The following is a 144179-nucleotide window of genomic DNA, read 5'->3' as shown; positions in this document are numbered from 1 at the left end:
ACAATACATTGCCAGACCAGGTTTTTTTTATAATGACTATATATGATGAATTAAATGAGGCTCACGAACAACGACCTTTGGTTTCCAAAATGTTTATTTAGCGAAGATTTTTTTCTCGTTAAGATAATCGTACACAAAATATTTAGAAATAAACTCGCCAGCTTGGAACGAAGCTCTTCATCTGCTTGAAGAACGTCCACGAGAGGGGATAAAAGGAAACAAAGAAAACGTAAAAGAGAAGATGAGACACCAATGGAAATCGAAATATTAGGTAAATAGTTGCTATGTGGAGTGTTTTTTTAGCCATACTCCTTATAAGCCTCTGTCCTAAATGTCCTAAATTTTAAACCCCATTCAGAATATCCACCACTGCTTGCCTATTTTGCAGACATAATCTCTTAAATGATTGGGGCGAACTATGCATTATCCTTGATTATTTATCAAAATTTGAGTCTTTTGGTTTTTATAATAAGTGTATGATGCTTACATGACTGAATATTAATTCATTTATCTTTAAATAAAAATTTTCAATTCTATTCGCAGATGTTGATGAAGCCCCGAAGCCCAATACAGGTCATTCGCAACCCCCAGGTGGGCCACCAAAACCACCGGAACCAAACATCCAAGGACAAGGTTTGCTTAAATTCTCTCCACAGCTCATTATTAATTGATCCTTCATCGATTTTCAACTAATTGTCAATTAATTTCTCAATATACAGGGTGTCCCGAAAAACGCAGAAAATCGAAACAAACTTAACAAGACGACTCGAGAATTTCGTATAATAGTGCTCGATTATTCATAGATGAAATAATCATATTAAACGACCAGGGAGTACTAGGGTTGGGGAATGCCAGGTCTGACTTGAGAAAACTGGCCCTGATAGAGAATAAAGTTGCCTTTGGAGAGTAAAGTTACCCTCAAAGAGAAAAGGCGAAAAAGTGATTATTAGAGCACATTCTCTAGAAATGTTCAAACCCTCTAGATATTTTTTGACTTTTCGTATCTTAAATAATTTAGAGACTTGGGAAGGTCAAAAACAGAACCTTAGGGTTAGCCCATACCTGACACCTAGGTTTGATTAAGTCCTCCCTCACCATTAATGGAATGCAATAAATAGAATGGGGCTAGAAAACAGCTTTACTGTCAGGGGGGGGGGTGAAGCAGTTAGTACAAGACATCATGCCGGTTAGTACCGTGGTGGTGTGCCAGATGAATTGGATAAAATCACTTAGTACTCAGATGTACTAACTGCAAAAAAGGGTGGTCCCCTGCTAAAAATTTGCCAAATTTTGGTACTAAGTGTGTAAAAAATAGGATTTTGTGAGAAAATTAAAAAAAAAGACCGTATTTTACCAAAAAATTTTTTGGGAAGTAGATTTTTTTTTCAAATTTTCGAATTTTTTTTTTTAAATCTTAAAAACAATTTGCTGGTTGCAATAGAAATTTGATTTTCTAAAATGTTGTTTTTTCCTATTGAAAGCTATGGAAAATTGAGTCATTTTTAAGATATTAAATTTTATTTTCTTTGATTTTATTGAATTTATGAAGGTCAAAAGCCTTTTTCAAGGCTAAATTCAGTTAGTACTAACTGTACTAAGTGTACCAAGGTGGTGGTGTTACTAACTTCTTCCGAGAAAGCAGTTAGTAGGCATGATGTCTTGTACTAACTGCTGCACCCCCCCTGTTATTGTCACCTAAAAGTGAACTGTCCCAGTGTCCAAGTTACATAATATCTTTGATTGTTTAAAAAATATCAAAATATTAACACCTAGTAGATAAAGCATAAAAACAATACAATATCCAAAATTCAACCCAAAACAGATAAAAAAGCTGAAGGTATACAGTATATATTTCGCTATTTTGGTAATTTTGGCTGTAAATTCTGTATAGAGATTCGAAATCCCCAATGTTCAAATATACTCTATATAGTGTCACGTAATCACAAGCAAAAAGTTAAAATCCTCATTTTTTCAATCTTTCATTTTTCTTCATAGTTCTCAAAATTTAAAAAACCTTTAAATCGTTTAGATTTTTCACCTCTAATATATCTTTCCAACGGTATTAACTATCTACTTTAGCATAACTTGGTGCTGGGAAATTGTTTAAAAAGTTAAGTATCCACATAATTTTTGAAATGACAGACTTTAAAAAATTGATGCTAGATACAATACTAACTCAATCAAACAAAATCAAACACAATCAACTTTGGTGGGCATTTGATTTGCTGATGCCTTGAAAAATAAATATGACAAGAGGTTAGTTTAGCCATCTTGGGGTGTTTTTGGCAAAATATTGCTATTAGATAAGAAAAATAACTGTTTTAAAGCTCGAAAGAGCAGAAATTTAGAAAGTTAAGTACATGGGTGGAAATTAAGTTTGGATTTCTGGTAAATTTTAAGACCAACTTCTTTCTGCATAAATTTCTTTCCTCAAAACTAAAAGTTTGTTACTTCTGTTGTTTACCTCGGATCCATATCATTGAGACATGGAGTTTTACATTTTTTTAGGATTTATTGATTGACGTTATCAATTTCAAGCAGGTTAATGAACTTTGATTGACTTCCATTTCTCATTTAAACCAGACTCGCCCACTTGATACATTTTTTAATCAATGACAAATCAATTGGTTCCGATACTTGATATATACCTTAAGGGTTAAGGGAAGAAATTTGCGCGAGAATGGATATTCGCGTCATACGTCTACAAACTTCAGCATGATAATAATGTCAAGAAAATATTAAATACACACTTTTCCTAACTAAATATGCATCTGTTTGCTCAATTTTTCATTTTGAAAAAATTAATCTTCAATTGAGCATGAATCAATTTTACTTTTGGGTTAGATCATCTTGATTGATTGACTTCAATGGACCTTTTGCTAGGTGCAATGTCATGTTGGATAATTAATACTCCAGCACAAATCAGAATAACTTAACACCACGTTTCAATGGTTGCGGCAAGGGTAACTTTTGTTATGTTTAACTTGCATTTTGGGTTAACCCGGGCGAAGGTTCGTTCACTTGCCAAGTGAACCGCTGTGAGTGAGAATCGAAACCTCAGTCACATGTGCAGCAACCAAGGTTAATGACTAATGGTACTATACCGCAAGCAACATGACGTACCACCATGACACATCGCACCTAGCAAAATATGTTATGGCCCATGACTTTTATAGGCCAGACGTAATTAATTGAACAGTTCGATTACCAAACTATTATAACTTTGTCAAACTCATCGAACAACAACAGTTTGATTAAATTCTTTGATCGAACTTTACAAAAGTCGCTAAAATTGTGAGTATTCCATTAAGTTTGACGAAGCATATAAAGTTCGACCACAAGAAATCTTCTTCAAATTCGACAAAAAACTCCGTAGACAAAGTTTGAAGACAGAAAATGTTCGACAATTCGACAATAATAACTCCGTTCAACAAATAGACGATATCGGCTTAACGTGAAAAGTCAGATTTGACCCCCGAGAATTGCCCACAATGCTTTGCGCGGAAAAAAGTTCACGGTGAAATTCTTTCAGCACAAAGCATTGTGGGCAATTCTCGTGGGTCAAATCTGAGTTCTCAAATGACGCCGATATCGGCTATTCAACGAAAATTCTGTTTGAAGGGCTTTTCTCAAATTACTGTTCGATTAAATTCTGCAAATATCGATTAAGTTCAATTTAGTAGAGGGCATTTTGTAAAATCGCTCGACTGTTTTGTTAGAAGCACTTGTTATACATTTTTGGAAAGCTAAGGGGTAGGGGAATCGAAATTACTATGTTTCCAATCTTTTTTCGGACACTTTGGTGTGATTTTCGGACAAATATGACGGTCTCAGGCAAAAATCATAGGGTTAAAAATTAATGAAAATTTTAGCTCGAGAAAACGGAGACCTGTTGTATATTTTTGGAAAGCTCTCAAAAAAATAGGATTAGAGATATATTGCAAGTATAGGTGATTTCAGTACCTAACTCGAGATATTGAGCTTCAAAAAGCGCAAAAATTGGACAAAATAGCTGTTTCTGGCTGAAAAACACTGTTTTCAAGGGTTAATATTTCGAGTTAGGTACAGAAATCACCTATACTTGCAATATATCTCTAATCTTAATTTTTTGAGAGCTTTCCAAAAATATACAACAGGTCTCCGTTTTCTCGAGCTAAAATTTTCATTAATTTTTAACCCTATGATTTTTGCCTGAGACCGTCATATTTGTCCGAAAATCACACCAAAGTGTCCGAAAAAAGATTGGAAACATAGTAATTTCGATTCCCCTACCCCTTAGCTTTCCAAAAATGTATAACAAGTGCTTCTAACAAAACAGTCAAGCGATTCCAAAAAGTCGAACAAAATTCCCCCTACTAATTAATGTAACGATCAAACTAATCGAACTATTAAGGTTTTTTTAGTTCGATTAAGATCGATCTCTTTAATCGAACTTAATCGAACTTTATATTTTGAAGAGAATATTTTAGAAGATTTTTTTGCGAGTATTCAATTAAAGTTCGACAACCGAACTTAGTCGAACATTATTCGGACAACAAAGTTCGATCTGGCAGGGTCCCAATACTAATTAAATTCAAGATGTGTATCTGACATGGTCGACTTTTTGACAATTTTCAGGGTGGTATTAAAAAAATTCAATTTTCGTCTACTTTTAGTCATTTTGGGCACATTTCAGGGTGTAAATGGAAAAATCTTTGATAAATTTATAATAATATAATTATTTTAGTGTCCCTTCAAAATAATTGGCTACTTGATATTTTGAGATAAAGACAGCAAAGAATGACTATAAAATATTGTTTGCAAATACTTGCTTACTAACGTTATACGAAAATGTTTCTTTCTGACAGGGTCCCAAATTCACCAAACATTTATATTTGACAGGGTCAATTTTTCAAACTCCAGCAGCACGTCCCCGTCGACCGTTAAAGTCAGTGCCCACCCCGGGGTAAATAATTTCTAAAATGTGCCTTAACAGTATTTTATAAGAAACACATAACTCGAAATACGCCGCATGATTCTTAAAAGTTTGCAATTTTGATTTTTCAGATATTCTAATGTGATTCTTGAGTTTTAAAAGACTAACAATTGATAAACTAACTAAATTAATTTTGACTATTTTTTCACACCTGCTTAAAAGAGTAAGGATAGAAAGTATTAAAAAAGACGGAAAACTTAAAAATTCTCACTGAAGAACAAAAGTGAACGCTATTTTTTAGGCTTTTACCATTTTTCTTGATAAATTATCAAAATTTGAGTCTTTTGGTTTTTATAAAAGGTGTATAATGCTTACTTGGCTGAATACTTATTCATTTATCTTTAATAAAAATTTCAATTTTATTAACAGATGTTGATGAAGCCCCGAAGCCCAATATAGGTCATTCGCAACCCCCAGGTGGGCCACCAAAACCACTGGAACCCAACATCCAAGGACAAGGTTTGCTTAAATTCTCTCCACAGCTAATTCTCATTTGATCCCTTCATCGATTTTCAACTATTTGTCAATTAATTTCTCAATATACAGGGTGTCCCGAAAAAAGGTAGAAAATCGAAACAAACTTAAAAATGGTTAGAAGTAACGAGAATAAACAAGAAGTTTGAAAAAATTAATTTTTTTCAGTATTTTGAGGACTTGATTTAAATATTCTCTATAGTGGAGAGAGCAGATAAACTCGATAATCTAAATTTATCTGGTCGCTGGTCGTGGTCGCCATTTTCTGGTCGATGTTTAGAAACTCCCAGAAAAACCGATGTTTTGTTAATTTACTTTAGCTGGTGCTCTACACCTTTTTTTTTATTAGAACACTTAAAATTTGGCTGAGCCTGGATGTGCTTATTTTTTTAGCAATTTTCAGCCTAAAATGTTCTTAAATGTGTTCTCAATGCAAAATAAAGAGCACTTAAAATTGGTAAAATTTGGACAATATTTTACTCTCGATTTTAGAAAATCCATGCCTAAGAAAAATTGTAGTTTCTTGTCATTTTTTTCAAAACTGAGGTTGGGCATGTTCTTACGATGTTCTTAATTTTTCGACGAATTTCAGCCTCAATGTTCTTATAAACTGGGTTTTAATAAAAGAAGACGTTTATTGATTTGAAACCTTTCGTTGGGAAGTTACGAATTTTCTCAAATAGAAGTCTTTTTTTATTATTTTAGCTGAGTCGATGAAAATCGATAGTTTGATTTTAAAATTTTAGAAAAAACCTTACAGACCGGAACAAATTACCTCGGCGTTTTCTATATTTTCGGTGTTCTGACAACAGAAAACAGATCAGCAAAATGGACATGATTTGCAATTTCTCCCCCCCCCCCCGAGTAAAAAAATTTACGCAAACTCTCCCGCCTGATCTTGGAATCAACTAACGGTTTCGTACTCCTTATACTACCTGCGGTTTTGAAGAGGTCTGCGCTTTTGTAGAGGTCTACGATTCAGACTACCACTTGGGTGCTCTCCCGAGCATTTTGCTAAATTTTCAGGACTTCGGACAACTTCTTTGGATTCTACACCCAAAAAAAATAGAATATCAAAACTTCGTTAAAATATTGACCCGGACCAGATTCGAACTCACATCCCCAGTGCTAGGGACCAGTGCTCTGATGTGGGTGAAAACTTACCCCCTTTTGACCTACTTTTCAGACCTTGGATCCACTTGTTTGAATTATTTATTCAATTTTACTGTTCCATTTACACCCAAAAAAAACACAGAAAATATCGAAATTTGGTGAAAATCTTTGAACCAGATCAGATTCGCTGGACCCTAAGTGCAGGAAACCCGTGCTTAGGCAATTGGTCGAGTTCTGTCGAATATCGGGGCGTTATCTAAGGAATGTAATGGCTTGCCACTGAGCTCAAAAGGGACCTTTTAGGGTATTAGGGCTGACTTTCCAGCGCAGCGTTTATTTTGAGAATTTTGAAAATGGGTCAGCAACATTTTGCTTTGTCTTTGATCTTCCCGCAAAAGTTGGATCAGATGTTCCCTATTTTGAAAACTTTACATTGGTAAAAACCGGTTCAACATTTCATTCAGCATTCGAAAACTGGTATGTGATGGATGAAATATTGGATCCGTTTGCCCTGGCCTTTAGACATTGTGAATTTTCATTATCTTTTTTTAGCGGATCATAACCCAATGTACGTACTTGTATACAAACCTAACCCTAACCCTAACCCAAAGAACAATCCGCATTGCATCTTCGTAAAATCTGTCATCGATCGTCATTTCCATTGCTTAAACAGTTGGGGCGAACATGAACCAGAACCTAGAGTGCCGATCAACCAGGCGGAGAACCAATTGTGGAAAATTATGCTGAAATATGACAGAACCCCTGAAGGTAATTAGACTAGTCTAGAAGAGAATCGAATTAGAAGTACAATAAAAATGACACGATTTCTTTTGGTCACGTTTCTTTTTTATTAAGTTATAATTAATTTTTTTTACGGGATCCAAATGGATAATACTAAAACACGCAACCATCAAGAAAAAAGGCACAACCACCCACAACCCGCCAGAATAACGCACAACCAGCCAGAAAATGACACAACCACCCACAACGAGGTTGTGCCTTTTTCTGGCTGATTGTTGCCCGTTGTTTCTTTTTCTGTCTGATCGTGAATGGGTCTTTCTTTGTTTCTGGGTGGTTGTGGCTGTTGGTGCCTTTTTCTGGCTGGTTGTGCCTTTTTCTGGCTAGTAAGGGTTCGTTTTGGATGGTTGTGCCTTTTTTGGGCTGGTTTTGGGTGGTGGTGGGTGGTTCTGGCTCGTTGTGGATGGTTGTGTGTTTTGGTATTATCCGAATGCAAATATGGATTTTCTATATTCAACCGTCTACATTTCTATACCATACGAGCTCACGTTGCATACAATCTGGGACAAAAGGTTGTAGATTTTTCAAAAATAACTGGCGAGTATTTAATAATAGTAACTTAGTTTCAAGCTAATGGCCTTAACGCATAAAAATGTTTTGTTGATAGAATAAGGAAAGTCTATAAAATAAAATAACTTTTACTACTTCTTGCTGATGCACATGAAGCGTTCAAGAACCGAAAGTAAAAATTTCCTTTGTTTCTTTGGTGTAGGTTTGAAGCAACTTGAAACGTTGAAACAATGAACTTAAATTAACTAACTTTTCAAAATACAAAGAATTCACGATCCTACCCCCCCCCCCTTTTATGACAATAGAGCTAACGACTCTTCGTCAATTAAAAGTAACAATGCAATGCGTTCGAATCTTTGTTACGTATATGACCGGTTAGTGAGGGCTGTACTAAGAAATATTGCCCGAGGTCAAGTAACGTCCGAGCTTGCAAAGTTGTTGCGTTGACCGAGGGCAATATTTTAAGTACAGCCCGAAAAACCGGTTATTATTGTATTTGTTAACCGTTTCCTTCAGCTTCGATTGATTTTTAGCGCTTTATCCAGGAAAAATAGCGAAATAAAACGAAAAAACAAGGGAAAAGAGATAAAAATTGCTTTATTTTCTGACGTCAGAAACAAAAAATGAGAGAAATGATGTCAACGCATTGTTCATTTTCCTTTGAAAAAGTGATGTCACAGTGAATTTTCCTAACGACGGGCAACTCTGGGCAGTGTAGGCCCGTCGTCATGCGAAAAGAACCATTTGCATTGCGTAAAAAGCCGTGTAGCCCGCTTTGAAGTAACCGGTTAACAATGTATTGTAAAACATGAAAGATTCTATAATAACAATTTAATTAACGAGGCCTTCTAGTGTAAACGCGACAAGGGAGGATTAAAAGATATTAAATCTTAAAATTAAGAATAGAAAGTGATTTGTATATAGCTTTAATTTTGATAAAGTGTAAAATCATCTCATTTCATAGGAATTGAAAGTTTTTTGAAAATTGAACCATATTTTGCGCATCTTTTTAGGGAATGGAAATGTCTCAAGAGATGATTCTTCCTACATAAATGAAAATAAAGCAAAAATCACCAGCACATCTAACACAGTGATGTTCAACAATGGCAAATCAGACAAATCGACTCCAGGTTGGTTGGAGCTTTGCTTATACTTGTAACTTGTACTCAAACAAAGGGATAAAATCTTGAAATTCAATGCGTGTATGGTCATTTCCAAACCCCACGTATGATTTTTCCGAAGGCCTTGGTGTTTTTATTCTAAAACATGATAAATAGTGTAGTTTTTAGATTCGGAGACATTTTAATTGAGCCTTTTTTACCCCCTAAAGTTTCTGGCCAAAAAAAACAACCCGAATATAGCCAATTTACATGCATGACATTTTTTTCCGATAAAAAAAACGACGGGTACATAATGCATAAAACATAATGCATAATGCATAATAGTATTGTGTAATTACAGAAAGATTTTATATTTTCTAAAACTCTCCTTTGTAGAGGCTAAAACCGCGAAAACCTCTTTCTTAAGTAAAATTCCAATTAGAGGGATTCCGGAGGGATTTCCCCAAACATGATATTTACTTTTCGAATTCGAACGAAAGAGAAAACATTTGAATCATAACAACAAAGGGTTTTCCGTCAGCATAAATAATAAGAAGATGCAACAGATCAGAAAGGTTTCCCCCTTCTTCTTTCTCAAAAAAGGTAAACACATAAAAAATTCGATTGTAAAAAGATTCGAAGTCTATTTTTTTTTATCTAGCTTTCGCATAAAGCTCTTTAATTTATATTGGCTTATCTAACAAAAAGCATTCACATGGTTCAACATGGTTAATGCTTTGTAAGAAGGAAAACCCGTTAAAATTTATTAGCAGTTGTTCGAAAAGATCTCTGAGTTAGAAAAGTAATATACGGAGGAGATATTCTCGTGTTTTTTCTACACTGTAATACGTTCTGTAAAATACAACTATGAAAATCAAAATGGCGACAAGCATTTTCAGTGGATCATGGATTTTCCTCATCATCCAAAATTCAAATTTACAGCGTTCTACCCTTTATTTTCTGGTAGAAAATGGTATATTTGTTTTGTTGAAAGTATTATCTTTCAAATTCTCTTTATTATAGCCTCTAAAATTGACATTTTTCAAATATTATGCATTATGCATTATGCAATATGCATTATGTTCTATTCATTTTGGACCGGTCGATAAAAGAAATGTTAAGAACAAGTTAAAAACTTAAAGGCTATATGGGCTCTAAAAAAACACGCAATTTATTAGGAATTTGCACAGAAAGTACTCTTAAAATTGTAAAATTAAAAACTAGAACATCCAAAGTTTTCATTTTTTGATGTTCTTATAAATAGGCGTGTAGATGATTTCCAACCCCAAAAGATTTCTACGAGGGAACCACGGCGATCTCTCGCTTTACAAGATTAGCTTAGGGTGATTTTTCACTAAGACTGTCTGGCGAAAATCGATTAGCTGAAACAAAGAAAATTGATAGGAAAACATTACTGACTCCCAAAACATTTGTCAAAGCGTTTACGACCCTTTGAATTTGGAGTTAATTGCAGCATGGTTGACAAAATTTAATTGAAATTAGTTATATAAGTCAGTCGTTTTTATAAACAGTTGTCCAATAGTGGAGGCAGTTCTTTCATTTTATGCAAAAACCAAACCATTTCACTGCTGATAAATATTGATGCTCTGAATGGATATTCAAAGAAGTAAAATACCTCTGTCTGCTATTTTATTGCAAACAATCTATTTCGGTGTATCTTGGTTTAATTGGTCATTAAGCCAAGAGAGGTCTACCCCTCTCTTGGAGTACAAAAGGTTTAATGACCAATTTTCGACGTTAAATCTGGAATGCTGATATGAAGCGATCAAAATCTGATGTTAAGCACGAATCTTCATTGTATATTTTTTACAACCCTTAGAAATTTATGAAAAGGACGGTTGATGAGAACCACTTATCTATCTAGCGTAGTGAAAAAGCACCCTTAGTTAATGGAAGTTTAATTACACTGATAATTTTTAATTTCTCAATCATGAAGTTTCTTTTCAATATTTTGATGGATAAATTAAATATTTTGATTTAATCTCAGCATTTTTGTTTTACAAATAGATTTGCCTACAATATCAACCTAAAATCGAATGAATTGATTGAAAACTCGACCTTTACTGTGATGTATACTCTCGGGGGGTTTGATGTATACTCTCGGGGGGGGGTTGATGTATACTCTCGGGGGGCTTATTTTTTTTTTTTTTTGTCTTGTTAAACTTTCATCTGAATAAGGTCTAAATTTCGAGTTTTCTTATTATAGGGTCAAATTTAAAAAGATATAGAAACAATTTTTATAAAAAATTGTTTCGTGATTTATTCACTCTTATTTTGTGTCTTTCTGTTAATTGATCAATCAGGTTACCATGGAAGCGCAATTAAAAATAAGTGTAACTTAATAAATAGGGAACATGTTCTACAATTAAATGTAATTATAGAAAGGAATGCTGACTCATTTGAAAAAGTTTCTAAATTTTACAGAACGTTTTCACAGCTACTGTATTAGAAAAGAGAAAATAATGGGATGAGCTGGAGTTTTTACAAGATACTTCACTAATTGGTCATTTGAAGTGATAGAGATGACGCGTTCTTTAGAAAAAAGTAACAAAATTGTTTTATTATCGGTTAACGACCAACCAAATCAAATAAGAGCTTGTAAAAACTCCAGCATGTCCCAAAGCGAGATCGCAGTGAACAAACATCTTTAGCTTTTCTTTAGCTTCGTGTTGCTTGGAGGAGGTTCTTGATTATATCTCGAAAAAATTGACACACGAAGAATCAAAGAAACTTCTCAAAAGCCTTGGGATAGATGATAATGGCTCTCAAGAAGAAATGTCAAAAAAATTGGAAAACATCGCATGGTTTGACCTTAAGAAAGAACTTGAAATGATCGGAAAAGATGATATTATTGATCATATCAAAAAGAAAACTTTGATCACCAAAGGTATTCCTAAATCAACCTTTAATTTTGTTTCGCTTGATGAAAATTTGCACATATAATACAACCAAAACTCCTGAAAATTAGCCCATCGTTGACTATTTTGAGCCAACTTCGAACGCATTTAATCATTCATAGAAAAAGAGGTCGACTTTTGGTTTGGTCATGAATAGTTAAATGAGAAATACTTTTTGAGATAGGATTTCCAGATTTTGAAAAAAAAGTGAAATTTAGGCTATAGAATGATATATTTTCTCGTTCTAGGTCTGAAAACTACATCCGATAGATTACGCAAACATTACGATAACGAATTGGAGGATTGTCTCGTAGAACAACCCTTATCCCCGTACACTGAAGATACAACTAGTGCTAAAAGAGAAGACGTCTATATTGATCTTGTTGTATTACCATCAGCAGATGTTGACAAAGAATGGTCGAATTCTGATCGCGCTGCTCTGATTGAGCAGCAAAAGTACCAAAAACGTGAAAAGTCTACAAAAGATATTAATCAAATACTTCCTTCTGATAACGAGGCTGTCTTCGTGAGAGGAGTTGCAGGAATCGGAAAGACGACCCTCCTTGACATGTTCACTTATAAATGGGCGAAAAGAGAGCTTACAAATACAGCTAGTATTGAATTTATGTTTCATTTCAGTTGTCGAAAGTTAAACATTATTTCAAACCGTTTTAACAGTCTTGAGGAACTTTTTCAACTGCAATATCCTGATTTGAATATTTCATTTAAAGATCTAAAGGAAATTTCAGAGAGAGTCCTCATTGTTATAGATGGACTTGATGAGTTAAAAGATTTATATCTCTCTGAAAACTTGTCAACTTCTAAAACGACCAATCAAATTGTCTTCGAATTACTCAACCCTAAAGGAGCTTGGCTTCCCAACCATAAAGTGATCACATGTGGACGACCAAAAGCTTCCGAATTCGTCAAAAAGCAGCTCCCTAAAACCAGGCGTAAAAATATTGAACTGTGTGGATTTGATGACGAAAACATCCGGAAATATATCGAAAACTTTTTTGGCGAACAGAAAGACGAGGCAAAAAAGGTTCAAAAAAGAATCGAGCAATCATATGACTTACAGATCATGGCTCGTGTGCCAGTATTTTTATACAGCATCTGTAGTGTCTACAAAGAACAATTGATAAAAGCCCCTATTAATACTCAGACAGAACTTACTTTCTTCGCAACATTAATATTCATCAAAGATCATTTCAATAAAAAATCAAAAGGTTACAAAACTGTGAGGGATATTGCAGGAGACAAAAATGTAGCTAAAGTCTTGTTATGTTTAATGGAGCTGTCTACTACAACATACATGCAGAATAAAATTCTTTTCCGACAATCGGAAATTTCATTATTAAATTCTCCAATACCATTAGAAGAAACTGGATTTTTATCTAAATATTCTTCAAACCTTTTGGAACCGAGTTTTCAATTCCGTCACCTTTTTCTGCAAGAGTTCCTTACTGGGCTTCAGATCTGTGTCACAAAAGATATCAAACCATTCTCCGGGAATGTAGAATTATCGAGTTGCAAGCCAACCATTTTGGGCATACAGCGCATGTTGAAAATGAAAGAAAATGAACTTTTTCTGCTACTATATAAAAATCTGGAAGCAATTCACCAATCACGAAAGCCCGATTCCAAAGCAGAAACAGCCTTTACATTTGATGAATTTGTTGGTGAATTTCTCAAAATACCATCATCTATGATTGCAAATAATGATACCCTTTTCATCAAAACCTTTAAGAACGATTGTGTCGAATTTCTGACGTTATACAAAGAATCGCGTGACAATCTCATCCCAACACCGTTTGCATCAGCAGAGATCATCGTTACGGGAAATTATAAAGACTTTCTAAACATCGTTAATTTAATAAATGATTTAAACATTAAAAATATCGATTTGCTTCACGTGGTTGAACCAAAATACAGTGAGCATGAAAAGCATCTCATTTCGTTATCAGCATTAGGTGATGAATATAAGACAGTCATCAAAATTGGGCGTGCAAAATCTTTTACCTGTAAACAAGGCGAATTACAAATACATTCTGATCCTTCTTCACTGAAGGGAATACCAGATGACATGTTAAAAAAGTCAACTTTGATTGATTTCAAAATTTTTTTTGAAGATAAATACAACGATGATCACGTTGTTGATATAGTGAATTTTTCGCGTCGATTGCTAGTCTACAATAAACGAATCAAAGTACCATACATTCAAGTCAATGGACTCAATGCTCACAATATTGTCACTTTGATAAATGAATTGAAAATAAAAAAGACTGGTGAACTAGTGGTAGATGACCCAAAATACAGTGCGCATGAGAAGCATCTCATTTCGTTATCGGCATTGGGTAAAGAATTTAAGACAGTCATAAAGATCGATGAAAACGAACTACATGATCTCTACTTCCAGTGTCGGAGAGGGGACTTAGATATAAATGTATGCTCCCTTTCATTGGCAGAAATACCAGACGATCTGTTGACAAAATCGACATCGTTCGATGTTAGCATTGGTTTCGAGATATTGGAGGATTGTAACATGACAGATGCAATTAACTTTTTAAGGCGATTGTCATCATATACAAAACCAATTACAATATCAGATATGTATATCGAAAGTACTGATGTTCTAACAATAGTCAAACTGATTCTTGACAATAATTTTGTAATCACTGGCTCTCTTCACGTTTATTATCCGTCATATGATAAAGAGGAAATGCGTCTTATTACTTTGTCATCGCTTGGTGAGGAGTTTCAGACGAATATCGAGATTGCGATGGAGAATGAAGATTGCTTCAACAATAAATCGTACTTCGAATGCTACTCAGGTTATTTAACTATTGTTTGTCATTCCGTTTCTTGTTCATTGGTCGATATACCAAATGAGTTATTGCAAATGTCAAATTCGTTTCGTGTTTCAATCGAGGTTGAATTTCAAAGAACTGATGATGAATATGAAGAGACGGTTGATTTCTTATCTGATATAATTGATTTCTTACGACGATTGACATCAAATAACAAACCAATCGTCTTGGAGCATTGGAAGTGTCAGATTAATAATGATGATTATGATGATATGAAAGTCTGGCGTTGGATTTCACACGACGAAAAAACGATTCGTTCAATCCTTGAGGGACATAACATTGATATGACAAATATTAATTTCCAATTAAAAAAAAAATAAGGAATCAAAATATTTTTTACAAAGGAATCTCGATTTAATAGACGTTTTATTTTCTTTGATTAATTCATACACATGGTGATTTTTAAATAATTTTTGGTTTAAATTTTGAGCGCAGGGTTAAAATTTTATATTTGATGCATATACAAGCTTCGTTCTAATTTTACCATTGAAACTTTTCTTCGTAACTCCTGACCAATTAAGATGACCTAAAGAAAGTTTTTTGAGAATTTGCCAGTCAAAAAACGTTCAACATTTGACCAAGAAAGTTTTTTGATTTGACTTTCACGAGCTCACTATGAGAGGTATTTTTCGGCCAATCATCGATTCTACTTTTCAAATTTTTACTCTCAGCCTTTCAGCTTCTCAAATCAGCTGTTCAGCTTATATCTATTCCCAATAGCATTAACTCAGGTATCAACAAGGGGCTCTGTAATATAAATAGGGGGTCAATCTCTATCCTGTTGTATGATCTGCATCATATCAAATGGTGCCAAAATATTTCTTGGAATTGGTTTGCGAAGAATTATATTCAATAACTGTGTCAATATTTTTATCAAAAATTTCTTTTCGTCAATTAGCCAAATTCTGGAGCCGCTCGCTGCGCTGCCGTGCGCAGCTTGTAGGGACAAAAATTACTTTCGCTTTCGTTTTTAGGCGGCATTCGCAGATATTTGGTAAGAAAACAGTGAGACTCCCCCTTCTTTTTACCAGCAAAAAATAGGAAAAAGAGATTGGATTTATGTTGGAACTTTCATTGGATTTCAAGAAAAAGCCTCTTCCAAACATGAAACGTTTATAATCACTCATAGTTGGGGGAATTTTCAATTATCCCGGGCTCAGTCTTTGGCCTATAGCCTATGAACTTTTTGTACTGTATATGCCTTATTTGGACTATTACTTTTCGTAGAAAATCTTTTCTGCTCACTTTGGGCCTCAGTTGAGTATGATAGGTAGATTTTGGGTTGGGAAATAGGTAAAAAGTAAAATTATACATAAACATGTTTGAGTGTTTGAGAGTATTTTGACTTGACTTCATGTTATGTTTTTCTTATCTTTACCACCACAAAATTATTCAACAGAATAGAATTTATAAACTATTTTCAAGCATAAAAATATTTGGCTGAAGCAAAATTGTTGTACAAATTTTTATATATTAAATGATAAAGTAAAACACATCTCAAAATTTTTTTATTATAATCCTTTGTGACAGTACTTTTTCTGTTGGGAAGTTGGAAGCTTTTCCACCGAACAGAATTGAGCACTGATAACTAATAATCCAAATAAAAAAATAATTTCAGACAGTGCTTTAGGCATCATAACTTTGACTGAAAATGCAATGACTACAAAGTAGATTTGTACCGTCAAGGGCTCTAACTTGGGACAGTCTGACAAAACATGGGACAGCAATTTGGCAATCATTTTACCGAACCTCTACCTATTAAAAGTCATTTTAAATTAACATAGTCCCAAATCATAGAAAACAAACTTGTTGTCAACAGAGATTTAACAGTGAAAAAACAGTTCAGAAAGTCAACCATCCCATGATATGACACTCGTCCCAAGTTAGAGCCGTTGACGGTATGCCGGATATCCAAAACAATAACAATCCATTATATGATATACACAATCATGTCAATGTCATAAGGTACTTTCAATTTTTTGCGGTATTTCTTTCAAAATTTCAGAATTTTTGGGCACTTTCTTTGGATTCGCTTATCCTTTTCTTGTCCTGGATCCAATCAAAACCTGCACGTAAAACATACCCCAAAATCAGTCACGTTTGTAACATTATAACTCGGTCTTTGACGACTGGGAAGATTCAACGACAAAATTTTGAGAGTTAAAGTAAAGTTTATCCCTCAGCGCAGTCAGTGATGAATCCGATCTGACCGTTAGTGTCTCTTCAGCCATTTTTGAGATGAATAAAATGAATCATGAAATTTTTGTTATCTAAAGGGATGGGTAAAACCATGTTTGAATGAGCCTATATCTTGGATATCTCTCTCATATCAAAACTGTTCAATGCGATCGAAAAAAATCTTTCTCAGCTGAATTCCATGATAGGGAATGTTTGTGAAGCTATTATAGTCATTGTTTTCACCAATATAAAGTTACTTCTGCAAGTTAGTAGTCTCCATCAACAGCTTTCGAAAGCAGCGAAATCGACGAAACTACTTGAGTGAAGTTTGTAAACAAAAAAGCAAGTTTCACACATTCATTATGTTCAAAAAGTATTGTCTTTTATTCCAATGTATGATAGAAGTCTATTCCAATACATTTGATGTTGGTTCCAAGTAGTATTCTTCTTCTTTCTTCCCAAGAATCACCAAATCTACTCAAAAAGCACTGTTTTGCAGTGCTTCCCCAGCCGAAAATGTAAACAAAATGGCTTCCGCCTCGATTTTTGTCCCGACACGCACATCAACTGCAGCGCAGCGAGCGGCTCCAGAATTTGGCTAATACTTTGACATGGTCAAATTGACACCTCTAAAACAGCTCTTTAAAGTATTTTCCTACTGAAAATTTCTACCTTGCGATACTGAAAGCATCTTATTGAGCACAATAAGAATTTTTGCTACATAAAATGAAGTCTTCAAAGGTCCTATTTAACAACCCTGTCAATAGTTTGGTTCAAAAGGGTCATTTTGTCAATAAATGTCAAGACATGTCAAAGGATTTTCAGCAAGTAGCCAGTGAAACATAGGGCTCTACACGTTTTTTTTATAAGAACAAACCATATAAGAACATAAGGCTTCGAGGCCCAAAAATTTAAGAACATTCTAAGAACATTCTAAGGCTTTGGAGACTTAAAAACATGAATTTTCTTAAGAAATTACATCAAAATGCTCAAAAAATGCTGAAAATAAGAACATTTTAAGAACATTTTTAGGCTTCAAATCCAAAAAACTAAGAACATCCGAAGGCTTCGAAAATTTTTGACGTTCTTATAAAAAAAAACGTGTACTTAAAGTATTTCAATTTTTTAGATTGATCGATTCTTATAAATAAACTGCCGTAAAACTGACATGAATAAATAAGTTACATATTGCACGAAGGAAATATTTTTCTCTTCTACGAAGAAGTGTATCTGTAAACTTTATAGAAAAAGCGCGGGAAAAAGTCATAAACAAAATAAAAGAGAGAAAATATTTTAAGTCTTCAAAGTACGATAAAAGAAGAAGTTTTTACTTTTTACCACCTAAGTTTCCGATTTTACTAATTTTAACATGCTGAATATTTTAAAGGTAATTTCGAGCCGTTTTGAGCTAGTTTACAGTAGGTAGTAAGTAATAGGTAGTAAGTACTTGCCGATATTGCAGTTCTCTGATTTATTCTGAATTAAAAGATCTTTTTTACCTTATAAAAAGAATTTTTTTAGTCACATTTTTTTAGAAATCTTTTTGTTTTTAATGGATTGAGATTTTACATAAGAAAACAGGGTATCTACGACCTGTGTGTACAATACAATTTGCATATTTTGTGTAACGCTTCATTCAAAATCCATAATGCTGCCGGAGTCACTTTTCACGCGTCTTCGTTGTTGATGTTCAATACACGGGTTTCGAATTAAATCTGGCGCGAGAGAAAAAATCAAGTAAATAAAAGGAGCGATAAGGGGAAATGCCTTATAAAAGGTTGATAGATTTCCTTTCTTCTCTTTTGAAAGCAAGGTGTTCATTCAAAAGATGTTTTTCTACCTTAAGTGGATAAATTTTGGCGGGGATTAAATTTGGCGAATTTGGCCAAAATTCGCCGAATTAAATTCTCGCCAAAATTTCCAAATTCGGCAATTCGCCAAATTAAATCCCCGCCAAATTAAAAAAAAGAGAATTATGTGAAAAATCACAACTTTTTAGTATATTTTTGAGTAATTTTCACCCATTTCAGTGTGACAAAATTTCCAATTCGCCAAATTAAATCAACGCCAAATTTTACGAAATTGATTTATCGCCAAATCAAATCCCCGCCAAAAATCGTATTTTGGCCAATCGCCATATTAAATCCACGCCAAAATTTATCCACTTAACTTTAAGGTATTTTAAATTCAATAAAAGAAATATGATTAAACGATTGACTTTTTATTTTAATGTTTTTTGTTTTCATAATGCCCCATAAAGTCTGTCAAAATGGAAAAATGAGCTAAAATTGCTTGATACACGGCCAATTTTCGTTCTGTTTACTTGATATTTTTCGTGCAAATTTACATGGGATCAAAGCTAAAGCTAAGCAAAAATTTAATTCGAAACCCGTGTATTATGATGCGAATTTTTCGACCTTAAGTCGTCTTGTTTTGTTTGTTCTGAAATTTCTCAATTACGAATTGCAAAGGAATGCTATTCAGTACACGTTTTTTAAAAAGAACATTCAACATTTTTGAAACCTTCAGATGCTCTTAACTTCATCAGTTTTAAGCCTATAATTTTTCTTAACATTTCCTTAATGTGTACACCTTTTTTCCGCATTTTTGTCAAAAAAAATTTTTTCAGTCAAAGTGGAAGAAAAGTTACTGAATTTCATTTTGGTAAAATCGCGATCATAAAATCTTTTTCTGATCCAGAGTTACACGTTTTTTTTTTTATAAGGAACACGTTTATAAGGAATTCGAGGCTGAAAATGGTCCAAAAAATAAGGAATTGTTAAGGAACTGCTCAGGCTGAGAATAAGAAAACAAGTTTTAAGGAATCCAATTTTTGCGAATCCAAACTGAGCAGCTATGTATATAAGGAGCTCGATAAGGAACTTTGAGGCTGAAATTCTCTGTAAAAATAAGGAACTCCAGGCTCAGAGCAAAGTTAAGGTTCCTTATTAAAAAAAAAATGTGTATAACCATTTAAATTTCAAAACAAAGTTCGTCTTATGATGGATTATTTACTCAAATAATTGTCTCTTTCGGAAACAACAAAGACAAAAGAGAGAATTCAGCTGATGCTTATTGTGAGAATGGGCTCTTCCAGAAAAAATCCGTTCACAGGGGGTGGAGGATATATTATTTTTTTCATGAGTTACCCCTGGACATTTTGATTTTTAACCCCCTGGACACGGGTTATACCCCTGGACAAACATCAAATCAACCCCATGGACACAAAAAATTACCCCTGGACATTGGAATTTACCCCCTGGACATTGCAATTTTTTGGTATTTTTTCAATACCCCTGGACAATTCATCCTCCACCCCCCATGAACGGATTTTTTCTGGAAGAGCCCAATAGTAATATTTTTGACATATTTCACTGATTACTCAAATAAACAGCAATCATCTCGTTAAAGATTTCAAATTGATGTAGAAAAAAACGAAATTTTACCACACCATACTACTTTTAACGAAGTTAAAGTCACCCATAGCATTTAGATATCGACTTCATTCTATTTTTATGAGATTCCCAAAAGATCAAACTTAAAAAGCATCTTAGGATTTTATTTCTAACCGAGTTGTTTTTCCTCAATTTACAGATAACTGAAAAAATCACATTTAAATTTACTTTTTTATCGATATTTTTACAGAATTTAGGATTTAAAGAGTTAAAGTCAATTCCAAAAAAAATCCCAAGACACTTTTTTAGTTCGATCTATTGGGAACATAGTATCGAAATTATTTTTTAAAAACTCAAAAGCTATGGGTGACTTTAAGAGCCAGTTTTTTTAAGAATGGGGCAGTTCCAATAGTTTGAAACTTAGATTTTTTTCATTTTTGGATATGTTGTTAAGTACAATGAACTGAGTAAAATCCCAAAATATTTTGGTCTGAAAATCCATAATGGCGGATTTTTTGGGCATAGCACTTAAAAAGTTTTTTGATATAGAACCATGCTTTCTCAAATCAAAATGAGGAATTGATTTTGGGTGATTCTGAAACTATGGCCAGTAAACTATACAATTTTCCAAAAAAATCAAAATTTTCAAAATGGTAGCTGGAGTTATGACGTCACAAAAACACTACAAATTTGATTTTAGGGGTACTTTAGAGCCATCTGACCTGTCCCAGGGGAGTTTCTTACTGCTCGAAATAATATGTTCTGGTAGTTTAGTCCCTGGTCTATCCATTTGAAGTGATTGTAATAAAAAATTCCGGCCCTACTGGCCCCTAGAGGCCCGAAAAGCCAATAAGGTCTAAAAAAAGTACCAACTTTAGCCCAATGTTCCTAGAAATCCCAACATTGCCTGACCTCCAACTCTTCTGTTCCTCAAAGACAACCGCCTGGTCTCTTAGGATCAAAAGAGAAACCTATGTGATCTCCTACCATTAATTTTTTATCTTGATTTAAAAATTTTCTTAACATCGCTCGAAAAATGACTAAAATTTGGGATATTTTGGCCTATTGGCAAACAATATCTATTTCATCTAAATTTTGAGTAATTTAGTTAGGAACATTGATCTAAGCTTATATAATTTTGATTCTATGGATAAAGATTCAATTTTTGAGGAGAATCTGCTTCAGCAAGCTCGTAACAATGATGGTACCCTACTTTCATGCAAAAAAAAATCATCAGTAAAAAACCAAGGATCAGTTTACAACTAAGTCCAACATACCCTTTTGGTAGCCGTGTTTTGGCTGGAATTTGCCCCCAATTTTTTTTCGAAAATCGGGCTCGTCACATTCGAGGGCTCATAACTATATACCTTTGTACAAAAAATTATAAAGATAGAATGAGCCAATCTCGAGAAAAGCTAATGGCTAACTAGTTGGTAATATGCTTATAAAAAAGATATCAAATTTGGCCCAACTTTCTATAAAACACGTCTAGCAACCAAAATGTCATCTCGTTTTTCGAGCCGAACATTTGCTTGAATGAATCAATCGAATGAGTCGATCTCGAGAAAGGCTGGTAACTAACTAACTAACGAACAAACGAACTAACGAACACGGGTTAATTTATAAGGTCAAAAGGTAGGTCTAGGTAGGTCTAGGTAGGTCCAAAAAGAAGAGGGGGGCGCCAACCTGGGCAGATTCCTATTACGAAGCCATCGCCTTTAGAGTGAATACGTGCCATGCGTTGAGTATCATAATCTGTTCGGAGATTACTTAGAGTCTGTTTTCGTGTTCTGGATTAGGTTGGCAATTGAGGAAGGACGTACCTACGGACAATCAAGTTCGTAATATTTGAGAAAAAAGGGAAATCCACCGGGAAGTTTTTGAACCACAATCGATTTGTAAGTGTTCTAAAGTAGGTTGGAAGGGTAGAGTTTTAACTCTGAGTTTTAACATGAGTCTTAAGACTTTGGATCTTAGAATCTGAGGATCCAAAAAGTTCAAAAATAGTCCAATAAGACTCAGAATATAGCCTGGAAGTCTGCCAACCCCTCCCAAATTGAAATATTCGATTAAATTAAAGAGATAGCCCAAATCGACTTTCTCACCAAAACTTTAAATCTTGAAAAACGTTAAAATAACCAAAATTCTCAATATATTATGACTTTCATTGTACATTGAGAGTTCAATTTGGATATTCCGACCCTGAGAATTTCGTTCTCAAATATCTATGTCGTAAAATTAAAAGTTAGAGCGATGGTAGTTAAAGTTTTAGTCCCTGAAAAAGGCTGACACTTTTTTTATAAGAAACAGTAAAATTGTGGCCGCAGAGCTGTTCTTATTTTTGTTTCTGGGACTTTGAGCCTTAAAATTAAATTGTTCCTATCGTGTTCTTGCTTTTTGTGGAGAGTAAAATTGAGGTACAGGTTTTATTGTTTTTCATTTTTTCATTTCATCATGGATATTCTTAGAAAATCATCCTGAAATATAATCTTAACGGAATTTTTAGGTTAGGTTCCAAATTGAACTTATCTGGCACTCGATTTAGGAATTTTTCTTTCAACCCGTTGATACTCTAAAAATCGGAAAAACTTTCAAAAGCTGGAAGGTTTAGATTACAGAATTTCACCAGACCGCATCAAGGATTTTGCAGCAAGAGGCGCCCTCGTTTTCGGGGATTGACAGGTCCAACCAATTTTTTTTCAATCGAAGGTTGTGCACGACTGGGGATGCGGCACATCAAGGGCCGACTATCATTCCTCCCTGATTGTAAATTGGCCGCTTCTTTAGAGTTTTAGCGTAGACAGTCATCACCAGTCCACCATCAACATATTTGATAAAAATTCAACCCTCAAATTTAACATGAAATAGATAGCTAAGAATAAAGCAAAAAATGGGGCAATTTACAGTTAAAAATTCTTTAAAAACGGCATTCTTAGGTAAAGTTGCCAAATTGGGCTCTTCAAGAAAGTTTTTGTAAATGGGGGGGGGGTTGCTGGTGATGTTGAATATCCGGGGGATCAATTGATGCTTGTCCGGGAGTCAAAATTCACAATGTCCGGGAAAAATGTTATATCCTCCACTCCCCATATTCAATTTTTTTCTGGAAGAGCCAAATTCCATGGTAGTGATATTCTTAGTATATTCTTCACTTTTTGGCCAATTTCATCATGAATATTATGAATATTGCCATTTTTTGCTTCAGGTGTGTATTCCATGTAGTAAATTAAGGGTAAATTGTTAAAAACAGGGCAACAGGGGATGTTAAAAGAGCACTTAACCTGAATAACCTCAGTTTTGTCTTTGTTAGAAATAATGATGAGAACAATTTTAGGCTAAAGCTACAATAAGAAATAAGAATAGTCGAGCCTAATCAAAACTGTTCTGGAGTGTTCTGATTCTATCGGGTAAAAATGAAAAGCGCGTTTGATTTCGATAAGTGTCATTACAAAAAGAATATATTACGCAATAAAGAAAAACTTGAATTTACAAAACTTTTTTGTTCTATTTTATAAGCCAAATCAATGGCTGTTTGAAGAAATCCAGTTCTTCACTTCGAAAATTTATATTTTTCAAAAAATAGATATAATGTGCATGTGCGATTAATGTTCTTTTCAGTATTAATAATGGAAGAAAATTAAAGGCAGCAATAACAATGTCATGCACTATAAAGACTGGAAAAATTGGCCAAAATATCGTCCCCGGTGGAAAATTATACCCCAATTTTTGTCTCCACTGGAAGTAATCAAATAAACCAATCCTCACTGCAAAATGTTATTTTCAGTTCGTTATTTTTACCCCCACTGGCTTAAGAAATCCTACCGGGGCAGTGAGAAGGGGGTGTTTTTATCTTAGAATATTACCCCAATAATACTGTTTGGGATACAGTTTAATAAGAACAAAAGTGCATTTTAGAAAAAAAATCATAATTCAAAAGCATGTGCCGGAATTCAAACCTAGACTTTGTGCCACATATCTTCCAACACAGTACGTAACCAGCCTAAAAAAGATTGAACAAAAAGTTGCTAGCCTTCTGAGATCCCAAAAATTATAATCGTCAATATTACTAGTTTTAAAGGCACGTTCTTATCCGTGTACTGTCGAAAAACTTTTTCAAATGTGAAAGGTCAAGTTTTGATCCCTACCAACGAAGTCCACTTAGAAAAGAGAACTTTGCTTGGTCATTGGGTAATGAATTTAGGGTAATGACGTATCAAAAGAACTTCAAGTGGGTTGACATTTTACAACTCAACCACACTGCACGCTTTTTTTATAAGAATTATGCTTTTTTTCATTTCATCATGGATATTTCTTAACTTTTGGGGAAAAATCGTCTTGAAATATTCTTACAGTATTCTTAGGTTAGAACGCAAACCCAGCCAAAATCTAGCACAAATTTCGAATTTTTGAAAAACTTCTCAGTATTGCTGGGGAATAATTGGCAATTTACAGGTAAAAGGCTCTAAAATAGCACTCTTAGCTTCAGTTGCTGAATTCCATGATGGCGGTATTCTTAGTTTATTTTGACCAATTTAATCGTGAATATTCTTATAAAGTATATTCTTATCAAGACAGCGTGTATAGTAAGTAATGTGTAGTAATACACGTGCCCTCCATATCGATCCCGCTTTCGATCAAATTACAAATAGTCATCAAATTTCCTTCAACAGAAATTCTCATTTAAGACGTTCTACTATGTATTTGATATTCTTTTATTTGAGAATCTCCGGTTTCCAATGAAAAGTCAACCTGATCCAAAAGTTTTTTTTCTAAAGGCTTGGGGACACGAGATGTTTTTTAGCGTTGGTGCAATGCAACATGCTCCATCGACCAACCTGAAACGCTTTCTCGTGTCTCCACCCCATTTTTCTTTCTATCAATAAAAGTGAAATCTCACTTTTGTCCCAGCGTGTCTTTTGGGTATTCCCCTCACTTTTTGTCTCATGAAACAAAACAAAAAGTGTTGTGTTGGTGGGATGGAGCATGTTACATTGCGCCAACGCAAAAAAAAACTTTTCGTGTCCCCTAGCCTTTAGACGAAATGGAATTTAAACAACAAACTAGATAAAATTCGTCAAATTTTCAGAATTTTGTTGAATTTTGAGACTACAAAGCCATTTTTTGTACTTAGCCGAGACGGAAATCTGTCTGAGACCGAGAACTTTGTACACTATTAGAGAGAGAAATTTACTTACTTCTATTAAAGCATCTCATTTTTTCTTTTTGTAAAATTGTCTTTTTGATCATCAAATCATCGTACACTTGTTGAATAAACACTTTCCTCTTGCAAAGACCTTCGTAATGATCGAAAAGATCATCCCTGTAACCACTGTTCGCTTTACAGTCAATCACTTTCTGAAGACTGTTTCGAGCGAGATTAATCTAAAGAGAAAAGGAAATTTTGTTAATTAGTTACTCGAACCAGGGCCCTTTTGTTCGCTTTTTTATGATTTTTATAGCACTCGCGAAGGATTGTATCACGTCCATCAAGTCAAAAAATGGTGCAAGTGGCTCTGGGTACGACATTGATTAGACCTGTGCCTGAAACCAGGGGTTCCCGGTTCGAATCCCCACTTCTTCCAATGTTCCGTAAAGTTCATAGATAACTGAGCCAGCTGGCTGTTGACCCCCGTGAAAACAATCGAAAGACTGTATAAAAAATCCTAGATTACTAGGCTATCTACGTATAATATCGTCTTTAACCAGCGCTTTTAATTTAAAGGTTATCTTTCCCGATAAATATATAAAACATGGTGACAAAAAGTCACATCAATCTTAAAATATTTTCCGCAAAAGGTTTTGGAAGTCATTGAGCGAAGTAATGTTTTAAGCTTTTTTTCCCTTGGAGAGAAAAAAGTTGACAAAAAAGGCAAAAAAACAACGGTTGTTTTTTTACTGTGATTTCTTTCGCGAATTACTGACGTTCTGGCTTTTCGCAAAAATGACAGAATTTTTAAAGATTGATATCTACAGTGAACAGAGAATGCAAATAAAACTTACAGCATCAATTGAGGCGGAAATATCAGTTATATTTGCTCCAATTTCATCGATTGCTGTTTGAAGAGCTGCTTGATCACACTTCGATTCTAAAGAAAAGGTAACAAATAGATTATACATACAGTTGTCTCTAAGTACTGGAATTCTATTTATTCGAATTATGAAGAGATTCGAATTATGGAAAGTATTTTACTCTTGTCTCCCGAATAGACATCCCCCCGCTAATTGTTAAATGAAAAAAAATCCGTCCCCCCGCTCTTATTAAGACCCCCCCCCGCTAATTAAATTCGAATAATTCAATATTTCATTACAGTGTAGATGGACTATAAACTTGTTAAAATTTTCCTTTTTGTTAGTATTGGTTCTTATTTTACGTGTTTATTTGTTAAAGTTTCTTTTTTGTTGTTGAAATTGATAACAGCAAGAAAAAAATCTGTCTTTAAACTACCCCCCCGCTTATTAGAATTTAGAAAATTTTCCTACCCCCTGCTTATTTGGACCCCCCGTCTATTCGGGAGACAAGAGTAAGAGGGTTTCTCCTTGACTTTCGGAATCCATATAAAGTTACGGCCCTGTTAATGTTGTTTTGTCGTCTTTGAGAATTGCTTACCTTTGCAGAGAAGTTTAATAGACGCTGTATCCCACGTGGACATATAAGCAATGGATGTGTTGACAGCTGTGTCGTTAACTCCATAGTAAGTCATGTTTGTATTGATCGTTGTCATATCAACCTCGGGAACATCGGGACACCCACAATCCTTTGGTCGTAGACAAAACCCTGTAAACAAATTCGAGTAAATTGGTACAAAAGTCAGGTATAATTGATAGAAAGGTTTTAAAGAACCCTTCTACAATTCGATGGCTTTCTACCCAGAGGTAAGGGAGCTCGAAATTAATTTTCCTGTATTCCCCACTTACATTTGAATCCGTTTCTCCAGGAGCTTAACAGTAAAAAAGCGGCGCAAGATACCACTTAACAAGTCCCAATAGGACTGAGTTGGGAGTCAAAGACTCAACCTTGTGTATCATAGATGATCGGTGTTCCCTTCTCCGCCTCTGAGTGACAACTATCTATTGTACAAGGGCGCTTTTTGGGTCAATCTTGAATGAGTGAATGAAGCTTAGTCTATATGCATGTAGTGAGGTCAGTAAGAAATCGTGCAAATTGTGATAAAAGCATGAACTTTGGCACATAGGTCAATAGTGATCCCTTAATCAAAGGGAAACAAGTGTCAAATGTCATGTGTCACTTCCTGTCAGCATTTGTTGACAAACAAAAATGTCATCCCAATTTGCACGATTGTTATGAATTGTTAGCTCAACTGATCAACTGATGTCTCTAAACTGTTAATGATTTTCAAAACTGATAAGAAATTATCAAAATAATCCACAAGATTGCACTTACCAGCGCCTTGCGGAGGTTGAGTAGTTTGTGGATCATACCATGATGAAACAATTGCCGTGTCTCCGTTGAAATAGACGATGGTAAATGTAACATACGTTGCATCTGATGTTAATGGTGTATTGCTGATAGCTATGGAAAGCAAGTAGAATAAGTTTGCTTGTCTCAACTCTTTATAGTGGGTTGGATACAGATTGTTACAACTTTTTAGTTTTTTTTTAGCTTCATTCTATAGGTATACTATGTAATCATAAATAAAACAAGCAACATGCTGAATGGACCTACCTGATGATGAAAGTTAGATAGCAATGCGAAAAGAAAAATGAAAAAAATCAGTCAGAAAATATAGCGTTTAGCGAAAATACACAACACAATAAATTCATTATTGATTGTTGATAGGGGGGGAAGGGTTGTAGGGAAAAAATAAATAGGAAGTTCTGGTCCTAAAAATCAGTTTTATTGACAATTGAATCATGCTTGATGGTGAGCATTGTTATCAATAATGTTTTCGTGTGAAAAACATAGAAATATAAGGAAAAAATCCAATGAAAATCTGCAAAAACGACGATTTCCGGCATTTTTTTTTCTCAAAAATTGAACTCGGCCATTTTGTGAGCATTGCGAATACGCATCTTTCTGCAAAATATCAGAAAAAACTAAAACTGAAAATTCGAGAAAAAGTCAAAAAACCGGTTTTCCGGCATATTTCCGGCATTTTCGGCCGGAAGAAAATGTTTTTCGAAAATCGGGCTCCGTCACATTTTAGGTATTGTCATATTGCATCAGTGTGCAAAATTTCATAAAAATATATAAAGTACAGCTCGAGAAATTCAAGAAATACTGTCTTTCCGGCGAAAATAGGTTGTTCCGGCGACTTTTAAAATAGTTCCGGCTTCAAAAATCAATTTTATTGAAAATTGAAACACGCTTGATGGTGGGCATTGCTATTAATAATGTTTTTGAATGAAAAAACAACCAATTATAAGGAAAAAGTCCAATGAAATTCTAGAAAAACGGCGATTTCCGGCATATTTCAGGCATTTCCCGCAGGAAAAATTTTTTTCTCAAAGATCGGACTCGGCCATGTTTTGGGCATTGTTTATACACATCTTTGAGCAAAAAGTCAGAAAAAACTAATAATAAAATCTCGAGAAAATGCCAAAAAACCAGTTTTTCCGGCATATTTCCGCCATTTTCGGCCGGAAATGAATTTTTTTCGAAAATCGGTCTCCGTCACAATTTAGGTATTGATATTTTGCATCAGTGTGCAAAATTTCATGAAAAAATATTAAGTACAGCTCAAGAAATTCAAGAAATACCGTTTTTCCGGCGAAAATCGGCTGTTCCGGCGATTTTTAGAAAGTTCCGGCTTCAAAAATCAATTTTATTGAAAATTAAAACATGCTTGATGGTGAACATTGCTATTAATAATGTTTTTGAATGAAAAAACAACCAATTATATGGAAAAGTCAAATGAAAATCCAGAAAAACGGCGATTTCCGGCATATTTCCGGCATTTTCGGCCGCAAAAGATTTTTTCTCAAAAATCGGACTGGGCCATGTTTTGGACATTGTTAATACGCATCTTTGAGCAAAAAATCAGAAAAAACTAATGATGAAATCTCGAGAAAATGCCGAAAAACCAGTTTTTCCGGCATATTTCCGCCATTTTCGGCCGGAAAATTTTTTTTTTTGAAAATCGGGCTCCGTCACATTTTGGGCATTGCCATTTTGCATCATTGTGCAAAAAATTAGAAAAAACTAATGAGCCGATCCCAAGAAAAGCTGGCAACAGACGAACGAACGGACGAACGAACGGACAAGGGTTAATTTAAAGGACTACCTTAGGTAGGTCCAAAAATTCAAGTCAGAGCTCTGGGTTTCATGTTCTGACATGAAGCTTTCGGTTTGATTTTTCATGGTTACACATAAACCAATCTTATACTTGGTATCATCGGGCTTTTTCAGCAGCTAAAAAGCATACTTGTTGATAAGTAGTATACTATATAGATCGATACTTTTTTGCGTAAATGGCGGGCGAGTGGTTTAAAACTTTATCGTCAAAAGAGACTTCTATTTGGTTCATAGCAATTGCAGAGTCAGCCAAGCCTATCCCTAACCCAACACGCGATTCAGTTGGTCTATTATCACGAATTTATTTGAGCTGTAGCCTTGCTCAAAAAAGTGCAATTGCAGCGCGCACAAGTGGAGACTGGCCTTAAGACCTCGAAATCAGATCATACCTCTTCTCTTTCGTGTAGTTCCGTTACTACTACATTCTCCTCCACATCTGAAGGTTCCAGTTACACCATCTAAATCCTCCATTATACCACATTGCCAGATACCATCCGTTCCACTGTCCAATTCATTTCTGGTATATTGATCAGGTGATTTGGTGGGGACGGATTCAGCGTATTGTGCAATTTGTTTGATAAAGAATTCAACTTTCGTATACCTGTTAATGATTTAAAGCACAACTGTTTTTTATACACCTTTTCGACCGCGCGGGCATTATTTTTTCCGCTTTATCCCACTAAACCGTCCCAGTCCTTTTTTCACACCTATAGATAATAGAAAAATGTGTCAAAAAAGGATTGGATGTGTTGAGGGTTGACGAATGACCCAATAGGTTTTCACACAAAATGCTCAATTGAAAGTAAAGTCTGTCGTCAGATTCCGAAAATTCAAAACTCGAAAACAAATAAACCAATGAATTTAATCTGTCGTCCAAAATACGGCGCAAACCTTAAAGGAATAATTTTTTCTTGCCTGAGAAAGGTTCAAAATCTTTTTCTAGCCCTTTGAGCTTTAAACTCAATTGTTTTGCATGTTAAAGTTACTAAAAAAACATAGATATAGAGGAAAAAAGAAGAGTACGCACCTGAAGTTTTGGTAGGCAGCTTCTAGTTGAGCAGGTGCGATATCAATATAACATTGGCCTGCACTCTGTGGTTCGTTGTCAGGTTCCTTAAGAAGTTCTTTCATCTCTGAAACATCTGAAAAATGAAGATGAATAGAAAATTGAAGATATAGTCGGGCTGTAAATGTTTTACTTTCTATTACAGCCAATACAGTTTTATATGGATAATAGTTCAAGTGAATTACATCATGGATATTTTTAGATTTTAAGAAAAATCATCCTGAAATTTTGGGTAAATTGGCATTTAAAATCTCTAAAAAAATAGCATTCTTTAGGTTCAGTTTCCAAATGCCATGATAGTGGTATTCTGAGCATATTCATAAATTTTTAGCCAATTTTTCATCATCCATATTCTTATAAAGTAATAACTCTTATAAAAAAAAAAGCGTGACGCCGATGAAACAGGACAGACTTATTCTCATGAATAATGTCATTACTTCAGATGACTAAAATGTAATTAGACTTAATTAAGAGTCAGCTCGAAAACGACAACATTTAGAGCTAATTTTCCATGTGAATTTGAGAATAATGACTAAATTGAATTTTAAATAAGGTATTTTATGCTTTTAGCAGATCTAAGGACGTGGTATTTATACTTTGTTGAGTTTTTAAGAATGACTTCGATTCTGACTTTTACCGCAACTAATATTCAACCAAATACCGAATAATTTTCCAAATTTCGATCATTAGGCCGCTTCACACAAACCCTTAATTTGAGCTTTGCGATTGTAACTGTAACAAACATTGTTGGAATTAGAAGGAAACAACCCCGTTGGGTCATTCCATTTAATGTCCATTATATGGGGGTGGACGAACATTTCCAGAGGGTAATCGAAGAAAGATTTCCAGGAGATAAAAGACGGATTTTAGTTCGTTCACCCTCACTTTAAAGAATCAAAAGAATTTTTCCAAGGATACTTTTGCACACATTTTCAGTAATTTTTTTTTGACTTGGAGAGGTTCGTCCACCTCCCTGTATGGTTTTTTAATGGAACAGCACGTTGTTTTATCGTTCATCTAATGTTCATAACGTCGATATAACGTTAGATGAACGTTGACACAGCGTAGTGTGCTAGCTGGATCATTACCTTTTCTGTTACCGACATAGGTGGAGATTTTGGCTGCATCAGCACATTGGTCAAAACGAGCAACAAAGTAGATTTTATTGTTAGCTGTGTCGTTTTTCATACCGATACCAAAGAGAGTGACTGGCTTCCAGACTATCTGTAAAAACGTTAGCTTAGCTCTATCGGCATTTTCAAACCTAAAATCAAGAAGACAATTAAAAGTGAAAAATATTACAAAATCAGGTTTAAAAGTATATGTTTTTGGTTTCACTTGAAACATGTCTTTTTTTACCGATACAATTGGAACTAATTCTCAGTCCCCGTCATGAAAAAAAATATTATTACTAATAATATTCAAATCTTCCCGTTTGAAACATACAGTTGACTCCCTCTAATTCGATCTTCAAGGGACCAAAAACTTCATTCCAATTAGAGAAAGATTCGAGGTACAGAGAGTAATTTAGACTACCCTCCAGCTGAGGGGACCAATATTTCAGTTCGAATTATAGAAACAATCGAATAATAGAGGTTCGAATTAAGGAGGGTTGACTGTAATTTGATATTTTTATCTTGATATTTGGTAAATGTTAGGGTTTATTGCTGGGTAAATCTATAAGATAACAATTGACGCCCTCTCATAAACGACGCTCTTCTTTCGAATATTCTCCCTTATTCGATGAAAATCCTTTCCCCTTGAAAGTCGAATTAGAGAGCGTCAATAGTATTATATGAAAAAGGTAAATGGCACATACAAGGCTTCAAGAGCATTTTCACAAGTAGGTGATTGATCCAATGGTAGGGCAGCTGCTATGTAGCAAGGGTCAACAGTGAAAGGAGCTGTAGCATTTGTGCTTTCCAATGTTTCAGCTACAGTTTGAGCAGCACTTGCAAATGAAGGTTCCCATTGAACTTCTTGCGCGTTAAACAAGAATCGACGCGTGTTCACAGAACGTAAACAAATATCTAAAGGAAAAGTAAGTAATGCATTTAGGTTAGCTCGATGCCAATCCCAATGATTAATGTTGGATTTTTTAGTAAACGGACAAGGCTGTAACTATTTAGGACACTAGGTCCTTTCGTTGTTACCAACTGAAAATAATTTGATAATAATAAATTTTTGATACGTGTTACTCACGTCGTAATGAATTTTAAAGAAGCATCCAAAAAAGACCGGATGTTTATTTGCCACTAGTTTTGAATTTAAACAGCCGAGTATTTGTCGATCATTGAAACAAAAATAACATAAATAGCCCTCAGCTAACACACAACGTTGTTTCGACGTGTTCAGAACGCCCATATAACGTCGAATGAATGTTGAAACAACGTAGTGTGGCAGATGAATTCTATACCTTCTGTCGAGGTAGCATTACTCATTTGTCGTGGTTGCACACTGAATAATAAGCTAGTCGATTCGTGGCTGTATGATGATGATGGTACTGTATAGACAGATAATTTCAATTGGAAATTAGAACCAGATAAATCAACACGAACGTCATCTAGAGTCGCAACTCCGTCAACAAACTCGACTTCCGTCGTGCCGTGAATAGCTGACGACGATTGTCCATTGTGAATTAGTTCTGCTTTAGCGATCCACTTACGGCCTGCCCAACCTGTTAATAGAAAGTGAAAGTGTGTTAAAAAGATTTGTTGCCTGTATCTTTGTAGACTGGAGTCGTTTATAATCCGTGTAATATAGTAATAGTAATATGGATATTATATGACAATACAATAACTGTTACGTGATAACATCAGTTTGTATTGTCATTTTTATCAGTTTTTGCTTACTATTTACTATGTTGAACTAGAGGTCTAGTATGCTAGACTACTGAACTAGTGTTCTAGTATGCTAGACTACTTTCTTCTTTACAAATGTTGACAAACATTAATAATATCTAGTGCACTTTAAGGTTAAAGTATATTAAAATTGATACTTTGAAAAGAGAGATATCCGCAGTACTTTATATATCTTGAGAGACTTGTAACCTTACCTGTGTTGACAACGGCGCTGTCCGCTATGTCTTGAACTGTAATGACGGGTGAATTACGTACGGGAGCGTATTGGTATGACGTCGCAATATCAAATTGAACGTCGTACTTCAGTTGACGTTCAATTACCGTAATGGGTGACGACGTAATAGCGGGCGGAGTGGCGTTTGCGGGAAGGACGATGGTGTATGTGATTTGGTAACCACTGCCAGGGTGTGAAATTGAGAGATCGGTGAAATTAAATTGACCATCAATGGCTGAGACTCTGGTTGTACCTGTATTGAGTAGAAAATAATGGATATTTGAATAATGTTACAAAGGAATCATTGATTCCTCTTGAAACATAAAGTCTGTTTCGTAATAATCTGTAGTGGAGACAAAAAGGCTGTAAATTTTGATCGAGTTTGAATTAAATATAGGGTTTTTGCTTGTTGAAAAGATAATGATGAGTGGGATATTATGAAAGTATTGACCTTGACGGCGCCGGGACCGCTAGATGATCCCTCCTTCTCAGACTTATTATACTCACCGACAAGTTTCGCGTCAGCATCACCTCCCGATAAAGTGGCTTCTACGACCCATGGATCCTTCACAGTTCCAAGGTTCTGCACCCATTCATTGTCACTAGTAAAAGTGCGGAGAACAGTTGGTACATCAAATGCGCGGCCTTCTGAGATGGTCGTTGAAGGAGTATTATAGATTGACATGGTAGATGGTATATCAAAGGTTAATGTTTGAACAATAGGCGTGGTTGATTGTGTTTGGTCAAAACGTAATGTGCCATTTAGTACTTGATCTATAATAAGAATATTATGTATATCCCACTAAAACCGTCCCAGTCCTTTTTTCGCACCTATAGACAATAGAAAAATCTGTCAAAAAAGGATTGGATCGAGTTTAGGGGGGTAATTAAATAACTAAGTGGCACGAGTCTGACCGCGCGACTACGGTCGAAAAGGTTAATAAAAAGAACGATAAAAAACTCATAAAAAAAACGACAAAAAGAGCAACAAATGCTCAAAACAACGACAAAAGAACGACATATTTTGCCATACAAACCCCCCGACCTAATGTCGTCATTACTCTTTGTATTTTACGATGTTTAACGCCTAGCGGTTTGAAATTACGCATGCGTATATGTCATTAATTGAGTGAGTTGGAAACATTAGATGAAGTATGTCTTGTATGACAAGAAAAATCAACATAATCGAAACGCAAGACCGGGGGATCAAGGAATTGACACAAAGAAAAAAAAGCCTAAATATTTTTTTTAAATTATCCAAGTATATTGGTCATTAATTTAAAAGAACAATCAAAAGTTAGAAGAAATCTAGCGAAAGGAGCCCCAATAACAATTATAGGAATAATGAATAAAAATTCCATTCTCATAATTCTAGCTTAAGTTCTGAAAATTTTCTATTCCAAACCCTTAATATTATACCATTTTTTATGTTAATTAGGCGAAATTATTAGATTGTCCATAACATTTTCCTGTACGGGATAGAAAAAAGACTGGCTGATTTCAGGGTGCAAGTCTTAACCATACATTTATAAAGCCCGAAGGGCTATATGTTATATATTAAGCCATCACAGGCAAAAAAAAGTTAATGTCGGAAAAAATATTGTTGCTTTTGTTTTCGAAAACCCGCGAAAGCTTCTTATTGGTCAAACGCTGAAATTCTATTGCAATGTCACGGCACACTTTTCAGCAAAGGTACTCCATCTAGCCTTTCGGGATTTATAAATCTATGGTCTTAACGACTTGGTTTCTTATAAAGGAAAAATTATGTATAGTGAACATACTTGTTTCGTTGGTAGCACGCACGCCGCCTGTCGGATCTTGACGGATTGGCTCTGGTGCTGTTACTGACAAACTGGTGATTTCCAGGTTAGCAGCTGCAGCTAATGTTCCTGTCTGGACCATGATGGTGGCTGCGGATGTGATTCGTTCCATCTCATTGAAGCTTTCCTCTGTATGTAGAAATAAATGGTTGATTAAAAAAAAAGAAGACTCTCAAAGAGAAAGTCTTTAGAACAGCAAGGAGAAAGTCAATCTTCAGACAACGTGTTTTTATCAAAATGGACGGAGACCTTGAGGGAGAGAGCTTGGGTAAAACTTGACATGGACCAATACGCCCGAGCCGTTTGATGTGAGAGGTCTAAAATTCTTAAGGATGCTTCTATATAGTTTCTATATGTTTCGCTATAGTCGCTATAAGTGGAGATAAAAAACAAAAATGATAGGGCGAGACCAATTTGATTAGTTGTTTTACGGGTCCGACTGACCCTGATAATCCGAAGATCGGAATAAAAATAAAATTGATTTTAGTAATAAATTTTTATTTTCATTGCTTTACTCTTGTCTCCCGAATAGACGTCCCCCCCCGCTAATTGTTAAGAGACAAAAAAATCCATCCCCCGCTCTTATTAAGACCCCCCCCGCTAATTAAATTCGAATAATTCAATATTTTATTACAGTGTAGATAGACCTTAAACTTGTTAAAATTCCTTTTTGTTAGTACTTGGTTCTTATTTTACGTGTTCATTTGTTAAAGTTTCTTTTTTGTTGTTGAAATTGACACCATTTAAAAAAAATTCTGTCTTCAAATTACCCCCCTCTTATTCCACCCCCCCTGCTTATTAGAATTTAGAAAATTTTCCTACCCCCTGCTTATTCGGACCCCCCGTCTATTCGGGAGACAAGAGTACAGACTGCCAAATTTTAAAATCATGGTAGTTTTTCCAAGGTTTTGAGAATTTTATGTTCAATTTTTCATTTCATCCATGAACTCGACCTTTTTGTGCCTTTTTATTTTCTATTTTGCATTTTTGTCAAGATGTAGTAGTTTTTGTTGCCTTCTTAGGAAATTTAATAGGTTTAATTCTACTTTAATTCTTATTTTTTCGCCGACCGACCGATCCTCTTTTTGGGTAGCTTGGTCCGTAAAACAACAGAGTAAATTGGCCTCGTCTAAGTATCAAAAAATGAGATTCTTACCGCTGTATGTAGAGTTAGCTGATGTAACATTAGTGATTTTTGGTTCTTCTACCACTTCAAGCTGAAAGAAAATGGAAAGTTTTTCGTTGGTTTTTGATTTAATAAATTTTATGAAAGTGGAAAGAAGTATGTTTGAAACCGCCGTCGGAGGTGACCTGAAGGTCTCGCTTTTCTTTAGCTGCCTACCCGGAGGTAGAAGAGGGCGCCAATCCTTTCCAAATACCAAATCTCTCGACTCTTCACAAGAAAAAGCTTCCTTATTCCTTACCACAAGCTTCCTTATTCCTTACCACAAGCGTGACACTATCGCCATCCGTGTCACGTCGTTTTCTGGATGCCGAGATGACCTCCATGAACTTGACACGGCTGGATGGGATGCCCAATAAAGCAGCAATGTTGTTGACTAGATTCTCTTTGAAGAAATCATCGATAGAAACAGCAGCTGTTGATGCTTGGAATCGAAGCTAAAAAAAGAAAAACTTTTCTGGATAATGAATAATTGACCCGGGGGACTCAAGGTAAGGGTCCTTTTTCGAAGCAAAGTGCACCGTAAGGGTCGAAATGAAGAGGAAGAGAAAAAGTGCCCTTTGTTTCTGCATCAAGTGTCCCCCCGGAATATTTGACCAATGCCAACTAACATTTAAAGTTTGTTGACTTTATAAGGCCTAGCCTACCAATTTTAGTTACTCTAAGCAAAAGTCAATATCTTACTCTAAAAGTAAATATCTTACATACTGTACATAGGCGGTTTTAGACCATGTCGAACTTATCAGATGAAAAGATTTGTAATTGTAATTTCATTGTCTTTTAGCGAGCGTTGCACTCCGATGTTTTTTCGGCTCCCTTTGCGTTCTTACTTCGAAAATTACCGGAAAATAAGAAAGCTACCTGAATAACTGGTTGAACTTTTAACTCGACAGGTTCATCTCCCTTGATTATAACGTAAAGTAGTTGAGTATCGTCATCAAACCAATTTGCACCGTTGTACGAACTCATGGTAGGTTTGAATTCATCGGGATTGTTAGGGTTTTTCGGCAGCAAGTTAAAAGAGCTTCCCGAATATTCTCCATTGGTTGGTGCAATGTATAGCCCTAAAGATGGTTGATGCGGATAATAATTAATGTGATATCTAATAATTGTGAACAGACTGATCCCGATTTCCTTCCAGAACCCCTAAAAATTATTAAAGAACAAGTGATACTTTTATGGACCTACCTGGTTATGCATTTAACACATTTATAATTGATATCTACGTGACGTGACCATTAAACAATCATTCAGAACACAAATAGTGACGATCTATTGAAATTAGTCGTTTGTTTCTTATAAAAAATGTTTAGAAACAAAAATTTCACGCTCTTGAAATATTCTTTCATATTTAAGACTTCGTGAGCAAAAAAAAAACATCTATCTCATCAAAAATTGAGTAATTCGGCTAAGAACATTGATGTATGCTTATTAAAAGTGATTCTTAAAGATAAAGATGCGTTTTTTGAGCCGAAAAATTTTTTCATAATCTTTTTTTACAAAAATCTGCTAGAGCCATCTTTTACCTACTTTCAAGCCGTTTTTTAGCCGTTTTTTGGCCCAAATTTGCCCAAAAACATCTTTTTACAGAAATCGGGCTCTGTCACATTCGCAGTTTTATTGTGCAAAATATCATAAAGAATGAAATAGCCAATCTCGAGAAAAGCTAATACCTAAGTAATTGATAATGTGCTTATAAAAAAATATCGAATTTGGCCAGTTTTTCTATAAAAACACGCCAAGCAACCAAAGTTTCCTGTCTAAAAACACACATATTCTTCAAAAGTAAGCCTTCGTGAGCAAAAAAAACATCTATCTCATAAAAAAATTGAGTAATTGATTAAGAACATTGATGTATGATTATTAATAGTGATTCTTATAGATAAACATGCGTTTTTTAAGCCAACAAAATTTTTTTGCAAAAATCTGCTTGAGCCATCTTTTACCTATGATGGTACCCTACTTTCATGCAAAAAATAAGCCATCTTTTACCTACTTTCATGCAAAAAATCAGAAAAAAACAATGATCCACTATTTCACAAAGTCAAAAACACCTGTTTTAGCCGTTTTTTGGTCCAAATTTGCCCCCAAATTTTTTTTTTTTCGAAAATCGGGCTCCGTCACATTTTTCCCACTACCATTTTGCACCTTTGTACCAAAAATCAAAAGATTCCTAAGATTCAATCCTGAGAAAAGTTGGTATCAGACGAACAAACGGACGGACGGAAGAACAAACACAGGTTAATTTATAGGACCTCCACTGGGGTAGGTGCAAAAATCATAAACATGGGCCAAATTTTTGGGGGAAGATCTCAAGTAGATTTTTAAAGCTTTCTGTTCAAGATTGCATCGGAAAGATTCAACATTTTTCAACATTTCGGTAAAAAAAACCAACTAACAATACAATCTCTTTGTTTGTGAATATGAAATATGAATATTTTGCACATCAGCTGAAAATAACCGTTGCGCTAAAAAAAGACGTACCGTTTCGATAGACATCGATTCGTTCGGGTTTCGCGTAAAATACTTCAATGCTAATGATGTCAGTTGGTTCAGAATTCAATAACCACAACCGAGTGTTTTGTGGGTTGTATGACGTCATATGAACCTCATAATGAAGACCTGTAGCGACGACGGATTCAAATTTGGACAAACGTTCCTGACACGTGTAGCCGTGGCACCAACCATGATCCTGTAGAAAGAGAAATGTAGGAATTATTGAATACAGAGACGATAATTCATGATATTCATAACGTAATGTTTTATACGGAAGCACTCAAAGTAGCCCGGGTGTTTGCCAATAGTTCTATTGTTTCAATTCAATCATAGTAGTCTGTGTGGGTGCTTCCGTATAAAACATTACGTCATGAATATTACGAAACACTTGCAGATTAATGAATAAAAATCCGAAATAGTTGCATAGACTGTGGAATATATAATGTTTGATGTCGAATCATTAGGTGAAGTCCGGAATCAAGACGAATAAACGCATGGATAAGAAATCTACAAACGCTGATCTTAGCGATATGAAAAGTTCTCAAGACCGTTGTTAAAAAATTAAACGACTCAACATAATGGCATCATTACCTGGGGACCATTAATGAGATCAATATACCCCTGACTGGCCACACCGACGGGAGAGAGCCGACGGGTCTCTGTATCATGGTCCATACTTTCGATAATGAAAAATTTGTAGTTGAAACCATCACATAAATAAGCATTGAATTTCTCATCAAAAGAACATTGTTCTGTCTGACCACTCATACCACGGACGATACCCTTCTTTGGGTATTTCGTCTCAGGATCTATACGTGTTCCGTCCATATTGCTGATCATTGTTTTCGGGATACGGAAGTTACCTGAGAAAAATAGGAAAATTCATAAGTATTAGACAAGGCAAAGATCGGTTGGAGCTTTGTGGATGTTATCTCACTTATTCGTCCATAAGATGTCTCACAGCCCCGGTGGAGTTTCTACCCACAGTGCGGATGAAAATTTCTATCGAAATCCCAATGAGGATAAAAGTTCTATTGTTCCAAGCAAAAAATATCCACTTTTGAAGTGCAACTTTCCGTGAAGTTTCAAATAAGGATGAACGCAAAGTCATTTTCTTAGTGGGATAAAATTCGAGGGTATTTTCCCGGGTAGAAAGAAGAGTGTATAGATATTTAAGACGAATGGATTTTAAGATGAAGTAACATGAAGTATGTAATTTGAGAAAAGATAAGCAGTACTGTCAGAAAATAACTTAAAAGAAGTATTTTGGCAGACATACATTTCTGTGTATAAACCATGTGTAAATAGGAAGTGTGCTGTTAAAACAGTAACAAAATGAGTGCAGACAGATGGAACCCAAGAGAAAATGGTCGTGTTGTGAATACTACTAATGTGCCACAAAGAAATTTCAACAATTACAAAAACCGACTACAGGAGAGGGCGTTACAGAGAAAAGAAACTCAACGCCCTCAGGAAGGGGAGTCGAAAGAGATATGTTTGGAAAAAGAAGTGAAATCTTTGAAAGAGAAAGTAAAGCGTTTGGAAATGAAAGTAGAAAAGCTTGAAGCCAGTGTTGCTACTGTTGCAGAAACCGCTACTGAGGGCAAGTCTGGTCAAACATTTGTTTCTCCACACTATCCATTAATATGGGGAGCTGAGAAGTATTTCATCGGAAAAAAGACTGGGAAAGAGTTATATCCATCGTATACGGAATGGTATAAAGACATACATAGAGTTATGCGTTATCCACAATACATCACTAAAGATTTCCTGTTTGTAAGTTTTGGACATGCAGGAAATGAAACTAATTCCGGTTTTCCTAGCAATTTCACTTTCAGATTTGTACCCCCTCAAGATATACCCCACCATCCAAGAAATAATTCTTCTGATATACAGCTAGCACACCTATTGAAGCCTCATTCAACTTTATTGGCACTGCATCCGACAAAACTAGACTATTGTTTTGAGTTTGGATTCTATGTTGGTTTGGATAAACAGGCAGAATGGTCGGCAGTTCTTTCAAATGAATTTCTTCATGGAAATAACATAATTTTCTTAGCAATATTGAATCTGTAATTACTTATTGCAAGCCCTGGTCTGCAAATTTAAGGTTAGATCAGTGAAAAGAAAAAGAGTGAAAACGGACGGAAAAAAGTATATCTCAGTTAAACTACGAAAAGGAGCGGTCTAGGCAGAGCTAATCGAAAATAGTGAAAGACTTAATTCAACCTTCCAAAAGTGAGTTTTTCAAAATATATTCATCTTTTTCTAGAATAGTACATCGCAGTCTCTATAACTCGAACATACACGGTCAACACAACTTTGTTCGAGTTAAGAAAATTTCAAGTTATAGAGTAAGGTCTATAAAAAGATTTTTAGCTGAAGGGACAATAAAACTTGTTCGAATTAAGGAAACATTAGAGTCTTAGAGGTTCGAATTATAGAGACTGCATTGTATAAATACAGTTGACGCTCTCTAATTCGATCTTCAAGGGGAATCGGATTTTCATCGAACTAGGGAGGTTATCGAATAAGGGAGCGTCGTTTATAAGAGTTTCTTGTTGACGGGGACTTTAAATTTCATCGAATAAGGGAGCCTATCGAATAGTAGAACGTCGAATTAGAGAGCGTCAACTGTACAAAGAATGAAAATAAACGCTTACCTAAGCCGTATCTTTCATTTCCAGAGTATCCGTCACCTGACCATTCCACTTCAGATTTAGAGATCAGTGTAGTTCCTACTTGTTGACCAAAGAACGTTTTATCGAGATCAGTGATAACAACTTTTCGTCTACCGTCACAATCCATGTCAACACAGTCTGACGGATCCACTTTAGACAAGGTCACTTGTAAATGTTCAATCTATATTTTGAAGAATTTTTTAGATATTTTATATGTTGATTTTTAGATTTTATGATAACATTAGTAACAATTTATTTCGAGTTTGATAGGGTCATAATTTTTGTATCTGCGTCAAAAACATTGACGTCATTCGCCATAGCAAGCTCGAACCCAATCTATCATTTTTTGCAGCTTATGGCAAAAAAATACACAAATTTATTTTATAGCATGCTATTTCTATTCATGATTTTTTCACTTACATGTTAGGGTTTGTATTATCTTTTGCAAATATATTGAAATTGCAAAAAAAACACAGTACTATTCTTTAAAGACAGGCTTTTAAAATCATCCACCTCAAATCACTCTGAAGCTCTCACGATCTAAATATAAAATGTCTAATTCCTTTAAGGACAGTTTTATTTGAGCTGAAAACAACAGAATGTAGATCTTCACTGAAACTTTCATAGGAATCTAATGTGCTTTTTTGGTTAATGTTTAATAGTTGTGGGATTGTTTCGAGTGTATTACAATAGAAATCTCTTAGGAATTCCTCGAGGGAATTCTATTGTAATACCCTTGAAACAATCCCACAATGCATCGCTTTTTTTAGAAAAATCAAAAACTCCGATAAGATAGTATTGTGATGATTGAAGTGTCTAGTACCTCGTAACAAAAAAGTATTTACTAGAATTGAAAGCCTTGAAAAAGTTAAATGATACCTTAGCTTCCTCATCCACATCAATCAATGTAGTTTGTGAAGCAGTTATGGGATGGAAGATGTCCATGTAATGTTTATTAATCTTCCAAACAACATTCTTGCCTGTTGATGTACTGCTACAATCGCTTTGAAATTTAGCGAATGTCACATTCTTCCATTCGTTCAAACCTGGAGAGGGAGACGATCAGTTTTTAAATAACTGATACGGACACTCATGAAAAAAGCTTTCAATGAGGTCAAGCCTAGGGTAACCATTGAGTTTCAAGTCCGAAGGGCTAGACCACTTATTTCCCATCCAGAACGCCCGCGCGCAGTTTTTCCACAAACGCCGAATTGAAACCAAAATCTATTGCTAGATTTCAAAAAATGTACTCCTCCAAAACAAAGGAACCGCTAAATACAATCTGTCGTCATGATTACGGCGCGTTATATGCGCGTTTTGGATGGGAATAATAATTGGCTTCAATTTCTCTTGCCTGAGAAGGGTTAAAGTTTCGCCTCTAGCCCTTCGGGCTTGAAACTCAATGAGGATAAGAGTCGAAACAACAGAATATTATTTAGAGTACAGTAGGGTCTATATACAGACAGTAAACAGTGCTGTTGAGTCCTAATAAGGACGAAATATACACCTGCTCTGCCACCCAAATCTCCTGAGTGAATATAGTTGGACAGAAATTCTTGATTTTTTCACATACATATACCATTAGAGGAACAGTCAGTTTTTTGGGGAGACTGGTATGATAAATACATAAAAAAATTCGTTTTCGGTGTTGATGGATGTCTTCAAAAAATACAATTTCTGATTTTTTTGAAGGGGGGGTGCAAGATTTATTTTAAATGATTAACATCTCTAGTCAAAGTTTGGGTGTTTTCAAGCCGATCTCAAACCGACCGCAACGAGCTTTTCTTACATATATCTACAATCATGAACAAAATATTTGAGACAAAGGGGATTTCCCGCGAAATTTTAAACACCACAAATGATTTGTAAGCGCGTTAAACTACAGTTGGGAAGTTTTGACTCTGAGTTTTAACATGAGACTTAGGATCTCATGGTCTAAAAGCTCAAAAATGTACCAATAAGGCTTTCTATATAGCCTAGAAGCCACCAAACCCCCTTCGAAATCGAAATATTCAATGAAAGAAAGTGAAAGTGCTAAAATAGCAATTCTCGCTTGAAATTTAAATTCTGAAAAACGTTAAAATACACTAAAATCTCAATATATTTCGACCATGATTGTAGATATTTTTGAGAGGGCTTTGTCAGTTGGCATGGAACGTTATATCAACGTCCATCTAACGTTCAGAACGTTGCAACAAGGGTGTATACCAGCTACGCAATGGGTCATTGTATTTTATATCGATTAGGGGGGGGGGGGGTGGACGAGCATTTCCAGGAGGTAATTTGAGCGGAATCTCCAAAGGGTCTAAAAGAGTGTTTTTCATTATTCAAAAGGGATACAATTGGACGAACTAAAATCTGTCTTCTACCCCTTGTAAGTTTTAGAATAACATTTTAGCCTCTGAAAAAATGAAACAAGTTTTGACCCCGCTGGAAATAATTCTACAATTTACCCCCTGGAAACCTTCGTCCTGTCCCTGTATACACATAAAATAGAATGGCCCAATCTGACTTTAACAAACCTTTGGTCGATGGGTAAGTCATTGGATCCTCCCATCTCATTGGTGGCCCTGTTGCAGCTGCACCAGCAAAGCAAGATGACAAGATACCGATATTTCCTCCTGAAAATATTATGATTTGATAAAGGTCACGTATCTCTACAAAGAGTTGATCGTTCAGATTATGCTCATCCAGCTCAATTTCTAGCGATATAACTGCTTAAAAACTACTTTCATCGGATTAAATTTCGCGAGATTAAATTTCGCGAGCCAAAAAAAAAGAGAAATCTTCTGGATTTAATTTCGCGAATAAGCTTGAAAACATTTAAAGATTTTGTGGTGGATTTAATTTCGCGAGTTTCATTTCGCAAAATTGGCAAAAATTCGCGAAATCACAAAATTTAATCTCACGAAAGTTAATCCGATTAAAGTAGATGGCAAGATGACAAAATACCGATGTTTCCTCACGCGAATGTTAAGATTTTATAAAGGTCATGTAAAATTTATCCGTACAAAATGTTGATGTTCAGATTACGCTCCGTCAGCTCCGCAGTTTCTGGCGAGAGAACTGCATGAAAAAAATTTAAAACCTTAAAAAAATTTTTTAATTACAAAATTACAGTTTTTGAAAAAATAAAAACGCGAAACTAAGCTAGGATATAGAAATTAGTCTAACACGCCCGTGCAAGGAGTAACCAAATCGAAAGTGTCTAGATGATTACTAGATAGATTGAAAAATCTAAATAACCGGAAAATAAAAGTCAACCTCACCTTCAGCAGCTCTGGGTGATCGACTATCAGAATGGAAAGCAGCATTGAATGGAGCTGCATTATCTTTCTCACAATCAAAATTATCTGTTTGTCCAACAAAAAGCATATTCTCGAATGTAATCTTATGGTCAGCATATTCATGCTTGATAACATTAGGTCCAGCAACGTTGGCAAATACAGAGATCTTGTTATCGGCAACTATGCTATCTTTGATGAGTACGGATTGATTAGGCCAGAGATAGAAACCAAAATCAAACACTTTCCAAACTTTATATGATTCGAATTTTAAGCATGATTGTGCTGCTTTTCGGTTATTACGGACACCGTGAAGCGCAGAATGAACCTTGAAAAGACAAAAAAGTGTTATTTAAAGGGGCGCAACATTTGTGTAGGAGAGCAGATTTTTATGCCATTATAATGATCTTTTAATACCATGAATATATATCTACAGTGTCATAAAAATCCTAAAAAAATGCGCCCGCTTGGCTACGCTACTGCCAAAGATAGAAACCAGCAATCGCTTATGTAGAATTTTGTAAAATTGCGTCGCCCGCGTGGTTCGAATCACTCTGTTTACCAGAATTGAAAACAAGATGGCGGGATATTCACCTCTAAAACCGGACACGCTTCCTTTCATATAGGAAGCCCAACCCAGTGAAGTTGTTAGAGATCAGTGAGAAGACCCATGAATATAATATCCATGAAAACCTGTATTAAGATTATTGTGATTGTACATTTATTTTTTAGAAGCAACCAATTTACTAAGGTGCAAATCCTGAATCCAGCCAGTTTTTTTAATCTCCCGTAAAGGAAGAGCTTTTTGTCAATCAAGGCAAATCTAATATGCATAAATATGGTATAATAATAAGGGTGGTTTTAGGGATGGCATACAGTATTTCTCAGAAACTGAGCTACAATGCTAGAAAACCATAAGCCTTAAAGGTCGAGTTTGTTTGATAAAAAGAAAATTGTGTAACTCTTTGTAAATTTCCCAGCTGGTACACAACGTTGTTTCAGCGTTTATTTACTGTTCACAACGTCCATATAACGTTAAATGAACGTTGAAACAACGTCATATGCCAGCTGGGTTACCTCATTATCTCTAATCCTGGATAGAGAACTGCTGCAATCCACCAGTGGTGCGTGTATACCATTCTTTTCAGATCCAGCGATGGAGTTACCAATCATGGTAAGGTTAGTTGTTCGGTACATGTCCACAGCTGCAAACCATTTAATGTTCTCTTTCGCTGAGAAAGGTGTATCTCGCTATGGGACAAAAAATCAAGAAAAAATTAAGAATTTAGCGGACAAAGAATAGGCAATTTCATAGTCGCAAAGCGTAATGGGTAATCAGGACCACTACGCACTAATGACGACCTACTATTGGTCCAGTTTTGAAAAATTATTGCGTCTAGCCAACAGAAAGCCGTCATGGAGGCGTAATCAATCCTGATAAAGGTTACTGTCTAGATCACGCTGAAAAAACCCATGTTGACGAGGCACAGTTGAGATATGGTAATGAAGATTTTATACGGCTGGAATGGGTCATTTAATCAGAATAGTTTTCTACAGTATTATTTGTCAAGCAACAAGAGGCTTTTTCCAGCAACCGAGATTCTTTTAATAAACATTTTAGTTCTTGTGTGATATTTCAAATGCACTCTAAGTTAATTCTTTCTGTGGCCTGCCCAATTACCAGGATCATTGGCGACGCGAGAGTAAAACTAGTTGATTTTTGTGAAGGTCGAACCGAGAGGGGGCCTGATATCCACCCAGGACATTTCCCCTAAATTCGAAAAATCGTAGTATACCTTGAAGGTTGATTCAGCGAATGCCATGGCAACCAAGTTATGATTAAAGACATGAGCATCACCTTCTAATTCCACCAATTCGTTAACACCATGATAAATAACATTGTTCTCGATTCTTATACCATTACTGCCGTAAGCACCAATACCTATTAATTGGGATATTCAGAAAATTCATGATCTCCCTCATATACACCTCTGTATCAGTGACCCATCAAGAAATCTTTTATTCAGTTGGGGCGAGACAAAGGAGAAAAACACCGATTAAAACATTGTCTGGGGTCAATGGTATGGTTTTAAATTATATCGTTTGAAGCTCAGAACACAAATACAATACAGTTGAGTCTCCATAACTTGAACACGCACGGGGAACACAAATCTGTTCAAGTTTAGGAAATTTCGAGTAAGGTTTATAAGGCATTGTTAACTAAAGGAACCATAAAACTTAACTCGAGTTAAGGAGACATTAGAGCTTCGAGTTAAAGAGACTCTACTGTATATTTTCAAAACTTCCAACGGAAACGACTTGGTTTTCAATATTTTGACTCATCAAGGAAGAACAATCAATCTAACGTTTTTTATCTTAAAATGTTCTTTAAACCGAATTGGATTTTCACATGAGCAATAAAACTGCAGTTGACTCTCTCTAATTCGATCTTAGGGACCGAGAATTTTAGCTTCGAATTTAAGAAAGATTCAAATTACATTACACAAGTAGTTTACACTAATTTCTAGCTGAGGGGACAAATATTTTAGTTCGAATTATAGAAAGATTTGAATAGCGGTGGTTCGAATAAGAGAAAATTGAAGGATCAGAGCGCGAGTAAAAAATATATAACAGTGGTTAATTCCATGAATTTTTGGAGACTTCGTATATAAGCCAAAATTTAGATAGGAAATGATACCTGTGTTGTATCCATCATTGAAAGCACATCCTTTGACCAATGACTGATCACCATTATCTCCTACTCTTAAGAAGGCTAACGAATATCTACAAAAAGATAATTGTTTTTTTAAGACTTATACCCGTTTCTAGTAAATTTAAGTAAGTTTACTAGACTAAATTGGAAGATATGGTACCATAACTTCCAATTTAGTCTTCACCCAATTAATCAATCAGTCAACCTTGTAGCTGGTTTTCAATGGTATCCATGAATACTTAGAATTTACCCTGACAATTTTTCTGACCCTTGAGTTGCTAAAAGAGCGTACTAAAATAATTTAATATTTGTAAAAATACGAAAGGTGCGAAAACATTGAAAAACACTTCTTTAAGGCTAAGTGTTTAATAAAGCGTTTTTATTTCTGACAGCAAACCATTTTAGGTAACAAGTTCAATCTGATTTGAGTTATGCCGAATTTTGAGATTGAATTACGCCTGTGAAGAAAGGCCCCCTAAAATGTATATACCTCGGATCGTAATCTTCCGTATGTCCCAACTGTCCACAATGACTGAATTGCACATTCTCGAAGACAGCTTTACCAGTATAGCTCAGACCACCAGGAGCAGGAGCAAAACCAACCAAAACACGACAACCAAAAGATTGTGTAGTCAATGAACCTGTTGGACTATCAACACCCTCTATACGGATATTTCTGGTTAAAAGACCAACTTTAGCCGTCATATGGACATCATAGCCATTGATGGTCTCTTGGTAAGCTGTGTGGCTGTATAAAGTGTTCTTGTTAAGGGTAACAGTATCTCCATCAATTCCGGTAATGGTGAACTTTTCCGTATTTCTAGGCTCCATATTTGTTGTTGTTATAATGATTTCATCTCCAATCAACCAATCAGGAGCTTCAGTTAAAACAATACTATTAGTTCCAGCAGCAACAGTAGTTTTAAGGTATGTCCAATAGACATTTTTAGGTTTACCATGCAAATTTGACATTGCGAAAATCCCAAGAGCTTTTGAACCAAGCATCAGATCAGAAGCTATTGGTACTTCCTCCGAGTCATGATCACCGGCTAGACTGATCACCAGGTTGTGAGGGAAAGGTTTATCAGGATATCCAGCCTGTAACCCACCATTGAAACCAGTCACAATGATAACACTGGCTTCCAAATGTCGATCAGCCTCAGGATCGAATTCAAGAACTCCATAGACATACATTTTGTTGACCACGACCTGAAAATAATGATAACTTAAAATCAGCTCATTATTTCATTGATCACCCTTCAGGTTCACTGTTACATAGCTTCTAAAGAACTCCAGAACCCTGCCCTTCCAGAAGGGACCGCTCTGTAAGCAAGCGCCCTGAAATAATAAAATACTTTAACAATTTTTTCAATGGCGTTCAATGCAATTCAGCAAAATTTCTTTCAAAAAGAGCTTCATAGGGAAAAGTGTTTTGAAGATGTGAAAATAGTAGAAAATTGGTGCAGACAAAATTCAAAACGTGAGCCCCAACTTATAAAGACCAGACCCCGCCTTATAAAAGGCTTACTCTCCAAGGAATGAGTTTTCTTCGTCTTACTTAAAAAGAAATATAAAATAAAGCTAAGCACTGTATTTGAAGGTGCAGCGCTTATTAGAAAGCAAAATTTAAGATGAAATTAATCTACAGTAGTCTCTCAAAGCACCGGTCTCCACTTTCGCGCAAAATGAGCGAGAAATTTTTAACCTGTTTGTAAGGTCATTGTTCGGTTGAAAAATGAAGCAATTCCATCGGGCAATCTGACGTAACGGTTTAATAAAGTTGAATTTTATTCAACCTTTTTATTTTTTCACTCAAAACTTTTTAATGACGTAACCTTTTCTACAGGCAAAAATGATTGACAAAAAGTCATTTTCGCGCGAAAGTGGAGACCGGTCTTTAAGGGGGACAAGATAGATTAGTGTTAAAGTAACCTTTTGATCCATATCAAAGACCATCCACCAATCTGCTTGGATCATGATATCAGTGTTGTCGGCCGGCACCACACCACCATGTCCGCCATATTCAGAAGATGTACCCGCCCAATCCGGTCCTTTAAAAATAACCAGATAGTTTTAGATATGTTACTGGTAGATTCCTTCAATACCTAATACCATAATAGATCACCAATTATGCGCATACCACGCTCTACTGTAAAGGGATATGGCGAATGTGACGATCGACCTGGTTGCTCAGTTAAAGCAATCAAAACTGGGTTCGTTTCTGCTTGAAAAACAAAAGCGAAAACGACTGGGTTCTAATGTTTATATTGATATCTATGATTGGCTTATGAGCTTTGGAGCGATTGTTTGATAAATTTTTAATGGTGATCGTAGTTCAGTTTATACGGTGTAAGTTGAGATGCATGATTGGTTGTGACAAAACCAATAGAAATGAGAATACTTATTTACCTATTGACCAACTTTTGCTGTTCTCAGGTCGTCCAGTAGGAACAGGGGGTGGTGTTGGGATGTTACAATTTTCCCAGAAACAATTATAAACATTATAATTGATCATCCGATCCTCGGGATATGATTGGTTAAGTCCTTTACCGGAGACTAGATAGGACATGATTTTGGAATCATCATCAAAATGCCAATCTCCATGTTCGTGGTCCGCGTACGTTGGCTCAACACCTAGAATGATAAAAAATACTCTTTTACAGGCTTCTATATACACTCTTTTTTTATAAGCATACAGGGAAATCGGGCCGAGGCTCAATATGCTTAGCAAAATTCCATTTTCAGCCTCAAATTATGCTTATAGTGATATGCTTACGGAAGCGTATCATGTGGATCAGTTTCTTGTGATTTATAATGCATGTAACTTTGGCCTCTGCGATAATTGGTCTTACGTTTTACATTGAAGATCATTGTATAGTCTAGAGTCGTTCAAAATAAAACAAAGCAAACTCTTGCAAAAAGGTGAAATGTACCCCTTTTTTTCCTATCAAATAGTGTATTTTTTGTATCTTCAACGAAACAATTTAACCGAATTTTTCCATTCTTGTTTAAGGCAATTTTAGTGAGTTGTTTTTCGTTTGTTACAGGCAATCAAAGGACTCTTTCTCCTTCTTTACTAAACCATATTTCGAAACGAAATTGAACTACTGTAAAAATGTTTTGAGGTATGTGTGGCCCCATCAATTTTCTATATCTCCGTGTACTGTCGAGTCCTTTGTTATTAACTTAAACGATTTCATATGACTTGGTAACTTGGCTCAAGTAGACTTAGTCGGTAAACTTTGCACCCGGCCTACTATATATTTATGAATTAAAGTGGGTTATAAAAGCCCTTTATGATGCCAACGCAATGACTTCTAAGTCTTCTATGCCAAAATTTTAACTGTCAATGTTTTGCCCTCCTTTAGTCTACTCTAACAATTAGAATTGCCAGAGCATAAAGTCGACCGTCTAAACTAGAGCTATAAAAACGAAAGTGAAAGTGAAGAATGAATCAAACCTGTATCGTTAGTCATTTTAGCTTCATTGGTTGAAAAATGATCTGGAGTTTGTTTATGTCTTGTTTTTACTATTGCGTAATCACCATCAAATACTTCTTTGACCCACATACGATAAGTTAGATTGTTAAGATGTGATGAATTATCAAAGGATAGATACACGTTCTCCAAATTTAATGGTAAGAAAGTTACGTATCCAAGAGCGCTCGGTTTAAATGTTGATTTCTTACGGAAAGGTACAATATCTTTTCCGTAAGGTGTTTCCAAAATGGCGTCTTTTTCATTAATGGATTCAGGTAGCAAATTATTGAAGAAGATACGCCCGAATTTCATGTCTGAGCATATGGATGCGTTTGCTGGACCGAAATTACCGGCAGGATATTCAGCACATTTGCTTGGATCTAGGTAACCACTTGTCGGTAGGATTGTGTTCCCGGCGGATCCACCATCCGTTAAAGTACCATCCAAATCAACATACAAAGCTGAATGGATGAACGGGAATGAAAATCGGTTTGGTGAGTCGATGAAATTCAGTTGTTCGGTGTGCGTTATTGAGGTACCATCATTGGTTTTACAATGTGCGCATGTTCCGAAGGTCGTGCAATTCTCATTATTAAAATTAACGAAAGTGACATTCTTGATTGTCAATCGAGCTGAGAATCCAGTCCAAATACCATGTTTAGTACATATCTGTTGATCACTGGTCAAGACTTGGAAACTACCCATACTGGTGAGCTCTGAATGACCAACAATGAGTGAATCTTGAATGGTAGCACCACCCCATGGCGATTCTTGCGACGCAGCATCGATGTATTCTACACCAGCCACGTCTGAATCCAAAGAAACAAAATTGACAAATCTGAAAAAGAACACAGTTATATACTTTATCATTTCATTGATATAATTTTTCAAAATCAGAAAGTCGAATTGCCTTAAAAAATTCAAAAAACAATCGAGGGCGTATGTCCAGAACAGGATAAACTTCAGGGTTTTTAGGCGTTTTGAAGATTCTCGACACAAAAAATTTCTCTAACATGAACAGTAAAAATCCTCTGCACAGTCAAGAGTATCCGAGACTTGAGTAGACGTTTCATTTTTTCACAAATATTACGGGACCCATGTAATATATCATTTTTACCTGACAGAACCACACTCGACGCATTCTGCAGCGCGCATGTTATTCCAACCAATCAACGAATAAAAATGAGCTGGCTCGTGTTCTACAGAATCGCAATGTCCTCCAACCTTGGGGTGGAAGATCGGAAACACCCATAATCCATATCGACCGAAGGAGTGAGCCGTGTTGTTTTTAAATTCTCCATCAAGCATAGGAACATTTCTAAAAAAAAACAGTGACGGTTCAAGTATACAGGTCCTCTTTATAAGAACATCGAAAATCCTTTTTTAAATCCTTTCTCCTTTTTTGAATTCAGAGACTTTTGTGGCCTCAGTTTTGCTTCAAATCCTTCAAAATTGTTCATCAATCGACGTGGAATTTCACGTAGATTTAAAATCAAAATTAAAATAGTGGGAACGAACATGTTAAAAGCGCCAAGGAGGGAAGTACAGTAAAGTTAGTACCCACATAATATCTTATATAAACACTAGATGGAACTACTCCTTCGCTAGCTGAAGCAAATAAGCCGAAATCTTGAAGGAAGTGACGACACAATCTAGCTTGCGTGATCTTTGAAATATATGAAGTCATTGCAGCGTCGAAAAAACTTCAAATTCTTTTTACCTTGGACAAATATTTTCATCGAACGATGGTCCATCAGGGTGCTCAAACATTTGGTACCAGTATCCAAAATGGCTGCCACCAGCCGCTGCGTTATGGCTGACTGTATTGTTGGCATTTGTAACCCAGTAAGAAGCTGGCGTGATGTCGACATTAAGAGTGGAACTTGATGGTTTGACCCAGACTGCTAGATTGTAACGGACTACGTTCCCTGTTTCGATACCATCTTCCATAAAGTATGCATTACCTAAAAACATTAAAATGATATTTGGTGCCAATTCACAGTAATTTACAATGGTAAATACCATGTTGGGGACCCGAGAAAATTGGCCAGAGTCCTGTGAAATACCAAACCAGTCAGGATCTGAAAAAGTTTTTATAATCTTAAGAACCGGTCTCCACTTTCGTGCGAAATGAGCGAAAACTTTTTACCAATCGTTTTTGCCTGCAGAAAAGATTACAACATTTAAAAAATTTCGAAAAGTTGAAAACTTTTTTCAACTATTAATATTATGTCAATTTTGACCAATGGAATTGTTTCTTTTTCCAACCTAACAAAAAAACTTACAAAAACGTCAAAATGTTTTTGCTTATTTCGCGCGAAAGTGGAGACCGGCCTTCAAGTCATTCAGGATCTGCGATCCTGAAGAAAAAAACTTATTATAGTTAAATAAAAGTTATTATAATCTTAAGAACCGGTAAGCTTTAGCTTGAGTAGTAATAACTTTGAGTGGATTAAATTAAGACTAGAGAGTAGTATCACTTACCTAAAATATCGTAAATGACATTGCGTTCCACTACCAAATTGTGGATGTGATGCATTGTCACTGCGCGATTGAAGGAACGGTGGATAGCACATCCTTTGACGTACGATTCCCTGACGTCGCCTTCCATGTGGAAATGAATCGGGTAACGACCAAGACGGAACGCTTGTCCAGCATGTGTGATCTCAATATGGTTGAAATGTGCAACAGCTAAGCCTTCGTCTATAAGGTAGGATCAAGAAGAATAGGTAAAGTAAGTTAGTTTGCGACCGTAATCGGGGGCGACCCGAAGGTTCCCTTTTCTCTAGCCATCTACCTCGAAGTTAGGGGAGAGTGCCACTCCTTTCCCTGGATTTCGCCACTTACATTTGACCCGTCTCTTTAGTTGCTGAGCATCAAGCAGACATTGATGACATTGGTATGACCTGGGACCCTGGGGATCGAACCCACAACCTTGCGCATCGTAGCTTGATGCTCTACCTCCATGCTACAGCCGAGGGAGAATAAAGTATAGGCGTAACGTGCTGAAATAAAATTTTCAGGCAAGTTAAATATAATGATAGAATGACACTAACGGTTTCTGTGTTTTCGAGCGAATAATTTTTTCCCCGTTTTTCCATTTGTTTAAATCAGTATGAACACGCAAATTAGGAAGTAAAATCATTTTAATTTTTCTAATTTTAAAACTTTGTAGGGTTTTTATTTCACATTATGGCTAGACATAGGCTGCCGGTATCCATTAACAGATGCGTGCTCCTTATAGAGGAGATAGATATTACCAGCCGTTTTTTAGAGGACTGCGATTCAGACTAAGTTAGACTTATGTTAAATACCTTTTTGATCGGAATGTATCATAATTTGTACACCAAATTCATTGCTTCCTCGCTCTTCACCAAAACGCCCACTGAAACATGTTTGTCTTGCAAATTGATCTGCATCAAATTCTGCCTCACATGGTTCGATTGCTTGATTCCATGTGTCATCTTGCGAACCCATTATGCGAACATTTCTTGTCAAAAGACCAACCTCGCCACGTGTTTCAACAGGCTCGTGCCAGCCCTCAAAGTTTTGCACAATAGACACATGCATATATTCTAACGGCTCCGTGAAATGTATGGTTTGATTATCATTGGATAAACTAGTGATAAAACGAACCTCGTTTTCACGCAAACTTTTACTGGTTGATGCAATCACTATCTCGTCACCAGCTTTCCAGCCAGGAACTGGGAAAATCAAATCGATACTGGTATCACCAACATTAGCGGTGGCTGATAATTTAGTCCAAGTGTGTAAAATATGCTTCCCATGTAAGCCCAAGTATCCAGTACGCAAGGCGATTGATTTTGCACCGTAGACGGGGAGTTCCGTAGATCGGACGTGTCCGTGAATCGTGATTTTCGCGTTTTCCTGGAACGGTTCTTCTTCGGTACCGATTTCAAAACGACCACCTTCAGTAATGAAAATGAACTCGGATTGCAAGTGAAGATCTTTACGATCGAATATAAATGTTCCACCTTGGATGAGGAGGAATTTCAATACCGGTGTGTCCACGTCTAATAACATTGTTTGTCCCTTACGAATGACAATAAAATCACCTGAAAAACAAAGAATTAGAGAATAAAGCCCACTGGTTTCAAAATATAGATCATGTGTCTTTTTAATGGCCTTCACTTGACGTGATTGTCCCATTATCGTCGAGTTTTGTAAAGTTATACAATTGTTTATTTTACACCTTTATTGAGTTAAGAACATTATACCGAAATTTGTTCTCAATAAAATTTTTAACCGATTCTGTTACCATAACAGACCATTGATCTCTCTGAGAAGTGATAAAATATACAGGAAGGAAGGAAGAAAGGACTGGAAAGACTACTTTGAATTACCTGAACCCAGTTTAAAGCAGACAGCAGTAGTAATCGAAGCTAAATTATTTTTGACTCAGATGGAAATTGACTTCAAATAACAAAGAATGTAATATATTCAGATTTTTTGCTGAATTTGGAAACGGAAGCCTCTTTTGTACTTCGCTGAGAAGGAAACCCATTTTAGACATTCGACTTTGTACATTGCAGCTTATAATTGGATTACACGGAATTAGTATGACAAAAGTTTGGAGGAAATGGTACAGAATACACAGGTTGCAAAATTAAAGTCTGAAGACAAATCACGCTTTTACTCGAAATGTGCTTGTTCATTACATTTATTTCTGATTGGTTCGAATTTATTGACACTAATAAAGTTATCAGCTGTAGGTTGTAAAGTAAGTAACATGGAATAAAATCAAGTAAGCTTTTTCGAGTAATCACATGTTTTGACTGCATTGATATAATTTTGCAACCCGTGTATATTGAAATAACACCAAGAACTGCTTTTATTTCAGACAAACCTGCTTTTGGAGGGTCATTTCCACCCCACGAATATTTGGAGCTCCAGACATCTACGATATCAACTTTGGCGTTTACTGGAACGGCATTTCCTTTGTTCGTCACCTTAAAACCAATTAAAAAGAATCTATCGTTAAGAACAAAATCAAATGAGATAGGCTCTTGCCAATTTGAATCTCTATTTAGCTACAAAGTGGAGTCTCTATAATTCGAACCTCTATATCTCGAATGTTTTCTTAATTCGAACGAGATTCTCTCGTCCCTTCAGTTAATAATGTTTCGTAAAACTTACTCCATTACTCGAAATTTCCTTAACTCGAAAAAAGTTACGTTTCCCGTGCGTGTTCGAGTTATAGAGACTCCATAGTATTAATATGTCATAATTGCAATGAATTTTAGTCACCATCGAAAGGGAAAAACCTTATAATTTTTGTCTATAATTTTGTCTGTTAAGGGGTCACTAATCTATTGAGTTTGTCCGGAATTTGCAACATTTTGAATAGCGCTAGAATCTTTTCCAAACATGAAACTGGTCATAGCACTGTGGAATTACCGAGTGTTCGGTAACATATTTAGTAATTATAAAGGTTTTCGGAAAATTTGAAATTGTCGTCCTAGTAAAACTAACCTTCAGTAAGACATTAACATCCATTGCAGTCCGAGTAGTAGCCTGTGTAGTACAAGTAACTTCAGTGGTTGATGAAGTAACTACGGTACAGGCTACATCATCGATGGTAACTTCAATATCAGATTTTTCTGTTGGAAAACCAGTACCTAGGAAAGTTAGGGTATATCAATTAGTGTTTGGCTAGACAAGTACATGAATAGCAATTACTGCCGTTAAAATAACAAAGCGAAAAATGAATCCAATAAAAAGTATAATCTACTCAGGTGCCTAATAAACGGGGGGGTTGGACATTGTACCTCTAAATGATTATAGAAGAAAACCTGGCTATTTAGAAGAAAATAAGGGACTATTTTTAAAAATCTAAAAAGATAAAAATTATTTGTTTTTTTACCTGTGATGGTCATGGTCACACCTCCTCCAGTTCCAGCTCTTCGTGGACTCACGTCTGTGATTGTACTTGTTTCTGATAACAAGTATTTGTATGCATCACTTGCTTTTTCTGTCAGGCCACCCTGTTTGACAACAACGTCACAAATTTGCTGCAAATTAAAAATGAAAGATTATTGTAATTATTACCACGTGATGAATAAAGGGCTCCCTTCAAATTTGTTGAACTTGGCTATATAGAATTTCAACCATAGTGTTAGCTAGGTAGGTCATTTTGAGAAGGTCAGACTTCCTGAATTTTTGCTGAAGTAAAGAATGAATTTTTTTTTTTTTTTTTTAGAGAGCTCCCCCTTGGATATTTGCCGAAATTTCGGAGACCTCCTACTGAATTTTTCAAGAAATATCATTGACCTTGATCATTGAAAAGTGGAGCTGGTGTCCTGTTGGCCGGAAGCGTCTGAGAAAACACACAGATATTTTAAAACAAATAACAGGGCTATGAGTTGACAGGATTGGAGACAGCAATAGTCGACCGTAACCTAAGGAGGGAGGGCATTGTTTGTTTTTTAGGACAGGAGGTAAAAGAAAAGAAAAAGTAGATCTTCTTACCTCTGCAGTTGAAGTAGTATAACCGTCATTAACAGGTGCCAAACATTTCAAAGATGAAATTGTTGCGTTACCAATCTGTTCACAGACATTTCCACAAACTTCGATCACCCAATCTGCACTGAATCCATACCCGGTGATGTCAATCTCTTTGCCACCGCCATAACCACTGGTAATCTGTGGTGAAATTGCGTCTACTGTTAAGGAATATGTGACTTGGTGACCGGTGGCATTTGTGTAACCAACACCTTTGGTGAGGACTTGGACGTCATGGATGCCAGCTGGATGTTGAGCTAACGTACAGGTGATTGAGGAAGTCGATGAAGCAGTAATGTCGCATTCTGAATCACCGATTTGGATGGTGTAATCAGATGATTGACCAGAGCCTTTAAAATCACCAGTGAATGTGATTGAATCATCAGATTTGCCAGCTGATGGTGAGATTGCGGTGATACTCGGTGTAAGGGATAGTCTGAATAGAGAAAGGAAAGATTGTAATTTAATTGAATGGTATCACCTGGTACTCTCAAGTGACTAGTAAATAGGGAGCTTGGAATAAATGGGGAGCTTGGAAAACAAATGCTCGAAGGCTAGTGTAAAGACCGCTACTTAATATACACCCATCATAGACCAACACCACACAGCTGAAAACCATTTCCATCCGACATATAAAGACAAATCCAATAAAATGGCAAATCCAAACTAAGAATATTACAAGTAAGTAGATACCTGTATCTGAAAGCTTCCTGAGTTAAGTGTTTTCCATTACTTTTCCGGAACAAACGGATGGTCTTGGCTGTTTGATCACCATCAGGTGTGATGGCCGGTAGGAGAACCGTGACTTCCGAACAAGAGGGTGCAGACAGGGTTGTCAAACTACCAACAGAGTATAAATCTGATTTCATATCATTTGGATAGAACCCATAACCTGTGATGGTTACCTCTTGTCCCCCATGGACACTTCCTTCAGATGGTGATAATGAATTGATTTTCTTTTGTGCTGTTAAAGTTGTTTCGTTTTCGAAATGAAAATCTCCTTGGTTGTCTAGATAGATTTGAGGTGTATGATCGCCTGCAGTGAAACAAGGGATATTGACTTTCCAGGTATCAGTTCCAGCGCCGTCATTGGTGATAGTACCTCCTGTTATTTCGGTTCCACCGATGTTTAAGGTTAGCTTGTTAGCATTTGATCCGAAGTTCTTTCCAATTATGGTGATTTCAGTATCGGCAGTATTGAATACTGTTGGCGTGACTGATTGGACCTACAAAAGTATATGATTGTGATTGTAACTGAATTCCTAAGTTGGCGAAGGACGCAAGTTTTAGTGCAAGGCTTTCTCAACCTGCTCCAGACTAATAAACAGTCAGCTTTGCTGTAGCGAACACTGTCAATTTTAAAATGGTGGTAACTCGACTAATTTAAATAATAATGCCAAGTTGAGAATGAAAATATTCAGAGAAAGAACCACACAAAATCAGGCTTCAGGTTATTTTCTTTTAAGGTGAGTCTTTCTTAGTCTATTCAACGACTTGTTATTTAATAATCTAATTTTCTGTCAAATATTCTGCATCAGTTAAAAAGGTATACAACGAAGAAGTTATAGCTTTAGCACTGAGTGAGTATAGTTCTCGAGGAAATAAAAATCAAGTGTTGAGAAGATTTAAAAAAAACGTTTACCCAAGGTGTGGCTGACATTGAATATTTGATGCTTGTAGATGAATGGTCTTGTTGTAATTGCATCGAATATGCTGAATCAAAATGATTGATGGTGAAATCCTGATCTGGTTGATTGTCAGCCCATGTATTCAGGGCTGGTAATTTACATTTAGCCTCTGTGTAGGTACTACCTTCTTGAATAGCACAAGTGCGCGATAAGCCTAGTTGTACGCTAAGGGTTGGTATGTTTAGCCCGAATCCGGTTAAAGTTAAGATGGCACCACCAGCAAATGAGGCTTTGTAGGCTCCAGATTTCGGTGAAACATCTGTGATAGTCTGTTGTAGGATAACTGCAGATTCGGTTGGTTTGTTGGTCTGGATGGACGTGTCACCTAAAAAACATCATATCGAATAAGAAAGATGCAGAGGTTCAGCGTGAAGCAACTCTTTCAAAAGAATATCCTTCTATTGTTAATTTTGACTTGTGACAATCCTGCACATAGCCAAAATAGTTTTTGAATTAAGCGCAATCTGCTGACAAAAAGTTAGACTGCACGCATCCCCTCTGATATGTTTTGATATAGGGGCTGCGTATCGTGTTCAAAATTCCATCCGAAAGTTACCTCCGTCTTTGGGTTTTTGAGTTTTAGAAACTTGATTAGTAATTTACATATATCTTTAAATTTCATTAAATTTCATTAGAAATTTAAATAGTTAGAGGTTAATACAATCGTTGGATTTCTGAAACTTTCAAAAAATTGAAAGGGGTAACTCTCGGACAGAAATTTTATACACGATACGCATCTCCTATATCAAATTCAATTCTGGGGATGCGCACAGCCTACCAAAAAAGTTTATAAATTAAAAAGTATACCCATACAGTCGTATTTAGATCTTCAATACAATAAAATTTATTGAAGAGAAAATGGACTAACTGGCTTATGTCATGTAAAATATCGTGCCTAATAAACTCTACTTGACCAGAAATAGGGTATATTATCTTTCTATTTTTAATACCCCTGTGTCACAGACCCGCTAGAAAGATTGACAAAAATTCGTCCCGGTGGGAAAATTTCTTAGAACTTCAGCCCCACTTGGAAATTAACTTTCATTTCATTCCCATTCGAAATTCAACGTTTAAAAATTGCACTTTAAAACCATTGCCACTGAACTTTTTAACTTTGGAACAAAGGAATTTCCATTGGGATTTCAATAGGAATTTTTATCCCCACTGAGAAAAAAAGTTCCACCGGGGTTGTGAGACAGGGGTGTTTTTAAGGGAAACCTATGGAAGCATTGTATACCTTTAGAATTGACATTGATTTTAACTGGTAACCATGCATTGATATTAGGTTCTTCAGAAGTATTCAAGGTGACTGTCAATTCTGTTGCCGTAGCTGCAGTGACTGTTGTCGTAAATTTACCCAAAAATACCACATTGTCTGAAGATGTGGTGCTGAATCCTGTGAAATTTAGAATGAAGATAAAAGTTACGATTTCAATACTTTTTTATGAAAACAATTCAATAAGAGCACGAGGCTGAAAATGGGACAAAACCTAAGAACAAATTAAGAACATTCTTAAGCCTCGGATTAAAACTACTAAGAAAGTACTGATTTTAACAGATTTTAAACCCATTTTATGTTTTTAAGTAAAGAAACTAAGCGTAGTATTATTATAAGAACATCGTTAGAACATTTAAGCCTAAAATTTCAAAAAATTAAGCCCAGCCTGAGCCAAAATGTACTGATTCTTATAAAAGAAAAGCGTATTTCGTCAATGAAGATAGCGCGAGTAAAAAATACAGACAATCTCAACAGTTTTTTGGCTTTGTTAGTGTTGAAAATTTCTACCGACATCTGATCACCTCTCTTCCGCTTTTTATAATATAAAGATTTCTCGCTGTCAAAACCGCGAAAATTAAATTCCCATGAAAAACGATTTTTTTGTATCAAGAAAATTACAAAGAGTTCCGGCTTACCTGTTCCTTGGATAACGATAGGTGCATTGACGTGTCTGTGGATAATACTTATCTGGTAATCCTCCTCTTGAAAAGCCGGTGAAGGTTGGTGTCAGTGTTTTCTTGTAAGTGTACGATAAGGAATTGCTTGACTCATGACCTAAGATGATAGTGGATGAGAATTCAAAGAAACGACTAAATCCTGCAGTAGCGGTAAGCACGCATAGCGCATGTATGATGCGCGATATTGCGCTTGTGCGCGGCAGGCAAATGAGTAACTGGTGGTACACCCTCCCTGATTGCATTCGTGGCTAGGGCCAATTTAGAACAATTCTAATTATATTTTTTAGCCAAACTCGTAAGGTCAGGATTATACTTTATCAATTCACAGCAAAATTTCAGCGGCTCGATAGCCCAGTGGTAAGAGGGTCAGGTTCCAAATCACGGATTAGATTACTTTAGTGGTTTGAATGGATGTCAGAACAACATTTTCAAAAGCTAAGTATTTTCGTTAAGTCAAAGCTATATGATACATAAAGCTATATGATACATAAAGCTATATGATACATAAAGCTAGGAAGAAGGTAAGGAATGGCTTTTCAAGAAAAACATACACCACCTGTTGAGGAGGTTTACACCCCCTTTCTGATTTGTAAAAAAAGCCGCCCTATAAAGGATATAATGATATGTTTGGAATTTCGATTCTAAGACTTTTTTAAAAAGGTGTCGAGAAGAGATAGATAGTCCCGTTAAACATTATCTGCTCTGCTCTGTAACAGTGCTCTTTTTGTTGGGTCTGAGTTGTTATAGCATTAATTCCTCAAGGTTAGGTCTGTATTCTAGCCTTGTAGAGACAGGCCTTTATATTTATACCAAAAGATAGGCAACCAAATAAATAAAATGGTTCTATATAGTTTATAAAAAGAAAATACATAAACATACCATTTACAAAGACTTTGATATCCTCAGAAATTGTATCAACATTTTCGATGACGGTAATTTTGCCACCAAATGCAAATTGTTCCACTAAAATACCACTGGTGAAAAAGTATTCTCCGGGGACTCGGAAATAGTGTCGGCATGGTCCATTTGCTGCAGGAGTGCAGAGAATCTCATTAGCGTCGTAATCGACTGGGTTTGATGTTTTGGCGATGTATATACCGAGGACAAGTCCCGATAGAGGATTGAGTGCCCAGTTGAACTATAAATCGAAAAAAACCATAGCTTTTTCAATATATCTCCACAACGCATTGTAGTAAGCCATATTATAATTTTCATAAATAACATATTGCGTTCACATAGAGTTGAAATTGAGATTTTTATAAATATTAGAGAAAACACCATGCATTTACCAAATTTCTAAGTAAATTAGACGTTCATTTTTGAAGTAGAAATCCCAAAGTCACCAAATAGCAGGTCTAACCATGAAACGAATCTAAGAACCATACCTCAACTGCGTCCCCAGCCTGGATGACCAAAGCAGTTTGATTCCAAGCATATCCTGGACCATAAGCTAAAACAAAAATTAGATATTAACTTATGGGGAAACGTGTAAAATACTTTACTATTTTAATTAAGAAATGCAAAATACGGTTCTAATGATCCATTGCTTCTACAGTGCAAAGAGTACCATTTATGTCTTTCCAGTTTTTTTAGGCCGTCTTTTTCAGGAATTCTCAAGTTTCAAGCTCACACAGAAAATTGTTTCAACGTCCATCTAACGTCAAGAATGAACGACCTAAGGACGACTGAGCTTTAAATAAACCCTGAAGAGAGTTTCTTAATCCCTAATCCCGGCCAACTAAAATCTTTAATCGGAGGTCTTATTCAAGCGGTGTGAATTGATCGTCGAGAGCGCTAAATATACTTTTCTTCGAATACTTCTGATGATATAGCGCCGCTTGACGTTAGTTTTTAACACTCCGATAACTTCTTTGCGGGTACCATTTCAAAAAAAAACACCGATCAAAGATGGCTGATGTACCTTAATCTAAGATTTATAAAGGTCAGTGACACCGACATAGCAAAAATGACTTACAATCATCAACTCCACTGTTGTCGATGGGGAAGATTTTGGACGCTGGACCAGTTGTACAATGGATAGCCGTATCGGTAACTTGTGTGATGTCACAATCATAAGGCCCTATCTGCACGTCAACTAAGCTGGAATTTGTACCGAAACCATTACCTAATGGATAAGATAAATTATCTTGTTTAGAAGAATTCAAAATAATAAAGATGAAAAATAAATTCTGTTTCAGATATAAATGAGTTGTTTTTTTTTGAACTTTTTTATGGAAAATAAGATGTCAACGAAATTATACTAATTTCCCTGACTTCCTTGAACAAAGCAAAGTGCATCGATGTAAATAAGTTGGTTGTGAAACTGTAGAGATTTCCCCATTACAGATTGCATATTCCAAACTCATTTTTTTTGTTTTGATAAATCTCAAGTATACAACATAAGAAAATTTCATTAACTTCTCACATACCCGGTAGGATCATATTTTTTATGGCTGAGGATTTCAATTGTTTTGTTTTCAAGTCAGAAAATTCAGTAATGGGAAAAATGGCATAATATTTTGAAGTGAGGATTGGTTTATTTGATTATTTTCAGTGGGGACAAAATTGGAGGATAATCCCCATCGGGGACGAAATGTTGGCCAATCTTTCTAGTGGGAAGGGTTCCCAGTGGGTCTGTGAGAAGGGGGTGGATGGATGCAAAATCATTTTCTGACATACCGTTGATGATGATGCTTCGTCCACCAGCCATTGAACCTTCATTCGCAGCTGCAACAACACCTTGACTATGAAAACCTATTGTGATGAAAAATAATAACTTATTATACGAACTTACAGAAAGAATAATCTAGGAACAAAAAATTCACTTTTTTTATTATAATCGCAAATTTCCTGGTACTACTATCTATTTAGTGGTATAAGTAAGACACTGAGGATTTAAAGGAAAAGTCCATATTGTGAAAGCGCCCATAGAGCATCCAGAGCTCAGCAATTAAGAGAAGGATCAAGTGTAAGGGGAGCAATCCAGGGAGAAAGAATGCCGCCCTTCCCTAACTTCGGGTGGATAGCTAGGTGTCTTTGGGTCACCTCCGACTGCGGTCGCCGACTTACTTTATTTTATATTCTGTTAATTAACGCACACTTCCTGCGAAATACGGAATCTCCTCTGTACCGATGTCTTACCCTAAGGCTTTTCTGCTCATACTCTCGGGTACCTAATAGTCGCCGGGGTGGGGGCGCTAATTAATTTTAACCCAGGACATTCTTATTCCAACCCCCTTCCCGCTCATTAATCTTTAAGATTTTTTCCAAACCCCCTGCTTATTCAAAACCCCCTGGCTATTAGGTATCCGAGAGTACACAAGTGTGGCGAAACTGGGTGGAGCAACTATGAAATTTTACCTGCAGATATTGGGCTGGGTGGTGTGGAACCAACAGCAATACTACCCATTGAGAGTTGGTATGTAAGTGTACTTGGGGCACTGTTACCAGCACTAGGTACCCAAACTTTAACATCTTTCGTCCCTACATCCAAAGATGGAACCTTGCATTCAATCTCAGTAGCCGATTGGTAGGTAGTCTCCTTACATTCGGTACCATCTACGGTGACCTTGGCATCAGTAACAAACCCAGTACCAGTGATAGTGACCAAGATACCTCCTGAAGGGGATACAGTACTAGGGGACAGGTTACTGATGGTAGGTGTCAGGCTGGCGTCTGATGTTAATGCATTGTTAATAGTCGACGATTGCCCGTCTATGGTGACCTATAAAAATTGTTTTAAAAAAGTTCAAAAGTTTTCGAAAACACCTATTATAGATATCAAATCTATAAATACTGTTCTAATGTTTTTGGTATCGTATGGTCTCGTATTTTGACAATCTGAAATGACAAACCCCGTTTAACCCTCCACGATGGTTTGTTGACGAATGCACTACGTCTAGGGATCTATTCAAAGTCTTTACCAGCCCCCATGCAAATTGAATGAGTCATTAAGGTTTGATTGGTGTTTTATTTAGAGAGCAAGAGGAAAATTTATTTCCTTAACTCGAACAAAATTGCATTTCCGTAGCGGGTTCGAAGTATAGAGACTCCACTGTATAGATCTTTTTGCGTAAAAAAACTAATTCTAACTTACCGAGACCGAATAGGTTCCAGCAGAAAGAGCTGGTGATTCACAAAGAATGGTTGTCATGGAAATTTCTTTAACAATGCATTGCGATGAATCAATCACAACATTGGCGTCTTCTTTGACGGTACCGAAACCATTTCCTGTGATTGTGAGATCAATTCCACCGCTGATTCCGACAGTGCTTGGTGCGATAGTGGATGCAACCATGGTATAGCTATATAATTAAACCAAAAAGAGTTATCTAGGCGCTTAAAGGACATCGTTTAGTCACACAGCATTATACAAAAGAAGGAAAAAAGTTCCCTCCCTCTTCTGCGCCCTGTGAGAACAAATTTTGGGAAATTCTTTTGTCATGTATGCGTTGTGTATGTCATAAAAAATAATTTGTTTAAGATTCAACACCCGATTTTAAAAAGTGCTGAAACGGTAGGTTCACCTACTTAAGACTTAACAGCGAATAAGCCCCCTAGGAGATAGGTACAAATGGAAGAAGCAGGATTAGCCATTCATTTGACCCTAAAACCTCTTTTTTAATTGAAGCCAATTTTCGATACTACAGCACAACGTCTTTCAGTGGTCAAAGTAAGGTTTTTCGTATGAGACGGAAAATGGATTTTAGAAAGCAAATTAACACACATTCTTGAAATTTTGGTTAACTATGCAGAATTTTGAGACGAAAAAGCCTCTTTACGTATATAAGTCATTGAGACGGAAATCCGTCTGGGACGAAAAACCTTCGAACACTTCCGAGGAACAGCTATGCTAGCGGCTATCAGCACACATCGGGCATCATTATGCGCAAAGTGGTTGGTATAGCTATCAGCTCCTTGGAAAATTTTATCTAGCAATATCTTGGATAGGAGCTCGTAAAATAAAGACATAAGAAAACCGTACTCATAAATTCTTAAATCTATCGCACCCCCAGAACAAGACTTTGTTAGCTCACCAGGCTAACAGTAAGTCTTTATGGAAAATAAGACTTACGTGAAAGTGATTGGTGTATCAGGATGTCTTGTTTCTCCTTTACTCAACACATTGATGTTCACTCTCTTGGTTCCTGCTTGAGAATCACCTGAAAAACGAAGATATTGATTTTTTTTAAATTCACCTAGCGAAAGTAAAATAGTCTCTTTCACTTAAACCTCTATAATTCGAAGGTCTCCTTAACTTCTTAACACGAGAGAGTTTTCTCGTCCCTTTAGTTAACAATGCCTTTTAAACATTACTCCATAACTCAAGATTTCCTTAACTCAAGCAAATTTGCGTCCTCGAGTTATGGACAATCAACTATATTAAAATCAGTTTTCTGTGATTTTTGCGATGGTAGTTCTCACAAATTTAACAATTGGAACTCATTCTCCGTGTTCATAATTATTTTTCTTATTTAATTTATAAAAATCGGATCAATAACTCTTGATAGACGGCCATACATCTTTCGCTGATTAGTTTTAACATGAACATATAAACGACTGGACATCTATCTTTTATTGTCTCTTTGAAGCGAGCTTCGTTGTCGCCTGTATTTCAAAATTGCTATAAAAAATCCGACAATATTCCGTCGTAATTTTATTTCTTTGAATTGTTTAGGTAAAATGATTGATAGAGCTTGAACATTACTCCTAATGCACAAAAAAATTATTTTCAAATTTTTTCACGAGTTTGCAATATATTTCATCAACTTTTTCAACTCTGAAATGCAGAATTTCAACTGCGTGTATACTTTTGAATCCCTTTTGTCACTCCAATAATTTTTTTTATGACTTGAAAAAATAGCTTGCCAAAGTTGAGAGCCTGTGTCATAAGAATATCGAAATTAGAATGTGACACTCTCTAAAATTTTTAGACACTTTTAAGTCAAAATTTGGAAATATTAGTCGGAGTTTTGACTAGCTGACGATGATTTTGCCTCTGTTATCTTTGTTATGATATAGATAAAAGACTTGAGAAAAGTAGAACAACAAAGACTGTCGAAATTTTGACGTTGTTAGCAAGGTATTCCCAAGAGGTATACCATCAGAATTTATTGTTTCATTTGATGATTTTAACGAGGCGGCAACGAAGCTAGCAGTGTTATCTTCAAAAATACAAAGGAGATGGATGTCCAGTCGTTTATATGTTCATGGTTTTAACAAAATAAACCACGGATAGCGAACAGCAGGAGCATATTTTAAGCATATACTCTAAGAATGAAATCAATTCTCGATAGACGGCCGTTTACCTTTCGGTAATTAAGGATAATTAGTTCTTACAAAGTAAACAATAAGGAATTCATTTCTGACAATCAACAATGGGTCTTACCTGCAGTACAGACAATAGAGGTCGCAGTGGCACTCGTCACTTCACATGGTACGTTTCCAATGAACACCAAATTCTTATCATTTCCAGCTTCACATCCTTCACATGTTAAGGTGACGGACGTTCCTCCCGGCCCTGATGTCGGCGTGATGGCGGAAATTTCCGGCGTCAAAGTTTCATCGTATGTATAAGAACATTGGTCACGTTTACAAGATGAGATGAAGCCGTTGATCTCAACATTCAGCTAAAGTTAAAAAGACAGTTTTAGAATATACAGTTCGCCCTTGCTATGTAATTCGAACATGAAAGAGTATAAATTTGTGCCTTTATTTGCTCGGACTTTGGAGCCAACATGGTGCAAAAGCAGAGCATCCAGCTACGGTTCGCAAGGTTATGGATACAATCACAAATATTGAGTCTCTTTAAGGGTCCAAAATTCACGAAAATCGAAATTTCCTCTCCCAAAGGGTCACGATTTTCCAAAATTTGGACAAAAATCGACTGAAAATGGACAAAAATTGTGAGAAAAGTCTCTATAAGGGTCCCAAAAACGTCGAAATTCAGTCTCTCAAAGGGTCCATTTTCGATTTTTGGCTTGGAAAAACCCGTCACCTCAAACTTAGTAACCCAGGCAAATCTCTCAAGACTTTTATTCTAAAATGTTTTTACCTGTGGTGTATTTTTCGGTAGCCGTAAAAATTCACCATGAAGCGGGCCGTACATGATGCCACCATCTTGCATGGTAAACACGGTAACAGATGCAGAATTTCCAATCAATGTTTGTGAGACAACTTTAAAAGGTTCAATATCACCATTTAAGTCATCGAAAAAGATTTCCCATTGGTAACCTGAGCAATCACCGAAGCGGTAAACAGTGACTTTGCCAGCTTTTGAGTTGGTTCCACCTTCGATTTTATCTTTCAAATCTTTGGCAGTGATGTCATGTGGAATATCTAAAGGTGAGATTGAGAATCACTCATTGATGAAATCTTCCATGGTTGGTCAAAATGAAAAGCGTTCACTTATTTTTCAAGGCAAACAAGCCTAAGGCTTTAAACATAACAATATATTAACTTAGCTCAAAGTTCAACTTTTATATAGTTGCTAATGTGTCGATTATCAAAATGCAATATATAAACAAATCAAAATGGATAAAATGACAGCCCAAATTTAAGGTAAAAAAAATGAATCAATAAAAAGAGAAAACCTCTCACAATAACAAACTTTTTCAGTGCTTTGTCATTGGCCCATACTTGACAGGTTAAAAGCTTAATTTTTCAAAGTATTCAGAATATCAAGAGCCATTTTACAACTCCAGAGTGTCAGTATTGGTTTTAAAAGGTGAAATTTACCAGCTAGATTATGTTTTACTCCATCTTGATCCGTGAATTCCAAAGTGAAAGTTCCACTCGTTCCAGAAGAAGCTTCCGAAAGTTTTTCAATGGTCAATGTATTTGAATTTTGTGTATACGTTTGTACGTTACCACTTAATGTTTTGGCCCAGGTTCGAATTTCAAACTCAGGGAAGGGATCTGAGGAGCAATTAGCTGGATAAAGATTGACAGTAAATTCTTGTCCATTTTCTTCAATCTCGATGTTTTTCACCCATGGAAATTCTAATGCTTGCTCTTGACCTAAAGGGATTTTTAGAGAAGATGAAAATGATAGTAATACAAAAAATGTGTAAATGAGCGTCTACATTGTAGAAATAAAGGAAATTGGATGTATATCTTCATGGACCCCGTAAACAGGGGGCTCTCAATTTTTTTGTAGAAGAAAATATTTTTAATATCAAAGTCATGTTTTTATCCTGATAAATAGTGTATTAGGGAGTAGGCCCCCTCATGGCTCACTGGGGCCCATGTTTTAGGCTCTAAACATATTCTCAAGAGGGCCCTTAAGTGAAAGGGAAGATTCCAACAAAAAGAGATTCAAATTGATATAGAAAATGCCCCTATATCAAACATGTCGTTTGAGCAAAAATCTCCCCGACCCCAAAAATAATTCTTGATATGCGTAAGTCAAGATGACGTCATATTTTTTAGCGGAAGCACCCAAAAAAGCCGGTTTTTGACCTCTGTGTTTCTATTTTTAGTAACAGAGAGAGGTCAAATCCCGGCTTTTTTAGGGTGTTTCCGCTAGAAAAATGACTTACGCATATCAAGAATACCGGGTGCAATAGCAGCCCATTTCCTTGAACACTGTTGTTTAAGGGAAGGATGAGGCTTCTTTAGCAAAAGATTGCAGATTAAGCGATGATAAAATATATCACCTTTCAATTCAGCCTTTCCTATCCAGACGTTATCAATATACGTATCAGCGTTGACGGCGCTCGTCAACAAACGAATACGTGATACGTAGATCTCATTTGCTTTATCTAATTTCAAACTGTTCATTAAATAGTTTTGTTGATAAACGGTATCCAGCAGATCAAAACATTGGAGATGATCATCATTGATGGTGATACCAAGTAAAGTATAATGTGATTCATGTATCAATTCCGTGTCTGTTCTGGTGAATTTGACGTCAATTCTGATGTTCTCAACTGGTCCAACATGAGAAAAACAGAACTGAAAAGGAAGAGTTGGAAGTGAAAGATACAACAAAGTTTCTAGATCTTTAGATCTTTCTTATTTATCTTGAGCATAAATTTTGATCTAATAGGCCAATTTGATGAATGACCCATCAAAATTTAAATCTAATTCTATCTTTCTTCTATCAAATGAATTGGTTCTCATAAATTTTATCAGACCTCGAGAAAATTCACTTGGAAGAGAGAAACATTTTTGTGACACACCCGGTAGATATTAAGCTATTCTGTCTTTTTCAAGCCACGGCAGTTACAACAAAATAATGCACCAACTGGCAATTTGTTCAATTTGAACAAAAAACTCGGGCCATCATAATAAAAAACAGCTATTTTCCAATCCTACTACGTATTATGGATACCATAGCATGGTTAACTGAAGAATTCTTTTATTTAGGCCAACATGAAAAGATTACAATCACAGTATATATTATATATATATCAAAATGTGGAAACTCTACTATCTAAACTGTAGGCAGGATCAATAAAAACCGAAAACTGTATCAAATAAGAGTGAATTTAACTAATAACTTCTGATTTATGCCGATTGGTTTTGCTAAGAAGGTCTCCACAGCCTGTCCTCTTTTTGCAATTGAATGTGATTTTTCCCATTCCTTATTAAAGATTAAATTTGAAACTTTCAACTTTCCATTATAGCAGAAATCAGAGCTTTTAAATTATATCTTACCCATTTATAGAAACGCAGATCGTATCGGCTGGGTGACGCAACACCTTCAGTGTTATAACTTTTGACATTATTCCAGACAGTCATGCTGCTTTGATCGTGAAAGTGCAAGGACCTTCGGCCACATGGAGCCTCTACCTCGGTCGATCGGGAAACACCATAATCGTTAGCTGCGTCTGGTTTTTTACTTTCGTAATCATTAAAGTAAAATGCGTCAGTGCTGGCTGTAAAATGAAAAGAAAATCAGAGTTTTCAACGATGATGCACATATTTATTTCATCACTGAAAATTGAAGACGTAACTTGTAACAAAGCAAAACATATCGAAACAGTTATGCTCCACTATTTTAAACGGAATAAACCTGCTCCGTTTTCTTGCTCGGAAACGTTCCAAAACTAATGTGAACACTTCCTATCTGTAACAAAAATCATGCCGAAGCGATGCTAAATCAGAACGTTTAAATAGTGTCTTTAAAGACCAAAGGTTTATTTTGAATTACAGAAAGGTAATTCAATGGCCATATCAACCCTTAAGGCCGACATGAGCGAAAACCTTTTGGCGTTCTTGTAAGGTCATTGGTCAAAATTGACGTAACGAATGAGAAAAGTATTCATTTTTTCATTTTTCAACCGATCAATGACCTTACAAAAACGTCAAAAAGTTTTCGCTCATGTCGCACGAAAGTGGAGACCGGCCTTTAACGCTTTTGAGGGGACTGGTAACGAAAATACAAGGAAAATTCTTCTCAACGACGTTATCGAACAGTGTATGAGTAGTTTGCACTCTACCGCAGAGACTCAGGAAAAACTCGGCTCTAGCACTGACCTTTATATATCCCTGGACCAAGTTACTCAATCCCCGCCAATCAATAATCTTTGATCGGAGTTTTTTTGAAACTGGTACCCTAATGGCGGCACTACTCAATAGTGGTGAAAATGCATCGAGAGCGCTAATTCTACTTTTCCTCGAATACTTTTGATGATGTAGCGCCGTTAGACGTTAATTTTTACATTGCAATGGTTTCTTCTCGGGTACCAATTCAAAAAAAACAACTCCGATCAAAGATGGTGGATATAAAACTTGGTCTAGGGACATATAAAGGTCAGTGGGCTCTAGAGGTTTGGCGGTGATTTGCTTGATTTAATTTAATTGCAGTCTAAAAATGTTGACACTTACTGTATGGGTCAATACTGAATGTACATTTCTTCTTCAAGACTTCGTTGATTAATTTTTCCATTTCATCTTTAGTTGGGTTGGCAGTTAAAATATTGGAATCTGATGTTCTCTCACCTAATTTGATTTTGATGTTAGGGGAAGGCCCAACAACTCCAGAAAAATCAAATTTCTAGAAAAAAATAGTGAAATAGATTTCATGAATTGAGAACTAAAGGTCCAAAAGTTATAGTTTAAGAGTACAAAAATCAGCAAACAATAATATGAAAAATGACTCATACAGAGAAATAAACAAATCTAGCTGAAATTAAAAGGATTGACCAATCTAAAACACATTACACGCTTTTTTTTAAAAGAATATCTATTAGAATGCTTGATGAAATCGGCCTAAAAATCAAGAATTTGACAACAGAACCTAAGAATGCCATTTTATCAATCAATATCGATACTAACCTAAGAATATTATAAGAATATTTTAGGATGCTTTTCCCCCAAAAAAGTTAAGAATATTCCATGGTGAACTGAAACTAAAAACTGAAAACACAACTCTTATAAAAAAGTTTGTGTCGCTTACCTGTGACAATGGTGTATCCGTAGAGCTGACGACAATCTTCTGCTTCTCGTCGCGCGCGATCTCAGGATAGTCGACTTGTCTTAAATTAGTTCGTCTACCAAACATGCCAAGTGCGAAATCATGGTCACCCCATCTCGAAGCGAAATAGGCTTTGTAGTAATAATTCTTATTGTGATCAAGCTCAATATAGTCAGTCTGTTGTTCATCTTCTGACCAGAAACTGTACGTTGTAGTCGTGGTTGCAATGACACGTTCCTAAAAGAGGTATATTAAATATAATTTAAATTTGAACAGCAGTGCGTGTTAGGCTGTTTGGCAGTGCTTCTTTTATAAAGACAATCAAGGCGATAAATTGAAAACACATTTATCTACAATGACAAAAATTAGAGTAAATGAAATTGATGTTGGTGTGTATATCAACAACACTAATCGGATTTGTCCCAAAGAATTAGAACTGAAACGGGTCAAAACATGAACAACTATCATTTCGTGACTTTTGACAGAATTGATTTTGGTTTGAATGATTTTAAAAAACGCACCGCATCAGTACTTGTATTTCCAAAATACAGATTAACACGATCATCCGCCCTGGCAAACAATTTGAAACGCCCTGAATAAGGTGGCCGTATAAATCCCTCATATTTTAAACAAATGGATTCGTGTGAAGGGACATCATATTGTCTTCTCTTCCATGTTTGGTAATGTTCTTGTTCATCGTATCTGGTGGTGATATTGGATTGTACTGGTGATGTACTGGTGTAAGATTCAACTTGATCTGCATGGTAGTTTTCACATCCGGACCAAATTTCTTCTATAAAACCTCTACCACCTTGATAAAACATAAAATAGAATGATAGAATCACAATATATCTAAACAACTTGTTCTGCATCATAGTTTTTACATCCTCTATAAAATCTCTACCACCTTGAGTATTTGATAATATGGTCGAGTTAAAATTTATCTAAAGTTTTTCTCCACATTTTTAAATGTGCTTCCTTTTTTGATACCGTGTAGAAACGTGTCAGTGGTACCAGATTTCTTCCCTTGAGAGTGGTTTTGATATAGCAAAACAAAAAAGCATGGATATTTAAAAAGAATGGACTTAAGTCTATATTCCATCTAATTTCAACCTCTTTAATTAACAAATCGGAGAAAATTAAATTAAAGTTACACTTGCTTAACCCTCGAAAACATTTCAACCAACTTTTCTTTGATTTTGAATTTTAAAATCAAGAATTACAAGCTGTTATCATTTCATCAACAAGGGTCGATTGATGAATAGCAATGTATCAAAAATTGGTCTGGTCTGGAAATTCAATCCCCAGAAAGATTTTCTTGTCAATTTTGAATCTATTTTCCTGGAGTTTCTAAAACATACCTGCATATTCATCCCCAGTGAAATCTGATGCTTGAGCTGGACTCGTTTTGCAAATAATCTCGGTAGCTGTATTGGATTGTACCTCACAAGGTTTTCCAGCAATATCAATCTTGATTTTATCTTTTGTGACTTTAAAACCTTTTCCTTTGATTGTTACCAAGGTACCTCCAGCCATTCCTCCAGTGTTTGGAGTAATGGATTCAATATCTAGAAACATCAAAACAATTTTGCTTGAAAATCTTGCAAAACAAAAGCAGAAAATAATTAAATAGTTCTATTTCTCCTAGATTAGCAATGCAATCAATTATCACCATCGGCTTTTAACTTTAATATGCTTTTCATGTTTTGTAACCAAAAAAGGATGGAAAGTGTGTGGAAAATCTCGACAAATTCTCGATGCATTCTGAACTAATGACACTCACCAGCATAAGTTTGAAGATTGAAGATATTATCTCTAGAATCGACTCTTTGAACGTATTTGTCTCGCATGCTACGTCCAGCCCTTCCACTGGTGATGAATGATACTTTCCAAGAACCTGTATTCAAGGAAAAAGTAATGTTGGAAGTATCATTTTAAAATAAGTCCTTTGAAAAACACAGAAAATGGAATATCTCCTTTCTTTTATTATACATCCTAGGGAAAAGAAAAAAACTGTTTTCTCATGGAAACTTAACAGAGGAAAATTATCCCTATATCATCAAACCTGAAACAAAATATTCTGTGAAGACTTTTTTCAGCCTACCACCTACACATATTACAGCGCCAAAGAAATCCTTCTTGAAATATGTCAAATTAATCTTATTTGAATTGTACAGAATTTATAAATATATCAAAGGAGCTAAGAAAAAATGTGTGGAATATTCCTTCTTATACCTGGAACTCTGATTTTTGGAATGCATTTGACCCAACCACGTCTTCCATAAACATCTTCTTCTTCGGTGTGATATTTACCAATCCTTAGAGATCAAAGAAATAGACTCATATTGCTTTCTAGATCACCCTCTGGGGCAATCTATATAGTATGCATACAGTGAGGGGAGAAGGGGTTTAGCAAAAGTGTACATCTATTATTTGACATGACATAATTTCTATTGTTCTCTGTGTAAAAGGGGGAGAGGCTGCAAAATATTTGGAAATTTTTGTATACATACTATATGGATTACCCTTTTATTCAATGTACACTCTACTTCATTTTCTCATCCTAATGCTTTTGATATCACTCAAATTAAAATAAACTAGACAAAAATCTTCATTTGTCAGCGACAAAAACATAGAACTTAAAGGTAGGCAAAAAGTTGCATTAAAATAGAAAGAAAGTTGAATTTTCCAAAAACTTACAGTTTGAAATCTTCATCAAAAGGCTCACAAATATCAGAGCCAGTGTACATCCTAAAAAATGAAATTTTAAATTTCATTCAATAAAAGCAGTTTGCCATAAATACAATATACCAAAAATGCACTTTTAGAAAGTCAAAATATTATTAATGGTCCTATATAGGTCTAAAAGTTATAATCTCATAACACAAGCATATTCCAAGCAACTTACTTTTTAAGCTCTTGTCCTTCTGGTTCAAAGCCATCATCCAATCTTGAGATTTGCCAAGAAACAAATTTTCCTTCCAATCTGATTGGTTCACCTTAAAAGTTACAATCAGTTCATATTAAAGGAAAATAGGCGCTGTGGTATAGTGGTCATTGACCTTGGTTGCTGCACAGGCGACTGAGGTTCAATTCCCATTCACAGCAGTTCACTTGGCAAGTGAATGAACCTTCGCCCGGGTCAACCCATGCCATGTGAGGGGAATTGGGTAATCAGTCCAAGGTGCTGACGGGGCAATTATTGAAAGCCTCCTGCAACTCAACCAAATAGAAAAATAGAAAAGAAATATTTCTAGATTTTAAATATTATATTTTGTCTATATATATTTAATTTTCTATAATCGAAACAAAATAATGTATCATTTAGTGCCATTGATCGATGATTTTGTTAAGTATCTTTTCTGGTTATTTGAATTGAGGAAAACAATTTAAGCTTTAATAAACACTTATTGAAAAATGTATACCTGGTGTAACAGCTCCCGGTGTAACACCTGTCAATACTGGTGTATAATAATCTCGGTACTAAAATTTTCATAAAAGACATAATATGAGTAATGAATAATAAAGAAAATAATAATGAACCACCATGGCGCAATGGTGAAATTTTTCTATTTAATGGTGAGGAAATAAAAATAACAAATAACAGAAGAAGAATGTATAGTAACATTTAAAACATACATAGAATCTGCAAGTTCCCCAACAAAAGGTTTGATGGTGACCACCATTGAGATCTGACAAAAGAGTGCCACCAACTTTGACTTGCAGGTCATAGTCACTATCTTTACCAAGTGACTCTTTCCTGAAATACCAATTTTAAAAAGAATTTCGAGACTTAACTAAGGCTTTGGTTCAAATCTAAAATAAAATCCTATAAAATTATTCATATAAAAGAATAAATCAGATTTTCCATAAACCCTGAGATTATAAGAATTTAAGACTCAAAAAAATAATCATGCTTATTGTTAGCTTTGATTTATCTGAAAAATTTGAAATTGAAGGAACTTAAAAATTGAAATATTTCGAAAGTGTCATTTGTCAAAATAAACACTTATAAATAAAGTATTATGTATTACATCCAAGTTACATTACATTCATGGACAGTGAGACAAAACATACTTACGGTGCTTCACAAGACAGCTTTGTAGTTGTTACATCTTGATCAATAACAGGACAATCTAAAGTTGCTTTTGTTGTTCGATGCACGAAAACAACTTCGTTTTTCTGGGCTTGTTGATCAGCTGAAAAGCCTGAAAATACAGAGGAAAAAATTAGCTAGCAGAAAGTCAAGCATGTCAAAAAGTTTTTCAATACTTACCCATCCTTCAGAATTTATAACAAAATCTCTTTAGAGAAAAGTATCTGCTTTTGATGTTCAAATGTCAAATGCTAACTTTGAAAAGATTTCACAAGGTGGAAAAACTTTGTTACAATCATGTTAATTTAAACATCATTTTTTTCCATTTTTTTGTTTGCTTCTTCCAAGGAAAGATTCAATAATAAACCTTTCCCATAATCTGCAAAACATTTGCGCGCCCATAATTTCATTTCTCTCCACTGTTTGGTCTCTAAATTTTTTTCTCAAAAATATATGGGTATTAAAAGTTAGAAGCTGAAAACCCACTTTCCCTGCTAACCACTTGCAGGCAAAACACATTCGTTTAATAATAATAATGATATATCTTTCTTTTTCAGGTCTATATGTACATTTAAAAATCTCCTAAACGAAAAATAACCCTAAGGGCTTTCGAGCTCGAAAGGACATGAAATGAAAATACTATGTACATTAAAAGGAAGTCTACAATGTGTCATAATGAATAAACAACAATAAACATTACAACAACAACAACAACAGATTTAATTAAATCTGTATATAAAATTGAATTGGGTGTGTAGAGAAGGAATAATACTTTATTAAGTGACGAACAGTCTTGATTTAAGTTTCTTGGTGAAAATCGAAAAGCTACTGGTGGATAAATCCAGGCAAAAATGGTTCCAACAATGAGGGCCATAAAAACGAATGGGAGAAGGAGAGTCAGCAAAAACTAAAGTTGTCAGTGAATTGGATGCAGGTTGACGCGTGCCAAGATTATGAATTGGTTTACTGAATAACATGTTAAGACTTTTAGGTGATATTTTATGGATGAATTTATAGATGAGTTTATTGCATTCTAGTTTATAGAGGGAATTGATGTTAAATGCATTTAGTGGTTTCATATTATTTTTATAGTAGATTTTTTCTATCTTGTATGATATATTGTTTATCAGAGAATTTAACTTACCTAGGCCCTTGGTGCTAGGTGAGCCCCAAGATGTGATACAATATTGTAAATGACATTGTATAAAAGCATGATAAAGAGAAGATAAACAATGAGGAGAAATTAAATAACTCAATTTACGTACAAGACCAGAGCCTTGTTTTACTTTGTTAGCTACATGATGGATATGAGCTTGCCAATAATTATTCCAAGATATTTGGTTGAGCTTACTCGTTGAACTTGGTTACCTGATATCAGAACATTGAAATTTTCAACTTGCTTTTTACCTGTGAAGAGAAGAAAGCAAGATTTTTTAATATTTAATGATAGCCTATTGTTCACCAACCAATTATTTACAAGTTGTAGTTCTTCATTGACCAAATTCTCTAGGGTTTGAGGGTCGTCATCGCATAAAAAGAGAGATGTGTCGTCAGCAAATAGGGTAAATGAAAATTTAGCTGATGACAAGGGAAGATCATTGATATAAATAAGGAAAAGTGTGGGACCTAGGACTGAGCCTTGGGGAACTCCGTATTCCATTTCAAGAGGGGTTGATGTTTCTGAATCAATACTTACAACTTGTTTTCGGTTGGATAAGTAACTTTGAAACCACTTGTTCAGTGGACCCCTTATTCCAATTGCATTTAGCTTACTTATGAGAATATCATGGTTGACTGTATCAAATGCCTTAGCTAGATCAAGCAGAATAGTACAGCAGATCTTTTTCTTTTTAATTTGTGAATATATTTCATCAGTCAACTTTAACACAGCATCTGAGGTAGACTTACCTGTCTGAAAACCAAATTGGTCTTGGCAGAGTATGTTCTTATCTATGAGGAACTTTTTTATTCTATGGTTTATGGCCTTTTCAAAGATTTTATCAAAAATAGGAAGAACTGAAATGGGTCGGTAATTTGAAATATCATGCTTATCACCATTATTTTTAAAAACTGGTGTAACTTTGGCAGTCTTGAGTTTTTCAGGAAATACGCCCTTTTTTACAGATTTATTGATGATAATAGCTAATGCTGGGCTGATTAGATCGCTGATTTCTTTGATGACGTTAACTGGAAATTTGTATATATCGAGGGCTTTTTTTGGATTTAGTTCTTTAATAAGGTCTTGGACTTCGTACTCATTAACAGGTTCAAAGAACATGCTTTGATTTGTGTGTTTGATGCCTGTTAAAGGGTTATTGCCTGTTTTCATGTTTTTGAGAAGGTTTGGTGCTACTTGTGAAAAGTGTTAATTGAAGTTTTTAGTAATTTCTTGCTTATTTTGTAGTTGTTTTTTGCCTCGATTCATAGTTTGTGGAAGAGATTTTGAAGAATTTCTTGAAAGAAGATGGTTTATTTCTTTCCATAGTTTTTTTGAGTTTGATCTAAACAATTCAAATCTTCGTTTTTGGTAGTGAAATTTACTGTTTCTAATTTCTTTGTTGATGGTATGTTTAAGTAATTGATAGTCTTCGAAAATCTCTCGGTTGCCTGTTCTTAAATAGATTTTATTAAGTTCTTCTTTTTTGGTAATGTTTTTTAGAATGGAATCAGTGATCCAGGGTTTACGTAGACGCCTTTGTTCTTTACGTGTGATAGGTTTTATTGGGCAATGCATTTCAAATAAAATTGATAATGTATTGTGAAGAAAATCATACATTTTTGATGGATCGTGTGTCTTCTCAATCTTATTTTTTATGCCTGTACTCAGGAGGTCTGAGCGGAATTCAGCTATGTCAAAGTTTTTGAAATCACGTTTCAGGATTTTATTTTTGATAGGTTTGGTTTTGACAGAAGGTAGAATTAAAACACTGAGATGAGATTTCCACTTATAAATTCACCGGAAACATTGTTGTGATAGATGTTGTCTATAAGAGTTGCATTAAGTTCTTTGTCAAATCTTGTAGGATGAGTAATATAGGGGAAAAGATAGTTTTTGAACATTAAATCTACATGATCATTGGTTTCTCTGTGTTTGCTAGCTTTGAGAAGATCAATGTTGAAGTCACCCATTAATATAATCTGTTTATTTTCTCGGCCAATCTTATTCAAAAGACTTTCCAGTTTTTCATTAAAAAGTTTGATTTTATTGCTTGGGTGACGATACACAACTCCAACAATGTAGTTACTTAGAGCACTTCCTAATTTTAGTTCAATAAATAAGGATTCACACTCAAAGTTCTCACCTGATTTCAATTCTTTCTCAAGGTCTCTTCTTCTATGATAGTTCAATTCCTCTTTGATGCACACAATCACTCCACCGTTTTGAGACTTACCTCCAACACTTTCTAATGGTTGATAGCCAAGAAGCTCTTGAGGGTCAATTGGTTTGGATGGAGAGTCCCATGTTTCAGATAGACCTATAACATCAAACTTGTAGGGTGTTTGAGAGAGAATAGTATCAAGTTCATTAAAATTTTTGTCATATGAACGGATGTTAGTATGAAAAAAGCTAATGTTTTCATCCTCATTTGTAAGTGTTAAGAGTTTGTTTAATCTGATTTGTTCATAGTAGTTAAAATTAATGTTTATGTCAGTTTCAGGATCAGATGGATCAGAGAAAGATATTTTTGGTAGTGTTAGTTTTAATTCTGATATTTTTTGACTGAGTTTTAACTGTGTTAAACGTTTATGTCTTTGTTCAGAATTGTTATTGGATATTTCAGAAATGAGTTGGTTAGTATTAAGATTTTGGAATGGGAATGTGAGGCAATCACTGCATGACCATGTGGCTCGATTAATCTCATTTAATGAATTAATGTTTGTGCATTTTATATGAAGGAAGTGTTTACCTAGTTTACATTCAATCTTATCATTATGGTTAATGGTTTTAAGGCATTTAGTGCAGTTATGACATGGTTGCTCTCTATGGTCTATGGATGAGTTAAATTGGTCAATATGGGCATTCGTTACATTACTGAATGGAATGGAACAAGATATGCAGATTGGACAAAAGAATGGGTGTTCACTATTGGCAAAAAGAGTGAGCTGACGTTTAGAAATTTTGAAGCATTTAGCATGTATCCAGGTGTTACATAGGTCACAAAAAATACAGTCATTCAGACAAATAAGTTTGCACTTGTGGCAAATAACCGATTCTATAGTGGTACCCATCATATGAATTTACTAATGTCTGCTATTGCTTTTACAGGTTTGATATCAGAGTTTTCATTTTTTCTTACCATAGTTACTCCATGGACTGTCCAAATAAACTTGTAACCCTTGTCTTTGAGTTGATTTCTTGTGGTTTTAAATATGTTACCGTTGATTCTCGTTAAACTCTCGTTTATGTAAATTTTGTTGTTTTTATCAAAACCAATGTCTCTGGTTGTTTTTCCTTTCAATTTGTTACGGTTCCTAAAAAAGAGATTCCGCGTTCGTCTAGATAAAAATTTCACAATTATTGGTGCATCTGGTTCTGTTGACGTTCTATGACTGATTTCTATGTGGTTGGTGTTTAGATTTAGTCCAATTTGCTCAGCTATGTCCAGTACAATTTTGTCTGTATCCTCATTATCTTTCCTTGGTACTCAGATGTCCACCATATTTCTACGACCATATTGTTCAAGATCATTGGTGCTGGCAGCTGTTTTGTTGACAATTTTCTTTAGGTCATCAAGAGACTTTTTTAGGTTCAAAATATCAATAGAATGTTCATTGTCAGATTTTACCAGTTTGGTTAGGCCCTGTTCAACTTTAGCTACTTTCTTTTGAGACTCATCAAACTTCTCACTAATGTGGGTCTGGGAAGCAACAATTCCGTTCACGTTATCGTCTAAGGTTTTCACATTATTGTTCATGGTTTTCATATCGTCATTCAGGATTTCGATTCTACCATAAATATTTGCAATTTCTTCATTAGTTCTGGCTTCCATAGCATCCAGCTTTTTCAAAATGTTTTTGTTTTGCGAGTATATGTTTATCATCAAGAGTTTAAAGTCAATCGGTATTTTACCTTCTACATTGAAACTTATTTCTTCATCTCCAATTTCTTTCATAATAGATTCCAGGTCTTCATTGAGAGTATTGGCAGATGTAATGTTGGTTGTCATCTCTTGTTTCTCAGTGCGTTGTTGTTGTTTCTTGTTGTTGTTGTTGTTGGTGTTGTTGTTGTTGTTGGTGTTGTTGTTGTTGTTGTTGTTTGACATCATTCTTCCTTTTTTTTGTTTTTAGTATTTTCCTCTAAAATCTTATACTCAGTGACTAAATGGAATGAGTATTTTTTATCTTTTATATGTTTATTTTTTACCCTCCCAGAGAATTTTATACACAACCATGGAGCACATATTTTCCCAGGCCATTTCTGAGAAGTTAGAATTCCTGAAAAGGTGTACAGTATTTGGGTTGTCACTTAAATCTCTCTTCAATGTAAATGAACCTTAGCTAACTTATCTAGTACTCTTCCTGCAATTTGAATTTCGGCGACTTTTAGTCATCGATTGGAAAAAGCTATCAATTGTATCAAGTTGGGAGTCTGGGTTATCCAGCAAAAAATTCCAGTTCTGTTTGGGAATAGACCTTTTTTCTAAAGAGGCAGCCATATTGAATAATTATGTACTCCAGCATAAAAATAATGATACAGCCATGCATAATTACTGTATCATGCATATTTTAAAAATTATGCATGGCTGTATCATTGTTTTTATGCTGGAGTACATAATTATTCAACATGGCTGCCTCTTTAAAAAAAAGTCTATAAGCAGGATCACCTCTCAGGCAACAACAAAATAAAAAAGGGGTATGTATGAGGGTTCTGTTTTACAACTTTACAGAAATCTTGGAAATGTTATTTTTTTTGCTAGAATTCTGAAATTTTGATTCTATGTCTAATTTGTATTTGCATAATAACAAGACATACGCTTATTCTGAGAAGAGAGCTAATTCTATTTCGAAAATACTGAAAAGATTTTGTAAGCAAGACCCGATCAATCGAACTTTTCGAACCAATCGAACAATCGAACTAATCGAACTCCATCGAACGATTAAAGTTCGATTAAAAAAATTAATCGAACCTAATCGAACACTCACAATTTTTGAAGCAATAGCAGTTCGATTAGTTCGGTCAGTAAAAAGTTCGATTAGTTCGATGATATTAAATCCTCATATATCTTCCCTCGCTTGCAAAAACTTTGTCCTGGCACGCGACAGTTCCCGTACTTAACAGCTTGACGTTTATTGTACCCGGATGGATATTTGTCTATCCGGAATAAAGTCCGTAGCCCCCTCTGTTACGATTTCGCGCGCAGCCGAGTGGCAGAATACTACGCCCCAACAAACCCCGCCTCTGGCGCTATAAGGATACAAGAAAAGTGTGTAATCCGTTATCAGAAGTAATTTCCCAATTTACATTCCGAATTTGGCTTTGAAAAGAAGCTAATATATGGTGGCGGAGCAGCACAAACTTGTCGAACAAAATTGGTTTATCGAAGTGATCTTTTAAAAATTTTTGGAGTTCGATTAATTTTTTTAATCGAACCTTAATCGTTCGATGGAGTTCGAGTAGTTCGATTGTTCGATTGGTTCGACAAGTTCAATTGATCGGGTCTGGTGTAAGATTTCAGAAATTCCTGAAGAAACAATTTACTTTTAAAAAAAGTGGGTAAATTTGTATAAAAGGTTACCTTTTCCTTTGATTGTGATTCTACAACCTCCTTCCACACCACATGCATTTGGTGATACACTATCAACATATCTTTGCCCTCGACAATCTGGAATATAAGTTGTGAAAAATTTGCCAAAAAAAACACGATATTTCGGTTTCACATGTTTTTTTTTAGTTTTCGCGCCTTTTAATATTCCCGCGTAAAATGTACTCGAAGCAGATTATAGTTAGTTATTGCCACCGCAACGAGCGCAGCGAGTGAGGAGGCAGTTATAGTTTCAGGCGTAAGGAATATTGGACTGGAATCTCGAATTTTTGCGTTTTTTGTTTCGTTTTGTTTTGTTTTGTCGCGCAAGCACGTCCGCTGTTAGCCCCTTCCGTAAATATTCGGTACTGTTGTTTTTCTTTGACAGTATTTTTTATGGCAAGCGCCGCGGGCATTTTACTCTGCTTTTTGCCTGGGGTTTTTATTTCGCCTGATCCGCTTGCATGAATTCTGTCCGATTCTTGATGTGCGTAAGTTTGATTACGTAATGATTTTCACCAAAAAGTAAAAAGATTACATCAAATCCAAATTTTTTTACCAAATATGGTTAAAAGGTTAAATCATTACGTAATCAGACTTACGAATTGGTCAACATTCAGGAAAGGTGTACATGCGTGGAGGAATCTGGAATCTGGAAGTTTCTTAAAGTTTTTAGACACAAAGCTCTCTCTCCTGCAGTCAAAACGCATTTACTTTTGACTTTAGGAATAAACAAGATATATATATACATACTAATCAGTGAATTTGCTGACAGTCAAATTACAATCTGTCTCCTGTCTTAGACATTCAGATTGATTCATTTTTCGACCAAAACAGTTTGTCCCGGACGTTCAAACTGCCACAGTTCTGAGAGGAAACTCAGGACTGGGATAAACACTGTCAAACGCAGTTTGAGTAGCACCCTCAAGCTGATTGAAAGTAAATCAAAGTAAAGGAATTACAATAACTTATATCATAATTTGTTTGAAACAAGGCCGGTCTGATATCACACTGAGATTGCAATAAAAAAGGGACAAAAAGGCTTGATAAAGGCCGTTCCGTGAAAATTTAAAATAGCACTTGAAAATCAATTTGTTTTGAATTGAAAACTTTTTACGGTCATGGAACAGGAGGATTTATTAATTGACTTAGATACAGCATTGAGTGTTGCGCATTTCCAAAATTCATGTAGAACAACTCGCGGTCGTACATATTCTTGCGCTGTTGATTGTTTTCTCTCGAAATAAGTTACCGCCTGCTTCTTCCTGAAATTAAAGCGAAACTCTCATTTGAAGAATTAAGTGAATTCTTTTATTTGCTTTATAAATATAAGTGGTTCGATGGAAATTCCAATTGAAAATGATATCACTGATGTCAAAAGTAATGCGTTTAGACTGCTTGATGAAATTCCTGAACCAATATGGTCAAAAATTATTGAAAATTGTGGTACGTATGCTAGCAGAAATAGTGATGCACAGTTTACAGAGCTTTTTTCAGATAACCTTTTCAAGACATTATCAGAAGGAGAAAAAGATTGTTTGAAACAAGATTTGATGTTCGAGGAACTTGCCCTGTTTGTAATAACGAGAGACAAAGTAAGACAGGTATCATTGTCGCTCTTCTTACAGACTTTTTATACCCAGGATAACGATTGACCCAAACAACTGGCCAGATTGTGTGAATAGAGCTCTTGATCCAAGTACAGAAGTTTATTGTAATATTTGTTCTGTCAATATTCCTGCCCAGCATCAATCTGTTGACCTTCCATGTTATTTGTTGATAGAATTTAGTTCTACAATTCACAACAGTTGTAGATTCTTGGATCAGATTATAGTTAAAGGGAATACCTATAAATTAAAAGCTGTTGTTCGAAATCTAGGTTGCATGTGGCTTATTTATTGAAAACAAATGGGTGTACATTGATGATTTAAAGCCTGACAAAATATTTTACCAAAATATTGATGCAATGTTTTCAGAAAATGAAGGTGGATGGTTTTTTGCTTTTTATAGAAAAACTGTTGAGGAGATAGATTTTGTGGTGCATGATGCAACTGCTAATGTTGTTGATAATTCTAATCCACAAGAAACTGTCAATAAGGAAAATATTGAAACAGACAAAATTAAAAAAGAATACCCAAACCGAAAGAGAAAATTTGTCAATTATGAAGGTCTTTGTGATAGCAGTAATAAAAAAGGAAAATTTGATGATTTGTTTAAAGCAATTGACAAAAAAATTGTTCGCAAAAATAGTAAGGTAAAATATGACCCTTTGAAACGTAAATTACGACATCAAAAAGTTTTATTGACCCTGAAAAAGAAATGACCAAAACAGTTTGTCCCGGACGTTCAAACTGCCACAGTTCTGAGAGGAAAATCAGGACTGGGATAAAACTGTCAACGCAGTTTGAGTAGCACCCTCAAGCTGATTGAAAGTAAATCAAAGTAAAGGAATTACAATAACTTATATCATAATTTGTTTGAAACAAGGCCAGTCTGATATCACACTGAGATTGCAATAAAAAAAGGGACAAAAAGGCTTGATAAAGGCCGTTCCGTGAAAATTTAAAATAGCACTTGAAAATCAATTTGTTTTGAATTGAAAACTTTTTACGGTCATGGAACAGGAGGATTTATTAATTGACTTAGATACAGCATTGAGTGTTGCGCATTTCCAAAATTCATGTAGAACAACTCGCGGTCGTACATATTCTTGCGCTGTTGATTGTTTTCTCGAAATAAGTTACCGCCTGCTTCTTCCTGAAATTAAAGCGAAACTCTCATTTGAAGAATTAAGTGAATTCTTTTATTTGCTTTATAAATATAAGTGGTTCGATGGAAATTCCAATTGAAAATGATATCACTGATGTCAAAAGTAATGCGTTTAGACTGCTTGATGAAATTCCTGAACCAATATGGTCAAAAATTATTGAAAATTGTGGTACGTATGCTAGCAGAAATAGTGATGCACAGTTTACAGAGCTTTTTTCAGATAACCTTTTCAAGACATTATCAGAAGGAGAGAAAAGATTGTTTGAAACAAGATTTGATGTTCGAGGAACTTGCCCTGTTTGTAATAACGAGAGACAAAGTAAGACAGGTATCATTGTCGCTCTTCTTACAGACTTTTTATACCCAGAGATAACGATTGACCCAAACAACTGGCCAGATTGTGTGAATAGAGCTCTTGATCCAAGTACAGAAGTTTATTGTAATATTTGTTCTGTCAATATTCCTGCCCAGCATCAATCTGTTGACCTTCCATGTTATTTGTTGATAGAATTTAGTTCTACAATTCACAACAGTTGTAGATTCTTGGATCAGATTATAGTTAAAGGGAATACCTATAAATTAAAAGCTGTTGTTCGAAATCGAGGTTTCCACTTTGCATGTGGCTTATTTATTGAAAACAAATGGGTGTACATTGATGATTTAAAGCCTGACAAAATATTTTACCAAAATATTGATGCAATGTTTTCAGAAAATGAAGGTGGATGGTTTTTTGCTTTTTATAGAAAAACTGTTGAGGAGATAGATTTTGTGGTGCATGATGCAACTGCTAATGTTGTTGATAATTCTAATCCACAAGAAACTGTCAATAAGGAAAATATTGAAACAGACAAAATTAAAAAAGAATACCCAAACCGAAAGAGAAAATTTGTCAATTATGAAGGTCTTTGTGATAGCAGTAATAAAAAAGGAAAATTTGATGATTTGTTTAAAGCAATTGACAAAAAAATTGTTCGCAAAAATAGTAAGGTAAAATATGACCCTTTGAAACGTAAATTACGACATCAAAAGTTTTATGACCCTGAAAAAGAAAAGGCAAAATATGAACCCATAAAACGAAAAGAACAGTATCAAAAATCTTACGACCCTGAAAAACAAAAGGCAAAATATGAACCCACAAAACGAAAAGAACATTATCAAAAATCTTACGACCCTGAAAAACAAAAGGCAAAATATGAACCCACTAAACGAAAAGAACAGTATCAAAAATCTTACGACCCTGAAAAACAAAAGGCAAAATATGAACCCACAAAACGAAAAGAACAGTATCAAAGATCTTACAATCCTGAAAAACAAAAGGCAAAATATGATTCTACAAAGCAAAAAGAAAGCTACGATCCAAAGCAACGGAAAGAAAAATATGATTCAAAGCAGCGAAAAGAAAGATATTTATCCGAAAAACAAAAGAAAAAATCAAAATCTCAAGAAACAGACACTGACATTAATATGAGTAAAAACATGAAAGATTTTCAGAAATCCATGAAATTCTCAATTGCTCAATGTGAAACATGTTTTGAATCGTGGCCGATAAAAAGTACCTCAAAAGGAAACTCAGTTGATGATTATATTTGTACGCGTTGCAAAAGAGACAAAGGAACTCCAAAAAAGTTCAGTGCTGAGAATAATATGAAACCAAGTCCAGTGCCAGAAGCACTCAAAGGTCTTACACAAATTGAAGAAATGCTTATTGCTAGAGCTTTTCCTGTAATGCAAGTGTACACCCGACCAAGAGGAGGTCAGAGAGCTTATAAAGGTCACGTTTTGAATTTGCCTCACAATGTACAAAAAATTGCAGATGTTCTACCAAGAGAGCCTAGTGACATTCCTATAATGATTTTTAAAATAAATGGGAAAAATAATACCTCAAAAGAACTTGTTGTTAGACGTGAAAAGGTTTTACAGGCATTATTATGGCTGACAGGAAAAAATGAACAAGGTGAACCTAATAATTTTCTATATAGTGAAATCAATATAGATATGGAAAGACTACAAAAGCTGCCTGAAAACGGATTCATTGATTTACCAGACTTGCACGTAAAAATGAATGAGAAAAATGATATTGAGTGTGGTGAAGAAAATGAAAGTGACGAGGAAAATGAAGATGTCAGTGAAAGCGAAGAACTACCAGATTTTGGTCCAAATGATGATAACAATGAACGTGTTTTTGACGAAAACACTGAAATGAAAAGTTTCTTACCATCTAAACTAAAGAAAGCAAAGGAAGCTGACTTAACAAAAAGTGAAATTTTGAATACAAAAACTGAAGTTGATATAGGAAGTACTCCACTTAGTGAATTCAATACACCCTACTTAGCAAGTCTTGCATTTCCAACATTGTTTCCAGACACAAAAGGTGACCCAACTAATCCTGCAATCATAAGGGAAATAGCAAAAAGTGAATCAGAGAGTTTTGCTGAAAAATTGAAACATTTAATCAAATTTGCCGAAATTGATGACAAAGGAAAATGGTTTTATAGATTTGCATCTCATCCAAGATTTTCCTTTTGGGGCTTCAATATGCTGTATAGAAAAAGATTGATTACTGTAGTCAAGGAAATTTTTTTATCAAGCAAAACCCAGGTGAAGCTAATTTGAGCATTGAAGATTTACAAGATCTTGTTAGGGATAATGATCACTACGTAGTAATGAAAAAACTACAAAGATACTCAAAGAATGTAACAGGTACGAATGCCTATTGGTGCGATGTCAAGGAAAAATTAAAAGCCACAATAACACAAATGGGCACGCCAACTATATTTTGGACATTGAGTATGGCTGATTTTCACTGGCCAGACATTCATGATTTATTTTCTTCAAATGACGAATCTGAATCTGCTGATTTTAGACAAAACATTGTTGATAATCCTCATATAGTAGATTGGCTCTTCACTGAACGAGTAAAAAGTTTTGTAAAACATTGGTTATATGAATCTCTAAGTGCAGAATGGCATTGGTATAGGTTTGAATTTGCTGTTATGCGTGGTTCTATACATTGTCACGGTTTAGCAAAATTGAAAGATGATCCGGGAATATGTGAGTTGACTGAGAAGGCTCTGCAAGGTTTTTTGGCTCAACAAACTTTATCAAATCAAACAGAGATTGACCTTGAAAATAATACTCTTTTAAATCTGGCTGTAATCGAGGGAAACAATGCTGAAAGGCAAATCTGTGATTATGTTGATTCTTTAATGACAGCTATGAATCCAATTGAAGGACCTGTTGATGAATGGGAAAAGCCAAATGTTCATCCATGCAAAAAAAGACTTGAGGATATACCTGAGGAGGATTTAGAACAAGATTACATAGATCTAGCAAATAGCGTGCAACGGCATACAAAATGTAGTTCAGCCTATTGTCTAAGAACTAAGAATGACAAACAGGAATTTCGTTTTAAATTTCCTTTTGAATGCTGCGAGAAAACACATTTAACCTTTGAAAAAGTAAAATTGAAGAGAGGCGGTGAAAAGTATGTTCCAAACATTGTTCTGAAAAGAAATGATCCTAGAATGAATAGACATCAACAACTTCAATTACAATCATGGAGAGCTAATTGCGATATACAAATTATCCTTGACCACAATGCTTGCTTGAATTATATTGCTAAGTATGCGTCAAAAGCAGAAAAGATTTCTGATGTCGCAAAAGAAGCGTTTACATCTGTCATTGGTAATCTTTCAGGAAAGGAAACTTCTGGTAATATTTTTCGAAAACTGATTATCAAATCTGTCGGTGAAAGAGACTTTAGTGCTCAAGAAGTAATGCATCAAATTATGTCTTTGAAACTACATTGCTCTTCATTTGATGTTGTAAGTTGCTCTCTTGAGGGATCAAGACAAATGAAAATTGACAATGATGGCGTTGAAACCAAAACCTCTTTCTTAGATGATTATGCATCCAGATATGTTTATGAAGACAATGAGATTAGGCAAAGTAACCTCATAGATTTTGTTTCGAACTGGAAAATAAGTGCTAAAGACAAAAAGATTCAAAAGAGGAAAAAGGCAGTTGTTGTTCGTACTTTTCCAAATTATAGTCCAAACCCAAAGAGTGACAGTTATCCTTTGTTTTGTAAATTCCAATTGATCAAGTACAAACCATGGAATGATTCTGTAGACAGTCTCTGGGAAGGTTTACAAGCAACAAATGAGACATATTGCCAGAAATGGAAAGAATTCATTAACAGCTCTTTAGGAAGAGAATTAGTTCCAAATTGGAAAAGGCATTACATCAATGCAAACAATTTTGAATATCAGGTTGAGGATGAAGAAAATGAAGAGGAAGAAAGTGAAAATATTTTTTTACGTGAAGATTGGATGGATATAGCAGACCTGAATACCATGCCCAATAATGTTTCTACAGAAAATCAACAATATTGGACTGATTCTTATGATTCTTATACTCAAGATCAAATTAATGCAATGCCCTTTTGGATTGAAGAGAAAAAAAAGACTTTTGAAAACGATAATCCCACAGATTATAGTCAATATCAAGTTGAGAACTTAAATGCAGAGCAGCTCCAAGCTTACAATATTGTACATGATCATGCTCAAACTATAAATGCTGACCCTTTACAAATGATAATCACTGGGATTGCAGGAAGTGGAAAGTCATATTTAATAAATTGCATTAAAAAGCTCCTTGGCAAAAAGTGTTTATTGACATCTTATTTTGGTATTGCTGCCTTTAATATTAATGGAAGAACCTTGCACAGCACTCTCAAATTGCCAATTCGAAGCAAGTTAAAGCATGAACTGAAAGGAAAGTCACTTGACAATTTACAAACTGGCCTTAAAGACATAGAGTATATTATTATTGATGAATTCTCTGTAGTAGGCCAAAGATTGCTAGGCTGGATAGATAGTCGCTGTCGTCAAGCAACAGGAAAATTAGAAACTTTGTTTGGTGGAATATCTATTATATTAGTAGGAGATGTTGCACAGTTACCACCAGTCATGGATGATGTATTGTACCATTCTTTTCCAAAAAATGAAATTGCAGTTGCAGGTTATCTGGCCTATTGTTGTTTCAGAACTGTCGTAAAACTTAAAGCAAATATGAGATCTGCTGGTGAGGATGAGTCACAAAAGAAATTTAGAAAAGCTTTGAAAAATTTGAGAAATGGAAAATCAACAATGGAAGACTGGAATTTTTTCTTGACCAGACAGCCTGAAAAAAAACCCTGTTGACTATAATAAATGCATCAGGCTATCCTTTGCAAATGAAGTTGTCAGAGAACATAATGGGAAAATGTTGGATTCTTTACAATCACCCATTGCAGTCATTAAAGCAAAAAATACTCCACCAAGTGCGTCAAAATCATCCTCAGAAGAATTTGGTTTAGCAAATGAAGTTTTCCTTGCCAAAGGTGCCAAAGTAATGCTTACAAGAAACTTGTGGTCAGATGTGGGACTTTGTAACGGAAGTTTAGGCATTGTCAAAGACATAATATTCCAAAGAAACCACTTGCCACCTGCGCTCCCTATAGCTGTTATAGTAAAATTTGATAGATATACAGGGCCAAGTTTTTTTGATGACGAAGATAATTGTGTTCCAATTGTGCCTATTATAGAAACTTCATCTGAAGATAACGTACAGAAAGAAAGAATGCAAATACCTTTGAAACTTGCATGGTCGATAACTATTCATAAATCTCAAGGTCTTACATTGGATAAAGTTGTAGTGGATTTGGGAAAAAAAGAAAGCATGGATGGTTTAACTTATGTTGCATTATCACGTGTGAAAAAGCTAAATGACATGGTAATTGAATCATTTCCATTCGAAAGAATCAATAAATTGAGTGACGGTAAAAGATTCAAATTTAGAGTACGCGAAGAAAGCAGACTAGAAGAATTAGCAGCACGAAACGAGCCTTAGAAGTAATTAGATGGAATAATTTAGTATATGTCATGTCAAAATCATTGCACGGGGGGGGGGTTCAGGGCAGGGAAGGGTATTTTGCAAAAAGCAATATTTTCTTTTATTTTCTCCTTTATTTTCTCTTCCTTTGAAATACATTCTTATCAAACGAGTGAAATTATTTAGTACTTTTTTCATGAAAAAATTGATGAATTTAAGATTAGAAAGATTTCAAATCTGGTCCAACTACAGGGTGTCCTATGAAAAATTCCCCAGAACAATAGATGAAAACTTTCTTTTGTTTCAAGAGAATTTTTCATGGGATACTCCTGGATACTCTGTACTTTAAATATCTTGATCATGAGTAGAGAAGCCTTGCCTAGACTTTTCAAATCCTAACATTATTTTTTTAATATTTTTATCCTAACTTATAGAATATTATATTGTTTTGTAATACATGAATTTTTTTATTATCTTTATAATACATTTGAAGGATATTATATTTTTATACAGATTTATTGAAATTACGTATTTTTTATGATTTTGTACAAATTTTATTTGATTGATCGAATTTACATTTATTACTTCCAAGTTCCAAGTTGATTACAATAATGTGAATGTGAATTGATGTTTAATCTTTACCACAGAACAATAATGAACAATGATAAAAATGATAATAGTAGAACAATGAATGAATATGGACAAAAGTGATTATTTTTGGTGGTTGAATTGGCAACAAAATTCCGCTGTAACTAAATAATTCAACAATCGTCATTCAGCATACTCTACTCCCAACAACAATGCTTAAAAATCCTGTATTATGGAACTTTGACAGTAAGTACAAATAATTTTTTCATTATGTACTTTTATAGGACTTGGTTTTATTAATCTTTTATGTTTAACCTGTGTTCTTGTTGATACTTACCAGGCACTATTTGGGAAATTAATATCAAAAATTGAAAGAAACTCGTGAACTATTTTGAGGAAATTTTAGTACACTCACCATATTATCATCTAATTTCATGTTTCTTATTTTCCATTTAAGCTTATCTTATGAAAGAGGATTCATTTACTTTGACAACGCAATATTGCCTCGTTACTGCTACGATTACCACGTTACGTCATCATTTTCCATCCTTCTACACGATATTGCTGTTACAACTGCAAGATAACTGGCATATCAATTTTGTCCATGAGATCCCTTGTCATGCCGTCGGAAAAAGTCCTGGATACGCTATTTCCTGTTAATTCCTGGTTTCTGCTCATCAATATTGCCTCGTTACTGCTACTATTACCAGATTACGTCATTTCATTTTCCATCCTCTACACGACGCTGTTACAGCTTCTAGATTACTGGTAAATCCTTTTAATGTAAAAAATTATGGATCACGATATCCTTTGTTAAACCGTTGGAAAAACTTTTAAGTACGTTGTTACCTGTCAATTTTTGGTTCCTGCTCGTTATGTTTCTGGCTCATAGCATTTCTTACTTATGCTGTTTGGTTCTACTATGGGTCATTTATATTACAAATCGATTGGAATATAGTTGCATGTCTTTTGAGTGTTTTAGTATCTGTAATTGACTCTACCTGGACACTTTTGCTAATGAATATTTTAAGATTCGTATTTTACTATTTGTAAAAGTAATTCACGTTTTTAGAAAAAAATATATTTCATTTATATTAGCTTTATCGTTGATATCTCAAAGAAAATGCTTTTGAGAAGAATCATTCGAATTATTCCTATAATCATTTCCAAACTTTCGCTATAAAGCATTAAAAAGCTTTAATAAGCATTAATTAGTCTTTATAAATCCTTATAAATAGGCATCTGCAGCGGGTGGCAGTTAGTGAAAGCTATGGCTAGTTTAGATAATCGGGTCCAATGAAATATAAGCCCGAAGGGCGGGCTAGAAGTCAATCTCCTTGGTTACAAATCCTACCAAAGTTGCGCGGCCTTGAGCGGCTCGCCTGGTTTTTACACAAATGACAGATTGAAACTAAAATTTACCGCTAAATTTCGAAAAAAATATCAATCGTAAACAAAGGAATTACTAGATTCAATCTGTCGTCAAAAATGCGGCGCATTTTTTAAGGCTTCACTTTTTCTTGCCTGAGAAAAGTTAGAGATTGAACTCTAGCCCTTCGGGCTTTAAACTCAATGGTCGGGTCCCACGTCCAACCGCAATCAGTAGAAAGAACAGATTCTGGTAGCTAGACCCGACTGTTTTGGTGCAACATTTGAACTTCCCAGTGGGGCTGCAACCCGGGTACTACCCTTGTCGACCGACGGGGGTGCTCCACTGAGGTTCGAAAAATGGACCCTACGTGGGACTTGAAATTTGTGAAAAAAGTGACCCTGAATGAGACTGAAATTCAAAAATGTTCTCAAATTTTCTACTTTTTCCCCAAATTTTCCAAAAATAGGCACCCTACGAGGGACTGATTTTTCTATTTTGGTGTTTTTGCGACCCTACCTGGGACTCGTGGAGGTTAAAAAAGGTACCCCGACCAGCGGAGCATCCTCGTAACCCATCTTGCCCTAGTACCCCCCCCCCCCCGGGGCTGCAATTCCATGGTATTTTCCCACCGGGGACGTAATTTTTGCAAAAGTCTCCAGTGGAGATGGGGGTCCTAGTGGGTCTGTGACTCAAGGGTGTGATAAACCGTGATAACAGATAAATTTTATCCCGTGTTTAGTTTACTGTGGTTTTGTATATAGAGGCTTGCTACTATTTTTGAAACACAACATCATTTATCATCATTTATAGCTTCACTATAACACCAACACTGAGCACCAATCATGTCAGCTCGCAAAATATATTTATCTCGTCCATGCAGCCTCATCTCCTCCGAAAAAAATCATGCACGGCGAATGCCGTAAGTAATTTACTCGTAAGGTAAACATGCTTAGACCTGTTGATCGCGTCGTCGTGATTAAAAAAACCCATCGATATATGTAGCTCTTGCCACACGATTTCGAAGTCCATATTTTTCAGTTATGAAAGGTTTCAGTTTATACACCCCTATGTTACAGACCCACTGGGACCCCAGCTCCACTGGAAAATTTGGCAAAACTTCGTCCCCAGCGGGAAAACACCCTGAAATTTCAACCACGCTGGTAAATTGACTTTGATATCATCCCCATTCGAAATTCCCACAATTCCACACCATCCCCACTCCAAACCCATCCTCACTGAATTTTTTAATGTTGAAACGAAAAAAATTATATCCCCATTGGGATTTCAATAGGAGTTTTTATCCCCACCGAGGAAAAAGCTTTCACTGGGGCTGCGTGAGACAGGGGTGTTTACAGATTCAATCAAAAGAGAACTACTTACCCGTAAGCCGTATGGAACACAATGTAAGCAATGCGCAAATAGCGATAGCTCTTTGCAATTTTTTCATGTTTTATCGCATAATCTTTCTTTATTGATAATTGTTCACTTTATCCTCTGATTCTTGAATGCCTGTATTTGGATGAAAAAAATTGTTATGACGTTTAGTCCCTGTTTTTTCTAATTTAACTGCATAATGCATATAGTGAATAAAGGGGTGGTATTGGACCCGGGGGGGGGGTACTATACTTGCCGCTGATTTTTGACTAAAAATGAACCCCGTGTTGGGACTCATTTTTTGGAATTCCAAAATTTTCCATATTCTTCCCAATTCCCCCAAATACTTACCCTACAAGGAACTGGTTTTTCTATTTTGATGTTTTTGCAACCCTACCTATGGGACTCGTGGAGATGAAAAAAGGTACCCTGATCAGCGGCACATCGCCGTTATGCCCAAATACCCCTCCCCCTCCCGGGTTTTGGATTGGCAATCTATCAATATTTTAACTAGATGATTAGATCCACAAACATGTGTTCAAAACGTCAAACTCGAACCCAGTACTTAAACCCACTTCTTTCTGATTCTGATAGCGCTTACGATTGAATCACGTCCAACGGTAAATAAAAAAGTGTGGCAAGCAGAGACAAGTGGTTCTGGGTACGAGATTGCTCAAAAGTCTTTTATCACCATATACGCAACATAATTTAAAGTACTACTTTCTTTTCAAAAAAAAAACAATCTTACCTTGAAAACAAGCTCTGTGGTAACCACCAACTTGTTCAATTGCAAATAAGAAATGAAACCGACTAATCATAAAAAATGCTTCTCAATCAAAACCCAGTTCAAAACACCTTTACCAAAAGAACAAGCAGGGAGCAATCATTTATTTTGATAATCCTAAGATAAACAAGTATACTAAGATCCTAAATTCACATGCGAGAGGAACCAAAGCGTCACTACATTGGACGTTCTATTTACATTCATAAAATTCCTTCCCAGGCTCTGGACAGTTATATTATCATTGTCTACTCCTGTAACGGAGTATTTTTTCTCTCCAAGATTTCTTAAAATGGATGATGAGAACTCTCCAACGTAGGTACCACACAAATAGAAGTTCTTAAACATTCTTAAATTAAAAGGAAATATTTAAGAAATGAGTAGGCCTTAGAGCTAATTAAGACATACATAAAACGTTAAATGACTTAATCAGGTAAGTATTGTTAGCTAAGGATAAAAGCCACCTTGTATTGCTTTTTAAATCTTAATACCAAAACCTGTTGGTTATAATCAATAGGTATTATATAGTTTTTAAAATGGTGTCGGATTAGGGCTGATAATTCTCACGCATTTCAATTAATAGAGGAGGAGAGGATTTTCGATTTTCTAAAAACAACAATTTTACACCACTCTATGGTGATTTGTCATGTGTCTTTTTGTTTTTGATGCATTAAGACTTGCACCAATGCACATCTATGTCTCAGATATGTTTCAGCATACGTAAGGATGCATATATGTCCTTTATGAGAACAAATCTGTATAAGAACATAAGGCTTCAATGAACAAAATGTGAAGAACAAGTTAAGGCTTTGCGAAATCTAAAACAGTCAATTTGTTAGAAAAAATCACACAGACATACTTACATCTTACAAAATTGTAAAAATAATCACATTTTTAAAGAACGTTTTTGGTGTTCTTAAAGAAATAAATGTGTAGAACAAAATAAACTGAATATTAAATGGAGAAGAAATAAAATGACCCTATTTCAATTCTCAGTATTCAAAAAAATATCTTAGTATATCAAAGTATCAACAGCCTACTTACAGAGGATTTATTGGACTAATTTTCTTGTGAGAAAGTAAATGGCCTCAGTGGGTTTTTGATGAAGAAGTGTCGATACTACTAACTATTCAAAAGTGTCTTTTAACGTCTGTTTGAAAGTAAGCAGACGTAGCATGCCACTTTGGAAGGGAATTTAATAAGGCACAAATAAGTGATGGTGAATTAGCTTTGGGACATTAGAAGAAACTCTCAAGAGGCAGAAATATTGGTTCTTCGTCCTAAATCAGAAATAGAAGGTTAAGTGGGGCTCCCGGGGGTCTAGGGTTGTGAGCTGACGGGGGGTACCGCCCGACTTTCGACCTTTGGACCCTTACCGGGACTAAAAAGAAGAAAACAAATGAGAATGTTGGGGATTTTACGACCCTTAGCGGGACAAATTTGACCAATTTTTACCAAATTTCGATCTTTCCGGGGTTAAAAAGTTGAAATTCCGACCCTTAGTGGGACTGAAATTTGATTTTCTGATTTTTCCGACCCTTAGCGGGACTTCGGAAATCCAAAAGGTACCCTTAAGTGCGACACATACCGTACCCTCCATTTGCCTAAGTGGTGGGGGGGGTCCCGGGAGTGAGCTCTTTACAAAGTTCATCAAATATCGAAGTATGTACCTCTGAAAGGGTTATGAGAAAAATCAGGTAATGCTATTTTTTCAATAAAAAAAAATTAGGAGTGTTGTCAGAACTTTTCCCAAAGTCAATTCAATAAATAAGACGGTCCCCGGGGTATTTCTACTTTTACTTTGCTGCATACCATTAAATACCTTTTAATTAGCAAATTATTATAAAAACTATACAATCTACAGCTTATTTTCAATAATTGCCCGTTCCCATGGTTTCTAAAAATTTGATATTAATACCTATGGATGAGATTTTCTTAACGAGTGGGTGTTTGAGTGGGACTTTGTTATGCATAATATTTTGTAAATCTGCTACGAAAAAAAATAGCTTATTTACTCATTACTTAATTCAAATTACACCATGAATCCAGATGTTTTTATTGTTTAGGGTCATTTCAATTTTTGGAGGTCAAGTAGAACTTGTGAAACTTTGTGCTACCCACTGTGGCACACTCTGTAGAATTTCTACCTCACTGGAAAGCTTCATCTCTTGTGGGAAGAATACTCTAAAATTTAGGCCCAATTGGCAAATTGAATTTGGTTTTATCTTCTTTCAAAATTCAACGGAAAAACTTTGCTCCGACCGAAACCATCCCCATTGAATTATTTGAAATGTGTATTTCGAAAAGAACAAACTTTTATCTCAACTGTGAGAAAAAATTCCCACTGGGGTTGTGAAACAGGGGTGTAATGCTAGAAATCTTTGTAAACAAATCCTCTTTTTTAGTCTCGGTTGAATTTTATATTCCAAGACAGTTAAGATAGAACACTGTACCAGAGTGCATTTTTCATGATATTGTTCTTGAACGTTTTTTGCACATTGTTTAATTTGCCAATAACTAAGTAATGTAAACAAGTATTTAGTAGAATGCACCAGTGAAGACACCAGTATCCTAGAAATCTTCATTTTTTGTTGAAAAGAAATCGACCAACGCTTTAGATTAGCCCCGGTGGAAAACAATTGCCAAAATGGCCAATTTTTAAGCCCCAATAGGATGATGAATGAGCCCGGTAAAAATTAATCGAAATTCTCAAACCCAGATTTCATAAGGCATCCAGTTCGTTGACACAGGGCTCTTCAAACTAATTACCGACAAAAAATTTACTGAGCAATCTCTTATAGCCCTTGTAGTGTCTCCAGTGCAACGTGCACTGTTCCATATTTATGGTTTTAAAAAAAACCCTCTGAAACAATGGATAGATGGGTCTTAGACTGGGTTCTTTTCCCTTGCATTCTTTCTAGTTGATAGAATTCTTAAATATGGCTTTGGTTTAAAGATTTGCATAAGTAGTGTAGGGGAAATTCTCTTGTTTCAATCAAGGCGAGTCTTCAGGAGTTCCATATTTCGATGAGTACGGATCTTGTTTAAAATAGAAAATGGAAGTGTGTAGGTTTTGATTTCTTAAAAAAGAATCAAATTCTAATTAAATATGGGTATATATTCTATAATATAATATTTAATAAAATACAAATTAAAATTAAAATTTATAATGTGCCCGGAATAGCTGAAGAGCATCACACAAAAAAAAGTCCTTTATATTCGTCGCGTCATGGATAATGGGAAAAGATGAGTAACAAAGAAAGTTTTATTGTTTCTTAAGATATTTAATTCCAAAAGTATTTTCTTTTCTGGTTATTCATAATAACACCCCTGTCTCATAGCTTCGTTGGAAGTTCTTCTCGCAGCTAAATATAAAAATTTCTATCGAAATCCCAATCCCAAATTCTATTGTTCCCAGGTCAAATAAAACTAGTGGGTATGGTTTTGGAGTACATTTTTTTTCATTAAAATTCAAAATGGGAATGAAAGTAAAGCCAATTTTCCAGTGAAGCTGAAATTGTAGGGTATTTTTCCCGACAGGGACAAAATTTTAGCCAAATTTACCAGTTGATAGGGGTCCCATCAGGACTGTGACATAAAAGGAATTAAGTAAATTAATTTGTAATGAAGTCAAGTTATAGATTAGGATTTTCTAAATTGAAATATTGGTCTCCCTTTTCTCGGACATGATAATTCATGACATGATAAGAATTTATATTACAATAAAATCATATAATATTTTGAAATTTCATTTAAAATAGTCCAAGTCAAATGTATCAATTTGTTGGAATAATACCCGGGGGGCACTCGATTTCGAAACGACGGTATGTGCCGCGCAAAATCTGCTTTTCAAAATCGTACCCTTACAGTGCAGTTCAATATGGCTGAAAAGGTACCCTTTCAGTGCATTTTCTTATGATTTACCCACCCCTTATAGTGCACTATATTTTTCCGCTGTAAATCTGCATGAAAAAAGAAGCTTGGGAAATTTTCTGTTTAAAAGAAAAACTGAGAAAATTATTCTTGTCAGCTTTAATTATCAGACACTAGAAACTTTTTAAAACAAACAAGAAGTAAAAACCTTTTGTTTTATCAATTATTTTGAATTTGTTTTAAAATTCGACCCTTGCAGTGCAATCTCACAGAAACACACCCTTACAGTGCAGTTTGAAGTGCTGAAAAACCCCATCCTTAAGCGCGGCACATGACGTAGGCCAGATCATACGAGTGACCCCCCGGGGAATAATAACATCATATTTACAAAGCTTTTTATATTTGTTCTTATTTATTTTACGATTTTTTTGAAGATTTTTAAAAGTTTTTTTTTGTTATAAATATTTTATTTTCAATATTTTATCATTGTGCACTTCTTGTTGATCTTTCAAAATCCACTCATCCAATCATTTTTTGAGTATGTTGGAAGGCTTGAATAGTTGATAACCAATTCGATGTTGAATACAATTGGTTCGCTGTCCACAACAATGTCCTGGTCGGTGCAAAACACGGTATTTGTTCAACAAATCGATCCCTGATGCTCTACGTCTATAACAAGTTTGACAATTGCATTTCACTTCACAAGGCATTCTATAAGAAGTAGAATAAGTTTCAGTAAGTTTAAGAACGCAATCGAGGGCGACCAAAAGCTTTCTTTTTCATTTACTGTCTACCAAGAGCCCAAAGGTAGATGGGCATACACTCCTTACACTCAACTATTTCCTATTTCCTTACCATGGCAAGAGGGTTAGAGGAAAAAATTTTCAAGAAAGCCCTCAGTACACCTTTCAAATCACGTAATTGCGCAAAAAAAATTCCAAATCACGTTTTACGAGTTAAATTCCCTTTCTATAACAATTACGTTGATTACGTTGGTTCCTCCGATCACGCAATCACGCACTCTGAAATTACAAATCACGAACTTGAAAAAACGCCAATCACGCCCTCACGAAAACCACTTCAAGGTCTTGAATTGACTGGGTGGGGATCAAACTCGCACCCTTGGTTGTACGGTACGATAAATATCAGACACTTCTTCTCTTTCCCTAGGCGCTAGGCCCTTACCTTAATCAATCTATGATAACATCAAATTAACATATAACGAAAAAGAAATTGAACTTCCTAGTAACCTGCTGATGAAAACCTCTAAAAGCTGAAAATTTTTCCTGTACATCAAAACGGAAAGTTTAATAAGTCAGTTATTACGTACTTATGTATTTTTCGATTTTTCTAAAAGATTCAAATATTTAAAGAATCGTAAAGGTGTGTCCTTCTCTCATACAATCATTGCTGATAAGCTATCCACTCATTCGTTTAGCTTAAAAAAATGACATTTTCCATGTGACTAAAAATACATAAGGTCATAAAGGTCATAAAAGAGGAATTAACTCCAATAATATTTTGGTAACCTGGCAATGATCCCTAAGAAGGTCAATATTGTTAAAATTTGAATAAAAATTTTTTTTTTATTACCTGGGTGAAATTTGATCACACAAATTTTTATTGTCTTTTCAATAATACAAAAATAATTTAAACCTTCGTTTTACCCCTTCCCCTGTTCCCTGGACCCTTTTTCTGTACGAAACCCTCCCCCGTGCTTTCAATGCTGTTTCAAAGCTACACTAAAGTTCTTCTTATAAATATGTTAAATCATCTGGAAAATTGCTATTTACGTTCAGATTTTATGATCTGACGTCAATTCAAAAGTTCAATTTTGATTTTCGCTTCTAAAGGTCGGTCTCCACTTTCGCGCGATATGAGCGAATACTTTTTGACGTTTTTGCAAGGTTATTGGTCGGTTGAAAAATGAAGCAATTTCATTGGTCGAAATTGACGTAACGGATGAAAAAAGTTCATGTAAAACTTTTTAGTAATCTTTTCTCCAGGCAAAAAAGGTTAAGAAATAAACACCCATCTCGCGCGAAAGTGGAGACCGGCCTTAAGATAAATGCAAAAACTCGCTAAGCCAACTAATGACGTCAAATATTCAATTATAACAAATTTGTCAGCTTTGAACAGCAATTTTATCCGATTGTGCGTGCCAATAATATATCTTGTTTTCATCATTTGATTTTTTTATCAAATTTATAGTTGTTTTATATACTTAAAATTTCTTTTCCGCAAGAATAGAATAGTAACCTACCTTATATTTTATTTCTAAAATTTACTCAAAACACAAGAGAAAATTTCTTCTTAGCTTGAAAAGTCAAAGTTAAATTTAATGTATACTTCTTTAATTTTCTGTCATGTGAGAATCATTCGATCCTTTTTATATGAATATTTTTGCTCACAAGGAAAAATTTTGCCGAACGAAAAACATGAAAAATTAATGAATAGTTCATATTATTTTCCCAAAAGTGACTTTCTCAACAATATTTTTTGGGGGAATGAGAAGAGGGAAAAATAATCTCACTTTAATGAAGTTTGATAGCACGTTACTAAGGGATACGTATTAAAAAATCAAAATGGTGCTAAAAGAACGGGGAAATATTATGAAAACATTTTACAGAACATATTTTAGATGATTTACTTTTATGAATGATTAATGAGGAGAAAACCAGTGGATTCTTTACTTATTTTCAAAATAAGATTTATTTATGCTATTTTAGTCAAATCAAGCCAATATGACGGCTACTCAAGACATATAAGTAAAGGCTTACAGTGAAACGTTCTCTGAGATTTCCCCCTGTTACACGTTTTTTTATAAGAACATCCCAATTTCTTGAACCCTTCCGAAGTTCTTTATATTTTTTAGCATAAAAATGTTCTTAATATGTTCTTATTTTCTCAATCTTTTGAGCATTCATGCCCATTATTCTAAGAAACCGGCTGTTTTAGAGTCAGCAAAGCCTTAAAATGTTCTTAACTTGTTCTTAACATTTCGGCCATCGAGGCCTTATGTTCTTATTTAGTTTGTTCTTAAGAAAAGCGTACATTCTTTTAAAACGAAGCAACCAACCTCCTTTCCTTATAAGACTTTTTTTCGTTAATTAGACCCGAATGTATCAAGATCTAATGGCATAGTGTAAATAGACCTTTAGAAGTTTGGACTTTTTTCTATTCAGTTATTATTGGAAAAAATTTGTAATCGTCGTTTTCCCTAATAATTCTGTGGGCCGAGGGATCTACTGGGTCTGTGACACTGGGATGTGGTATAAAAAGATAGCACTTTATCTGGAATCTGCAATTCGAAACGACTGACACCGAACTGAACAAGAATCTCTATGCCCCTACTCTGACCTTCTGTCTTAAAGGACAGGCGTTCAGCATGTAGGGGCATATAGATTCTTATTCAGTTCGGTATCAGTCGTTTCAAATCGCAGAATTCGGCTAGAGTGTACGATCGCTAAAAGTCTGTTAGGCCTTATCAGTTCCTATAGACTAGAAGGACCTAGAAGAAAGATGAATTTTTTTTTTAAATCAATGGCTATCTTTCAAATATGACAAACACGAATATTATTGAAATTATTAGCGGATTCTTGATCCAGTTCGTCGGTGAGTGATGACAGTACCTCGTCTTCTGGTCAGTTTGCTTTTGATCCATCGAATTGGTTTGAAAGGTTTTGGGTTGTTGACATTTGCTGCATATTTTTCATCGTGTGAACTACTTCTTCTTCGGATAAAAAGTCTTTTCACGAAAGAAAATATTGGTTTTGGATCCCTCAAATCTTCATCATTATTTTGTGTTAATTCCTTTTGAAGAATTTCTTCAATCCTTTTCTTCCTCGTGGTTTGGAGTGCCTAAAACAAAAAGGTTTTCTAGTTTAAAATTTTTTAGCATCGTGCATTCTAAGATGAGAGAAAACATGAAGATGAAGAAAATGCCGGAAACGGATGAAAATTTAAGAGAGTTTCTCTAAATTGAGAAATACATTCTTAGATTCATATTATCTCGATGCTTACATTATAAGGTACCGTGAGTATCATAGCCAATGAATAATACATTAAACTTTTTAGAAAGCTAAGTTGGCGCTCAGGGAATGCTTTTGGGGTTATCTATAATCTTACTGATCTTTTTCGTGGTAACTTGGCAATCCCACCCAGCAACTTCTTTACTTTCCTAATATGTAAAAGTTACCCCAACAAAACTATTTCCATCATTCCTCAAAATTTGTCAACATGCTATTATTGTCTAGATGAGGACTTCAGTTTCGGTAAAAATTTTCACTGGAAAGATAATTTACTTACAGTGGACAGCATAAATGACGAAAGAGATCAACAATAAAGCTTTCAACATCTTCATCTTGTTTTTTTGTAGGATGTTTGAAATCAAAAGATTCAATTTCTGTTTATGTTATTCTTGTTGTTGTTCAACTTGAAAATGATTTAGACCTTTCAAGCAAACCCTTTTATACCCAGTTATCAAGGAAGTTAAAAAGGAAACCGATGTAAGTATTATAATCAAAAATTCAGCAAACCTTTCATGCTCTTCCTTAAAAGAAATTGGCTCAAGGAAGTGCACTTTAAATGAATAGCCGTAGGACAGGAGGCTTCTTATTTCCAATACCAATTGACTTCTGCACCCACTTTTCATTTACCGGGTAGGTTTTTTTTAGTCATTATTTTTCGGGGGGGGGGGGGAGTTTAAAAATATTGGACTAAAACTCAAATAGGATTGATTTTCTACGGGATTTCAATTCCATTGTTTTCAAGTCAGAACATTATTTTTTGCCTATTCTTCCAGTGGAAAGAAATCCCATCGGGTCTGTCAAGCAGGAGGGGGTGCACATATAGGAGGCTTGCTTCCCGTTCAGAGGTGTAGTGACAGGGATAAGATGTTGTCAATGTTAAGCTCTGTTAAAGAACACAAGAGAAATTTAAAATGTAATTACTTCGAGGTGTGATGCATTAATTGTCCTATTTTTGGCCTATTTTTGTGTGAAGTTTAAGTCTTGATGATACTAATAGACTGGCGTAACTGTGTGATTTAAAAGTGTTGCTGGAGAGGGATCTTTAATTTGCTTTAAAAGTCATTATTACGAATGTGAAAAATGAGATATGGGTACCTTAGAGCCTCCATTTTTGAGCTTGGCAAGAATGAAAAGAGAGTGCCAGTGGTAAAGCTTCAAATCAATTTATAGAACAAAGGATCTCGTAAAAGAACATATCTAAAAATTAATATGTTGGTTGTATTAGATATCGGTAAAGACCGATAAAATCAAGAAAAAGTCATCACTATGAAGCTAAAATTTGGATCAAATTCTCAGTTTTTCCCCTGTTAAAACAACGAAATATAATGTATTATTACACCCCTTTTTAACAGGCCCACTGGGACCCCTTCCAACTTGAAAAATGGGCTACAATATCTTCCGTAGTGGAGAATTATACTCTAACTCTGTACCCATTGAAAATAATCAGATGAGCAAATCCTCACTGCCAAATATTATGCTAATTTTTCCATCCCTACTGAATTTTCTGGCTCCAAAAGAGCAAAATTTAAATCCCAGGCCATGAAAAATGTAGGAATATCTGTCCCTATCGAGTTGGTCCGTTATTTTTACTCCCGCCTGACTCAAAGAAATCCCACCGAGTCTGTGAGAAGGGGGTGTATTACTGCAGCTCCAGATAAAAAATGATTTTAAAATCGAAATGAGCGAGCTATATCCATCTGATATGGCAAGAGGCAAGAAAATGGTTTTCAAGGATATCTCTATCGAGATTACTCAAATATCAAATACCAACCCAACGAATAGTCCTTAATTTAATTAAGTCTTTCAAAGCCAAACAATATATCTTTATTCAAGAAATTCTTTTAAAGTGTTCTATTGCAGCAACCAAACTTAAAAAAAAGTCTATTAACGATAAGTGTGCACTCTTTTTTCTTTTACCTATAACTTTTAAAGGAATTCTTCAATCTTTATAAATTTGGTATCATTGGAAAGATATTAGTGAGTGGAACAATTTAAAATAAAAAAATCTTTAAAAAAATTCCAAAAATGAAGATGAAAATGAAAAAGAAAAAAATGAAGATCTTGTAGAATACTGCTATAACTTTCATTTTCACTAGAGAGATTCTTTGATCTTAGAAGATCATCACTGTGAAGAAATTTCATTAAGATATTTATCTATATATTAATAGCCGTAGTCTGTATGTGTGTTTGTGTGTCACTTTCGTTTTCGCACGCAATGTTTTGTTCTTTTAAAAGATGACTTTTGCTTCTTGCTCCACAAATGTGTTAAATCAGATTCGCGCCGTTTTATAAAGACTCTGAGTTGTTCGATAAGTTTGTTTTGATTGATAGGTTATAATTTCTGCCCAGACGTGCCCGAGGCCGCCTCTTATGTTTTTTTTCTTTTTTTCTCTCTATTCTTTTGTTTTATGTTTTCGAATGTAATTAACGACCTTATTTGATTTGAGACATTCGAATTCGTTTCAAAACAAAACAAAAGAAAATCCTTCAAACAAAATCTGTTATAGAAAAGAACAAATTTAAAACATTTAAAACGTAAGAATCACAAGACAAGTTTGTTGGAACAACTAAACAGCAACATTAACAATACATTCGAAAGGCGATAAAAACAAGAGATCTTTCTTCGTAAAAAGGGACTTATAAACATCTATGTCGATAATTATATTGCTGTAAATCTAAGTCATTCATTGTTGAATTCGAAAAGTTATGACGAAGGTTTATAAAAAGCAACATAAAATTTCGCTATCACGCTTTTATTTTGTGAAGTTTACTTTCCTTATTGGGACTAATTTGATTAAATTTCTATCTTTCTGGGGGTAAAAAGTTGATTTTTTTTCCATATTTTTACCGACTCTAAGTCCCCTCTAAGTGGGACTGAAGTTAGATTTTCTGATTTTTCCAGCCCTTACAGGGACTGCCATTTTTAAAAAGGCATCCTTAAGAACGGCTCATGCCTGTATCCTTCTATTGCCTAAGTACCCACGGGCTGCCTTTTTTCGACGAATCTCGTGTCATGTCTATAATTTCACTCCTCTTATCTTGACATCAAAGTTTTCCTAATCATCAACAACTACGGCAAATGTAAAGCGAGCGAAGCGAGAAAAAAATCTAATAGCAAAGCCTTTTCGGACGTCGCAGGTCGCCGGTATGGTATAGTTTGAATAACGCTCTTTCTGATCATTTTTGCAACAATTTAAATATCTTTTTCAAAATATGGTAAAAAGATACGTGACCTCGGAGGGACAGAGTCAAACTTGAAGAGAATTTTTCCCTTTAATTTTGACTTCATCGTATTTTAAGCCAGCTTCCCAACATCCAAAGAACTTTAAAATGCGTTCAGCGACAGCTTAACCGGCGTGCGACGCCGGATACCGGCTAGTTCAATATAAAGTGGCATGTTATACATTTTCTATTAGGCCAATTTGATCATAGTATAAGAAAGCCGCGGCTGGAATGATAACATCTGAATTTCTGTTGTTCTATCTCTGTCGTATTTGATGAGTATTTGTTGATCAAGAAATCAGTAATGTAGCATCTTTAATGGTAAATTTTATTGGTTTGTCATTACTACTCACTTCTCAGTGCGTTTTAGACATTAATGATATGCCCTTGATAATACACTTGCATCGTAAAATCATTGTAAAGGAAAGATCAACAATAAGAAATTTAAACAAGCACAAAATGGCTTGACTGAAAGAACTCAAAAATTAATAAAGTGCCTCGAAATGCCTTCACAATATTTCAGTGAAAATTTTTTAGAAATCAATGAAAAAGTACATCAAGATAATACTGTGAAAATTTGAAGCCAGCACCTTCAAAATTTATCATTCAAACTGACAGGAAAGTTGTCATCTCGAATATAGTTCTTATAATCTTAATTTTGGCGAAAAACTATTGTTTCCACAAAATACCCCTGAAATATGTCCAAAATTTACTTCAAGTGTTTCATTAGGTACAGATTCAAAGATATATAGCAATAAAAAAACTTTTTGTGAAGGAAAATAAGAGAAAAATTTCAAAAACTATCTACCAATATAATAAACTGATAACCTTGATGTTCTTATAAAGCTCGGAGACATAGATAGAACAGCGATTAACTGAAAAGACAATGCGGTACATGTTCCAGCCGCGGCTTTCTTACACTATGATTTGATGAAAATACTTGATGAAGAAGAAAATGAATACTTTTGCGAAAAAGAGTATTACAACTTTGACGAGCTTAGTTTCGGCGGAGAAAAAACATTTTTAAAAATTTATCTTTTATCAAAATAAAATTATTTTTTCGGAAAATTTTTCTTAAAGCCAATTTACTTCAAAATTCTTGAAAATAGTTCTGTTTGACCAAATTTCCATCCCAATTCTTCATAGAAAAGCAGCCATAAATTTTGATGCATTAATTTTAAAAATCTTTCTGAAAAAATTCTTTGCGGACAAATGTGACGCGAACAGCTATTGCTTTTTGTTCTTTCTCAGGGTGTCGTCTTTGACGGGCTCTTACTTCAGAAGAAAGAAAATATTACCTTCAGCATTTCTGTAGACGATAGCTCAGTGTGACAAAAACTTTATAAAGAACTTATCTAATTATCCAAACTGGAGGTCCTAGACGTCGTCACAGACGCCTTTTCTAATAATCCAAAATATTTGTAAATTCTCTAGGCAAAAGTACAGATGTACAGGGTGGGCAAAGAAATTTGGTCAGATAAAAAATTGCAGAGCAAATAGTGCCATAGAAATTATTGTTATGTCATTTGCGCAAGAAACTTCGTCCTAACAGGTCCTACTAGACACTTGTCTCATGTCAGATACATAGTGCAACCTCTACAGATTTAGGACAAGACAGAATCACTACGTGTGTTCACTCAGCCCGTAATACAATGCTAACGGTGAGGTGTCCAAAGTGCTACTCCGATGGTGATGGATCGTTGTGAGTTCGTGAGACAGTGGATGTAGTGGAGGGTGTAAACGAAAATGACGTCATTACTTGCATTACGTCATCAAAAATTTAAATGATTCCCCGAAGCAGGACGAAATAATTATGTAAAAATTATGAGGAAATAAAGCGTGGAATGTCAAAATGTTATTATCAAGATGAGAAATATTGTCGGCTTAAACTCAAAAAGTTAAGAACATCCATAAAATTGAAAGACTATGTCAATATGTCAATATAAAAAATGTCAATCAAACACCTCTCTCTCAGTGCTTTGACTTTCTTAGAGACATTCGGTGGTAAATACAAAATATACTCGGGATAGGAAGCTAGCACTCTAACCAGAATCTGCAATTTAAAACGATTGATAATGAACTGAATAAGATTTTATATGCCCCTACATGCTAAACGTGACTCCAAATTATGATAACCAGATCCTTTTCTTCTGAGGAGACTTTTATCCGCGAAAAAGTCGAATGAAAAGAAAAAAACTCGCATGTAGAATAACTATCTTTCAAATGTTTATGGGCAGCAATGAAGCGCTAGTATTACGATTTTTGACAGACAACATGCATGATTTGGTGTATTAAGGCATAAACTCGTAAAAGTATTGTCTTCCTATAGTGTCATCCGCGAAATTAATTCCACGCAAAAATTCATCCAATTTAAGTAGATTATGATAACCGGATCCCTATCTCCCGAGGAGCCTTTAGTGATCCATAAATATGAAAAGCAAAAAAAGCTAGCATTCGGCGATCCAGTATAATCGCATTCCCGTGTTAAGAACAAACACTTCCTATTGGCTAGACATACACTGGGTTTAGACAGACAGACTTCAAGAGGTTTATGATCTGTTTTTCGAAAAAGTGAAAGATTCTCCCAGCTGGCACACAACGTTATTTCAACGTTTATCTAATGTTCACAACGTCCATATAACGTTAGATGAACGTTGAAACAACGTTGTGTGCCAGCCGGGCTGGCAATAAAAATGGTATAAGAAAGGACCGAGAAGAAAGATGAAAGTATTTTTCATTCAATGGCTGTATTTCAAATATGTCAGACATAAATATTGTTTTTAAGGTGAAGCTATTAGCGGGTTCTTGATCCAGTTCGTCGGTGAACAATGACAGTACCACGTCTTCTGGTCAGTTTGCTTTTGATCCATCGGAATGGTTTGAAAGTTTTCGGGTCGTTGACATTTGCTGCATATCTTTCATCATGTGAACTACTTCTTCTTCGACTAAAAAGGCTTTTCACGAAAGAAAATATTGGTTTTGGATCCCTCAAATCTTCATCATCATTTTGTGTCAATTCCTTTTGAAGAATTTCTTCAATTTCACTCAGTTCCTTTTCTTCTTCTTCGTGGTTTGGAGTGCCTAAAACAAAAAAGGTTTTCTATATTAAAATCTTTTTAGCAGCGTGCGCATTCTAATATTAGAGAAACCCTCTAAGATGATGGTGCTCAGGGTATCCTTTTGTAATTATCCATAATTTTATTGATCTTATTCTTGGTAACTTGGTAATCCCAGCCACCAGTTTCTTTACTTTCCTAGTATGTAAAAGCCCTGTAAAAATTACTCCAGCTAAACGTTTTCCATTATTCCTCAAAATTTGTCAATATGCTATTATTGTCCCGGGAGGGGGGCACTTACGCAAAAATAGGTGCTGGGTATGTGCAGACGGTAAGGGTCGGGTTTTTTACCTTTCAGTAGTCTCTCCAAAGGTCGGAAAATTCACGATTTTTAAGAATTAAAAAAGTCTCTCTCTTTTTGCAAAAGTCTAAGAAAATTCTAAGCGTCACCTTTTCAGCAAAAATCACTCTCTCAAAGGGTCGTTTTTTTGGAGGTCCCGTCCGCACATGCCCCTAACTTGCCAACCCTAGTACCTCCCCCCAGGATTATTGTCTAGTTAAGGAATTCAGTTTTGATAAAAATTTTCACTGAAAATATATATAATATATAATAATTTACTTACAATGTACAGCATATACGACAAAAGAGATCAACAATAAAGCTTTTAACATCTTCATTTTTGTTTTTTGTAAAAAGTTTGAAATCAAAAGATCCAATTTTTGTTTGTGTTAATCTTCTTTTTGTTCAACTTGAGATTGATTTAGAACTTTCAAGCAAACCCTTTTATACTCTTTTACCAAGGAAGTTAAAAGGGAATTGTGTAAGTGTAAGTATTCTAATTAAAACTTCAGCAAAACTTTCATGCTCTTCCTTAAAAGAAATTAACTCAAGGAAGTGCACTTTAAATGAATAGCCGTTGGAACTGTAGGAGGCTACTTATTTCCAATACCAATTGACTTCTGCACCCACTTTTCACTTACCACGTAGGTTTTTTAGTCATTTTTTTGGGTGGGGGTAAAAATATAGGACTGAAACTCAATTGCCCAGCTGGCACACAACATTGTTTCAACGTTTTTCTAACGTTATATGGACGTTGTGAATGTTAAAAAAACGTCGAAACAACGTTGTGTGCCAGCTGGGTGGGATTGATTTTTTACGTTTTTATGGTTGGGGATTTCAATTCCATTGTTTTCAAGTCAGAACATCATTTTGGCCTATTCTTTCAGTGGAAAGAAATCCCATCAGGTCTGTGAAGCAGGAGGGGGTGTACACATAGGATGCTTGCTTCCCGTTCAGTGGTGTAGTGACAGGGGTGAGATGTTGTCAATGTTAAGGTCTTGTTAATATCGCTATGCGGAAATGTCTTGGAATGTGGAAACCACTATAATATTCATAGCGTGATCAAATCAAATAAATAGAGCTATTGATGCGTTAGATAAACATGATCGTCTAATACTTTTTCTTTTTTCTCTCTCAGTCTCTTTAAGCTTTGTTGGTTTAAGCTCTTTTCACACTCGCCACTTTTGTTTCATGTTTTCCTCCTGTTAAAGGAAATATTGGTTAAAACGGATTTTCTCTAACTTTTTCAGTGCTAAGATTTTCCAACCTGAGATCACAATAACGATCACTCTCTCTCTCTAATTCGAATGATTTTCTTTATTGATCGCTCTCTCTAATTCGAAGGATTCTCTATACCGATCTTACTCTTTCTCTAATTCGAATGATTTTATTCTCTCTCTCTTTCACTAGTTTGAATGGTTCTTTTTGTCAATTGACCACTCCTTCTAATTCGAACACTTAGAATGAAGGTTTCCGCATTACAGAATAGCATATAGGAACACTTAGAATGAAGGTTTTCGCATTCAGAATAGCATAGGAACACGTAAGATGAGAGTTTCCACATTACAGAATAGCATAGATATACTCGGAATGAAGGTTTCCGCATTACAGAATAACATATATACATTGAATACACCCTTTTTTTTTTTATAAGAATGGTGTTTTTTCATTTCATCATGGATATTCTTAACTTTTCGGCAAAAATCATCCAAAAATATTCTTACAGTATTCTTAGGTTAAGATCGAGATTGGCAATCTACAGGTCAAAATGCATTAAAAATGGCATTCTTAGGTTCAGTTGCTAAATTCCATGATGATGATATTCTTAGTATATTCTTAATTTTTTGGCCATTTTCATCATGGACATTCTTATAAAAAAAAAAGCGTGTAATGGTTTCCGCATTACAAAATTGCCTGGAATAGTGGTTTCCGCATAACAGAATACCCTGAAATGGTTTCCGCATAACAGAATAATCTGGAATCATGGTTTCCGCATAACAGAATAATCTGGAATGGTGGTTTCCCTATAAAAGAATAACCTGGAATAGTGGTTTCCGCATAACAATAATATGAAATGATGGTTTCCGCATAACAGAATAACCTGGAATCATGATTTCCGCATAACAGAATAACCTGGAATGGTGGTTTCTCTATAAAAGAATAACCTGGAATAGTGGTTTCCGCATAACAGAATAACCTGGAATAGTGGTTTCCGCATAACAATAATATAAAATGATGGTTTCCGCATAACAGAATAACCTGGAATAGTGGTTTCCGCATAACAATAATATGAAATGATGGTTTCCGCATAACAGAATAACCTGGAATGGTGTTCCCTATAACAGAATAACCTGGAATTAGTGGTTTCGCATAACAGAATAACCTGGAATAGTGGTTACTGCGTAACAGAATAGCATAGATACTTGTAATAATGGCTTACGCATCATAGATGTACCTGGAATAACGCACAATAACGGTTTCTACAGGATAGCATAGAAAAAGCCAAAAGTGATGGTTTCGATGTAAGAAAAATAGTCTAGACATGATCTGAATAGGCTAGAAAATGTTCAAAAAATCGTTTTTGACTAACAGAATATGTTTAGATTATGTTCAGAAAAAGATTTTCTGCATAACAGAATAGTCTAGAAATGTCTAGAAATATGGTTTCCGCGTTACAGAATAGAAGGAGGAAAGGAGAGTGGCTTAGAAATTCAGACCTGTTAAGATGTGGGATGTTAAAAACTTCCATCCACATATTTTTCCAACGGAAAAACAGGAGACTTGTAACTTGAAAAATCTCTCAGAAGGGGCCTAAGAAATTTACTGAAAACTAAAATATTGATAATTCGATTTTCACTCCACTTTTCAATGATTGCCACGAGATTTCTACTCCCTAATACGTTCAAAGAAGTCTTTCGTGATGTACCGAAATTTTACTACTGAGACAGGGGTGAACGACAAAGGAAGAAAACAATCAATAATTGACTAGTGTAGATAGGTCTTTAAGTTTCGTGATCAATCATGAGTGTTATTTACTTTTCATTATAAAAGGAAGAAAGTGTTGTGTAAACACAATTGATCTTTTTTCTTAGGTTTCCACATTCCATGGAGTTTCCGCGTAGCAATATTAACAGGTCTGTTAAAAAAACACAAGAGAAAGTTAAAATGTAATTGCTTCGAGGTGTGATGCATTAATTGGGCTATTTTTGGCTATTTTTGTGTGAAGTTAAAAGTCTTGATGAGAATAATAGACTGGCGTGACTGCGTGATTTAAACGTGTTGCTGGAGAGGGATCTTTAAATTGCTTTAAAAGTTATTATTATTACGAATGTGAAAAATGAGATAAGATTAGTATGGGTACTTTAGAGCCTCCTTTGAGTTTGGCAAGAATGACAAGAGAGTGTCAGTGGTAAAGCTTCAAATCAATTTGTAGAACAAACAATCTCGTAAAAATATATATAAAAATCAATATATTGGTATTTAATATGGTTAAAGAGCGATAAAATCACAAAAAAGTCATCATTATGAAGCTAAAATTTGGATCAAAAGACCAATCCTCAGTTTTTCCCCTTGTAAACCCACGAAATATAATGTATTATTACACCCCAGATCCAAACAGGCCCACTGGAACCCCTTCACACATGAAAAATTTATACTCTTAATTTGTATCCATTAAAAATAATTACAAAAACAAATCCTCACTGCGGAATATTATGCTATTCTCCATCCCTACTGAAATTTCTGGCTTCAAAACAGCGAAATTCAAATCCCAGGCCATGAAAAATGTAGGGATATCTGTCCCTATCGAGTTGGTCCGTTATTTATACTCCCGCCTGACTCAAAGAAATCCCACCGAGTATGTGAGAAGGAGGTGTATTACTGCCAGGTTCAGATAAAAAAAGATTTTAAAATCGAAATGAGGGAGCTATATCCATCTGATATGATAAGATGCAAGAAAAAGGTTCTCCAGGATATCTCTATCGATATCCCTTAAATATCAAATACCAACCCAATGAATAGTCCTTAATTTAATTAAGTCTTTCAAAGCCAAACAAAATATCTTCATTCAAGATATTTTTTGAAGTGCCCTCCTTGAAAGTAAGCAACCAAACTTATTTACTAGTTAGCCTTCCTTCTTGTTCGATTGAAGAGCTTCCTTCCTTGCCTTTAGTAGAGAACTAAGATAAGGGTGTACATTATTAATCACCTATTTACGCCTAAAACCTTAAGTCGATGAATAACGTTTCAAATAAAAATTGAGAGCTTCCTTCATCTTAAGTGGGCAACCATACTATTTTAAGAAACTGAAGTTCTGTGTAATCTTCCTTGTAGATAGAGTATAAAAACAGCAAAATTTAGTCAACAATCATTCTCAAGTTGAAAAACAACAAGAATAACATAAACAAAAATTGTATCTTTTGATTTCAAACTTTTTACAAAAAAACAAAAATCAAGATGTTGAAAGCTTTATTGTTGGTCTCGTTGGTCGTTTTTGCTGTGCATTGTAAGTAAATTATTGTTAAATCCTGTTGGTTCATTAGCAGGATGATGGAATGATGCCACTCTAAAGGTCTTTGTTTCAAGTGATTCCAGAACTTAACATGAATTTAGATAAGCACTTCTTGGCAGGAGTAAAGCTTCAAAAGTAAATTTCTCGATCAAATTTATTCAGAGTCTCTTCCTCAGACCTAGAAATTCCTTCACTTAAAGCTATACTCTTTTTTATCAAACTTTCAGGTCGATCAACAGTGGATAATGAAGAAATGGAACTTGAAAATTTTCTGGTAAAAAATGCTGAATTATTGGAAAAAGAATTTGATCAACTCCAACAATTATCTGAAGATGAAGATTTAGAACTTCATGATCCAATTTGGGGTCTTGCTGCAAAAATTGCTGCGAAAGCAATTCCGTCTGCTGTTAGATTGTTAAGCAGACGAAGAAGTGGCAAAAAATAGACGAATGTAAATAATTTTTTCTATTTATATCGACTGTAAATCTTGACTATTTTTCTAATGCTGGTCATTGAGAATAGATTGATTCTACACAAAACATAATAACCTACCTTTTATTTTCTAGTTCTGTGATTTAGATTTAAAATGCAGGATCACTTTGGGACTTTTGGAAGTTTGTTTCATAACCTTTTGGCAAATTTGCGGAGTTGGGAGAAAGTTTTAAAAAGATTGACACTCACTTCGACAAAATTTTGTGAACAATTATTCTGCAAGGTTTTGTTTTGATATTTTGGATTTTCTGGGAATTGTTTTTTTTATTTCTGATAGGGAGAGTTTTGGACCAGAAATAAATTAAATTTTATATCATCACACGCTTTGTTTTATAAGAAAATTTTTATAAGAACCCCTGGTCAAAAAACTTATCAAGATCTTATAAGATCTTTCAAGATCTTGTAAGTTCTTATTTCATGTTTCTTGTAAGAACTTGGTAAGAACTTGCGCAAGTACGTGCAAGATCTTGCTAGAACCTGCAAGATCTTGCACGTTTACAACTCGCAAGAACTCACAAGTACGAATAAGAACGCACAAGATCTTAACATAATCTTATACAGCCATTTTAGCTTCAATTGTTGAAAATTACGGTAAGAAAGCTAGCAAGATTGGCCGAGTTTAACATGATTCAAAAAAGAAAAAGTTGAGAAGATTTTGAGAAGATCTTACAAGTTCGAATAAGAACTCGCAGACCTTACAAGTTCGAATAAGAACTCGCAGACCTTAGGGAGCGTCTCCAAATATTGTTTCATTTTTAAACGAAAATGAAACGAAAGCTTCGTTTATGTTTCGTTTAGCTTTCGTTTGGACTTCGTTTGGACTTCGTTTCGAATATATTCAGATAATGATGTCTGATTAACTTTAATTACTTAAGAAAAGAAGATAATTGAACTGAAAAAAGATAATATTTTGAAACGAATGGTGAAACGAAATAAATTTTTTCTCTGAATTTCATATAATTTTCATGTCATCCAAAATTTTTTAGAACTTTTAGCAATAGTTTGATTTTGTTACTACAACAATAGATAGTTCTTACTTCCTCAAAATGCGTACTATATACAGTAATATTTTTTTCGATGTTTAAAGGGATTCAGTTTCTGTGAAGTTTCTTGCTTTCAAGCTTAACAAGTTTTCTAATATCTTTTGCCCTCGATTTAAGAATTCTTTTAAACCTGGTTCTGATAAAAAATTAAAATTATGATAGAAGGCTGCGAAGGTACTTTCCGACATAACAAACCGAAACACTTTGCAAATTACTTCAATATAATTCATACGGGAATACCGTAATTGATTACAACTGAGTTGGTAATTAAATATAAATTGAGTCGGTAACACCGTCAAGACCTGTTAAAATTGTTGCACTAATTATATCCCTGTTAAGATAGCCCCGAACAGTAAGAAAAACATATTTCAGAAAAAGTCTACATCATTAAAATACGAAAGCAGACTTTAATTTGGATTGATCTTCAACCAAATCATTCTGTTGAAAATAAAGTTTGGTCATATTATGATATATTCCTAAAAAAGCGTGCATATGTGAAATTAAACATGAACCCCCTATCCTATCCGTTTCACAAAATTTTAAGTGAGAAGTTTCTCTAAACTACGGTGGCCTGTTGACGACATTCTTTCTCTCTTTAATATTCTTAATGAAACACTTATAAGTCACCCATAACTTGCCCATAAATCGCCCATAAGTGTTATCTGCTCATAACTTGCCCATAAGTGGTATCTTGCCCGTAACTTGCTCATAACTTTCTCATAATTTGCCCATAAGTGGCATCTTGCCCATAACTTGCCCATAAGTCGCATCTTGCTCATAACTTGCCCATAAGTCGCATCTTGCCCATAACTTGCCCATAAGTCGCATCTTGCTCATAACTTGCCCATAAGTGGCATCTTGCCCATAACTTGCCAATAAGTCGCATCTTGCTCATAACTTGCCCATAAGTGGTACCTTGCCCATAAGTCGCCCATAAGTGGCATCTTGCCCATAACTTGCTCATAAGTGTTATCTTGCCCATCATAAGTGGGTATCTTGCTCATTATTTGCCCATAAGTCGCCCATAAGTGGTTTTTTGCCCACATAACCCACTTTTTTACCGTGCGTGTTGTCTCAGAACGCGCTTTGCCCGTGCTATCTATCTGATAACGCGCTTTTCCCGTACTATCTGTCTCAAAACGCGCTTTTCCCGTGCTATCTATATCTGTCAATCGAATGCAAAATAATTGGCAATCAGGGCAAAATTGGCATATTTTGAGGTCAATCGAATTGGTTGATGGTCTAAATATCCCCTAGTCTGTTTAGAGACCTATACTTCCTATATTCTGTAAGAAACTTTTTCGCTAGAGGATAAGCAGAAGCCTAAGTATCTCCCGGGTACAAAAGTTAGAGAAGAACCGTTAAAAAGAAATGGCCTACGGTTTGCCAGGAAACTTGAACCGTAAAAGGGTAAAACCTCCATGAAACAATTGTTAGTGAACCCGCGAAAATTAATTGCCGCTAAAATTTCAAAATTGAGCAAAGCATGAAATTATCCTGCGAAAAGCAATTTTTGTCAATTTTTCATTTCGACCGCGAAAATTTGTTCCCACAAAAATTAGTTCCAATAAGGCATGCGGAAATGAAATACATAAGGCACATTAAGTTATGTCTGCTTCATTTTGTCTTTATCAAGGGGAAACCAGTTATTGGCTTATATTCATGGATTCCCCAGAAAGTGATTTCTAAATACACAAGCCGAATTTAGTGGACATGTATTATGAACAGACTCTAACTGAAATCGAAAAAAAATTTAGTCAACTAACAAAAAAATCCGAGTTAGCTAACTCGAAAACCTTTTTGAGAAAAAAATCCGAGTTAAAATCTGTTCAGATTTAATTGGTAGTGGAAGCAAGAATGCCTGTAACTTTTGATAGAAACTGAATTAGAATGTATTTTGTGCTCGTTGAAAAGATATTTGTGAGTAGAACACTACGACAAAAATTTTCCAAAAAAGTTTTGAAAATGAGATGATATAGTAGAGGTCACTATGTCTTCCCGTGTGCAGCAGCTTGTGCAAAGGGATTTTATGATTGATTATTGTTCCTCGAATGTAGAAAATCAAAATTTGAGAGGTGAGGCTTTGGGCGACCTCCTTTGCCATGGAAAGTGACATGACAACCAAAGAAAAAGTTCGTCAAAATTGAAAAGTTTTCATGCCTTTCGAAAGAGCATGAAAAACTGATAAAGAAAAAGGTCACAACCTATATCTGAAAGGAGGATATTATGGAAATAAGGCAAAATTACGTCATCAAACAATGACGTCTTCGAAAAATAAAAATTCGTCAAAAATCTAAAACATTTTGTTTTTTTGGAAATAATACATATCAGTGAACATAAAATATTATTACAAAAAAGTTTGAAAAACCTTTAAAAAAAATTTTATTAACCAAAATTGACATTTTTGATTGTTGCCCGTCAAAGGTTGGAGCTTTGGGGCACGCCCGCCAGCACACCTTAAGCAAAAATTAAAAATATCAAATCTCGCTAATAAAATAAAACGTAAGCAGAAATCAGCAAAATACGAAATTTGCAATTAAATTCTGGCGTCAGCAAAATTTCAAAAACAATTATCATTCAACTTCAATTATAATTGTATTGCTCGTATCTTGTAAGAACATTGTTTTAGCTGATAACCTGCAACAATTTTCAATCTAATTCTCTGGTGAGCAAAATACTTTAGGCGTACAAACTTTCGCGAGCAGAAACTTTCACGATTTTCGCGAATTTCAGCCATTTTCGCGAAAGTAAATGTCTGTAAAAATTCTTAATAGAGTCACTCGCGAAAGTTTATGCTCGCGAAATTTTCTTTAAAAAATTGAAAATCTATTAAACTTTGAAATCTTAATAAAAATAAAATTTTAAGTATATTTCTAGCTTTTGACGCCTTTTTAAAGTCAAAGAACAACTGTCTTTATCGGATTCAAGGATAATTTGTGACTTGAAAGGCAGTTTTGTTTAAAAAATCTTATTATTAAAAATTATTTTTACCCAATGGTTCGCGAAATTTTATGCTCACGAAAAATATTTTTTCCTCAAATTCGCGAAAGTAAATGTCGTGAATTTCGCGATTTTTCGACCTCGCGAAAGTTTCTGCTCGCGAAAGTTTGTACGCCTAAAGTAGATACTTTACGTCAAATATGTCTTGAATATGTGTATCTCCTTTAGTCTAAAAAATTAATACAATATGTTACAATGAAAATATTGCATAAAAATTACCATTTGAGGTTAGAATAAGCGCATAAGGGAGCAGAATAATTCAACTCCCTCATTTGCAGAATTTGCTATACGAAGATTATTTTCGACAACTAACTGTTGACATCGCTGAAGGATGTTATTGGGTGGGTTTGGTTGCATTCGGATATTCAACAGTTCACGACAAATTCCAACATCATTTAGATTCAATAGTTTTTTGTAATCATGGAAATTTTGAGCAAAGTACAATACGTCTGGCTTGCCACTTGGACATTCTGAATTTCTTACGCGCCTCACATGATGACTATTCCATAAAACCTTAGTCTCATCCAGTTCTCTTTGGATGATACCCATCAAACAGAATTGCATACATGACTTGTGTAGATATAAGCTTGGATCATAAATACCCTGTGCAATAAGGTCTCTAAAAAAATTAATCCACCATGATGACCTTGCTTTCTTTAAAAAGGACCACCATGCTTCAATTCGTTGGTTTGATGTCGATGTTCCATAAAGAAAACTTTTCTTCCCAGCAACTGAATCGATACCATTCCTTCTAAAGAACCGCTGCATTCCACACAGTGTAATGTTTTCTGACCCACGATCTGCTCTAACACAGCGAGGTAAAGCATTAAGAGTAACTAACGTGTCAAGAAAATAAGACGCAACAACTGATGGGTCATTATTTGTCGTTCCTACCTTTAACCATAAGATTTTGCGACTAAACCCATCAATAGCCCCATGAATACAAAATCCATATGGTTTCAGTTTATCGTACCCGTCAAGATGCCAAAGATAATTAGGTCCACGAGCAATATAGATTCGTCGATTGAGTCGATGCCTTGAGCGGTTTAATACACCTTCTGGATCCATTTCTTTTAAACACAATCGTACTGTTTCTTTGTCGACTACTAATCCCAGTGATCGTAATCGTTGAGTCATGAATCTGTATCCAAAATTTCGAGAGGAGCTTTCAGTTATTTCCCTTTCTATCGCATCCATTACATCATTTAAATTACTTTTGTTTACTCTTCGGCTAAGCCCTTGGTCTTTCAGAATGCGCTGCAATTGACGCTTACTCAACACAATATTGTGATGTATGGCAAGGAATGATAGTATGTTAGAATACGAAAATCCTCTATTGAAATATTCTGTAATGATTTCTTCTCTTCCCAAATGCTGTATTTGTAATGGTGTATCCTCCATATCTAAATTCAAATAAGAGAAAGTCCATGAAGAAGCTGACTTTGACAACTATCACAAACAACAAAGGAGCACTAGTGTGCAAAATCTGCCTGCAAACAGACACATATCATGGGCGGGGTGTGGGTAAGCTGTTACTTTCATCACCTCCAAATTACAGCACCTCCAAGCTATCAATTTACGAATAAAGTCAAAATAAAAGAAACAACCAATGAAGATTCATAATAACAGTCAATTATAAAATGGTGACCAGCTAGTTTTGTAATTTGGAAGTGATGAAATTTACTCTCACATTATGAAAGTTTTCTTAGCCTCTTTGACAGTATTGTTGACGACCCTGCTGGTGCACCGGACAGTCAGGTGTTTTGTCCGGTGTCAAAAAGTATCCTTTCGCTTAGTCCGGTGTTAATTGCCAAGAGCTCTAGGCACAGCGGAGATGCAGAAGAACAGCCAGCATGGCACTGTTCTTATTGTCTTATTTGCAAGCTGGGGAGGAGAATTTTCCAAATACAACTTTTATAAAAGTTCAAAAATTTGCAAGGCTTTCTTAATTCTTTTAAAGTTGTATCAAAGTTATTTTTTATTGCTGAGAAGAGGAAAAGTTTGCTAGTAACCTACCTACCGAAATATACAAGAATTACGAAGAACCAGAAACCAGAGAAGATATCTGACACGTCCTAATCCGACGTGATGATTGTGTTTGAGAGTATAAAGCAATATATAACAGCATCCACAGCATGGAATCCAAATTTCAAAATTCTGTAACAGCTCGCAAGGTTTTCTTGAATTGAATGAAGCACTTCACTTTATTTGTTTACATTCGATTTTAAAACCCTAACCGATTCAGCCTTATCTTTTACAGGGCTAAAATTCCTTAATTACTAACTGGTTGAGTCTCTAGCCTAGAAAATGCTTGAGCAGACAGATAGCCCGTGAAAAGCGCGTTCTGGAACAAATAGCACGGGTAAAGCGCGTTTTGATACAGATAGCACGGGAAAAGCACGTTTTGAGATAGATAGCACGGGAAAAGCACGTTTTGAGATAGATAGCACGGGAAAAGCACGTTTTGAGACAGATAGCACGGGAAAAGTGCGTTTTGAGACGGATATCACGGGAAAAGCGCGTTTTGAGACAGATAGCACGGGAAAAGCGCGTTTTGAGACAGATAGCACGGGAAAAGCGTGTTCTGAGACAGATAGCACGCACAGGGAAAAGTGGGCGACTTATGGGCAAGTTACGCAAATTATGAGCAAGATATCCACTTATGGGCGACTTGTGTGCAAGATATGGGGCAAGATGATACTTATAGGCAAGTTATGAGAAAGATAACACTTATGGGCTACTTATGGGCAAGTTATGGGCAAGATGCCACTTATGGGCGACTTATGGGCAAGGTACCACTTATGGGCAAGTTATGAGCAAGATGCCACTTACGGGCAAAATGCCACTTATGGGCAAGTTATGAGCAAGATGCCACTTACGGGCGACTTATGGGCAAGATGCCACTTATGGGCAAGTTATGAGCAAGATGCGACTTATGGGCAAGTTATGGGCAAGATGCCACTTATGGGCAAATTATGAGAAAGTTATGAGCAAGTTATGGGCAAGATACCACTTATGGGCAAGTTATGAGCAGATAACACTTATGGGCGATTTATGGGCAAGTTATGGGTGACTTATAAGTGTTTCATTAAGAATATTAAAGAGAGAAAGAATGTCGTCAACAGGCCACCGTACTAAACAAAATGAAACGAAATAGAAAAAAATCAGAGATAATATTAGATAATCATCTCTAAATTAGAACTAATTATGCATTCCGTTTGAGCTTCGTTTGAATTTCGTTTGAAGTTCGTTTTAATTCGTTTCATGAAACAATTTGAAACGAAAAAATTGAAACAATATTTGGAGACGCTCCCTTACAAGTTCGAATAAGAACTCGCAAGACCTTACAAGTTCGAATAAGAGCTCGCAAAATTTTAAAAGTTCGAATAAGAACTCGTAAGATCTTTTCGATTCCAGTTGTGGAAAGAAAGCTGGCAAGATTGACAGAGTTTAACATCCATTTTAACTTTTCTCCTTTAAAAATTTGTTACAAATTCGTAAAAGACGTATAATAATAATAACAGTAATGACACTGAGTCAATATGATATAATTGAATAAATTAAAGTATTTCTATTTATGCTTCCGTGACTCAATCAATTCGCATGTGTATTAAGTCATTTTTTGTCCAATTACTTTCAAGAAAAAGACGTGTTTTAATCATTCAATATATAAAGTTTTTACTGCGGTTACAGTACAGTAAATGTAAGTCACTTTGATTTGGAAAACTAACAAAATGAATGACGGCGATTGTCCTTTCTCTTCATGGTTCCTGCGTTACTATCTGGTCCCTTCATAGATTCATAAGTCCGTAATGTTGTTCATCAGGTCTGCCGTAGTTGACTGTATCTTCGTTTGTGTATTTACTGATCGCGCATTTAAAACCACCAAAATAATGAAATCCATACTCTCTTCGATCCTCCTCTTTGTGCTGCAGTTCAAAGTACATTTTGAAGATAACTTGAATAAAATTTATGCGATTTATTTTGATTTTCCTCTCGATTTCCATTTATCTAAAAGAAGTTGACCTTTTTTACACAAAACTGAAAGTCAAAAACTTTTTTGGCCTCACTTTATCCAATCCAGTGTCATCACTCGTCACTCACAAAAAACAAAATAAAAAAGAGCTCCATTTTGCTCAATTTCTTGAAAGAGAAAATATCAAAATATGATTGGACGAAAGACTTTTTGGCGCACAAAACATTCATTTCTTGCTGTGTTATTGACTCTTTAAAATATATATATTTCGATCGAATTTTATATGGAAAAATTTTATTTTTGATTTTAAAAATGATAAAATTACTTTCAAATTATGAAAACTTACCATTAAAAATCTTCCCAGAAAAATATGCATCACACAGCCATTTCTTTCTTGAAGAAGTTCAACCATTTATCACCTTTCTTTTGTTATCGACCTTTTGTAATTGGGTGATTTCGCACCTTTACACAAAAAATAATTGATGAAACACATGGCTCAATTTAAACAAAAAAATTTGTCACGAAGAATGACATGCAATAAGAAGAAGCTTAATAAGGCAGTTTTTGTTGTCAAGGCTTAGCCCAAAATGACTTACAAGCTCATTCTTGTACCAGCATTCCTTTATATCAAAGTTGGCAGGTTACACTCTACAATCCTTTTTAATACCTAGATCGGACTTTCACGTTTCAGATCCAGGCTTATTTTTCGGTGACTTTGAGTCTTTGAGCCAAATAAGTTTTATAAAATTTCTTATAAAATGTGTACTTTTTCATGGGATGTAAGATCTTGTAAGGTCTTGTAAGAAATTGTGCAAAAGTTTCTAATAGAAACTGCCCTTTCCCTTCTTTCATAGATACCAATGTTAATGTTTTTAGACCTGGTCTTACAAGATTTGATAACCTGCTATAACCGTATAAGAAATTGCAAGGTTGGATCTTGTAAGTTCTTACAAGTACTTGAATTAAAAAAACGTGTAAGTTCTTGTAAAAACTTGTAAGCTATAAAGCTTTATATACTTAATTGAGGTGAACATTTGTAAAAATTTTCACTTTGGAATTTTTGTAAAATTTGCAAGATTTTAAAATCTCTCGTTTCTTGTGAACCTTAAAATCTTACAAGATCTTGTAAGATTTGATAACATACAACCGCATAAGAAATTGCAAGTTTGAATCTTGTAAGTTCTTACAAGTACTTGAATTAAAAAAACGTGTAAGTTTTTGTAAGAACTTGCAAGAACTTGTAAGTTAAAGCTTTGGTATACTTAATTGAAATTTTGGTATAACTTGAAATATAAAGATTTTTCAGTTTTTGTGGATCTTAAAATCTTACAAGTTCTTGCAAGATTTAATAAGCTATAACTTGTAAGTAATTGCAAGGTTAGGTCTTGTAAGTTCTTACAAGTACGTGAATTCAATAATCGTGTAAGTTTTTGTAAGAACTTGTAAGTTAAAGCTTTATATACTTAATTGAGGTGAAAATTTGTAAATTTTTCTTTTTGAAATTTAGGAGTGACTTGTAAGTTCTTACAAGATTTTCATTTCTTGCAAACCTTAAGATCTTACAAGATCTTTGCAAGAAATTACATAAGATCTCGTAAGAACTTAACTTCCTTCAAAATCTTGTAAGATCTTGCGCATTTCTTGTAAGATCTTAGTAAGATCTCGTAAGATCTTGCCACCTTGTAAGAACTTGTAGGATCTTACGATGTCTTGTAAGATCTTGATAAGTTTTTTGACCAGGGACACGAGGCTAAAAAAAGAAGGCTAAAACCTAAGAATAAATTAAGAACAATCTGAGCTTCAGATATCAGAAATTATTAAATACAGTGTTGTTTTTAACCGATTATATCACGACCTGTCTCAGTGCCCTCAGGAAACCATTTTTCCTCAGCGAAGATTATAATCCCTATCATAATCCGAATGTAGGTTGAAGATCTTTTGTTTCCATCTCAAAGAAATTATTGAATTGTTTTGTAGTTTTTGCTATTCAATTATTATGAGACAAAGTTCGTAATCGTCGTTATCCCTAATAATTCTGTGGGGTGAGAGATCTACTGGGTCTGTGACACTGGGATGTGGTATAGCGATCGTGCACTTTAACCGGAATCTGCAATTAAAAACGACTGATACCGAACTGAATAAGAATCTCTTAATTTTGCAGATTTGGGTGTCCTCCACGAAAATAAGTCCCAATGGAAATTTGGAGAGACTCCATCCGCAAAATACTTGAAAGAAAAGAACCACTCGATAGAAAGGAGAAAAACATTAAGCGCTAATAATACGTTTTTGGGCAAACAAGATAAAAAATTTGTCGTAAAAAGGCATAAACTCGTGAAAATATCGTCTTCCTATAGTGCCTTTCGCTAAATTCATTCCCCGCAAAAATTCATCCACTTAAGGGTTGTGACAAAGATTTCAACGAAAGCTTTCTCCGACAAAAACCTCACCTAACAAGAAATTTTGCCAAACTTATTTCTTCCCTTGATTGTACACAAGATATTGGTAAAAATTATGATCCTTTGAAAGATTTAACTGAAACTATTAGCAGGTTCTTGATATCCCTATCTAGATGACTCAATTATCAAACACCCACCCCATGAAAAGTCCTTAATTTAATTAAGTCTTTCAAAGCCAAACAAAATATCTTTATTCATGAAAGTTTTTGAAGTGCCCTCCTTGAAGGTCTATCACCAACCAAACTTATTTACTAATTAGTATTCCTTCTTGTTCGATTGAATAGCTTCCTTCCTTGCCTTTACAAGCAAAATAAGATGAGGGTGTACATTATTAATCGCCTATTTACGCCAAAAAGCTAAGGTCGATGTAGACTAGCAAGCGTCTGTCTTTCCTTGGACACAGGAACGCAGGAATAGTGCTTATAATAAAGAGTTCTTTCTTATAAAAAATAGAAATTGCCGCGGGAAAGTGGATTGGAAAGATGAACATATTCAGTGAACATATAAAAAAAATAGATCCCATTGAAAGTTTAATCTGCAGCGAAATACAACGACGTGGTTTACTAGTCTAAGGTCGATGAACCTTTCAAATAAAAATTGAGAGCTTCCTTCATCTTAATAAGTTGGCAACGATACTATTTTAAGAAATTGAAGTTCTGTGTAATCTTCCTTGTAGATAAAGTATAAAAGACAGCAAAATTTATTAAACAATCATTCTCAAGTTGAAAAACAACAAGAATAACATAAATAAAAATTGAATCTTTTGACTTCAAACATTCTACAAAACATAAAGATGAAGATGTTGAAAGCTTTATTGTTGATCCCTTTCGTCGTTTATGCTGTGCATTGTAAGTAAATTATTGTACGGTTTATTGAGATTATTGCGATACCTTAGAGTTTTTTATCCAAACAAAGGCGTGTTGAATTATTAGGAGTAATGATCGAACTTTTGTTGTTGGGGTAACTTTTACATATTAGGAAATCAAAAATTGTTGGCAGGGATTGCCAAGTTACCAAGAAAAAGATAAGTATGATTACAGATAACCACAAAAGTATACCGTGAGCCCCACAATTTAGCTTTTTCAGAAATTTAATGTAATATTTAAAGGCTATGACATTATTCACGGTACCTTGTCATGTAAGGATCAATCTAAGAATGCATTTCAAGTAATTTAGAGAAGCTCTCTTGAAGTTTCATGCGTTCTCGGCATTTTCTATATCTTAGCGGTTTTCTTTCATCGATACAATGAAATTTTAAACTAAAACATCTTTTTTGTTTTAGGCACTCCAAACCATGAAGAACAAGAAGAAAAGGAACTGAGTGAGATTGAAGAAATTCTTCAAAAGGAATTGACACAAAATGATGATGAAGATTTGAGGGATCCAAAACCAATCTTTTCTTTCGTGAAATACCTTTTTAGCCGAAGAAGAAGTAGTTCACATGATGAAAGATACGCAGCTAATGTCAACGACCCAAAACCTTTCAAACCAATCCGATGGATCAAAAGCAAACTGACCAGAAGACGTGGTACTGTCATCGTTCACCGAAGAACTGGATCAAGAACGTTGCTAATAGCTTCACTTAAAAACAATATTTATGTCTGTCATATTTTAAATACAGCCATTGAATGAAAAATACTTTCATCTTTCTTCTGGGTCCATTCTAATACCATCTTTATTGCCAGAATCTTTCACTTTTTTGAAAAACAGATCATAAAATTTTTACCAATATTTTGTGTACAATCAAGAGAAGAAATAACTCAGGCTAAATCTTTTGTAGGGTAAGGTTTTTGTCGGAGAAAACTTTTGTGGAAATCTCTTTCGCAACCCTCTTGAAGTCTATCCATGTAAAACCCGGTTTATATCTAGCCAATAGGAAGTGCTTGTCCTTAACACGGGAATGCAATTATACTGGATCTCCAAATGCTACCCTTTGCTTTTTATAGATCGCTAAAAGTCTCCCCGGAAAAGAAGGGTTTGTTTATCATAATCTACTTTGATTGGATGAATTTTTGCCTGGAATTAATTTCGAGAATGGCACTATAGGAAGACAACTTTTTCACGAGCTTATGTCTTTTTACGCCAAATTATACATCTTGTCTGTGCAAAAACTTATTATTAGCGCTTCATCGATGCCTGTAAATATTGTAAAAGTAGTTATTTTACAAATTGTTTTCGTTTCATGCGAGTAATTCTATTCTTTCGAGTATTTAACGGTTGGAGCCTCTCCAAATTTCTATTGGGATTTAATTTCGTGGAGGACACCTAAATCTGCAAAATCAACGAAATTTAATTCCCGCAAAAATTTATCCCATTAAAGTAGAGTCAAGATTGGAGCTCTATAAAGGACAAAAGGTCGAAGGGGCATCGAGATTCTTATTCAGTTTGGTATCAGTCGTTTCGTATTGAAGATTTCGGTTAAAGTACTAACTCCCTATACCACATTCTAGTGTCACAGGCCTAGTATATACCTCACCTTACAGGAATATTAGAAAAAACGACGATTACGACTTTTATCCCATAATAACTGAATAGCAAAAACTCCAAATAATTCAATCATATTTTTGAGATGGAAACAAAAGATCTTTTACCAACATATGGATTTTCACAGAGATTTTAATCCTCGCTGTGGGAAAATAATCACCAGGGGCACTGAGACAGGGGCAGGTCGCAATATAATCGGTTAAAAACAATGATGTCTTTAGTAATTTCTGATATCTGAGGTTCAGATTGTTCTTAATTTATTCTTAGGCTTTGGCCAACTTTTAGCTTCGTGTTCTTGTAAAAGTTTTCTCACAAAACAAGCGTGTATAATCTAAAATGTAATTTTTTTCTGGTCCAAAATTCTTCTATCAAAAGTACTGAAAACATTTCCCAGAAAATTGAAAATATTGAAACAAAAATCTCAAAAATATTTCATCACAAAATTTCGTCGAGTTGAGAATGTCTTTAAAATTGCTTCCCCCTTTACAAATGTACAAAAAGGTTAAAAAGCTTCAAAAGTTCCAAAGTGACCCTGAATTTTAAAACTAAATCATGGAATCAGAAAATAAAGAACAGGTTATTATGTTTTGAGTAAAATCAATCTATTCTCAATGACCAGCATTAAAAGATAGTCAAAATTTACAGTCGATGTAAATAAAGATAATTATTCATCCTTCGTCTATTTTTTGCCACTTCTTCGTCGGCTAAACAAACTAACAGCAGATTGAACTGCTTTCGCAGCAACTTTACAAAGTTACTCAAGGAAGTGCGCTTTAAATGGATAGCCGTAGGAACCGTAGGGGGCTACTTATTTCCAACATGACATTACTCATACACCCCCTTCTCATTTCCCGGTAGGTATTTTTAGTCAGTTGGGAGGGGGTGGGGGTAAAATAAAGGAATGAAACTCGATGGGGATTGATATTTTTATGTTTTTATGGCTGGGGTTATGATTGATTACAATAACAGAAAATTCATCGAGGATGGAAAAAAAATAGCACAATACCTTGCAGTGCGGATTTGCTTATTTGATTATTTTACACCCCTTATTACGGACCAACTGGGACCCCGGCTCCATTGGAAAATTTGTGAAACATTTCATCCCCGTTGGGAAAATACCCTGGATTTTCAACTCCGCTGGGAAATTGACTTTGATTTCATCCCTCTCCGAATTTCAATGTTTAAAGTTTGCACTCCAACACCATCCAGCTTGTATTTTTTAAACTTTGGAACAACAGAATTTATATCCCCATTGGGAGTTCAATAGGAATTTTTATCACTAAAAAAGTTCCGACGGGGCTGTGAGACAGGGATGTTATTTTCATCAAGGAAAGAAAATAGAGTATATTTTTTCACTTGGGACGATATTCTGGCCAATTTTTCTTTCAAAATGGGGTCCCATTGGGTATTTGAAGAGGAGGTGAACACATGTGATGGTTTCCTTCATGATATGCGGTGTGGTGACAGGGATCAGATATGATAGGCTCTGTGAAAAATTAAGGAGAATTACAATGTGTGTAATTTGAGATGTGATTCATGATTTAAGCTATTTGTTGCTATTTCTGTGTGACAGTGCCGTAGGAAGCATTTTTATATTGAGGGGGGCTGAAGTTTAGTGACACCGCGAGGGCCAACCATGGTTTGGCCCGAGCGGGAAAATTTTGAAAATTTGAGCTCTAGATTGCTTGAAAATGCACTCAATTGTGACAATTATGACGACTTAAAAAAGAAAAACTTTGCATTTAGCAAAATAACCACTTTTGAAAAAAATATTGCTACGGCACTGCTGTGTGATGACAAAGCCATGCAATGTTCGTTATCATGATGAGCCAAAAATTTAGAGGTGTTGTGAAAGAAGGATCTTTAAATTGTTTTAAAAGTCACTTTACGAATGTGAAAAATAAGATAAGATTAGAATGGGTACCTTAGAGCCTCCTTTGTACCCTGAGTATCAGAGATTAAGTTTTCAAAAAAAATAGTAACCTCTGAAGACAAATAATAGAAATTTTATCGCGCATGTGTCAATCTAATCACTGTAGAAAAAATCAAAGATAAAGAGCAAATATTACCATATCAATGTCTAGCAGACTGTATCAGATGCAGTTTACTATTTACGAATTCCCCAGAAAAGTGTAGTTGAAATGAGTTTGTTTCGAAAGAAATCTTCTACATGATACCCAAATGTATAACAGTAATTACTAAACTTTTAATTATGGAAATGTCACTTTAATTGAATCGAAATAATAGACAGACTTTATGTTATGATTCTCTATCACTGGCTGCGTTTAGACCAGCCTGGCATTTGTAATTGCTTGCAGTATTCTTTTGAATTCTATTGTTCCGCGCAATTGTTCGGTTTGTCAAATGCCTAATGATGCCAGCGTGTTGGCATTTCGTTGGCATTTGAAATGCCATTTTGAGCAAAGGAATCCCCTTTTCTGGCATTTCAAATCAAACAAAGGAACCAAAACAAAGAGAAAAAATGACATTTTTGATTTTTTAAAGTATTTGCACGTTTTTTATTCAGTTTTTTCTATAGATTGTAAAATTTGCAAGATTTGCCATAGCCTAGCCCTACGGCAAAAAGTTTCAGTCTTAATGACTGCAGTTTTTGAGAAATTCCATGCTTTTCATTGTTTGATCTGTCAAAGTTGAACTTGAGGGAATCACCTTTTCAGTAATGACTCTAAAAAGACGATTCCTTAAATGCCATGACAGAAAATACAATGGAAAAGCTATTAAAATCGAATCCCTCATGAGCAAATGCCAAATTACAAATGCCAGTTGGTCTAAACGCAGCCACTGACACTTTTTACAAAGCAAAGATATCGACTATGACGCTCATCCAAGATCTTGGATGGTCGTCATGGTTATTTTTGTCTTCGCTGATTGCGCGATGAATAGAACCTCGATTCGTCGGCACAGCGTAAATATATGATTTTTAGCTGTGCTTTTCACGGTACCTCCTTTGAGTTTGGCAAGATTGACAAGAGAGTGCCAGTGGTAAAGCTTCAAATCAATTTGTAAAAAGAATCTCGTAAAAATATATATAAAAATTAATATGTTGGTATTTTATATGGTTAAAAAACGATAAAAATCACGAAAAAGTTATCATTAGGCGAAACAAAAAAAATTTCTTGTTTCCGGAAACCGGCCGGGTGAAAAATTTTTTTTTTCTGACCCGGCCGCAAACTTTCGTTTGTTAGTAGTCCGTACTTGTTGTAATTTAGGGCATAATTTATGCTGTGTTTATACATAAAAGTTATTCTTAAACTCTATTTCAATGAGCCATAAATTATCAAAAATAGCAAAAAAAATTATTTTCCGGCCGGCCGCATGATAACTTTTTTCCTTCACCCGCATTCCGGAAACAAAAAATTTTTTATCATTCGCCTTTATTAAACTTTTTTTTTTCAATCCCACTGAATTTTCTGTCTCTAAAAGGGTAAAATTCAAATCCCTGACCACTATTTGTCCCCATTGAGTTTTGACCCGTTAATTTTCTTTCCGTTGACTCGAAAAATATTCCACTGGGTCTATGAGAAGGGGGTGTAGCACTGTCAACTTCAAATACATGATTTCAAAATCGAAACGAGGGTGCCATATACATCTGATAATGGCAAGATGTAAGAAAAAGGCTAACAAGGATATCTCTATCAAGATCCCTCAAATATAAAATACCAACCCCCAAAAAAGTCCTTAATTTAATTAAGTCTTTGAAAGCCCAACAAAATATCTTTTTTAAACAATTTTTTTGAAGTGCCCTCCTTGAAGCTTTATTACCAACCCAACTTGTTTACTAATAAGCTTCCTTCCTTGTCTTTACTAGCAAACTAAGATGAGGGTGTACAATTTTGATCGCCTATTTACGCCCAAAACTTTAGCCGATGAACCTTTCAAAGAAAAATTGAGAGCTTCCTTCAGTTTATGGGGGCAACTATACTATTTTAAGAGACTGAAGTTCTTTGTAATCTTCCTTGTAGATAGAGTATAAAAACATAAAAACACAACAAAATTTAGTCAACATCATTCTCAAGTTGAAAAACAACAAGAATAACTCAAACGAAAATTGAATATTTTGATTTCAAACATCCTACAAAAATCAAAGATGGAGATGTTGAAAGCTTTATTGTTGATCTCGTTCGCCGTTTATGCTGTGCATTGTAAGTAAATTATTTATTAGCAGTGTGTCTAACATGGACTTTTAGAAGAGAGACAATATTCTTGGTAGAGTTCGGACAGAAGTAAAGTTTTCAAAAATAAAAGTCTTGATTCCAATTTATTCACAGTTCATTTGTAAGAGCTAATATAATTCTTTCACTAAAATTATGCTTACTTTTATCAAACTTTCAGGTCGATCAACAGTGGATAATGAAGAAATGGAACTTGAAGATTTTCTGGAACAAAATGCTGAATTATTGGAAAAATTTTCTTTTCTTTTAATGCTGGTCATTGAGAATAGATTGATTCTAAAAGAAAAATCTGACAGCATTTTTGTTATCTTCGCCCGAAAGGTGGGGCTAAAGAAAAACAGGTATGATATTAATTTTCATTTCTAAATCAATAATGTGTGAATCATTACATTTCTTTAAATGGTACTTCTGCTTAGCCCTAATGGGAGTTAAAACAAGTTAAAAGAAGCTCTATTCTAAATTCATATTCACTTTTAATAAGAATATTCTTTATAAGAATGATTATAGTAAAATTGGCCAAGAAATTAAGAATACGCTAAGAATATCACCATCGTGAAATTTGGCTACTGAAGCTAATAAAAATGACATTTTTGGAGCATATTCAATAATAAATTACCAATAACCCCCAAGTAAGGCTCTCTCCTTTCATAAATGTCATTTTATGCTTGAGACGTATCAGAAGCAGCCGGCAGAGAGATTTTTTAGAAATATGTGTTCTTATTTTCTAGGAGACCAAATGTTATTACCTTCAATTTTCTCATACAAATGATGTGTTCTGATTTCTAGGCAACCTTTATCAATCTATTTGTCTCCCTAAACTTACTACTACTTTAACTTTATGGTTGGGTATAACATATTTAGGATGATTTTCCCCAAAAAGTAAAAAAAATCCATCATGAAATGAAAAACACCATTCTTATAAAAAAAGCCTGCATCAATATCGTCACAGTTTCAAAAACTTGAAGCCACTTCCTTAGTTCGCTTTTCTATGATTCTAATAGTGCTCACTTAAGGTTGTACCAACGCCCATCAGGTAGAGTAAACGTTTCAAAGTTTTCTGATACATCAATAAATAAAATGTATCAAATTCTAATTTACTTCTAAATTTTAAATTGAATTTCATTTTATCCAACTTGCTAAGAAATCGTTTCCTCAAAGCACAGAGCTGTTTGATTATTACACGTTTTTTAAAGAAAATCCAAATCTTTATTTTCTCATAATTTTTACATAATTATTTCTTGCTGCTTTGGGGAATCATTTAATGTTTGATGACGTAATGCAAGTAATGGCGTCATTTTCGGTTACACCCTCCACTATCTTCTCTTGTTGAACGAACTCACAACAATCCTTCTCACATGAATCTGAACAGGAGTGGTAAAAATAAATGTGGTCAGACAAAAATTTGCAGAACAATAGACCTTTTCATAAATAATTTCAGGAACATCACTTGCCTCGTATTCAAACAATTATTGTGGTGACTATGTCCATTGAGACATTAAATAATTTTTTTTATGAATAGAAAGTAGTTTCAATAAAATCTGCCAGAAGTTAATCCCCATGGAAATTGTTTGAATACGAGGCAAGTGATGTTCGTGACGTAATTTATGAAAAGGTCTATTAGTGCCATTTGAAACTTTTATAGCTTCTCTTTGTCTTTATACGACATTACGGCTTATCCCCGAAGACATTCTATCAATTTTGTGACTATAAATTCCTCAACCGAATTTCTTTGTTTAATAAATTACAAAACCTTTATTTCAAATATTATTTATAAGGGAATAACGTTGTTTCTTGTCAAGTCAAGTACCTAAAGAATTTTATGGAAAATGAATGGAATGTCTCAAAAATCTAAAACTAATGAAAAACTAACTAACTTTGGTGAAATGCATTATGTATCTAACATGAGAAAAGTAGTCTAAAGAGGAATAAAATTTCAATGGCGCTAATTGCTCTGCAAGTGTGTGCATTTGTGCAGATTTTGTACTACTTTTATTATTTACTATTTATATTCACTGCACACGCGCTTTTTTATCAGAATCAGTAAATTTTGGCTCAGACTGGAATGTTCTTAATTTTTTTTTGAAACTTTCAGGCTTGTGTGTTCTTATAATGTTCTTAAAATACACTTATTTTCTTTACTTAAAATCTGTTAAAATCAATACTGTCAATTTGTTCTTAGGTTTTGGTCAATTTTTTCCTCTAGGGCTTATGAAATTTTTCTTATAAAAAAAAGCATGTATAATCTAAAATTCAAATTATTTCTTATCCACAATTCTCCTATCAGAAAATCGAATATAGCAAAACAAGATAATTCCAAAATATTTCATCACAAAACTTTGTCGAAGCGTCGAAATGAGTGTTTTTAAAATTTCTCCTCCTCGGCAAATGTACAAAACGGTTATCAGCTTTCAAAAGTTCCAAAGTGACCTTGCATTTTAAATCTAAATCAAGGAGATAGAAAATAAAAGGAAGTTTATCATATTTTGTGTAGAATCAATCTATTTTCAATGACCAGCATTAGAAAAATAATCAAGATTTACAGTCGATGTGAAAAAAGAATTATTCTTCATTCTTCTATTTTTTGCCACTTCTTCGTCTGCTTAACAATCTAACAGCAGATGGAATTGCTTTCGCAGCAACTTTTGCAGCAAGACCCCAAATTGGATCATGAAGTTCTAAATCTTCATCTTCAGATAATTGTTGGAATTGATGAAATTCTTTTTCCAATGATTCAGCATTTTTTTCGAGAAAATTTTCAAGTTCCATTTCTTCATTATCCACTGTTGATCGACCTGAAAGTTTGATAAAAAGAGAATAGCTTTAAGTGAAGGATATTGTAGGTCTGAGAAAATATACTGTTAAAAAATTTGGATCGAGAAATTTACTTTTGAAGCTTACTCCTGTCAAAACAATTGTTTTTCTTCTCTAATTTCATGCTAAGGTCACTTGAAACAAAGACCTTTAGAGTGGCATCATTTAATCATCCTGCTAATAAACCAACAGGATTTAATAATGATTTACTTACAATGCACAGCATAAACGACGAGATAGATCAACAATAAAGCTTTAAACATCTTCATCTTTGTTTTTTGTAGAAAGTTTGAAATCAAAAAGATTCAGTTTTCGTTTGAGTTATTCTTGTTGTTTTTCAACTTGAGAATGATTGTTGACTGAATTTTGTTGTCTTTTGTACTCTCTCTATAAGGAAGATTACACAGAACTCAAATCTCTTAAAATAGTATACTTGTCCACTTATTAAGATCAAGGAAGTTCTCAAAAGGTTCATCAATTAGGGTTTCTGGCGTAAATAGGTGATTAATAATGTACACCCTCATCTTATTTTTCTACTAAAGGCAGGAAAGAAGCTCTTCAATCGAACAAGAAGGAAGGCTAATTAGTTTGTAAATAAGTTGGCTCCGCTGGGAAATTGACTTTGATTTTATCCCTATCCGAATTTCAATGATTAAAGTTTGTACTCCAACACCATCCAACTTGGTTTTTTGTAACTTTGGAACAACAGAATTTATATCCCCTTTGGGAGTTCAAAGTCACGTGACTAAAATATGCAAATTCACCGGTTTGAGAGATGTGAAATAGCGTTTGCCGCCTATTTTTTTTATCTCGTGCTCCGAAAACAATTAAATGTTAGATCCTATCCATCGGCACGAAATTTAAAAAGCCCAATTTTTGCTTCACTTTTTTTTGCTGGAGAAAGCTTAAAGTTGCCTATCTAGCCCTTCGGGCTTTACAGATATCTGTGGACAGTGATCAGATATGATAGGCTCTGTGAAAAATTAAGGAGAATTACAATTTGTGTAATTTGAGATGTGATGCATGATTTAAGCTATTTGCTGCTATTTCTGTGTGATGACAAAGCTACGCAATGTTCGTTATCACGATGAGCCAGAAATTTAGAGGTGTTGCGAGAGAAGGATCTTTATATTGTTCTAAAAGTCACTTTACGAATGTGAAAAATAAGATAATGTTAAGCTGGGTACCTTAGAGCCTCTTTTGAGCTTGGCAAGATAAGAGTGCTAGTGGTAAAGCTTTAAATCAATTTGTAGAACAAAAGATCTCGTAAAAAATAAAAAAAATTATGTTGGTATTTTATATGGTTATAAAAACGATAAAAATCACGAAAAACTTATCATTATGAAACTTTTTTTTTTCAATACCACTGAATTTTCTGTCCCTAAAAGGGTTAAATTCAAATCCCAGGCCACTATCTGTCCCCATTGAGTTTTGACCTGTTACTTTTACTTCCGTTGACTCGTAAAATATTCCACTGGATCTGTGAGAAGGGGGTGTAGCTCTCTCAAATTCAAATAAATGATTTCAAAATCGAAACGAAGGTGCCATATACATCTGATATGGCAAGATGTAAGAAAAAGGCTATCAAGGATATCTCTATCAAGATCTCTCAAATATAAAATCGGCAGGTACAAAATGCATAAAACATAATGCATATTGCATAATGCATAATAGTATTGTGTAATTTACAGAACGATTTTATATTTTCTAAAACTCTCCTTTGCAGAGGCTAAAACCGCGAGTTTCTTGTAAACATTCCAATCAGAGGGATTTCCCCAGACATAATATTTACTTTTCGAATCCGAACGAAAGAGAAAACATTCAAATCATAAAAACAAAGGATTTTCCGTCAGCATAAATAATTAAGAAGATGCAACAGATCAGATAGGTTTTCCCCTTCTTCTTTCTCAAAAAAAACATAAACATTCGAATGTAAAAAGATTCGAAGTCTTTTTTCTTTGGTCTAGCTTTCGGATGAAGCTCTTTAATTTATATTGGCTGGATATTGGCTTATCTAACAAAAAGCATTCACATGGTTAATGCTTTGTAAGAGGGTAAACCCGTTGAAATTTATTAGCAATTGTTCGAAAGAATCTCTGAGAAAACCCAGAAAGATCTTGCTTTAAAAATTACCTTTTCGAGTTAGAAAAGTAATAAACGGAGGAGATATTTTCGTGTTTTTTCTACACTATACTACGTTCTGTAAAATACAACTATGAAAATCAAAATGGCGACAATCATTTTCAGTGGATCATAGATTTTCTTCATCATCCAAAATTTAAATTTACAGCTTTCTACCCTTTATTTTCTTGTACAAAATGGTATATTTGTTTTGTTGAAAGTATTATCTTTCAAATTCTCCTTATCATAGCCACTAAAATTGACATTTTTGAAATATTATGCATTATGCATTATGCAATATGCATTATGTTTTATGCATTTTGGACCTGCCGAATATAAAATACCAACCCCTAGAAAAGTCCTTAATTTAATTAAGTCTTTGAAAGCCCAACAAAGTATCTTTTTAAAAAATTTTTTTTGAAGTGCCCTCCTTGAATCTTTATTACCAACCCAACTTGTTTATCAATTAGCTTCCTTCCGTGTCTTTAATAGCAAACTAAGATGAGGGTGTACCGTTTTGATCGCCTAATTACGCCCAAAACCTTTAGCCGATGAACCTTTCAAAGAAAAATCGAGAGCTTCCTTCAGTTTATGGGGGCAACCATACTATTTCAAGAAACTGAAGTTCTGTGTAATCTTCCTTGTAGAGAGTATAAAACACAGTAAAATTTAGTCAACAATCATTCTCAAGTTGAAAAACAACAAGAGTAACTCAAACGAAAATTGGATCTTTTTTATTTCAAACTTTTTACAAAAAACAAAGATGAAGACGTTTAAAGCTTTATTGTTGATCTCTTTTGTCATTTATGCTGTGCATTGTAAGTAAATTTTTCATAAGCAGTGTGTCTAACATGGATTTTTATAAAAGAAACGATATTCTTGGTAGAGTTCGGACAGAAGTAAAGTTTTCAAAAGTAAAAGTCTTGATTCCAATTTATTCACAGTTCATTTGTCAGAGCTAGAAAACCTTTCACTAAAATTATGCTTCCTTTTCTCAAACTTTCAGGTCGATCAACAGTGGATAATGAAGAAATGGAACTTGAAAATTTTCTCGAAAAAAATGCTGAATTATTGGAAAAAGAATTTGATCAACTCCAACAATTATCTGAAGATGAAGATTTAGAACTTCATGATCCAATTTGGGGTCTTGCTGCAAAAGTTGCTGCGAAAGCAATTCCATCTGCTGTTAGATTGTTAAGCAGACGAAGAAGTGGCAAAAAATAGACGAAGGAAGAATATTTTTTTAATTTAGAACGATTGTAAATTTTGACTTTTTTGTCTAATGCTGGTCATTGAGAATAGATTGATTCTAAAAGAAAAATCTGACAGCATTTTTGTTATCTTCGCCCGAAAGGTGGGGCTAAGGAAAAACAGGTATGATATTGATTTTCATTTCCAAATCAATGATGTGTGAATCATTACGTTTCTTTAAATATACTTCTGCTTAGGCCTATTGAGGGTTAAAACAAGTTAAAAGAAACTCTATTCTAAATTATATAAATACAAAGCATACACGCTTTTTTTAATAAGAATATTCTTTATAAGAATGATTATAGTAAAATTGGCCAAGAAATTAAGAATACGCTAAGAATATCACCATCGTGGAATTTGGCTACTGAAGCTAATAAAAATGCCATTTTTGGAGCAAATTCAATAATAAATTACCAATAACCCCCAAGTAAGGCTCGCTCCTTTCATAAATGTCATTTTATGCTTGAGACGTATCAGAAGCAGCCGGCAGAGAGATTTTTTAGAAATATGTGTTCTTATTTTCTAGGAGACCAAATGTTATTACCTTCAATTTTCTCATACAAATGATGTGTTCTGATTTCTAGGCAACCTTTATCAATCTATTTGTCTCCCTAAACTTACTACTACTTTAAAGGAGTGGCGCCCTCCCCTACCTTCGGGTAGACAGTCATACGAAAAGGGAGCCTTCGGGTCGCCCTCGACTGCGGTCGCAAACTTACTTACTTTATAGTTGGGTGTGTTCTATAATCTAGGCAAAACATTTTGCCAAGATATACTTGTAAGATATTTTCTTCCACGAAAGATGTGTTCTGAAACTTTCTAGGGTTACCTAGACAAAAATAACACGTTTGATGACCTTGATTATACCCCTGTCTCGTCAGAACACATCATTATTTCTATCTGATTAATTTTCGAAGATCTTATCAGAACAGATCAAAATTTCTAGCTGAAACATACTCTTAGAACACATCGGAAAAAAGGTCACCTTGCCGGCTGCTTTCGACGTATGTACTAAATTGTTAAGTTTAGTCTGAATTAGGATCCTAGCCTAAGAATGCTGTAAAAATATTTAGGATGATTTTCCCCAAAAAGTAAAAAATATTCATCATGAAATGAGAACACCATTCTTATAAAAAAAGCCTGCATCAATATCGTCACAGTTTCAAAAACTTGAAGCCACTTCCTTAGTTCGCTTTTCTATGATTCTAATAGTGCTCTCTTAAGGTTGTACCAACACCCATCAGGTAGAGTAAACGTTTCAAAGTTTTCTGATACATCAATAAATAGAATGTATCAAATTCTAATTTACTTCTAAATTTTAAATTGAATTTCATTTTATCCAATTTGCTAAGAAATCGTTTCCTCAAAGCACAGAGCTGTTTGATTATTACGCGTTTTTTAAAGAAAATCCAAATCCTTATTTTCTCATAATTGTTTACATAATTATTTCTTGCTGCTTTGGGGAATCATTTAATGTTTGATGACGTAATGCAAGTAATAACGTTATTTTCGGTTACACCCTCCACTATCTTCTCTTGTTGAACGAAACTCGCTATGATCCATGAGAGTAGCACTTTGGACACCTCGCCGTTAGCATTGTATTACAGGCTGAGTGAACACACATAATAATTGTGTCTTGTCCTCAATCTGTGTAAAGGGTGGGCAAAATAAATGTGTTCAGACAAAAACTTGCAGCACAATAGACCTTTTCATAAATAACGTCAGGAACATCACTTTCCTCGTATTCAAACAATTATTGTGGTGACTATTTCCATTGAGACATTAAATAATGTTTTTATGAATAGAAAGTAGTTTCAATAAAATCCGCTGGAAGTTAATCCCCGTGGAAATTGTTTGAAGTGATGTTCGTGACGTAATTTAGGAAAAGGTCTATTAGTGCCATCTGAAACTTTGATAGCTTCTCTTTGTCTTTATACGACATTACGGCATATCTCCGAAGACATTCTATCAATTTTTTGACAATACATTCCTCCACCGAATTTCTTTGTCTAATAAATTACAAATCCTTTGTTTTAAATATTATTTATAAGAGAATGACGTTCTCTCTTATCAAGTCAAGTACCTAAAGAATTTTATGGAAAATGAATGGAATGTCTCAAAAATTTAAAACTAATGAAAAATTAACTTTTGTGAAATGCATTATGTATCTAACATGAGAAAAGTAGTCTAAAGAGGGAGTTTCTAAACATCGACAAGAAATGGCGACTACGATCAGTGACCGCGACCGGCGACCAGATAAAGTTGGGTTATCGAGTTTTTCCTCTTTCTCCACCGTAGAGTCTTTCTCTTATGATCATTTATTTATCGAATTGAAGAGTAAAGCTCACCCCTGTCTCACCTACAGTGATTATAAAGCCACGTGCAAAACGTGCAGAGCAGCCATTTCAACGCTCTTGGAGCTTGAATAGAGTGTCAATTTCTATCTTTTTGTATTTTAGGCATCAAATTACTTGATGGCAAAATTTGTGCTGGAATTTATTTAGGAAGCTTTTATTTGATCATCAGATCATTATTTTGTCAAAATAAGTCATTTTGAGAATGTAAGGACAATAGAATAATTGATGAGATTCTTATCTCTAAAACTGGCCTTCCCAGCTTTTTCCTACTGACAAGTTCTATCTATTCATACAAAAGTCATCTCATTCGGTACAATTAAAATATTTGGTGTAATAAAGTTTAGAGGCATCACACTTAATTGCCCAGTCAATATTTTGTCAAATAGTGTCACTTTGTCTAGAAAATGACTGGTAACATCAAAAGTCACTTTTCTAGCTAGGGTAATTCTCAGCCACGTGCTCAGTGGTTCATTTGAAAGCCACCTCAGGACTCGATTTGGATGTTCTCCACGGTGGAGAAAGCAGGTAAACTCGATAAGCCAAATTTATCTGGTCGCCGGTCGTGGTCGCCATTTCTGGTTGATGTTTAGAAACTCCCGTCTAAAGAGGAATAAAATTTCTATGGCGCTAATTGCTCTGCAAGTGGAACATTTGTGCAGAACTAATTATAGAGAATAAGTGAGTATTAAAGAAATTACTTTTCTTTGAATAATGTTAAGTTGTAAACTACTTGTAGAAATTCTTCTATTTGGGGTCTTTTATTTTATTGTCATGTCAAGACACCTGTCGAGTGTTTTTTATAATCTGATATCTCTGATATAAACTAGACAGGTTCGAGCTGTGAGTCCAATTTTGGACTCACATTTTTAACAGTTGAACAAGCGCAGGACTCACTCATTGAATAAAAATGAGTAAACGACTGGACAATAAAAAATCGCGCTTTTTTCTGAGGCAGTTTGAAAAGAGAAACTAAAGTCTGTCCAGATATAATTGGCAGTGGAAACAAGAATGCCTGTAACTTTTGATAGTCAAATATAATCATGGAATTTTTATTTGCTTGTTTCAGAGAATCAAAAGCGCTATATTAGTTAGTTAATTATTTAGGTGAAAAGATTGATAGAGCTTGAACATTACTCCTAATGCACAAAAAAATTATTTTCGCATTTTTTTACAAGTTTGTGATATATTTTATCAACTTTTTCAACTCTGAAATGCAAAATTTCAACTGCGTGTATACTTTTGAATCCCTTTTGTCACTCCAATAATTTTTTTTATGACTTGAAAAAAATAGCTTGCCAAAGTTGAGAGCCTGTGTAATAAAAATATCGAAACTAGAATGTGACACTCTCTAAAATTATTAGACACTTTTAAGTCTAAATTTTGAAATATTTCTCGGGGTTTTGACAAGCTGACGATGATTTTGCCTCTGTTATCTTTGTTATGATGAAGATAAAACACTTGAGAGGAGTAGAACAACAGAGACTTTTGTCGAAGTTTTGACGTTGTTAGCAAGGTATTCCCAAGCGGTATATCATCAAAATCTATTGTTTCATTATATGCTTTTAACGAGGCGGCAACGAAGCTAGCTGTGTTTTCTTCAAAAAGACAAAGGAGATGGATGTCCAGTCGTTTATATGTTCATGGTATCATTGATTATTTCGAAACTAAGTGAAATCACAGTATAATTGTTTTTATTGAAAAGATAAGCATGAACTTATATTGCCTTTGCTATTTTTAAGGTATTAAAGAACTTTGCTAATTCCCAAAACACTAAACACAGTTTGGCTATGAGGTCATTAAAGAGATCGTAAAATGTGTTATGATCGAACAACTGTTTTATCATGTCACTACCCCCGTTTTAGTAATAAGTTGGAGATTTGATATTTCACAGAAACGTGCTACTGAGGGGTATTTCGGGTCCGATATCTTCCGAGGGACTTTTTTGTTCGCCTTGAAATTTAACAAACTTCTAAACCTAAGGTTGAACTACCACTGGTGTAAAAATGAACGTTATAGCATAGGTAGAAAAAAAGCTCAATTTTTGCACTCGCAAATTTAACCGCTAAAAATCGCGAATTTATCAACCAAAAATACATTCAAATATAGCGCTTTTGATTCTCTGAAACAAGCAAAAAAATTTTCCATAATTATATTTGACTATCAAAAGTTACAGGCATTCTTGTTTCCACTGCCAATTATATCTGGACAGATTTTAAAACAAGCTTTCATTGGCTAATTCATCAACTGTCATTTTGAGGAGTGAAATTCAAATTCAATACAGCAATGGTATTAATTTGTTTCACCGACTTCTGCTTTGGACGGATCCCACTATGCACCACTACTTTTTCGTCTGAACGTTTCAAGCAAATAGATACGCTCTTTCAAGCTTTTTAGATTTTA

General features: G+C 34.9%; 3 protein-coding genes and 4 long non-coding RNA genes across 7 annotated transcripts in view; 4 read left to right on the top strand and 3 right to left on the bottom strand.

Annotated features, from left to right (window-relative positions):
• Positions 1-5428, top strand: part of LOC136805503 (uncharacterized) — a 6983-nt gene extending 1555 nt beyond the window's left edge. The window contains exons 2-4 of the long non-coding RNA XR_010846453.1: positions 147-271; positions 544-633; positions 5345-5428. This is a non-coding gene — a long non-coding RNA (uncharacterized lncRNA). The remainder of the gene's footprint in view (positions 1-146; positions 272-543; positions 634-5344) is intronic.
• A 1692-nt stretch (positions 5429-7120) lies between these two features.
• On the top strand, positions 7121-15356 carry LOC136804498 (uncharacterized). The gene is made up of 4 exons (XM_067061394.1): positions 7121-7330; positions 8884-9000; positions 11654-11878; positions 12137-15356. Exons 1-4 carry the CDS (start codon positions 7129-7131, stop codon positions 15076-15078), a joined length of 3486 nt encoding a protein of 1161 aa, XP_066917495.1. The 5' UTR covers positions 7121-7128; the 3' UTR covers positions 15079-15356.
• Positions 15357-23750: 8394 nt separating this feature from the next.
• Positions 23751-96593, bottom strand: LOC136820483 (fibrocystin-L-like). The gene is made up of 68 exons (XM_067079910.1): positions 96531-96593; positions 95789-95917; positions 83800-83886; positions 77048-77174; positions 76606-76726; positions 76392-76449; positions 75875-75965; positions 75667-75717; positions 75202-75284; positions 74750-74863; positions 74328-74534; positions 73488-73777; positions 72949-73203; positions 72378-72546; positions 71205-71425; positions 70202-70499; positions 69282-69563; positions 68599-68882; positions 67933-68173; positions 66619-66706; positions 65641-65848; positions 64905-65268; positions 64224-64298; positions 63520-63669; positions 62930-62994; positions 62424-62682; positions 61503-61641; positions 61269-61273; positions 60826-60984; positions 59543-59913; positions 58594-59126; positions 57868-58336; positions 57263-57410; positions 56872-57017; positions 56246-56348; positions 54693-55454; positions 53863-54081; positions 53099-53342; positions 52496-52696; positions 51360-52216; positions 50309-50533; positions 49832-49950; positions 48390-49108; positions 47885-47970; positions 46983-47128; positions 46264-46437; positions 45172-45514; positions 44425-44523; positions 42782-42948; positions 41885-42083; positions 39813-40084; positions 39210-39417; positions 37587-37789; positions 36989-37162; positions 36699-36759; positions 35504-35671; positions 34230-34496; positions 33703-33975; positions 33064-33324; positions 32467-32677; positions 31736-31911; positions 30609-30723; positions 29971-30182; positions 27731-27859; positions 26936-27103; positions 26329-26414; positions 25524-25710; positions 23751-24328 (listed from the first exon to the last, which is right to left on the bottom strand). The coding sequence occupies exons 2-68, from the start codon at positions 95853-95855 to the stop codon at positions 24285-24287; spliced, it is 14103 nt and encodes a 4700-aa protein (XP_066936011.1). The 5' UTR covers positions 95856-95917; positions 96531-96593; the 3' UTR covers positions 23751-24284.
• Positions 93024-94175, top strand: LOC136803807 (uncharacterized). Its single transcript, XR_010846244.1, has 2 exons — positions 93024-93282; positions 93494-94175. It is a non-coding gene; the product is annotated as an uncharacterized lncRNA (long non-coding RNA).
• Positions 96594-119424: 22831 nt separating the features above from the next.
• LOC136802818 (uncharacterized) lies at positions 119425-122380 on the bottom strand. The gene is made up of 2 exons (XM_067059896.1): positions 122151-122380; positions 119425-121533 (listed from the first exon to the last, which is right to left on the bottom strand). Exon 2 carries the CDS (start codon positions 121529-121531, stop codon positions 120359-120361), a length of 1173 nt encoding a protein of 390 aa, XP_066915997.1. The 5' UTR covers positions 121532-121533; positions 122151-122380; the 3' UTR covers positions 119425-120358.
• Positions 122381-123579: 1199 nt separating this feature from the next.
• Positions 123580-124959, bottom strand: LOC136803806 (uncharacterized). The gene is made up of 2 exons (XR_010846647.1): positions 124453-124959; positions 123580-124141 (listed from the first exon to the last, which is right to left on the bottom strand). It is a non-coding gene; the product is annotated as an uncharacterized lncRNA (long non-coding RNA).
• A 2379-nt stretch (positions 124960-127338) lies between these two features.
• On the top strand, positions 127339-128198 carry LOC136797361 (uncharacterized). The gene is made up of 2 exons (XR_010845728.1): positions 127339-127410; positions 127845-128198. It is a non-coding gene; the product is annotated as an uncharacterized lncRNA (long non-coding RNA).
• The last annotated feature ends 15981 nt before the right edge of the window (positions 128199-144179 follow it).

The sequence above is a fragment of the Clytia hemisphaerica genome, unplaced genomic scaffold, assembly GCF_902728285.1.
Source record: "Clytia hemisphaerica strain Z4C2 unplaced genomic scaffold, Clytia hemisphaerica genome assembly, whole genome shotgun sequence".
Classification (NCBI taxonomy): domain Eukaryota; kingdom Metazoa; phylum Cnidaria; class Hydrozoa; order Leptothecata; family Clytiidae; genus Clytia; species Clytia hemisphaerica.
The sequence above is the reverse complement of the archived record's forward strand: the minus strand, read 5'-3'. Positions and strand labels throughout refer to the sequence as shown.

What these genes read in the sequence shown, in the direction of transcription:
- LOC136804498 (XM_067061394.1), top strand. Translation starts at nt 7,129, where the DNA reads ATGTACGTACTTGTATACAAACCTAACCCTAACCCTAACCCAAAGAAC. An exon ending in ATATGACAGAACCCCTGAAG is followed by an intron (nt 7,331 to 8,883) that starts GTAATTAGACTA and finishes GCATCTTTTTAG; the next exon opens with GGAATGGAAATGTCTCAAGA. An exon ending in ATCAGACAAATCGACTCCAG is followed by an intron (nt 9,001 to 11,653) that starts GTTGGTTGGAGC and finishes GCTTTTCTTTAG; the next exon opens with CTTCGTGTTGCTTGGAGGAG.
- LOC136820483 (XM_067079910.1), bottom strand. Translation starts at nt 95,855, where the DNA reads ATGAAAAAATTGCAAAGAGCTATCGCTATTTGCGCATTGCTTACATTG. An exon ending in AGTAAAACATAATCTAGCTG is followed by an intron (nt 68,883 to 69,281) that starts GTAAATTTCACC and finishes TCTCACCTTTAG; the next exon opens with ATATTCCACATGACATCACT. An exon ending in GATACATTCCGATCAAAAAG is followed by an intron (nt 54,082 to 54,692) that starts GTATTTAACATA and finishes CCTACCTTATAG; the next exon opens with ACGAAGGCTTAGCTGTTGCA.
- LOC136802818 (XM_067059896.1), bottom strand. Translation starts at nt 121,531, where the DNA reads ATGGAGGATACACCATTACAAATACAGCATTTGGGAAGAGAAGAAATC.